The sequence below is a fragment of the Ambystoma mexicanum genome, chromosome 6q, assembly GCF_040938575.1.
Source record: "Ambystoma mexicanum isolate Mex_15411 chromosome 6q, UKY_AmexF1_1, whole genome shotgun sequence".
Taxonomy (NCBI): Eukaryota; Metazoa; Chordata; class Amphibia; order Caudata; family Ambystomatidae; genus Ambystoma; species Ambystoma mexicanum.
In genome coordinates, this window is record NC_090937.1 from 537,203,390 (window position 1) to 537,347,568 (window position 144,179).

A 144,179-nucleotide genomic window follows, 5' to 3' on the forward strand; every position below is an offset into this window, starting at 1 on the left:
ACATGGCCCACTTGGCCCACAGGATCTCTACCTTTACCTCTAACTTTCAGTCTTCTGCGGAAGACACACAGCTCTCTTTCAGGCTACCCTCAGCCTCCTCCTCCTCCTCATTCATCCCTGTCTATCTGTCTATCTATCAGTCTTGTGTGCTGCTAACAATCTCTGCCCGAATGTCAGTAAGACAGCGATTGCCCTCATTGGGATCCCTGCTACAGCTTTCCACTTTCATACTGGCCGGCATCATTTGGACCTGCGTCCTCACCTACCAATGAGGCATAGAATCTGAGGGTCATCTTCGACTCCACTATCTCCTTCTTTTCTTACTACTCAGACATCTCCAAAAAGTCCCACTACCAACTGCACTTGCTCAGAGGTATTCTACCTTTCCTCACTTCCCCTCAGAGGCTCACCACTTCTACTCTCTAGGCTGGACTATAACAACCGCCTCTTTCTCAATCTTCCTACTTCCACTCTCCGTCCTCTTCAACTCATCCAAAACAGAACCGCAAGATTTATCCTTGGCCTCAAACCCAGAGACTGCATATCTATGGCACTGAATTCCCTCCACTGGCCTCCCGTGGCTGCAAGGATCAAGTTCAAGACCATCTGCATAATCTACAAGGCTTTCTGGGGCAGGGGCCCGCAATATCGACAACGTGTTCTTCCTAAATACGATCCCTATAGAGCCCTCCGCTTGTCCTCCTCCAACTCTCTGCGGGTGAGCCCCATTCACAAACAGAGATTTTGGGGAGATCTTCATCCTCTGCAGGTGCCTCCCTCTGGAACAGCCTCCCTGTCTCTCTCTGTCTTGAGCCGGAGCACCTTAAGTTCTGGAAACTCCACAACCCCTTCTTCTTCTCTTCCTCCTTCTCTCTCCCTCTGCCCTGCTAACCTCTGTTATTTTTCCCTCCACCCTCCTTCTTCCTTCTCCTCCCCACATCTGTTTAGTTTTTGCTGACTGGCTGACTAGTTCACCACCAGAGCTTTACAGGTCCCAGGCTCCCCTGCCAGTCTTTTGCACTTGCCTCCGGGCTACTGCACTATGTTCAGCATTACTGAATGATTGATTGATAGATATTTTATTTATATCGAGCTCGTACACAAGTGTTTCAGAGCGCAACAAGGCAAGGAAGGGGAACATGGGAGAACAAAACATCGATCTTACTAGGCCCAGTGACATTGAGAACGCGCAAGTGCATTGGAGAGGGGGAGGGGAAAAGTGCATGGAAAGTGTGAAGCAGAGGAGAAACAGATAAATAATAATACATAAATACATATTAAAGGCAACAAACAGTGGTAGTGCAGCAAGCAATTTGCAAGTGCTAGGTTTAAGGCAGCAGACAGGGTAGGTCTGATAAGTGCAGGAAGAAATAGGAGGGGCTGTATGGGTACAGATACAGACCCCAGTGCAAGGAGTGGCCCGGAGGCAGTGCGGGAGGGTGGCAGGGTGAGCATGCACCTGGGCCCAGAGGACAGAGGGTGGCCAGGTGCACGGTGCTAAGAGAGCACAGATCCGCAGGGGAGAGGGGGAGCAAAGGCAGAAGAAAAGAGGAAGGTCTTGAGGTGCTTCCGCAACCAGAGATGGTTCTCCTCAAGTGCTCAAGTTTTAGAGAGGCAGGGAGGCTGTTCCAGAGGGAGGCCCCAGCTGAAGACAAAGAACAAGCCCCAGCTCGAGTCTTTGAAAAACAACTGACCAGAGGGAGTTAGAAGTAGAGGAGCGAAGAGCTTGAGAGGGGAGGTATTTGCGGAGGGATAGCTGAAGGTATTTTGGACCCAGGCCCCAGAAAGTCTTGTGGACAATGCAGAGGGTTTTGAATTTAATCCTTGCATCCACTCGGAGCCAATGAAGAGATTTCAGAGCTGGAGGGATACAATCCCAGGGCTTGAGGCAAATGACAAGTATCGCAGTCCTGTGCTGGATTAGTTGCAGAGGGCGGAGGGTATAGGCAGGTAGATTTATAAAGAGGCTGTTACAATAGTCCAACCTATATAGAACCAGAGCTTGGGATACCATGAGCTTCTGGGGGAAGGAGAGGAAGGGCAGAGTACCTCTGAGGAGGTGCAGTAGGAAGTTTGACTTTTTAGAGACCTCAGAGATGTGGGCGGAGAAGGAAAGGGTGGAGTCAAAGATGACCCCAAGGTTCTTAGCCTCGCAGGTGGGCGTAGGAGGAGGGCCAAGGGAAGCTGGCCAGAGAGTGAGGGGAAAGGATGGTGAAGGTGTGCCGATGAGGAGGATCTCCGTCTTGCTGGCATTCAGACAAAGATCATTGGTGGCACACCAATCTTGAATGGCAGTTATGCAATCAGAGATGAGAGAGGGAGAGGAGGTGCCGTGGGGCAGCCTGAAAATGAGTTGAGTGTCGTCAGCACAGCACTGGAAATTTGAGCAGAAAATGGCAATGCAGTGGGCGAGAGTTGCCAGGTATTGGTTGAACAGCCAGGACGACAGGTTAGACCCCTTGGCAACACCACAAGTAGAGAGGAAGACAGATGATAGGAAGGACCCAAGTTGGACCTGGGAGGGTCAATCAGAGAGGAAAGAGATCAGCCAGGCCAGAGTCTGATCAGTGATAACCAGGTTTTCATATAGACGGTTGAGCAGGATTGTACAGTTGACCGTGTCGAAGGCAGAAGAGAGATCGAGGAGGATGAGGACAGAGGGAATGTTAGAGTCAAGGTTGGGAGCAGATCTTTACGGATGTTCAGGAGAGCAGTTTGTTTGCTTCTGGCGGCTCTGAAGCCAGACTGATGGTAATGGAGGCAGCCAACAGAATTGGAATGAAGGTTAAGCTGAGAGATGGCCAACTTTTCCAGGAGTTTGCCAAGAAAGGGAGTAAAGCAAATTGGGCAATAGTTAGCTGGACAAGAAGGATCAGATGTGGGTTTCTTGAGAAGAGGATGCACAAGGGAGTGATTCAGAGCGGTGTGGAAGGATACTGAGAAAAAGGAGTGGTTGCAAAAATCAGCAAGGGCCGGAGTGAGGGTGTCAATGTGGTCCTTGATGGTTTTGGAGGAACAGGGATGAACCTGTTTTGATGAGGCTTTCATAGATCAAACTTGTCTAGCAACTTAGTCAAGGGACAAAAGAGGAAAGGATGAGAAGGATGGTGGGGGGTGCTAAAGGAGGGTCAGCAAGCACAGATGGAGAGGGGAGAGGAGGGGTCAGGGTGAAGAGGGTGTACAGGATGTCCTCGGTTTTTTTAATGAAGTGAGAGGCAAGGGCATTGCAAAGAGCCTGGGAGGCAAAAGGAGGGGTAGAGACTGCAGCAGGATTGGCCAGCTCCTTGCAGATTTTAAAGAGTTTGGCCGAGTTGTTAGATGCCACAGAAACACGAGCTGGAATGTGGACTCTCTTCCTGGTGAGGACAGAGAGTCGGTATTGCCTTTTTAGCAGGCCAGTTTGTCAGAGGATGACCAGAAAGCCCTACATTTCCTCTCAGCTGCCCTACACTTACATTTAAGTGTAGCTAGGTCAGAGTCATACCAGGAATTGCAATTGGCTTTGGACTTCAAACGGATCCTCATGACAGGGGCAAGAGCATCAAGAGTATCAAAAATTGAAGAGTAGATCAGAGACAGCGCTGTGTCAGGATGTGAGACAGCCAGAGGTGGAGGGGGGGAGAAAGTGGCAGCAAAAGCCTCAACTGACACACGCTTTATGGGCCGGATGTCCGAGAAGGTAGGTGGCAGTTTTGGGGTAGGCTTGGCTTGGGAGGAAGAGAGGGATAGATGAGAGGAGAGGAGGGAGTGATGGCTCCAGGAGAGAGGAGTGGTCAGAGGGATGGAGACAGAGGAGGTCAGAGGAGATCAAGGCATCAAGTGTGTGCCCTGCAGAGTGAGTCAGTCCAGAGGGGAGGATGGACAGGGAGAGGAAGTTGCAGAGGTCACGGAAAAGTACAGAGGAAGAACAAGGAGAGTCTAAATGTATATTTAGGTCACCGAGGAGGAGGAGTTAAGTGGTAGAGGCCAGCAGGGAGGAGGAGAGGTCCGTACGCTCAGAGAGAAATGAGGTGATTTGACCGGGAGGCCGGTAGATGGTAGCCACAGTAAGAGAATTGGTAGGCATGAGAGAAAGCCTACAGACAAGGCATTCAAAAGAGGAGTAGTTCTGAGTCGGAATGATAGAGGCAGGAATCCACTCAGGAAAGATCAGGGCCACCTCCCCACCGGACAGGGAGGATCTGGGGGCGGATAGGATCTTGTAGGAGGAGAGTGTCAAAGCTCGTGACAGAGCTGGCCGTGAACCATGTCTCAGTAGGACCAAGGACATCAAGGTCTAGTTCTTCAAGAACTTGGCAGATGTCAGAGGAGTGTTTGAAAGCAGAATAAGAGTTGAGAGTGGCAATATGAAGAAGGTTGCTAGCCTTAAAGACCTTCCGGGGAGGGGTACAGATCAGAGGTACGCCCTGCGGAGGAGAAAGAGCCTCTTGCACTTTCAGCTCACCGTTCCTTGAGCCGGGCAGCCTCTCTACACTTAACCGAGGGCCCTGCTGGACTGGACACATTTGTCCTCCCTATATCCCTCTTCCTCACACCTCTGTCTGTACGCATGCATGACCTAAATGCACCAGTACTAGTTAGCTTGTCTGTCCTATCCCCCCCTTTTTGTGTCCCCCCTCCCTAGCTTGGGCACAACTGTAACACTTCATGCACTTGCACTAGAAGAAATGCTGTCAGGCCTAGTGTGCTAGTTTTTCTGTTTAGTTAATTCGGAAACTTCAAGGTCTAAGAATGATTACTGTATTCCCTTGTTCCCTTCCCACTTTGAAGCACTCCACCTGTTAATAAGCGCTGTATAAATAAACAATTACAATTACTACATTTTGCTTTGCTGCCGACATTTCCATTAGACTGTAAACACCCATGCAAATGGTTATGTCAAAATGTCGGCTTCTTCTTGTTCCCAACAATGCTATTTTTCAGTAACAAATGCATGATACATTGGGCCTCCTTACAAGTCTGCCGGACTGGAAACAACGGTGGCGGTAAACCCTCTGACACTGTTGTTTCCGGACCAGCAGATTACGAGTTCTGCAGGCGGGTGGTGTCACTCCCCCAGGTCTGACCAGGCATGAGCAACGCCACCCGCCTGCAGACAGAAATGGAAACACTGGCTCTGTCATAGACAGAACCAGTGTTTCCATGGTCCCCATGGGAATTGGCATTAACGGAATTCCACCTCTGGAATTACCGGGTCACTGGGTTTGTAATGCCCCAGTGATTCCAGCAATCAACGGTAGACTGTCTTTTTTTCTGGCCCACACAACCCTTTGTTAACATAACTGCTGACAATGAAGCCCGGCAAGTTGTGAATCAAACAACACACCTTTCTACCTTCAAGAGCGAACCCATTTTACCATGAACCCAGTTTCATGAAAACTAAAGAAACCCTGGGAGAGATTGTGAAATTCAATTTATATTTGTTTATATAAGCTATGCTGGATATCCATGGATTTCTGAACTCTGCCTTTTCAAAATGAAAGTATTTTGTTAATCGTTATGGACCAGAAACAGGCACATTTGTCAATCCCTAAATTATGCATACACCTCACACTGTGGCGATGATTAACACTGTTTTACATGTTGTTGACAGGTCTGAAAAGTGGTTCTTATATTGACTGTCGTGATAAATAGAGCAAATGAAGCAAGAACAATGCATTTATTCAGACAACATAATAATTTCCCAAAATAAATCTCATGCTATTTACTGGAAAACAGCTTTGTTAGGTTTGTGACAGCCCTTTGTGAATATAAATTAAAATTTCAATCTGTGTAATTAAGAGAAAATAACACTATCGTGAAAAGGAAAATGGCAAATTGTTCTTGAATTCATGCTTAAAAATAATCCTGCTGTGTGTTCCTGTACAAGATGGACTTATTTGAATAGTTTAACTTTGCTTCCTTTTTATTAAATACACACTCACAAATAAATTGCGCGATAAATGAACAGAAAGGTTTGCTGGTACGGAGCAAAATGATGAAAGCAGTTCAATACATGGGAGATTACGCCTTATTTACTTACTACAATCAAGTTGTGATGTCACACTTCACTATGAATTATGTTGACAACAATTGCGTGCTACAGCAGATCAAGTACAACATGGACATTTCATGAAGGTAAATGCACATTTCTGAGCCAAAATAGCCTAAAAAATGCTTTCCATGATGACATTGACATTGGAACAAGTGTCATAAAGAAATGTTTCCTTCAACATAGGATAAAATAGGGACGGAAAAAGTGTTTGTTGAGCGTCAATTTATTTAGTTTTTATAAATATGTCATGCTAAAAAATTGCATCAAAGGTCTGAGCTGAAACGAGGAAGGGGGGGGGACGAGGAACCACAAGAGGCCCTGGTAATATTGTTCAGAGTGGCCCCATATTACACATTTTCAACAAGCCCAACCCTTTTCCTATGGGGACATTTGGGCATACCACACAAAAGAGGCCCATGGTGCAGAGGCCTACAGGGGAATCTCCAGAGTTCCCTATAGGCTAGTCCACCACTGGGAAGGAATAAGGTTTGATGGTAAGTTCGCAAAGCCAATCATCACTAGGGTGTGGCTGGAAATGTGTCTGGAGGTAGAAATTAGGAGGTATACACCTATCCAGGTTGAATTACTGAGAAAGTGAATAGGATTCCCCATTATACAACAGACTGTCATAACTTAATAGAGTTCAGGGATTGCTTAAATGACAAACATGCACTGCACACTATGGTTACAGTCCTGCTGACATTACACATATCATTATGCATTTAATTGCATTGTCAACAAGCAACCATGCATGCACACGGCCTCCCAAAATCTGTGTTAATAATTACATGGAAGAGAGACTATCTCTTTCAATGTTCATTTTCAATGTCTAAAGCTCAAGCCAACAATGCAGAAAAACTGCTGATATTGTGTGGCAGAGTTTGGCAGGATCATCTGGCAACACATAGAAACAGCTGCACTTCTCCAAGATAGGAACAAGTTAGGGTCACGTGAAAAGCGGGGACAGTGTACCCATCTACAATAGAGGAGAAAGCTATCAACTTCTTTGCAAACTATATTACCATGAGTCATTAGATCCGCTTGGGCGTGAGTTTTAAATGATGGCATCTGCCCACAACCCTTTACGAGCCCAAAGCAAGGACTAAGGTTAATGATGACAAGGTGTATTAACATATATTAACGTACCCTGCCTAGGTCAGAAATACCAGACTAAAATGGAAATACTGCAAAAGGTACCGTTCAAAATCAAAGGAAACAGGTGGATATTGCGATTGGAACCTTGGAGTGAACATTGTCAAGGTGGAAAGTTAGGGTGGCATTTAGGTCTAATGCTGATTGTTGGGAGTGAAACAGCATGACTTGTATCAGCTGTTAACACTCTCTCCTGACACAGTGCTTGTAATGACCAATTAACATTCCATCATTACATAGCCTGCATCTCGAAAGGTCTGCCTGAGTCAAGGTTCCATCCCAGGCACTAGTAAGTTATTTCAGACGACTACTCATGTCACTGTGCTTCTGGCATGGATCTGCCATCCTCGACCTGTCATAACTCATTCATTTATAGTGACACGCGTGTTCCACTTCAGTGCTGGTAGGCTATTGTTCTTCTTGATTATACCAGATGCCATGCTTGCGGCAGGGGCGTCATTTCACCAAAATGCCAGGGGTAGTATAAGTGACATCACACAAGCCCAGACTTCTATGACATCACAGGAAGTTATCTTGTTTGACCCCACCCCAAAGTGACGGGAAGTGATGTAACACATTCTTTCACCACTTGTCAAAACAGGAAGTGGCATCACATAGCATTGTTCCTAAGTACAGTACGAAAAATATGATTACAATATCACTGTAATGTGATATACAATTCATACAAGAATGGATCACCATATGTATCGTTAAAATCATTGTGTATAAGCCTATATTACCAAATGACTGTGAATGCAAGCAGATGTCCACAGCCAAATGATAATGATAGGTTATTATATAGCATTTACATCTTAGCGCTTCATATAAGAACAAATATACATACAATATGAACCAACCTGTGTTGGTACTCATTTATGAATCTCAGAAGGATGAACGGCTGAGTTGGCTTTGCCGTGCTTCAAACCTGAAACCTGCAGATCACACACACATCGCATCAGCAAGCACTCAACCCCCTGAGCTATCTTACCGCTATAGTAAAATTAGCATGTCTGAATGTTCTCAAAGTCAGAAAGCAAATTACACTCTGTAGTGGATAGCATTAAATTAGCAACTGAGATTTGCCAGCAGGCCAGTTCATCTGCAGGTCTGGTGCAAAGTTGGGCCAAATGCCAAGCCTCTGTGGATCTACTTTTCAGGTTTCAGACGTTGGAAAAATAAATAACAGTGGGAGGTTTCATAACTGTGTAATATTAAAGAATTTATAGTAGCACAGGGAAAGCAGCATGCTCAAATGGCATCCCATACTCTGGCCATAGTTACCTCCTACATGTAAACAAACATCCTGAACAAGCATGCCACGAAGATAGGAAAGATAGACACATTACAACAAAGCCTTAATTGTGGCACAATTAAATCACAGGGCACTTTATTTGTGCTATGGTCAAACATTTCTCCACTGTACACAAACTTGTAGGCACACAAATGTTGTCAAGTGACCAAGGACACCGAGATGGAATGTCTTGTGATGATCATGACAGAGACAAAGAAAAAACATGCTATAACAACTCAGCAAAAAGCAAAATACATAGTCCGAAATGGATGCTTATTCTACTCAAAATGCTTTTTTGGAGGTTTTTGTCTGCATTTTGAATTTGTGGAGTTTAAGAACAGATCAAATCAGTGACTCACCCCCTGAAGTGTGCCTGAAATAAACCTTGAATGAGTCTAGCAATCATTGTATAGAATTCCAGAAAGACAAGTTATTTGTTATTTCTATTCTTTCTTATTTAGGGTCACTGCTCAAAGTGTTACACTTGTGGAACCCCCTGTTTTTTAAAGAAACCTAAACAAGAAATCTAGCCACTCTAGAAACAAAGAGCCACATGGCACTGGCCACAGCCCAGGAGCTTCAATTTGTAAAAAGAAAATAAAAAATAAATAAAACAAACACTTTTTTTAAATGTATTTTTTAGGGATAGCAAGTGTGACCAGAGGGGTAGCAAGGGAGACCTCAGGGGTCACAGGCGCGACCCCCAGCAACCCCCAAATGACGTTCCTGGCTTGAGGGCAGATGTGTGTTAGGGAACCTGATTTAAAAAAAGGCAGAAAGGAAAGATAAGGTCGAAAGATGAAAACAATCGTGGCGATTTAGAACAAAATAAAAAATAGGGACTGAATAAGGAAGGAAAGAGCGGAAAAATAAATATAAACCAGAACAAAAAAAAGATTGTATATGAAGGGATACTAAGAAAGACAAAATGCAGATTAATTGCAGAGACTAATCTCAAAGATACTCAGGCCTTTTTACCTTTGGTTTCAGAAGAGTAAGAGTTTGGGTAGAGTCTCGAGATGCTGCAAATCAGTGAATTACGTTTTTGTAATTGAGGGCGTTGGTAACTATTTCCTGTGGTTTGATCACAAAATTCTAGCAAATGTTGACTCCTGTAGGATTGGGCAGACATGTTGGTCCTACAGTATAGCATGGCATTGAAAGACAATGCATGCTGATTTTTGTATTTAGGGTCACAGTTCACATCTATGTTATTTTGGCTGCTTTGAAAGAGAATGCATGCTGATTTTCGGATTTAGGGTCACAGTACACATATATGTTATCTTGGCTGCTTTGGAAGAGAACGCAAGCTGATTTTTGGGTTTAGAGTCACAGTACACATCTGTGCTATCTTGGCTGCTTTGAGAGAGCTTGTTCTGAAGGAGTTACCTACAGGGCATTATACAGGCGGAAATGCAGTGTGTGTGATTGTGCAATATGCTTTGTCTGCATTGCTATATAGACTCTACTGTTTGGTACAGTTGGTTTCTGGAAGCATGTTATTATTTATTTCAGGTCGTTGCAATCTTGCTTAAAGAAGTCACTTTTTGCAAGTGTGCCGTTCTCTGTTGTGGTACTGCTGTGTTTGTAATGGTTAGGTGTTTGTTTGTTTTTTTGTTTGTTTTCCAACACCATAAAGTAGAGGGAATAAGAGGCACAGTGACTCATGGCATATATAATATGCATATAAAGTGGTATTATTTGGTAGAGGAATCATTACTGTGGGCACATTCGTCATGTGGACATCAGCTTACAGGTCTTCATCACAGAGGATCGCAATCTCAATTCAGGAGTTGGGGAATACACTTATGTTGGCATTGTCAATTTAACATGATGTTACCGTTATTGGGAAAAGCATGCCAAGTGGATGGATGGGGACATTACAGGAGGGAAGCAGGTTTACTGGGATCATGAATACGGTTTCTGTTTTCACCCACGTTCTGGGTCCGGCTCATTTGTAGGGCACCTATTGCTTCTAACCAACAGAGCACAGACCATAGGGGTTGAGACTGGTGTACAGAAGTACTGCCCCACAGTAGACATTGAGACAAAGACCCTGAGAGTTCAAAACAATCTTAGTGGGTAAAAGACTTTAAGGATGGCTGCCATGGTAAATCCTAAAATGCAAGCAAAATGGGCTATTACACAAAACCAGACCCCCCCCTTTGGTGGCCAATCTTGAACAGTCCAACGGCGCAACTGTTCGGACAAACTCCCAGGTTATTAGGAGTTTGTGGAATCTCGGAAGGCCCAACACCTTCCACAGGATAAACAGAGGACTCAGTCAATGGCAAATTCAAACTGTGGTTTATAACAGACATAACCAACAGGGATCAGCACAGGGACAGAATAAATCTGTGGACGTCTCAACTTCTCCTGGCTAGCAGTCCAGTTTTGATGTAAAATTACATCACTGCTTCATCATTACTTGGGCCTCTCTCCATAAACCTATCGGCCCTACTAATTGGCTACTGAGACTCTTACCACCTATAGTGGACACTATACGTGTTATTCTACTGGCTCTCGCATGTCAGGTTGCTGGCCTGGTCCATCCCCAATTTATCATCAATAACAATGTTGCAGTGTGGTGGTCTTGCCATTGGCTCTGACATGTTGCTATCCACCCCAAGGATACTGAACTGTGGTTGGCTAGAGCTGACGTCCCCATGCCTAGGATCCGCAAAGGTTCTCAGCTCTCGGTGTACCTTTTCAAGGTAATAAGAAGGACTATGGTCCTCATTACAAGCATGCCGGTCCAGAAACAACAGTGCTGGTAACCTTACCAGCGATTCTGCGGTCGGGTGCCGTCCAAGCCGTAGAGTTTTCACGGAAGAACCAGCACCGTTTACAACAGAGCCGGTGCTTCGTTGGTCCCCATTCCCATAGAGTCCCTTAGGACTCTACGGAAATGGGGATATACAAACATACTGGCGTCTGACTTCCCGGGCGCTGGGGTTGTAATCCCCCGGTGTTACCGGGAAGTCTGGTGCCGGTAATTCATTGCGTGTCTGGTGGCTACCTGCCGATAGCACCGGCACGGTCAACACCAGACCCATAATGAGGTCCTATGTGTCTGATTTTTAACTTGTGTGTACCACTTTAGTCTATGAGAGTGCTCTTCTGCTCGATGCAACACTTGTCTCATTGTAGCATCTTCGTAGCAGTACTCTGTCTGGTAGCCTGAGATTGGTTCCCTTTCCCAGCACTGGTCACTGTCTATTGTCTGCGTTGGCCGGGTCACGTGTTCGGGGACATTGATTTTGAGCTGTGCAGCTCTACATTATGAGGAATTATTTGTATTTACTGCAGTTGGTGTCTTAGTCACCCAGGGAATATAATGTCATTTGTATCTTGTGGCCTTGGCAACAGGTCCTGTCTCACACGTTTTTCTCTTTGTCCAGCCTGAATTCAGCTCAGCTCAGCTCTTGCTGAGAGGCTTGCAGTCTGCTGTAATTGTCCTAAATCGTTCTAATGTGGTTTCTACAATGTTCCTGCTAAACTACATCCTCCATAGCTTAGTCAAACTTGGTTCTGTCAGGTCCCAAAGGTGCTCATGCAGTTCCATAGGGTTATTTGCACATAAGCATTTGCAAGCCTTGCTCAGGAACTCTTGCTTTTTGTGGTTTCTGCATTGCTGTGTTTAACTAATTGCAAAAATAATAAAGCAATAACAGTATGTGTATGTGTCTGTCCTCTAACTATAGAACTGTACACTTGTGTTCTTAGTGTAATCGAGTGTGGGTTTATGTCCAGGAGTGCAGATGACACGTGTGCTTCATGTCTAATGCTGCTAAGTCATGGTGTCTCTAACGACTTCAGCAACATGTCTTCTTGGCGCTTTAATCAAGACTGTCAATTGAGGTGTCTTTGGTCATAGTCTGGGGTTCCTCTTTCACTCTGAGGTAAATTTGTACAGCACCTGGTCTGTAGGGCTGGTTTTGGACGTATGGCTGGCGGAGGGGCATATTTGTCAACCATTGGTCCATTGGGAATTCATCCAAAATAGAATGGGTGATTGCAGTGTTTACTGGCCTTCTTCCGTGTCATGAATTTCGTAGGAGGCGGAGGGGGTGGTAGCATTCCCCATCCCTCTTCACAATGGCCATAGACATAATGACACTGAATGAAACCCTAATGGAGCTGAACGACAACACAGAAATGCTTAGCCAGAGAATTGACAGCCTGACCTACAAAGTTGACATATCTGCAGTGCAGATAGAAAATTAATGCGGAAGAATGTCTGAAGCAGGAAAGCGGATTGGTGAGGGGGAAGATAAGAACATGAAACTGCAGAGTGAGGTCCTGCAACTTCAACAAAACATGAAGAAGGTTGTAACAAACAGCAATGGCTTGGAAGGTAGATCCCAGTATAATAATCTGTACATTGTGTGGCTACCAGAACCTACTGCTATAGAAAAAATGGAAAACTTAATAGGACACCTACTAATGGAAGTGCTAGGCAACCCACTGGTCTTACCCTTCTACATTGTTCAGAAGGCACATCATTTTCTAGCCTCAAAAACACCAACAGGGGTCCTGAGGAGACCAGGTATAGCCCACATATTCAACTATCGGGATACAGATGCTCTGCCGAGAGTGCTAAAGAGAAGGGGGAAGATGACATACAGGTCTGCAATCAATCGGCTCTTGTCAGACTTCAGCCCACAACTGCAAGAACAATGGATAGCTTTCGAGGTGTGAAAACAAAATAAAAACTATCGAGGCTGAGTACCCCAAAAGGAAATACACCGAACACGGGTTACAAAGAAACATACAAAGTACTTTTTTTTATATGCGCTCTGAAACACTTGTGTGCGAGCGCGATAGAAATAAAATATCAATCAATCAATCAATATACTGAATCCAGTTACACAAACAGAGCAAAATCAGATAGCTATCGGCCCTCAGTACAACACAACGAACTCCAGCGTGGTTCAATGTGTTCAGTGAGAGACGCTGTACATTAGAATACATTGGCTTTTTATACCTTTTATGAGCACGATGTCCAGCCCCACTTCGGGTTAATATTCCACTAATACATCACTGATCTAGGGTTCATGCCAAATCTCACACATCCGCATATAACTGGTTTGCTTTTAATACATTTATCAACAAGCCCATACGGCAACTGTGTATTCTGGGATTTTCCATGTAAGTCTTCTTAAACATTAATACAATGTAGTTAAACACGAGTTCTACTTTCAGTATTTGAATTCATTGTCTTTATCGTATACTCGTGGATTAGTTTAATTGCACGAGTAATCCCTTACACACAGGTCAACGAAGGACAAGGTCTCAGTTCAAGACCTCAACAAGTGGCCTGCAGGCAAGTTACATATTAGCTACGTACAGAGGTCAAGACGGCCATGTTGTATTTTGGTATGACTTCGTCCACCATTTTAACTCACAGGGTGACTTTACAAAGCAAACCTAAAATGGCGGATCGACCTAAAAATGGCGGCTTACATTGATCTAGAGGTCAGGACCTTGCAACACGGATTCTTTCACAAGCGACTTTCGAGCAGCCTGGCATAGGCCAATATACATATATTTATTGCAATAGGAGGCACACTATAATTTCTCTTTTGACAAACCCTCCTTTTGGCCTATGCCAAGTGCTAAATCTACTTTGGATATCCTTGCAAATAACTCCATGCATCATCGTCCATGCACCCGGAATCACTGTCGGAAATATCTATTGCCATTAGGACATTTGCTAAAATTTCTTTCAACACATATTCTTTGGAAGTTTTATCTGGGGCATACACGTTATGTCCTATCGAACCTATTGCTTGTGCGCAACACCCACCTAGCTTCGAACACATACCAGGTAGACACTGAATACAGCAACAAAGAAACAACTGGATTCCCAAAATAATCAGCAAGACCGAAAATACCTTCCAACCCCAAGATCGCAAGAAGTCCCAGAACCAAGCGCTAAGATCCCAGTTTCCCTTGGGAACATGCACTTCTGAACTAAGGACATGCAGATTCTGTATTTCCTTGAAGATGGTTGAGGAGGAATATGGTACGAAAACACAGCAAGTGGACCCCACTAATTTACACACTCCACCACGTTCAGCCAGAATGACAGTTTTGAAGAGCTACTAGTCGTATCGCCTTCTGTTCTAGCATCATATTACAGAGTATGTCCGTGGTCCGGTTGATGATTCTCTCCAGTACTCTCGCTAGTGTTCTGATATCCTCTGAATTCGTTATCTGCCCCTAAAATGGCACAACTGATTTTGCTATTTCTCCCAAGATTTGTGCTGGGGTGTCACCATTCTCGTCCTGCCGTGAACGAGCCTTTGAAACTTCTTTCGTACTAGCTATAAACACCCCAGGTAACAGGATCCCTAAATAACAGGTTCCCTGCCAATCCCTGGGTGTCAGGAATATGGGATGGTGGAGGCGAAAGAGGTGTTTAAAGCTGAAAAGAGCTTAGTATTGCTACCGGGACTGGAAAAACTACATTTCCCAGCAGTCCTTTGTCATATCATAGTCCTTGCCATGTGCGTTGACCAGCTGTCTGTAATTAACAACAGCTTATCAAGGGCCAACGGCGCACGGCAGGTGTGGCTTATTGTTTCCACGAGGCGAAGCCATGCCGGAGGTTCGTGCAGTCCAGTGCACGCTTACAGCAGGATTCAGGAATCTTGGCAGCACATGGAGAACTATGCGGTCCTAAAAAGTACGCGCTGCTAAGCACATGAAGAAAGAAGACTAGCACTACTTCATTAAAGCTCCGCTCTTCTCCCGGCTGGGTCAGATAAGTGCTCAATGCTTTTGTTGCTTATCGTGAATTAATGTAGGGCAATGTTTGCAGGACTTCTTTGAGCATATCATATGGGTCGAGCTCTTGATTAGACCAGGTCTGGGAATTACTGTATGTTTGACACTAGGAGGCAATCAGTGGTCACGCTGTACAACATACAGTTAATCATTAGGGGCCTGCTACCTCAATATCTTCCTACTGAAGATACTAGACATGGGCAGTCATAGCCCCTGAGTTTGTTTCATTCATGCTTGCTTATATGTGTTCCATGCCCTAGTAATAACTACATGTGCCTGTATCAAGAGGCTATTAGAGAGAACAATTACACTATCTAAGCCTGTATTAAGGGGGCATATTGGTGATCTATGTGTGTGTTACGTTTCATGGTTTATCATATTAGACAGTGTAGGGTTTTTCCCTGTTACTTCCCCCATCCTATCCACTGTAGGTATTTTCCTAACCCGCTATCCGGTTTTCCTTAATCTCCCCATCCCCGTCCACAACCTCTCCCTAACCCTCTTCCCCCCATTGGTTGCCACGTGGTATCCTGTGTTTTGAATATCAGGTATCTGTGCCAACCACGGGTGGAGGATTGACTTCATTTGCCTTCTGGGGATCGGGGGAGAGTGTCGATACTTTCCTCCCCTATGGTGTTTTTGACACTGGGCAACCATGGGAATGCTACATTAGGCATTAGGCACGGTAGCCACATGCATTAGGCGCGGTAGCCACTTCTCGCTGAAAATCGTTTTAAATTATATTCAAAGAAACGCTCGCACAGTGCATATGCAGTAAAGCGGTGGCTTTCCCTCTGTCTTAGCCACAACCTTATGATCGCCATTGCAAGACACGAGACGGTAGACACTCCAAAATGGCCGCCCGTGCTTCCTGAAGCCTCCCCTCCTCTGTGATTCCCCTCCCGACCAGAGGCGCCGGATGATTGGTTGCTTCACTCTACTTCTCCACCGATCAGGCACCGGGAGGCGTAAGCCGGCCCCTCCTGGAAAGGCCCTGAAGGCAAGGCCAACAACTGTCCAGGGACTGTCCTGAGCTGGCCAGAGCCCAGGGTCATACCCCCTGCTCGTTTTGGGGCTGTAAGTAACTTATATTTGCCTTGAGCTATACTGCATGCTCCTTGAACCCTATCCCCTCAAACAGTTTTCCCCATTGCCTCTCTAACACCTGCCATGTGCTGTAGTCACTACAACGGACGTTAAGGTTGCTTAAACCTCCACAATAGTGCACCACCCTAGCCTGCCCCATGCTCACCACACCCTGAATAGAATCCCCAATATGTGTACTATGCCCTCTCATCCTCTGGCAATCTGCATCATTGTTTTTTATGCTCTTACACTTGATTTTGTGTCCCACTGCATTTTTAGTCAGTGCCTTTTGGCTCCTCCTGCTAAATTCGAATCTAGGTACCCCTGTTTCATGCATTTGATTTGTGTCCCATTACATTTTATGCACTGATTCTTACCACCTACCTCAAGATTGAACTAGACTCGCACCCTGATAAGTGCCATAGCTGTGTCCACGTACCCAGGCCCTAGTTTTCTTGGTGCTACCCTTACCCAGATGTTCATGGTTCCCCTTATTGTGCTGTGCCTTATGGTCAACAACGGATCACTCTGATTTATGTTGTGCCTTATGGTCACCAATAGACCTCATTTGACATGTGTTATACCTTATGGTCGCTAATAGACCACTTTGATTTGTGCTGTATCCTAGCCTCATACGCTATGTATTATAGTCACTGTCTGATTGCCTTATCTAGGTGCCCTCAATCTCTGCATCTTAGCCTCCCATGCTAGGTATTATAGCTAATGTTTGATTGCCATATCTAGGTGCCCTCAGTCTCCATATCTTAGCCCTGCTGGATGAGGCGCACTTAGGTGCCTCCCATGCTATGTACTCCAGACAATGCCCACTCGTGCCTCATATACTCGTGCCCTACTAGTGAATGGTGCCTACACCTCACAGATCCTGCCGCACAGCTTTAGATACAATTACTGACACCTAGTACATCGACCGCCAGTTATCCCAGTCCACACACACCAAGTGGCACTGCTAGCTAACAGAAATAGCTTCACACTATGTCTAGCCTACTCAATATCTACCTTCTAATGATCATGGTCACATTGCACGCCCCCCCTAGGAATAGCCACACTGAAGCTCCCCCTTGCAAGCAGCTCTCGCGCCTCCTCTCCTACTCACCACACCCAAGATACCTAACTACCCTGGCCACATCAGCCCTGAGCACCAGGCCATGCCAGGCCGACTAGTCTACACTGCCCAGCCTACTCCAACTCACGAGAGAAACCTTAAACTACGCGCCAGACTGAATAAACTCTATGAACCTCTTAGAAGATCCCTCCCTACTATAAAACGCAAAATGAAAGACAAACACACTAGAATAGGCACTGTACCTCAATCCTCCCCATCAGTGAATGCAAACATGCCTAAGACATATACCAATTCATCCAACTCGGCCATAACCAAAATGGACCCTAAAGGACACTCCCTCAAGGGAGCACTCCTTAATGTAAGATCCCTAGTGGCACACGCCACAGACCTAGCTGACTTAATCACAGGAGCTAATCTAGACTTTATTGCTATAACTGAGACCTGGCTACACAATGCGGCAGGCCCATCGCTCATGTTAGCCATTCCTGACGGTTATACCATTTCTAGGCAGGACCGGGAAGGCTCCTGCGGAGGTGGAATCGCCATCATATCCAAAATAAACTTATCACTACGCCTAGTCCCTACCACAACTTTACAATCCTGTAAAACTCTCACTGCCAAAATTCCCATAAACAATACCCAAACTCTTTCTATTCACCTAATTTACAGACCACGGGCCCACTTGGAACCTTCGAGGAGGACCTGCACAGTCTCCTATCCAACAATACTAAAACTACTTCCCAATTGCTGATATTAGGAGACTTTAACCTTGGCTTCAATGACCAAGCAGATGCCCATGCTGCCACCATTGCCAATACCCTTCACACCTTAGGATTTACCCAAAAAGTTAGTACCCCTACACATGCAAAAGCTAGAATACTGGACTGGGTCGCTGATTCCAACTGCTCAGCCATAGTATCCTCTATTATGCCCCTCTCCTGGACCGACCACTCCTTGGTGTCCTTTAATTTACTAACTACCAAACCTCCCAGCCTTGACCCACAGGCAGCTCCACCATGCCCCACAAGAAACAAAAAGAACATTACAGCAGATAATATTATTCCCCTGATCCTTCCTACCTAAAACGCATTGCCAGACAACCTCGACCCTAGTGCATTGGTTAACGAATTCAACAACATCATGCGTACCACTATGGATAAAGTCGCCCCTCTTAAAATGCGAACAAGCAAACCCAAGGCACACTTAAACAAGTGGTTCACGCCAGAAATTAAGGCTTTCCGCCTAAACAAAAGAAAATGCGAATCCGACTGGAAACTATGTCCAACCGAAGAGAACAAAGCTAACTTAACTAATATCTCTCTGCAGTATAAAAATGAAATCTGTCTAGCGAAACATAAATCCACGCCAACTCAAGTACGAAGGAACTCTTTTCCGTCTTGAAAGAACTCGAGTCCCCCATTGCCACACCAGATACCTGCATCAAAGACCAGACCTGGTGTACAGATATCCAAATAGCCCTAGCAAATACAATCACCACACTGCAAAATAAAATCCAACTAAAAAAAGACTCCCTAAACCTCACAAACAAGCCACCACTTAACAACACCACTAACAACCCAACCAACAAATTCTCCTTCACTAAAACTACCATCTTAGAGGTAGAGAAAATCATCCTTTCCCTCAAACCGTCGAACTGCAAAGGTGACATCTGCCCAGCACAATTAATAAAAGACGCTGCCAGAGACCTTTCACCATTCATTTCAAAATTGATCAACTCCTCCTTCGCCACAGGTAATATCCCGGCGAACCTAAAACAATCTTGGGTGCTCCCACTTCTCAAGAAGCAGACTCTCGACCCCCCCATCCCCACTAATTATCGGCCCATCACTACCGTACCCTTCCTACTGAAGATACTAGACAAGGTTGCCTACACACAAATTCAAAGACACCTTGAATCAAACAATCTACTGGGAGCCAGACAATCTGGCTTCTGCCCACTCCATGGTACTGAAACGGCACTCATTGATCTAAAGACCCAAATAGACGAACTGAGAGACCAAGGTAAAATGCCACTCCTCCTCTTACTAGATCTCTCAGCTGCTTTTGATCTGGTGGATCACAGGGTCCTCTGTAAACATCTGGACACTGCTGCACACTTCTCCACGCATGCCACCAAATGGATTGAATCCTTTCTGAGCGAGAGAACAATGAGAGTCTTCGCCCCCTCGGCAGCAGCGGACCCTCTTCCAATCACGTACGGCGTCCCTCAAGGCTCTTGTGTTTCACCAACCCTGTACAACATATTCACTAAACCCCTCTTTGATGATCTGGACCTTCTAGGTATCAACTACACTAACTATGCAGATGATACACAGATTCTCCTCCCGCTTTCTGGGGATCACAGCGAGGATGGGGAGTTGGTGAATAGGGTGTAACTCATTATTCAGGCATGGATGGCATCACATGGCCTCTGCCTGAATGATGATAAGACTGAGCTGATCATTCTAGGCACACAGGCCAATATCAACAAACTAGGCAAGGACTACTCCACGTTTAACATAGATGGTAATAGCATCAAGGTCTCGAGTGAAGTAAAAACTCTAGGCTTCTATCTCGATTCCACCATGTTTTGTGCCAAACAAGTTAATTCCCTAGCCTCCACGACAGCCTATACCTGCAAATTAATAAGAGCAGGTAAACCCTTCTTATCTAATGACAGTTGTATGATCCTAGTGAGAGCCTTAATAATCTCTCGACTCGATTACTGCAATGCCCTTTACAGTGGCGCTAACAAAACTATCACCAAAAGGCTACAAATCCTACAAAACAACGCCCTTAGCCTTAGGCATAAATAAAAGGGAACATATCTCCTCCACTAGACTACAATACAAATGGCTCTCCACCAACAATAAAATTCAATTAAAAATGCTTTCCCTGACACACAAAGCCCTCAATAACGCTGCCCCCATCTACCTGATGGACAAATAAAAAGAAAAATTTCTAGCAGACCTACAAGAACTCCCAACTCCAACTGTTTGGAAATTCCAAGATTTAAGCTTGCCAAAATAGGCGGCACAAGCTTCCCTGTACTAGCCGCTAAATGGTGGAATGCCCTGCCTCACAACCTTAGATCAGATCAACCTTTCCCTCACTTCAGAACAAATCTTATCAAACACCTCAATGACAACAACATGTAAGGACTGAAAGCCTTTAATTTGTGTTGTGTTTTTTTATCTGAATGCATATATGTATCATCAAAGTTTTACCACTACTGTAAATTTTAATATTGCAACATTGTAACTTGTTGTAACATTGTAATACGCAACTTTGTAAGCTTCGCATTTTCTGTTCACTGTGACCGGTTACCCTTGGGTCTGGCGCACAATACAAATAAATAAACAAACAAACAAACAAACAAACATTACCGCAGACAAAGTAGACAGGTTTGCCTACATACAAAGGTCTGTTTTCCCCAGTCAAATTTGCAACGTTGGCACAACCTAGAAAATCTCCCATTGACTGAGTTCCATTCCTCTGTATGCAAAAAGAAACTGAATCGGGGCTATGATTAACAGTGTAAGAAGGAGCCATGGCATCCTTATTGCCTATCTGAGCCATTTTAAAAGAAATCAACAATTGGAAAGGATAAGACAGTCTATCAGAAGGCCTAATAGAAGCAACGTTAGGTTTACTCCTGTCTGCAAAAAGCGAGCATCCCAGCGGAGTCCAAACACATTTCTCAAAACTATTCAAATTGGTGCCATCAAAGTTCCCTGAGAGGCTATCATTCCAACGGCCAAAGAACAGTGCTCTAAGAGAGGCATAACAAGCAGTTGTCAAAGGTAAAGGATGAATATACCAACCTAACCCCTTATCCCGGTGTTGCGGTAAATGTGAGCAGACCCAACAGTTAGACTTATTAAAAATGGCATGCGTAGCATTCATGATAAGTAGTAGAGTATTATTGTGGTACCTTTGTCTATGCTGAGAGTCCCTAGGGGACAGAGTACGCAAATGTACAAAGGGAGTAGGAACAATAGGTGTACTTTCAGTAGCTAACAAAAGTTCTAAAGAATGAATTTCCTCTAGGTACCACAACCCTAAGGCAGCGACAATTAAAAACCCAAATATCATTAGAAAAATACAGCAATACATTTTCGGGGGCCAGGCGTTTTGTCCATCGTCCCGGTTGGTCACCCCCTCATTTACAAGTCCCATACGAGCGGTAGTGGTAGCAGGCATTGTAGACTTCAGACGAATACCCCAATGTTTGTTGCTGGCGACCTCCTGGTCGATTGACTTCTTAGTCCTTCCACAACCCTAGCCAACAGAATCCCCTTTCTCAAATTTGGGCAAAAACAAGTCCTTGATGATCCTTTTCTTCTTCAAATGCACAGCCGAACCGTGCCGTAAGTCTATTTTCTTGGATGCAGATTGTACCTAACTTTTCCCGGTACTGATTGATCCGGAAACAATATGTCATCACTTCCTGTTGGAAGCAACGTGTCAGAGACAGGTGAAGATGCCGAATTTGAAATAGAAGTTTCCGGGTGCAAAACTTTTGGAGAGTGTGGAGACAAAATGGCAGCTTCCCCAAGCCTCTCAGGCTCAGAGAGATTCTCCGACACACTCTCAGTGCTACTTACTGCTTTGGGATCGTTGGTTGCAGTATTAGCGAGGGGTTCTGTTTCTTCTGTAACGTGTGGCACAGGGTGAGGAAGTTTCTTGACGTGGGACGCGTGGATCCAGTTCTTTCTCCCAGAGACCTGCACTGCTGTTTGGGTGACCAACAGGATTTGGAACGGCCCACGCCAGCGAGGCGCAAGGCAGGAAGAGCGCTCGAATGCTTTGACGAGCACCCAGCTTCCAGGCCGTATACTGTGGCCGGGGCCCTTGTATCACACAGGTAAAGCTTCTCGTACCTGGTGATAAATCAAATACAGGTTTTTAGTCAACTGGCTGCAATAATCTGAAAGTAATATATTTTCAACATTTCTCAATAAATTGCATTTAGGAAGGTTCCAAATATTGGCAGGTCTCCCCATTACCACCTCAAATGGAGAGAGACCAGTCTTAGTTTGAGGGGTTGTATGCATAGATAATAACACGATCAGTAAGGCATATACCATTTTAGTTTGGTGCCGGCACACGTCTTAGCAAGCTCTTAATGTTCTTAATGATACCGTTGTGTCTTTCTACTAGTCCGGCGCTCTGAGCATGTCTGGCCGAATGGAACCGTTTGTCAATTTGTAATGCCGTGCATATCTTCAGAATTACAACAGCTACAAAATGTGGACCAATGTCCGACTAGATAACTCTTGGTAGCCCGAACCGCGTGAAGTATTCCCTTAACATGGTTTTTGCAGTAGTCATAGCTGTAGCATCTTTAACAGGGAAAGCCTCAACCCATTTACTAAAAGCACAGATAACCACCAGAACATATTTTTTATTGTCACATCGTTCCATTTCAATAAAGTCAAAGTGGATAACTTCGAAGGGGACAGAGGGTGGCCCAAAACATCCCCTTGGAGTTACTGTCCCCTTTCCCACATTGTGTTGTAAGCAAATCATGAAATCCTGGACGTAGCGCTGGGCAATTTTCGAAATGTTGTCATTCACCCAAACTTTCTCTAACATTTTTGTCATCTTCTGGGCACATCCATGCGTAGGACCATGGGCCATGATGACCATCATCATTATATACGCATCAGGGAGTAGTCATTTCCCTTCCACTATATCCACCCAACACCCGTCATCATCAAGTTTCCCCAAGCCTTCAGCCCACCTTTTGGATTCTTCTAACGTGGCATCAGCTTGGATATCCCGTACAGAACCAACACCCTCATCCATTGCATAAGCATTTACAGTCTCCCTTGAAACATACATCTCCGTAAGGGGATTAGTAGCAGTTTGTCTAGCTATCTGATCAGCGAAAGCATTCCCTTTCCTTATGTCATCTGTAACCTTTCGATGTGCTGCACATTTCATAACTGCTAACTGAGTAGGGAGCGCAAGCACTGAGAGTAGTTGTACTATTAGGGAGCCGTGTTGGATTTTAGTGCCATGTGAAGTTAGGAACCCTCTCTCTGACCAAAGTCTCCCAAAGTTGTGAACCACCCCAAAGGCATACTGATTGTCAGTATATATATTTACTGCAAGCCCTTCGGAAAGTTCACAAGCTCGGGTCAATGCTATAATCTCTCGGCCTGCGCGGAATTATGCGTGATTCTCTTAGTTTCCACAACCGTGCTTAATGTGGTGATTGCATAAGCAGCTGTGGATGTACCATTCGGATGTTTGAAGCAAGAGACATCACAGAACAGCTCTCCTTGAGGATTATCCAAAGGAGTGTCTTCCAAATCAATTCTACCCTTTGTCTCTTGCTCGGTAGTATACAGACAATCATGTGACTCTTCATCACCGCAAGTAGTATCTTGCGGGAAAGGTAGGAGTTCAGCCGGATTAAGAACACAACACCTCCTAATTTGAATGTGAGGAGCAAACAAGATCAATTCATATCTTGTCAACCGTGCAGAAGTGAGGTGTTGCGTTTGGGTTCGGTTCAGTAGAACATCTACAAGGTGAGGCACCATCAGGGTTAGATCATGGCCTAGGACCATTCCCTCACTCTGTTTTACAGATGCAGCAGCAGCAGCGACAGCTCGCAAACATCTTGGCAAAGCGCATGCTACAGGATCAAGGGCGGAAGAAAAGTAACAGCACGGCCTATGATTCCCTCCATGTTCCTGTGTTAATACAGCCAAAGCACATCAATCAAATTCATGCACAAACAACAGAAAGGCCTTTTCATAGTTTGGTGTGCCCAAAACTGGTGCAGAGCATAATGCAGTCTTAAGCAAGTCAAACGATTGCTGGTGTTCTGCGTTCCATGGCAATGGTGAAGAAATGCCCTTCTTTGTCAAAGCCAACATCGGTTTGATCACTAGTGAAAAATGTGGGATCCACAACCTACAGTAAGAAGCCATACCTATCAAGGCTCTAACTTCCTTCTGTGTATTTGGGACAGACATGCCAGAAATGTGTTTTATTCTTGCAGGTGTCAATCTTTTTCCCTCCTTTGACAGGAGATAGCCTAAATAGGTGACCTCCTGACAACAATATTGACATTTTTTAAGCGAAGCTTTGTGACCATGCTTAGCTAGATGGATAAGCAATAACACAGTGCCCTCCTTACAGGCGGTCTCAGAGTCAGCAGCTAAGAGCAAGTCATCAACATACTGAAGCAATGTACAAGTAGAGGGCAATTCAAGGTTATCACTATAAATGCTAGGACTCTCTGTGTACCCTTGAGGTGCACGAGTAAATGTGAATGAGCGTCCCCCTAAAAAGAACACGAACAAGTATCTACTATCCTTGTGTATAGGAATACTAAAGAAATCATTCTTTAGATCCACCACACTGAAGTAAGTAGCTGTAGCTGGAATCATAGTTAGGATTGTCATTACATCAGGGACAATTGGACATTGTGGAGCCACGACTTTATTAATGGCACGTAAATCAATTATGAAACAGAATGGTATTGCATTGTCACCTTTCTTGTACACGGGTAAAATCAGACTATTACACAAACTTCCTGAAATTTCATCGATCATCCGCGATGCTCGCCCTCAACTGAAATCTTATACTGAGGAATGCGTGGCAGCTCAATTCCATGTTTCAAAACTATCTTAACAGGTTCAATCTGTAAAACACCTACATCATTGTAGTCAACAGCCCATAAACTCTCTGGTACCTTAATGAATTCTGGCGGCAAAGGTCTAGTCAAGAATTGCGAGACAGGAAATTGCTGTGGTGAAATCGTCAAGCGCACTGCATCAGAAGAACAATAAATCACTGCATTTAATTCTTTTAACAGATTCAACCCCAGCAAGTTCTCTCCACAATTCGAAGTAAACAGAAATGGACAGTGGTCTGTAAAGGGACCCAAAGAAATGGGTACCGGCGAAGAAACCGGACAAACAACTGGTGTGCCAGAAAACCCTACTGAAACAATGGTTTGCCCTGACAGTGGAATGTTTGGAACCCGTGAATGATCAATGGAACACTTCTGTGCTCCAGTGTCTATCAAAAACTGATGTTTCCTGTTTCCCACCATCATTTCAATGTAGGGACCTTTCTGATTGACGGGAATAGGTGTAGGTTCCAAACCCTGCTTCGGGAAATCCTAACGAAACAGAATGTCATCAAAAGGAAGCTCTTCAGATAAATATGCAGCTGAAGGATGATCAAATATGTTCCTAGTGTCCATACTCGGAATCTGATTGTCCTGTGAGAAAGGTTGCTAAGGATCCTGTGTCAACTGACCTCTACCCGGGCCCCCTACACCCGGGCGACCTCTGGATCGTCTATCCATATTCCTGAATGTGTTATTCGACCTTTGTCGAAGGACAGGGCATTGTGCATGCCAATGACCCTCTTGACGACAATAGGCACACTGGTTAATGTTCACAGAACCCAAGGGCACATTCCCTTGCGGGAAATACTGACCGCTAATCTGAGAACTACCCCCTCTGGGGCCTCTAACAATTTGCTGAAATAGCACTTTAGTTTTCAAATCACCTTTTCATTTTTAAACTCTATCTTTTTCATTATTGACACGGTTCTCATAGTACTGAGCCATGTGCAGTACTTCTGATTGCGATTTCGCCTGCCAAGCGCTCTCAGAAGACATCATTTGTGACTGGATGTCAGGCAGTAATCCACGCACAAATTTGTCCACAAATAACCTTTTCCCAGACTCTGTGCCGAGGTCTTGTCCACTGAAATCCGAGAATACCTGTTTGAACCGATTAAAGAACTCGGTAGCACCCTCAGACTTTCCTTGGACACAGGCCGTAAATTTGTCCCAAATAATTATTTTCTCTGGAATTATGGCTTTCAATTTAGCAATGATTCTGTCAGGTAAAGTTAATATCACCTGAGGCGGTCTTTCACCAGCTGGCCTTTCTCCATCGAGTCTAGATATATTCACCCATGTATCTCCCAACCCTGGGATGTCGTCTATAGTTCTAACTTGTTTCCACAAATCTACGGGCAGGAGTACAGGAAATAACAAATCAATATCACCTAAGGTGAACACTGAGGATTTCAAAACAGACTCTATTTCTTTATAGAATCCAGTCGGATGTTTCCTAATATCAGGAATAGATTGTCTAATAGTATTCACTTCCTGTCTTGAGAACGGGACGTGAACGAACTGCGATACATAATGTGCAGGAATGTTCACAGCAACTATATTCCGTGCAGCATCGGCCGCAATCTCAACCTTCGGGATAAATGTTGGAGGAACCTCTCTCATAGGCAACTGAGAAGTAGGTGACTCCGAATGCTTACTAAGCAACAGAGCTAAATCGAGCGCTAGAGCAGTCAAAGAAGTGTCAAGTGAAAAAGCTCTCTTGTAAATACTCAATAACTCTGTGGGACAACTAATCTTTCTTTTTACACAATCATCCTGTAGGTACTCTATCATTACCTGTATCACTTTCCTCTGCATTTCTGGCGTATACTGACTATATGTGTCATATACTTCAACTGGAGTTATCGGCATATCCAAAATCCATCTAAGTGCGTCCTTCGTACAAATTCGTGCTTCCTCAGATATCGATTTAAGACAAGGAAGGAACCGTTTCTGTACATACATACTTTCCTCCTCGTCTTCTTCATTCTGCAACTTTTCTAACTCCTTTCTATACCCAAATAACCTCTCGACATGCTCATTTACTTTCTCCACAGTGTCTCTAGGAAACGCTAAAGTATTTACATCCCTTAACCCTTGAGGGAGATCTGTGTTATTTAATTTTCCCCACATTACACATAAATGAATCCCTAAACCTTCAATAAAAACATTTTTCTCAGGAAAATTATCCATATTACAAAGTGTGGCAAAAACATTAGCTTGATCATCCTTCTTCATACAATGTTTAGCCCATGATCAATTCACGTTTCTTCTCTGGTGATACAGTATTGCGAGTGACAACCTTTGACCCTGCACCTCGATCGACTACAAGCGGCTCAGGAACACTTGGAAGAGAGGGAGCAGGAAAATTCAATGGAGGTACTGTAACTGGTGCGATAAAAAGAGGTGGAGGAGCTGGAGGAAGGGGAACATTAGGAGGAGCAGGAACAACGGGAACAACAGCAGGTAGAGTAGGAATAACAAGAGGAAGAGGCAAAGCAGCAGGAAGCGGAACATACGGAGGTGGTGCAGAGGCACCAGGCCTTCGTTCATTTAACAATTTATCTATAAATTCATCAGAAGCCTGGAGGTCTTTGGAAGGATATATTTTTTGAATTCCAAGTGAGAAAGCCCTATCCATATTCCTAGTCGATTCAGAATGTTTTAAATTGGTCATACAATAATGCTTTTTTGGCGTTCGTCTTATGACGGCGCGCATGTTTTTCTCTACTTTTAAGTTGTTGCAACGCTTCTTTTTTCCAATTCCGCAAAACATCAAATGCTGCAGGTCTAGCCTTTTTCTTTAATAGAATTGACTCTAAATACTCAATACAAGGGATTTCAAAACTACCATTGATTGGCCACTGAAGTTCGGAGGCATGTCTGGTTTGTCTGTGCCAAATGTCAGTAAATACTATACTTCCAATGTCATGCTTACAGTACATAGTACATTCTGGTGACCCCTCCTGTGGTTTGGGATGGCTAAATTCCAAAGATTGTCTATCGCTGCGGAACAACGCCCTGAAGCAGGTATACAATTTCCCAGGCTTGTCAAATTATTGGTGTTACCTGGTCAATAATTGTGTCTGCAGATACAATGTGCCAAATTCAAATTATCAGGGTTGAATTAAGAGTCGGGTCACGACTCACCTGAACAAACCTAAGGAGGTCCGATCGGATTTCAAAGAATGTTACCTAACTAATCTTACCTCGTGTATGGTGATTTCGTCAAATCTGCCCGCCTCGATAAGTGGACCCTCGTCAAGATGCCGTCTCGGACCACAAGCTAATCGTCCAGGGATCGGGTCGTGCAGCGCTGCTGAGGTGTCACGTCTCGTTCAGTGGGGCCCCTTTTTGTCACACCGTCCGATCCCGGTCCGATAGCCTGAGTCAACCTTCAACAATCCGGCATCAATCTTGAGGGTCCCTATTCGGGCACCAACTGCGAGAACAAAATCAAAAATATCGAGGCTGAGTACCCCAAAAGGAAATACACCGAACACGGGTTACAAAGAAACATACAGAGTACTTTATTTTATACTGAAGAATCCAGTTACAAAAACAGAGCAAAATCAGATAGCTGTCGGCCCTCAGTACAACACAACAAACTCCAGCGTGGTTCAATGTGTTCAGTGAGAGACGCTGTACATTATAATATATTGGCTTTTTATACCATTTGTGAGCACGATGTCCAGCCCCACTTCGGGTTAATATTCCACTAATACATCACCGATCTAGGGTTCATGCCAAGTCTCGCACATCCACATATAACTGGTTTGCTTTTAATACATATATCAACAAGCCTATACGGCAACTGTGTATTCTGGGATTTTCCATGCAAGTCTTCTTAAACATTAATACAATGTAGTTAAACAAGAGTTCTACGTTCAGTATTTGAATTCATTGTCTTTATCGTATACTCGTGGATTAGTTTCATTGCACGAGTAATCCCTTACACACAGGTCAACAAAGGACAAGGTCTCTGTTCACGACCTCAACAAGTGGCTTGCAGGCAACTTACATATTAGATACGTACAGAGGTCAAGATGGCCATGTTGTATTTTGGAATGACTTTGTCCACCATTTTAACTCACAGGGTGACTTTACAAAGTGAACCTAAAATGGCGGATCGACCTAAAAATGGCGGCTTACATTGATCTAGAGGTCAGGACCTTGCAACATGGATTCTTTCACAAGCGACTTTCGAGAAGCTTGGCATAGGCCAATATACATATATTTATTGCAATAGGAGGCACGATATAATTTGTCTTTTGACACAGGAAGCAACAAGTATGTTCAACAGGCTCAGATTGTGATATGCTATGTTATACCCAAAGAGAGTGAGAACCATATAGGATGGTACATCACTATTCTTTACAAAATCTGAGAGCATGAGAGAGATATGACAAAGAAATCAAAGTATCATCCCACAAAAACAATCTCTCCCATGCTCAGCATAATACAATGCAGGAGAAGGATGATGTAATCACAAAGTTAGCATTATCACATCCACTCAATGACCAACAGAGTGTTGGACAATACTCAGGTTTGTGGGAGGCATACACAACTGGGTTTGGCATCAATCAAGAGGAGTTGCCACGTTGGCACATGTTCACCCAGTGCAGTGGTTGCAGTTTAAGACAATTGATGGGTATAAGGGTCATAGCTGTAAGGCTGGGACAAAGCCAGTATGTCATTGTTTCTGGCATGGGTGGGGGTGGGTTTGGTTAATGGGTTATTTGTTCAGGCAGTGTGGATATTTCTATGGTTGCGTAGTGATGGTACCAATATAGATTTGAAAAACAATAAGACACACATCATGACTGCTAACTCACTAGAATTCAAGAGACGTGTGAACTGCCCTGGTGAATAACATAACTACCTGGGGTAATGCAATATAGCATTACAACAATGTCCTGGAATATAAGGGAATAACAATGGCAAGGTGTTTAGACAAATGATACGTGCACTGAGACACCAAGTAAGCATGTTGATGCTACAGGAGACACACTTGGGGCAGGAATATAGATTGCACGTGGCTCGGGAGTACACAGATATGGCCCATCTCACTCCACTAATTCAAGAGGGGTTGCCATACACATGCACTCATCCGTGGAATATAAATTGCATGATAAGATAAGTGATGGTGAAGGATGCTATCTCAAATTAGCAGGTGAAATGCTGGGGTTGAGTGTAGTACTGGTCAATATCTATACTCCAAATGCGGATACACCTGAATTATTTCAGAAATGTGCTAGCCACATCAATAGATATGAGAGATATGAAATAATATAGTTCAGATTTCAACATTGAACTTACACCTGACCTGAATAGGACATACTCCATGCAGAGACAGGATCCAAAGTCAGTAGTGAAATTAAGGGAGATAGCACATTATCATGGATTAGTTGACACAGGAACCCCTCAAAGAAAGAATACACCTATGATTCAAGTGTGCATGACTCAGCATCCTGTATAGGTTACATCAGGGTCACCCTGGAAACATTGAGGAATATAAGGGAATGTGAGATTCTAACTAGGACGCTGTCTGATGACTCCTTGGTCCTACTCACATTCAGCAGCCCAAGCTGAGGTCTCCCAGGTGGAGGTTCAAAAATCGAGTGCTGGCTGGCCCAGTGCTCAGAGAGGATATTGCTCAGGATATAGAACAATACCTCCATCACAATACTGACTCGATTGATAGCTTCAATGTAACATAGGAAGCATTTAAGGTACGCATTAGAGGTAGATGTATGTCCAAGGAGCGAGGGATACTGAAAACTCTCAGGGAACATTTGGGGAGCGTCGAGGCAGAAATACAATTATTGGAAACAAAGCAGGCTGTACCAGATGGAGCCTCATTTTCACAATGATTTCTAGAGGTTATGGAAGAATTTGGGGATTGCCTGAGCAGAAAACTACCGCTATTCCGAAGGAAAGGGAAACCACAGACATCACAGGGATTGAAACGCAGACAGGAGAGAGGGAGAGATATAATGATAGAATCAATGTGGCCTTTGAAGAATGCTATGGCACCCTCTACATTGCACAATTATATGCTGACATCCCCAAGATACACCCCTTCCTAGATCAGGTAGCACTGGGACAGTTAGATGCTGACCAGGCATTGCTCATGGATTGCCCCCTGACAGTAGAAGAAATCAAAACAGTTGATAAACTCCCTACCCAACAATAAGGCTCCAGTTATAGATAGGTTGAATGCAGAGTTCTACAAGGAATATGTGGAGGAACTCGCCCCACACCTCTTACGATTGTATGAATATGCATATACCACAGGCACTCTCCATGAGTCAACATGATCAGCCCTAATTACAGTGCTACTAAAATCATACAATAAAGAGCCAGAGAGTTGTGTGTCACACAGACCACTCATCCTAATGACACTGACATTAGAATACTAGAAAGGATGTTAGCAAATCGCCTACTACCGCACATGTCCTCTTTGATATTACTGGATCAAGCAGGCTTCATACTGGGGAGATCGACACACTGAGGAAGATATTTACTCTCATACACAAAATGAACCCTGTAATCCATGTGATGGTTGCATCACTCAATGTAGAGAATGCATGTGTTTCTGTTTCTGTCGAATTGCTGTTCCTCTTTGAGGTACTGTGCAGGACAGGATTTGGTAACCATTTTCTACAATGGATACAACTATTATATACCTCCCCAAAGGCAATGGTACTGTCAAAATCCAATCAGAAGTCATATACACTGCTATATTAGGGAATTTCTTAGCCACAGCGGGATTCAAATCTATTTCAACATTAGCATTATTTCACTGTACACACATGAGATGCTCCTCAATGCCAATGAGCCTAAGCAGCAATACTGTCAGATGTACAGCAATACGGCGACTTGACTGGATTGAAAATGAATTGGGAGACATGTGAGATCCTGCCACAGACCCCTAGTACCGCACGAGAGGACACTCTGGTCAGCTTCAAATGGTCCCCTGCAGGTATTATGTACCTGGGCATAGTGATATCTGCAGACATAGCCACCCGCAGAGAACTACATACAGATATTAGAGTTATTGTATTCCAAGGTGATGGCTTGGATTCATCTACCAATATCACATGTGCTGAGAATCTCATTGACAAAAATGGTAGTGGTATCAAAACTGCTGTATATTTTCAAGAATGTCCCAATCATCCCACCCGTTATTTTCTGGTAGCAGATCAAAAGCCTGATAATTATATTAAATTAGCAGCATACGCACAATATGCAACATGGTGGTGGACCGCGATGACAGAGTATCCCCACATTGTGATTGAGAGGGCAAAAACATACTCAGACAATCAGAAGTCCATTCTCTGGGGCAAACATCAGCAATGTAGGAAGGAAGTGCAACCAGTAGACAAAACATTGTTGGGTAGGGCCAAAACCTGAACGAGCAAAGACAATACAAGCAGCAATCTCCTGTGAGAGGTGTAGACAGTGTGACAACAGAAACAGATACCTCATCTCATTCCCATGCGACTCGAAAGTTTGATACACTGTGATGTCTCTCATGGTATACAGTCTTTATAACGAAAATTGTATGTAGAATGTACATATAAAAAAATATTATAACGAGAAACATATCGAAAATGTATGTGGGGTGGAGTAAAGGGTTAAATCTTGTGGGGAAACGGTTGGGGTGGGATTTTAGAGGTGGGAAATAGAGGCTTTGGGGGCTGCCCCTAAAAACAAAAACAAAAAAAACAATAGTTATGTTTTTGTTGTTGACAAATGTTCGTTATATGTCCATTTGCCATATAATTTGTCGTTATAAAGACATGTAACCGCCTCTCACACTTGTGACTGACCAATGGGCATCTCCTAATGTGATTCTTGTTTGAAAACATGTTGCATTTTTGTGACACATCTTTCCCTTCTTCCAATGAGAAAATGTGGCCTTAAAAAAATGCCTCTAGAACACCACTCTTTGGAAATGAATTTTTCACTGGGGGCAGTACAATCACAACCTGATCAAGTCCATCTGGCTATAGCACAACACTACCATGTTCCCACCAAGACATGCCATTTGCCACTAAAGTGCTAAGCCAATGTCTGGAACAAAAAATGTTATTATGTCCTTTGTTCGAAACCTGGGATAATACTAGGTTATACAACATTAAACAATATCTGTGTGTCATTTCACACCACCTCTACGGACATTGGCTACATCTGTGCACTGAATGGGGGGTGCAGAGGCAGAAAAGAAGTCTAACTCACTAAAGAAAACCAAAGCTAAAAATCTATGGCCATCTAGGGCAACACAAGCTATAACTTCTAATATGACCTAACTCAAAAAATCACAGAACTCTCGCTAATATAGCCTGCCTGCACTAACTGGCCCTTAGAAGCTAATGAAGGTTTCTCCAATATAAAATGGTCACTGCCACAACCTCTGTCTAACTTCACTTGTCTCCCTATGGGAATCACCTAATGTATAACACAAGGGCCTACATCCTAAATTATGTTCATTAATGTATCTGGAGTAAATACAGTTTACATGTGGCACACATGCAGGACAATCTCAGATGATCAGTGGAAGATAGCATGTTGGCAAACCAGGAAAATATCCCTGAATAATAAACATTGGCTCACTCACTATAAGTACTTGCACCAGATGTACTAAACTCCCTTTCAGCTCCATTCCTATTATCAGGAGAAGCCAGCTGAATGTGCTTAATGCCACAGACAGGCAGCAGGCTAGATGCATCCTGCATAACAATGTATGGGGGTACAAAGCTTTTGGCAGCAGATCGTAGGGGCCATGAGGAAAATGGTGGGAAATCTGGTCCAAGAAGACCACCTCAATTGGTTATTGCAGGATTTCGAAGGAGAAAAGAGAACCACAAGCAGACGTTTAGGCATAACATCAGTGGTTGAGCGATCACTAAATGCCAGGTCCTCGTTTAAAGGTCCACCCCCCACACTTAATTGCTGGCTCAGCATCATGACCAATTGTGAAATGAATGAGACCCAATATGTAGCGATGCTGCCAACCAGGAGTAGGCCAAATACATCTGAACCCCACTGAGAAGTTATTTAGACAGGTGATCAGCCATAGACATAGCAAGGAATGCCAAACCAGGGACGCTTGAGGATCATGGAAGGGACGAAGCCCGACAAATACGTGACAAAACAGTACCAATTGGGATGAGGAACACTATGAGCAATTACTAGGTCTAGGAACAGTTTACACTGAGATGAGAATGTTTTCAGCAGTATGGTGGGCTTCAGGGAGACGAGTATGTGTGACGCTAAATGTTAAGCAGTAATACTGCCTGATGAAATGTTACACTGTGCAGTTTCTTGTTTTGAGGCTTTGTATACAAACAATAAAAACAAGTTGTTTTCTTCGGCAAAATAAATTGAATCTTAAACTTGTGACAATATGTACTCTGATAATACATTGTCTAATACCGAGCAAAGGCTTTACAGATGTATATGAAAACTTCTATGCATAAATGTACACTGCCAAATGAGAAAACGTATGTTCCTAAACACAGCCATTGTGCCTGAACAGGTAAGCTTTGAAGACTTAACTCTGGACATCCAGCTTGCATTTTAAAAGTCTATGGGCCTCATTACGAGTCCGGTGGTAAACGTGCCGGAAATTCCGGCAGGTTACCGCCAGACTCGTATTACCATTCCGCCTCTGTGATTGCCGGAATCACCGGGGCATTACAACTCGGGTGACCCGGTAATTCCGGATGCGGAATTCTGTTAATCCCCATTCTCATGGAGTCCCATAGGACTGTGGACTGTGGCTGTAATGGTGCCGGTGTTTCAGTGTCCGCCTGGTAGGAGTGACACCTCCCGCCTGCAGGACTGTTAATCAACCGGTCCATAAAAAGAACGGTGGTGGTGGATTTACCACAACCGTTCTTTCCGGACCGGCAGGGTTGTAATGAGGCCCAAAATTATTGTTAGGGAGAATTCTCACATCTGTGCTAATTCCCTTCAACCTTAGAGACCCCCAGCTGTTTTGCTCAACCATAGGACTTCTGAATTTTAACTCTGGGGTGAGTTAGTCCTTTTTCTTACCCTCACATGTGTTTTGACTTGATTTGGATTATGTGTTTCCTTTGTTTTTGGAGTCTGACAAACTCCATATGCATCTACTTTATTGTATGGTGATACACAGCACCTTCAGTGAAGTGTCACAGAGAAATCCTTTAGATTTCTCATAAGGTTTAAATAGCTTTTCTTGTGTGAACTACTGTTCCCAAAAAAATAAAGTGAAATTGACTTTACTTACCTTTTCTCTTTGTTGGTCCAGTAGACTGCTTTAAATGGATGACGTCAGTGGTTTAGTTTTCCTATCATTGTCCTTTTCTACCACAAGCTGACTCCTCAGCTGCATCATAGCATCCATGGGTGACCATTTTGTCAAAATGGCCCTGGTCTTCTTTTTTTTTACCATGTTCTGTTTGTGAAATCCTTCTTGGGTTTTACTCTGCACAAAATGCCAGGTTTGAGCCCCTTGTTTATTTTGCCTTTGGCAGACTTCAGTACTGAAACCCGCTTCTGGCTCCAGAGTGTCTGGGATGGCAGGAAGTGAGTGAGGTTCCCAAAACTCCCCTATCCTTTGTCTTTAGGAATGCCTGAATGCACCCAGTCCCGACAGCCACCCAGCTGTTTGAGTGACAGCCTAGGCTGTGCATGAATGGGAGAAACCTGCTTAAAAGGGAAGGGTTTTGAGAATAGAGGCAGAGTCGACCACTGGGAAGAACACCAAGCAAAGGAAACATGAATGAAGCTTGCTACATCCTCCTGGGCCTTTGAATTGCCCAGTAAAGCCCTGCTGCTGTGCTGAAACCATTATTTCTCATCAACAAGAGAAGCTCCCGAAGGGATGACTTCTTCCCTTGGGTTAGTGGGACCAACTAACCCCGAGACAAACTCCACTGGACCATCCTCCGTGACTGGCTGTACTTCTTTTGCTGCTGCAGGAGGGATCGAGAAATCCATAGCCCAGTGCAATGTCTGCAAACCGGCCAGAAGCTTCAGGAGTCTCCTAAGGACCCCCCAGAAGCAGGAAGACCAGAGGTTGAGTCCCCTCACCAGAGTACAGGACTCAAGGTGTGAAGGAAGCCCAACCAGTGTCCAAGATCTCCAAACATCCTCCCTCTTGTCCCGATAACTGGGGCCCAAAAACCCATGATCTGCATCACTGCAACAAGACAGAAGCCAGATGGACCACTCTTCTTTTAGCCAAAGGTAGTGTTCCGACTTGGGGTACTTACCTCAGTGTTTTTTGCTTCGTTCTTCTTGAGACCTGCAGGAGCTACTTTGCTAGAGTTGATTTCAGGTCTACCCTTCACAAGTCTAACAGCTTGTGACCCTACAGTGATTTTTCTTCAACAAACTCTCTAACTTTGTGCAAGACTTTGGTGCCTCAGCTCCATAGACCGTGCTCCAATTGAATTTGGCTATCCTGACTCCCTGAAGACTCTTCTAGTCCACTTGACTTTGACATTCAATGTCCCTCAGAGATGATAACTTGGTTTTAAACAATTATTGCTAGGAAATTATTTTGTCTAGACTTCATTGGAAGATTTAAGTGCTCACATGCACTGAGAAACTGTTTAACATGTTCCTTCCCTTAACCTTTTCTTTCTACAAGCCTTAGAATAGTGATATATACATGTCATTACTGTCCTCGTTAGTGAAGTCATCTCAGGGTGTAGAAAGAGTGTAAAAAGCATCTCTAAGGATTATCTACTAGCTTTGTGTTGATTCTGGAAAAGTATTAAAAGTATATTTGATTGTTACCTATATTCCCCTTTTTAAAAATGGCTTATTTAAAATTGCTGTTAAATAAATAAATATGTATAACTAAAACCTTGAGTGTAAGTGTTATTTGGTTACTTGTGCTTGTGAATTTCATTGCTGCAGCTCTACCGTTCACATTTACCCCTCTTGAGATAATCCTGGCTGCTCAGTCACACTACCAACTTGTGAAGTAAAGGCCTATGCCAAAAGGTGGGTTACCTAACACCAAGACAGCAAGTGTTGTGTAGTCTCCCACAGGGTTACTTCATCAATTATTGCCTAACAATCATAAATGGGTCACTTGTTGAGATTAACTTGCAAAGTATTGCATGAGATGCAGTTCATTGTGTTGCTCTTTGTAGTGTGCTACCAGCCACACCTCTCTCACACAAGGACTTTAAGGTTTCTGTGGTAGTGGCCGTCCATTAATGTGGTTGTTAAATCTTCCCTGTCTCCCCCTCCCCCAGCTCTGATTTGCTTATCTTGCAGCCAGTCATTTTTAATGGCAGTAGTTAAGATGGTAGGTGCTATATAATCTGTGTCTGGATTTGATCTATTTGCAAATAAATTAATTCCCTTTTAACTATACTATTTAGATTGATCGCAAACTTCCCCACATTTTTCTGCAATAAATAATTATGGTTTGCAATAGCCTCGCAGCACGCATATCTTTTTTCATAGCCGATTCATCCATTAATAGTACATTGTCTAAAGTAGAAAAAAACACACCACAAAGCTGATTGTAAACGTGAACACATAAAAGCACTCTGTCTCACAAAACATGGTAGTTCCCTAAACATAGGCAACTGGTCATGCACTTTCACTTTGTGAGGCTACCCAATCTTGTGGAACTGTATATTTATAGTTTTGAAGCGTGTATGTTGTAATTCTAGTTGGCATTTTAATACCCTTTATCCAGAACTGAACCTTTTTTGGAGATGTATCCTCCAGAGTGTTACATGAAGCACCGATTGTGAGAATGTGGTGGTCCTCATGCTGTGCAACAACCCACCAGATTAGACACCAAGGCTCCTTGGAAGTTTGGGAGTTTAATACTTCCTGTCCTCCCTAAACCAAACCATTTTTTTTCCCTTCAAAACTACATTCGTTATTTTTTTTTTGGAATGTACAGCTAATGTTATCTCAAATCGCCCCATATTTTTTCCGCAATAACATGTGAAGTCTTGCCCATGGTGTTGCAATACACAGATCTGAAATCCATGGCAAGTTAACTGTTACAAACATTTACCAGACTACTCATAAATATGTTTCATTTAACTTTCTGACACAGCTTAAAGGCCAAATATACCGGTGTTACCCTAAAGTGTGTTATCAAAGCGATGGGTCTGCAAGCCTCTAGAGTGAACCTTGACTGCTGCCAAGTTTTCTTAATTTTTTTTCTGGGAACATCAACAGTTCCACTCTTATATTGGACACACTTTCTCAAAACAACAACGTTTTTACACCATTAAATGATGTTTTTTAGGTCCATAAACACAATTTAAACAGGAACATTATTTAGGTGGATACAATTAAGATATGGACAACATAAATTCAAGCACTGATGAATGGTATTGAGCTGTGTTTGAAACCCTATTGCAAATGAAAGGGAAGACCATAATCACCAGATCATTTCTGGAACCAAGTAAACATGATTTTTGTTTACAAGATTGGCAATGGAACCCAATAGAAAAAACTGAGCGGTTAAAAGCAAAACCTCCCTCGCCCCCCTTCAGAAAAATGGGTATGATGAGTGTTTTGTCCAGGTGCCTGGGAAAAGGCCTTAATTCAAAATGACATTAAACATCCTGGTGAGTATCAGAACCAACTTATGTGCCACTGTAAAACAATGTCTGTCCAAATTATTGTTAACATGAAGCAATCCATTGCCACAATATACAAGTACATTTTGTATTTGTATTTATATCTATTTGTATGGTATGGTATTGTTTATTTATATAGCGCCTATACAAAAGCAAGTGTTTCAAAGCGCTCAAGGAGGGTGGGGACAAGGGGAAAAAACTGTCACTCAGAGCCTTTGAAATTCGGAGGCGATAATAGTCTGCACAAGCAGAGTAAGTGAGTACAAAAAACATTTAACAGTTTGTGTGATACCAAATAGGTCGGTCAGTGATTCTGCCATTTTAACAGTGCAATTAAGGGGTGAAGACAAGGGAGAACATACATACCATCTCCAGGCGTGGTGCATACAGATCAAGCAAGTGCACAGATGGCACCGGGGGGGTGAGTGGGATCAAGTACCCCCGGTCAGTTGAGACTGGGGCAAGGGCAGAGAGAGCCACTCTCTAGGGTACATTTCTCAAGTGCATTGAGTGTGGGTGAGGTGTAGGGCCCTGAGGCAAGTGCTAAAGAGGACGGGCGGGGGTGCCCAGGACTAGTGGGACTCTGACGTACACCTGACAGCCAGGCAGCATGCTGTAAGGAAGAGGAGGGAGAGAGGGAAAACAGAGAACTGGGTTAGCAGGGTAGAGGGAGAGAGAAGGACGAGGAGAAGAGGATAGTCTTGAGGAGTTTCCGGATATTTTAAGAAGATCCGGCTCGAGACGGAGGACGGCATGGAGGCTATTCGAGAAGGAGGATAAGGATCTCCCTCCAAATCTCTGCTTGGAGAACTGTCTCACTCGTAGAAGTTCAGAGGTAGATGAGCGGAGGGCTCGTGAGGGACAGTATTTAGGTAGGCAGTGTTGCAGGTAGCTAGCTCCCAGGCTCCAAAAAGCCTTGTCAACAATGCAAAGGGTGGACAATGCAGCATTGAAGAATAATGTTGTCAAGTTCACTCAGAAATGACTCACAGTAGAACATTTACAGATGGCAGAAGCATTCCCAAGAAGGGTGCCTGTAAAATCGCATAAAGAGGAGAACAAGTCGTGAGCCAGTTTATGATGGTGTAAAATATTAGGGCATACCTAGGGACAAAACAAAACAAACAGCAACAAAATATACATTTGCAAGAAAACGGGTGACTTACAAAGGTAACATTTACCTATTGGTCAAATGCTTCAAAAAGAGGAGAATGAATTAAACATTTTCACATTTTACATTATTAAGCATCTCTGGAGGCTGCTAAGCAGTCAGGCAGAGAGGATGGGAGATAGAGCAGGGCGAGTGCCCTGTTTAGCAAGAAATTGGGAATTAAGTGGAGCTTTGAAGAGATCCACAGTTGGGCTGGCTTTGATTGTTATGGGAAGTGGGCTCCAGCTGAGCAGGGCAAGTAGGGAGAAGGAGTGGAAGCGAGAGAAGGTACAGGGAGGGTATGGGATGGTGAGGTTGAGTGCAGGAGATAATCGGAGGGAGCAATATGGTGAGTAAACCAAGTTACAATCAGATTGAGGAGCAAGACCATTGACAGGAACTGAGGAGAAAGACCATTGATAGCTTTGTGGACTAGAAGAAGGACCCTGAAAAGAGAGTGGTTGTGCATGGAGAGCCAACCAGCATGCAGGCAGTAGGTAGAGGTGGGAGAGGAGTTGGTTAGGTTGTAGAAAATGTAGGTAGCAATGCTGAGGACTTTATCAACAGGGAGGTAGGGCAGAGGCTGAGGAGTCAGCTTGATTTGTAGTCCAATTTGCTGAGCACAAGAATGGACATTAGAGTTTTTGTAGGGTGGAATCTTCCAAATGTTGAACAGGTTAATACAAGCAGCGGGGGTAGTGGAAGTGATGAATTGGTGCAGTCGTAGGTTGCCATTAAAGAGGACCCCAAGTTTGCTAGCCTTGGGTGAGCGATCATGAAAGTCAGGCAGCAAGGAGTTAAGAGAGGGGACGATAGCGATGGCATTAGAAGTCGGGAGAAAGATAATTTCCATTGTTGAATAGTGCAGCATGATGCAGCAGAGAGTTATCCAGTGACAAATGTCAGTGGAACAGTTTGTACTCTGTTCCAAGATGTCTCGGGTGAAGGAGGGAAAATCAAAGCATATTTGAAAATCTTCCACAAAAAGCTGATAGTGAAAGTCAAATGATGAGTGGAGTCTTCCTAGGGCAGAGGTACAGAGGGTGAAGAGCAGAGGTCAAGGACTGAGCCTTGGGGAATGGGCACAGAGACAAGAGATTTTAAAGGTTCTAGCTTCCAGGTAGGAGGCGATCCAGGCAAGAGCATATTTGCTAAATTAAAGGTTCTGAAAAGAGCAGACAAGAGAGTAGTGATGAACAGTGTCAAAACTGTGAGAGAAGTCCAAAAGGATAGGTATAGAAGAGAGTAGAACATTGCATATAATTAACTGCTGAAGGATTCCAACATATTATAACCCCCTTTAATATTATGATTTGAATATCAGTTAAAAAGATCTGTCCCCAATGTTAAAGATATATTTGATATTTTCTTTGCCTGTGTAAAATACCAAATCACTACATACACACAGTATAATACTTCCAGGACCAGTATGCCCTTTCGTCTGAAAACACAGATGGTCCAACTGCACAGCACATGTAGGAATGTGTACTTTCCACCTTTACAACAAATAAGCACAAGGAACTTTTCAGATCTCAATGTTTTTACAATGGATCAGCTATGTCAAGTAATTTTAAACATGCTTCTTTTTTTTTAGAGATCCATTTGCTCTGAGGAGTTTAACTAACTTGCATTCAGGTGTATACATTCTTTTTATACCTTCACATATAATCACGAATATTAACACTTCTTTTATGTCCTACATTTTATTATTATTATTATTATTATTATTATTATTATTATTATTATTATTATTATTATTATTATTATTGTATTTATTGAGACCTCACCAAGTCTCAGGTAGGGTGGGGAGTGCTGGATTTGTGGGCCTAAGTGTTAAGGAGAAACCATTCTTTGAAGAGTAAGGTTTTGAGCTCTTTTCTGAACTGTAGAAGTGATGGGGCAAGTCTGATGTTGACGGGGAGAAGGTTGCAGAGTCTTGGAGCATAGACAAGGAAGGCCTGTCTTTGGTTCTTTCCTTCCTGCACTATCGCAATTCAAGTCTGCACATTTCTTACTTCTGGTGGATTGCAGGCCTCCAGAGATGCAAGGTTTCTCAGTTAGGTAGCTTGGGGAATCGGATGAAAGCCTTGATGATGATGCAACTCGATTTTAAGATGATACAGGCTTGCACTGGGAGCCAGTGCAGTTCAATATGGGGCAGCTGCTTCCTACTGTACTCATGTGGTAGATTGATTCATGTGATGGGTCCTTCATATTCTGGATTTTTCTTTTCAGAAAATCTCTTACTTCTGCAAATGGTTTTCCACTATCGTAAGTTATGCAAAGCAATTCAGTTCAAAGTGTATCCATCCTCCTGTAAGTAAAACTAATGCACTTTCCAAAACCATCTAACATGACTTTACAAAGAGCCTGTACAATCATCTACTCATAACAAAAGGCTGTGCCTGACGTATTGTCTTTCTCCTGATTCTCACTACAATCATGTTGGAATGTCTAAACTACAACATACATGGTATCTCTCTCTGGAATTTCTCGTTGTGAGGTCGATTCCACACTTCTGCCATTCAGCAGAGACGTGGTGTGTAGTGTTTTATAAAAACAAAAGTAAGGGAAAACTACCTGTGGATTGTGATCTAAATCTGTAATTCAAATCCCCATTTCACTGAAAAATAAGAAACATTAACTATATTAATCTACCAACTCTACCTCAACAGCAGGGGGCAGACGGTGAGGTGCTTGTCTGCATTGCAAGCAGTCTACTAAGGCACATGGATCGAAGGATTTATTATTATTAGGCTATTTATTGAACATGGACCTAGCTTCTGGAAGCTGATGAGCGCTTAAGATGAGGAACGCCATTCTCATTTTTGTCCAGTGGATAAAGGTAGTTTCAGACCAACTGAATGACTGGATGCATAACCTATTGGTGACATTTCAATCTGGATTACAAACAGGTTGCAGTACTGAAATGACCATGTTACATATTTTAGATGACATGCTTAGGATTCTGGGTGATGGCAGCTCTTGTCTGCTAGGGCTTCTTGTTTTATCCAGGTCATTTGACATGATTGACTATAATATACTTATTGAGATGTTTTCACAACATTTGGGGATCAGAGGATATATAGTTACTATGGGTCAGGCACACTCAGATCCTTTTCCTGTACTGATTGTAGTACGTCAGAGATTAATCCTGTCACCCCTTGTGTTTAAGCTTTACATGGAACCAATAGGGGGCCTTGATGAGAAATATGATGTTTACCTGCACGAACATGCTGATGATACTTAGCTTTATATTAAAATGCAATCCAAAGGTTACAGGAGACATCTTTACGACTGTTTACAGTCTATTGAAATTTCCATAGCTCCTCCTTTTATGAAAGGAATTCTTCCAATACTGATTTCTTGTTATTCTCTTACTCTTCCTCTAGGACTTCATTTGGGTAGTGGTTTGTTGAAGCAAATATACCAGGGTTCTGTTGGAATGTGCCTGTTCTCTGAAAATCTCTGAGTTTTACTTTAGCTTTTGCACTATAGCACAGTGAGCTGAGCGCTCGTTTATCACATCTGTGCATAGCCTGCTGACAAAGGTTTGAATCCCCGTGGGGCCAACTCAGCCTTTAATCCTTCCAAGGTTGATAAATTGAGTATGACGCAGTGGGTATTGATATATTTTTCTGTGGCAGTCATTAACTGATAATGAACTCTCCATTATGCTATGTTTATTTTGTGCAATTTCTGCAGTTTAACACATGAGTGTGACAAAATGGCTTCTGGCTCCCAGGGATACAAATATGAGTAGTGCATAAACAGCCTACTCAGCCCTTGCATTGTTACAAAACAACAGTGATCCCAATTGTAAAGGTGAAACGAGCACAGATAAGAGGCATCCCCCCATTGCCTTGTATGGTAACATGGGAAGTGGGGTGGTTATACTTTTAAGAGGTGTGTGAATGTGAGACAGGAACCCAAACAGCAATAGTACAATTGTCCAAAAGAAAGGAATGTCCGATCAAGTTTCTATTAAAATATACTGTAGTAAACACACCAATGTGCTATGGAAACTGCACTAGAAAACACGAACAAAAGCCACAACTGTAAAGAAAGACAAGGAAATGCAGAATGTGGAGATGTAAGCACAATGAGTAAAAGTGAAAAAGGGGGCTTTACCAGTCCCAAATACTGGTCCTTGGAGCATGGACTTTCCAACTGTTCCTTTCCTAGTTCTTGGTCATTTGTCAGAGTCGAAGTAGGCTTCCTATCATGGTGTGTGTTTGTTGAACTAGGTTCAGATGGAGTGAGTCAAGGTGGTCCAGACAGGCTAAAGGTGTTGACTTGGGTTCAAATTGTAGCATGTCGAGGTTTGATGCAGTGTTGAAGGGTGCAGGTTGAGGAGGACACCAGGGTTGTTTCAACTTTCATGCTCGGTTCAGGGATTCATTTGCTTACGGTTCAATGGTGCTGGTCAAACATGTGGTCAAGAAAAATTCCACACCAGATAGCTACCTGTTTGAGACACCTCTATCAACATGGTCAGCTGGTTTAAGGAACAACCTTTCATAAAGGCAGAACCGCATGTCCTTTTGTTTCAAATGTGTTCTAATGTGGTTGATGATGGTTTGAGGTGAGTCGACAAATTTGAAATGCAGGAGACCAGCTGTTTGGCCAATCCAGTGGCTCTAAACAAGATGATCCCTTGTTCTTGTTCTCCCAACCCGGGGGAGATGCTACCTAACATCTGCAGGGGTCTGTCGCCTTCAGTGAGGTCTTGGTTACCAGTATGGCTCAAATAAAGGTCGTGCTCCAGCAGCAATTCACCCTCAAAGTGCTCTTGGCAAGGGTCAGGAGCAGAACGTGCCTATGCCTTGTAGAAATCTGTCTCTTGCTCAATGGCTAAGGACATTTCAAAATGAATTCTTATTGCGTCCAGGAATGAATCAAACAAATAGAGGGAGATCCTTCCCTTATAAATGCTAAAGTTTGCATGGGATTGGGCCAAGGAAATCCTGCTTTAAGCAGCACAATTCTTGGAAAAGCAAAAAGTGGACTATGCCTTAGTACATCATACATAAATTAAATTGCACTGTACAAACTGGAGGAGGCAGGAAGGAAAGAGAAGTATAGAAAAAAGAACAATGGTGGAATCCTTCATCAACTATGCTGAATTCCCTCTGGCTACACTAACTGCCCCTTTCCCAAGCACACAGCTTCAAAGGCCCTTTTCTATGTAACACCCTGGTGTGAGGCTACTCCTTTTGTTTAGGGTGTTAACCACAAGCCTTCTTCTCATGCGACTACTGCCAATGTCTTCATGGACTTGAGAGAGATGTTACCTGCCCTCACAAAGGATTAAAGAGAGGCACCTCCCACTGGCTCTAGTCATGGTTGTTCAAACAGAGACAGCCATTTTAAGGCGAATACACACAGCATGTCCAAAACTGGACTGGGCTCACAGTGCTGACATGTGTATGAAACAGATCAGATGCCTGCTCAGGGACATCATTTAGGGATCACCAGGGGTCACAACTGCCACCCCTGAAGTCTCCCTTGCTACCTCTGTGGTCTTCCTTGCTACCCTTCAAAAACTATGTTAAAAAAAAAACTTTTTTATTTTTATTGAGCCTCCTGGGCTGTGGCCGGCAGCATGCGGCTCTTTGTTCCTGGAGTGGCTGGTGTACTGGTAGCTATAGCTGGTACGATAGCTCAGTGGGTAGAGTGCTTACTCCTGCAATATGTGTGTGATCTGCAGGTGCAGGTTCGACTCCCAGCAAGGTCAACTCAGCCTTTCTTCCTGCTGTGGCTGATAGTGTATGTAAATTTGTTCTATATGAAGCAAGCGCTTAAGCGTAATTGCTATATAATAACAAATCATTATCATTTGGCCTTGGATGTCTGCTTGAATTCACAGTAATTTGATAATATGGGGGTATACGCACTGATATTAACGGTGCATATGGTGATCCATTCTTGTACTTTACACTGATACTGTAACCATATTATTCATAGTGTATTTAGAAACAATGCTATGTGATGCCACTTCCTGTTTTGTCAAGGGTTTAAAGGTTGTGTGCCATTGCTTCCTGTGATGTCACTTTTGGGTGGGGTCAGATGACATCACTTCCTGTGATACCATCAGAGGTCAACAGTTGTGTGATGTCGCTTACGCTACCCCTGGCATTTTGGTGAAATTATGTCCCTGTGCATCTTTAATAATTATATGTACTACCAGCCACCCCACCCCAAACAGAGGTATGGCTTATGTTTAAAGAATAAACTGCCTCCAGGATGATAGTTAATAACAAGTATGTGGTTTAGGATTTAAATGCAACCTCTGTGCTGCAGTTCCTTTGGCTGTCACAAACAGGTGTCAAAAGGGTACCTGTGACTTTTGAACCTGATCCGTGTCCCTAGAGAGCAGGGACACCTTATCAGGAGACTGATGCTGCTGGGTACTTGTGTTCATATGCTTTTGGCACGGAGCTTAATGTAGTGTGATCGGGTTAGTAGGACACTATTTCTTAGATGAAAATGCCTGCATAATTATATTAATTAATAATAATAAAAATAGGACTTATAAACCCTTGCCAGCTGGCAATTCCTATTTTAACTTATTTTAAAGTACACAACAAAAAGTAGTAGGCACATTTGTATTAAACGTCTTAACTAGTTTTCCGCAACACATTGGAAGCTGCATATTGTGTTTTTTGTACTTCAAATAGATTCTGAAGATTATACTTTGTGTATATGCATCAACAGCTTGAAGATATTGCATTAATCTAGAGGCCAGGTATTAAAGAGGATGACAGTAAGTGGCCATGCATTAAAAGGAATGAAATATCCCCCACTGTACGTAAAAATGATATCGCAAGTCACCTCAGATTTCCGTGACCTTATAAAGGAACTCAGGCTTCCCCCTCGTTGATCAATTTGGGACAGAACTCCTTGGTGACTCGCAATGTCCTCATAGCCAAGGAAGGAGGGGAGGTTATCCCATATAATTAAATAACCTTTATAATCATTCTTCTCTTTTCTTTTGTTTGAATTCTTTAATACCCCTTTATATGTCACACAGTTTATATTTGAAATATGAGAGCATGATGGGATATATAAAAAAGAAAACGTACAAAAGTAAATCTCTTGTCAATTGATCCTTCTTTGATCTCTGTCACCACACATGGGGATTGGACTGTGGCTCAGAACACTTCCTCTGCATGAACTCGACTAGTGGTGGACCGTTTTCAGCAATGGATGGCTACTCACAACCACTGTCAAAGTATGTTGCATTGGTGCAAGCGGAATTATCACTAGGGCAAAATGGTGCTAGTGCAAAACAAATTATCTTTCAGTGCATTTTTGTACCAGTGCAAGGGAATTCTAGGAGTAGGATAAATATTGGCCATGTGCAAAAATTAATTACAATGATATATTGTTGCAGTAGAGACATGTGTGTTCTGCTGCTTCTTGCTTCTGTGTTGTTAGAATGTGTCTGTAATAGCGGCACAGTGGTAGAAGTGGTGTTTGAAAAATACGTCAGCAGAAGAAAACAAAAAATCATATAAATGTATACAATGTGTTATGTAATGAGAAAAAAGTTAAGATCGGCATATGGAGAAACAAAGCATACATTCTCTTATGCATTTTATCTATTTAATTTTATGTTGATTCGTAATGTGGGATACGCACTATACGCAATCCAGTATGTAATGTTCTATATGCACATAGGGCCTCATTAGGACCCTGGCGCTCCCGTAATTAAGGGTGCCGGTACAAGACCGGCACCGTTCATTACGGGATGCCTTATTACGAGGTCCCCTAGCGGGACCCGCACAGAACGTCTGGTCAGACCAGACGTCCTTAGCGGGTCCCGCAAGTGGACCAAGGAGCTAAAGACGGGTCCGTTATTAACAGGTCCGTTATTAGCTCCATCCCCATTCCCATTGAGCCCTATGGGGGCTCAAATGGGAATGGGGATTGGTTTTGTGAATGAGGAATTACCGGGTCCTCCAAAGTTGGAATGACCCGGTAATTCCTCATTCACAAAACCCAGAGCTGGAACCCGGTATGGAGGCAGCCATGCCCTTATTAAGGCCCATAGTTTGATTTAAGGCACAGGGGACCAGAAACATGGGGCCTCATTACGAGTTTGGAGGTAGACATGGTGCTATTAGCGCCATGGCTGCCTCCAAGATCGTGTCCGGGTCCCGGTTCCCTGAATGGGGACTTACCGGGTCATTCCAACCTTGGAGGACCCGGTAAATCCCCATTCAAAAAGCCATTCCCCATTCCCATGGGAGCTAACAACGGGCCCATTATTAGCTCCTCGGTCCCCTCGCGGGACCGGCAAAGGGTGTCGGGTCTGCCTAGACGTTCTGTGCGGGTCCCGCAAGGGAACCTCGTAATAGGGCGGAATGGGTTTACCGGCACCATTATTGGTGCCGGTAAACCCATTCCGCCAACCTCTTAATGAGGCCCATGGACTTTGGAACCTAGGGAGGACACAGGGGGCCGAACTGAATGGACACCCGTATCAGTAGTGCCACAGGACCACATTCCTGGGATGTTTCACATGAGAGGACGTCTTTTATAAGTAGCACCACTGCAAGACTGTAGCATACTTACAGGGTAATTCATGGAAATTCGCACAAAAGTGTTGCACGCGGCTGGCGCACAGCGTGCCCGTGCGAATGTCTGCACAGCCGCGTGCGATAAAATCAATTTCCGCGCACAGCGTATTCGTGGATTCTCGCCTCCAAAAGCAGACGTGGCGCAGAGTGGCGCAGCGACCCTGCAGCAGCGCCAGTTACGCCCCCAAGAACGCCCTCGCGCAAGGAAAAGCCATCAAGATCGCAAAACCATCGCAAAGGGCTGCGCCAACCCTGTACCAGTTTACCGGACTGGCAAACAGCAAACGCAAAGTGGGGAACATGTATTACGGGTTTCGGGAACACACGTGCGCGAGAAGTTTCACACACGATCTGGCCTGGGGGAGCGTGTGCATGTATTTCCGAGGTGCGCGAGAAGTTTCACACGTGAACGGGCTGGGTGCGTGTATTTCAGGGGTGCGCGAGAAGTACCACACGAGATTGGCCTGGGCACGTGTATTTCAGAGGTGCACGAGAAGTTCCACATGCGATCGGGCCTGGGGGAGTGTGTGCGTGTATTTCAGGGGTGCGCGAGAAGTTTTACACATCAATGGCCTGGGTGTGTGTATTTCAGGGGTGCGCAAGAAGTTCCACACGCGATTGGCCTGGGTGCGTGTATTCCAGAGGTGCGCGAGAAGTTCCATAAGCGATTGGCCTGGGCACGTGTATTTCAGAGGTGCGTGAGAAGTTTCACACACGATCGGGCCTGTGGGAGCATGTGCGTGTATTTCAGGGGTGCGCGAGAAGTTTCACACGCGATTGGCCTGTGCGCGTGTATTTCAGAGGTGCGCGAGAAGTTTCACATGCGATCGGGCCTGGGGGAGCGTGTGTGTGTATTTCAGGGGTGCGCGAGAAGTTCCACACGCGATCGGGCCTGGGGGAGCGTGTGCATGTATTTCAGAGGTGCCCGAGAAGTTCCACACGCGATTGGCCTGGGCGCGTGTATTCCAGAGGTGCGCGAGAAGTTTCACACGCGATTGGCCTGTGCGCGTGTTTTTCAGGGGTGCGCAAGAAGTTCCACACGCGATTGGCCTGGGCGCGTGTATTCCAGAGGTGCGCGAGAAGTTCCACACGCGATTGGCCTGGGCGCGTGAATTTCATAGGTGCGCGAGAAGTTTAACATGCGATCGGGCCTGGGGGAGCGTGTGCGTGTATTTCAGGGGTGCGCGAGAAGTTTCACACGCGATTGGCCTGGGCGCGTGTATTTCAGAGGTGCGCGAGAAGTTTCACACGTGATCGGGCCTGGGGGAGCGTGTGCGTGTATTTCAGAGGTGCACGAGAAGTTTCACACGTGATTGGCCTGGGCGCGTGTATTCCAGAGGTGCGCGAGAAGTTTCACACGCTATTGGCCTGGCCGCGTGTATTCCAGAGGTGCGCGAGAAGTTCCACACGCGATTGGCCTGGGCGCGTGTATTTCAGAGGTGCACGAGAAGTTCCACACGCGATCGGGCCTGGGGGAGTGTGTGTGTGTATTTCAGGGGTGCGCAAGAAGTTTCACACGCGATTGGCCTGGCGCGTGTATTTCAGAGGTGCGCAAGAAGTTCCACACGCGATGGGGCCTGGGGGAGCGTGTGCGTGTATTTCAGGGGTGCGCGAGAAGTTTGACACGCAATTTCAGCAGGGTACGTGTATTTCAGGGGTGCGCGAGAATTTTCACACGCGATTTCAGCAGGGTGCGTGTATTTCAGGGGTGCCGGGGAGTCCTACATGTGATTTGGCAGTGTGGGTCCTCCCAGGTGTTCCCTGTACACCCTCCACGGCCCCTGCAGGCAGCCCACACCAGAGGGGACTACCCTGCATCCCTGGTCATGTCCCGCACGCAGCCCACCCAACACGGGCATGCCCCCCAGCAAAGGCACATGTCTCCTTGCACTACTGATCACCAACTCCTGTCCCCTTTCACCCCCACCCCCAGCATTGCGGGGCACCTGCCAGCAGGACCCCACTCATGTCCCACTCATGTCCCCCTGCGCCCCCACCCCCCAGCACTGTGGGGCACCCTCCACCAGGCCCCACCTCATGTTCCCCTGCACCCCCACCCCCCAACACTGTGGTGCACCCTCCACCAGGCCCCAACTCATGTTCCCCTGCACCCCCACCCCCCAGCACTGTGGGGCACCTGCCAGCAGGCCCCCACTCATGTCCAACTCATGTCTCCCATAACCCCCACCCCCCAGCACTGTGGTGCACCCTCCACCAGGCCCCAACTCATGTTTCCCTGCACCCCCACCCCCCAGCACTGTGGGGCACCCTCCACCAGGCCCCATCTCCTGTTCCCCTGCACCCCCAACCCCCAGCATTGCGGGGCACCTGCCAGCAGGCCCCCACACATGTCCCCCAGCCAACATGTCATCACAATCTAGATCCCTGGCCCTTATGGTCAGCCTCCAAATGCCGACCCGAGTATTGCATCCACCCACTTAGAAATGGCAATGACATGATAGAACCCCAATTGCAAGTTTGGAAATGAACACATGGCCCTCACATACACCCAATGGGTGTCAGTGAATCTCAAAACCCATATCATGATATGCATGATACCAATGAGATGGTACTACACATTGAAGTTTGATGAAAAAAATGTATTAAAAACAGCATAAATGGAATTAAGAATAAACAAACGACAATGGGAATCAAAAACCAAAAGCAGCATGTCCATAAAATAATGAAAAACGACAAATCATAATCCAAAGGAAAGGTGTCCGAAGTCACAGTTCAAGAAAGTTAATCCAAGGTAAAAACAAAACCGAAAACCATTGCTCCATGGGTAAATCCAAAAAAAAAAAAAAAGTCAACTACATACAGATAAACAAACCAGGGTCCATGATCCCAGCTGAAGAAATGAAACCTACATAAAAATACTACCTAATGAAATAAAACTATATACAAAAGAGTGGCCCATTGTCCAAAAGGTTCAAAATAAATTAAAAAGCAAAGGAAACCTAACACTAACTACATAACTATTTACAAGGGCAGCGGGCTAGTCCGACGGCTCACTGGTTGTTGTCATGGGCCAGGGCATCATCGAACTCCTGTTCAACGGCTTGGAGGCGGGCATGTTCCCTGGCCCCGAGGTCCCGCAGGGATAATGCAGTGTCCAGCTCCAACTCCCTGTGAAGACCCTGGAGGCACTCAGCCTGCCTCAGCGCCCTCCGCATGGAGTTCTCCGCCCTGACCATCGTGAGCCGTTCCTCCTCTGCCCGCTGCCGCTCCGCACCTATCTGCTGGCCCAACAACTCCCACACGGAAGCCACTCCCATTTCAGGGTTCTCCTGCCCTCCGGCCGATGCCTGCACCCCTGATGTTGATGGCCCCGAGCCATGATGCCTCCCACGTTGAGCCTGCCGCTGCCTCTGACGCAACCGCAACTGCCTGTGCCAGCACGACGGCATCCAGGCTGATGGAATCCACCGACGCCGTCGTGCCCGTGCCCTGCCCGATGATGCCGTCACATCCTCCATCTGCTGGGGTCCAGTTGCTGGAGTGTCCACCCCTGCTGGACCTCCGACTCCCGACTTTGGCAGGGATGGGATCCCCACCGAGGTGGCTGCATTGGTCAGGGCAGGTCCACAGGGGGCCCTAGTGCCATCTGGGCCGGAAGACGGCATCGAGTACGACTGGCGCATAGCCTCCACATAGGAGGAGAGGGTCGCCAGAGTGCCCGACACATGTACGAGACCCCCCACCATGACCGATCCCAATTGGGCCACGTTGCCACGGTGCTCTTTGTGATGACGTGCGTGCTCCCCCCGGGAAGCACGCACCTCATCACGAATGACAGCCGTGCGCAACGCGACACCAATCAGGACCTTCTCCATACGGCCAGGGGTCCCCTCGTCCGCAGGTGGAGGGGAGTCAGATGACATGGACATCCCCCCTACCTGCGGACGGGCCTGTGATGGGGCATCTCTGCTGGTGCATGGTGGTGCAGTCACAGTGTCAGGGACAGTGACATGCACAGGCACCTCCACGGCGACCTGTGCTGCCTCCTGCCCCTGCCCCTGGACTGCACCACTTGCACCAGCAGGGATGCCCCCACCAGGCCCCATGTGCGGCTCAGTAGCGGCCTCCTCCTCCTCCTCTGTGGAAACCTCCAACCTGGATGGCTCCACACCGTCTTCCGCCGTTGCAAGCCCCTGTGGGGGCTCACCCACCCCTTCCGCTGCAGCCGTGGGGACATCCCCGCCGCTTAGCTCCACAGCGCCGTCTCCGCCCTCTTCTTCACTTTGCGCTGTGTAGAGGGAGACATAGAACACAAGCATCAGGGTACTGTACAATGGTCCCCTAGACAGGAAGCAACAGCAGATTAGTGCCACTGTCAAAGATCACTTCCATCATGTCCCTCCACAACACATGGGTCAGTGCAGGCAAAACACATGCAGTAACAGGCATGGCGCATGCTATGGACATAAGCAAACATGTCCAAGGGAGTCTTGAAGCATACAATGTTGATTTTGGACTCACATGCATCATGGGTCATGCCTATCACATGCACACACTTCAACGTACTTTCATCCATCTGGACTCGTACACCCCAGACACAGTGGATGCAAGGATAACTAGGCTGCATCAGTGATTCTGAACATTGTCACAGACATGTGTCATGCATCCATGGCATTCACAAGTCACAGACACGCAGGCCAGAAACACAGACATGGACACCATACATGTACATGGCATCAGCACACATCCCTCACCCCCACCCATGTCCAGTAACAGAGACTGGCATGCTCTCATGTGTCCATTCCGCATAGGGCTCCCCATGTTGCATTTAAACACATACACCAACCGTGTGCTTCACACATTACTGGTCTCACATGCATGACCATGATGTCCCTGCACACACAGACGTGTACATGGCCTATGTCAGACATACAGGCAAGTATCAGACAACCAGCACACTGCAACATGCCCTGTCTCACACAGCAATGCTTGGCCACTTACCGCTCGACTCCAGACGGGTCTGCCTCTCAAGGATCTGGGCATGGAGCGCTGGGCGTACGCGTTCCAGGACCCTCAGCTGGATGGTACTCATGCAGGTTGCCACCCCCTCCACGTTGATGGCAACCACAAAGTCGTCCCAGATCCTGTCCCGTCCTTCCTTGTCGGCGCGTGGTGATCCGAAGAGGGCATCATAATGCCCCAAGACAAGCTCCACCAGGCGACCAACTTCCTTCTGACTGAAGCTGGTGGCCCTCTGCCCCTCTGGCTGGGGGTCGCCAGTGGTCTTGGATGGTGTTTGCCCCGACATGGCGACCCCGAGGCAGGCGTGGGTGGGCAACTCGGTCCTGGGGCTGGGCTGTGGAACAATGGTATCCCAGTCGGGAGTGTTCTGTTCCAGCAGGGGTGGACACAGCAACTGGACCCCTGCAGATGGCTGATGTGCAGGCACCAAATGGCAGGGCACGGTGGCAGCAGGCAGGCAGGCAGCAGCAGATGGCTCGTGGGAGGCTGCTCAGGGTTCTGGGGGGCAGTAATTCGGCCTTTTGGGCAGGAGCGTGGTCTTCCGTGTGCTTACGCGTGGCCAGATTGATGCGGAGTGATTTGGCACGTGAAAATTCTGCACGTCAGCGTGTAAATCGAGGAAAGGCCCTTAGCGCGTAAGCGCGTCAGCACACATACGCGATTCCATTGGACCAAAGGCCCTTAGCGCGTATGCATGTCTGTGACGTATCGCGCACGGGCGTTGCTTTTTGTGGGGCGCGGTGCGTGTGTTTTTCAGGTGTTGGGGTTCACACGCTATTACTTCACAGCGCGTGGGTGTTGGCTACGCGTTCTTCTACACGCAAGGCACACGGTGAGTGGTACCCTGCTCCCCCAGGCCCAATCGCGTGTAAAACCACCTGCGAGCCCCTGAAATACACGTACTCCGCTCCCCCAGCCCCGATCGCGTGTAAAAACACCCGCGAGCCCCTGAAATACACGCGCCCAGGCCAATCGCGTGTGAAACTTCTCGCGCACCTCTGAAATACACGTGCCCAGGCCAATCGCGTGTGAAACTTCTCGCGCACCCCTGAAATACACGCACACGCTCCCCCAGGCCCGATCGCGTGTGGAACTTCTCGCGCACCTCTGAAATACACGTACCCCGCTACCCCAGGCCCGATCGCGTGTAAAAACATCCGCGAGCCCCTGAAATACACGCGCCCAGGCCAATCGCGTGTGAAACTTCTCGCGCAACTCTGAAATACACGCGCCCAGGCCAATCGCGAGTGAAACTTCTCGCGCACCCCTGAAATACACGCACACGCTCCCCCAGGCCCGATCGCGTGTGGAACTTCTCGCGCACCTCTGAAATACACGCACAACCTCCCCCAGGCCCGATCGCATGTGGAACTTCTCGCGCACCCCTGAAATACACGCACATGCTCCCCCAGGCCCGATCGCGTGTAGAAACACCCGTGAGCCCCTGTAATACACGCGCCCAGGCCAATCGCGTGTGAAACTTCTCGCGCACCTCTGTAATACACGCGCCCAGGCCAATCGCGTGTGAAACTTCTCGCGCAGCCTTGAAATACACGCACACGCTCCCCCAGGCCTGTTTGCGTGTGGAACTTCTTGCGCACCTCTGAAATACACGCACACGCTCCCCCAGGCCCGATCGCATGTGGAACTTCTCGCGCACCCCTGAAATACACGCACATGCTCCCCCAGGCCCGATATCGTGTAAAAACACCCGCGAGCCCCTGTAATACACGCGCCCAGGCCAATCGCGTGTGAAACTTCTCACGCACCTCTGAAATACACACGTCCAGGCCAATCGCGTGTGAAACTTCTCGCGCACCCCTGAAATACACGCACACGCTCCCCCAGGCCCGATCGCGTGTGGAAATTCTCGCGCACCTCTGAAATACACGCACACGCTCCCCCAGGCCCGATCGCATGTGGAACTTCTTGCGCACCCCTGAAATACACGCACACGCTCCCCCAGGCCCATCGTGTGTGGAACTTCTCGCGCGTGTAGAACTTTGGCACACATTTTTTGCCTGCGCAGGGACGCTACCGCCTGCTTTCGTGTGGCAGACATGTATGGGCCTGTGCGCCTCTTTGGCCGTGCGCTGTTTTTCCCTATTCCATTCCATGAATATGTGTTGTAGGCGAGCGTGTGGGCGTTCCGCGCACTTGCCTCCTGTACTTCCCCCGTGATGCCCACATTTTCACGAGTTGTTCCCCATTCTGCGTGTAACGCCCCGTGTTACGCCTACTTTTGTTATGTGCACCGCGCTATGTGCGAATTCACTGTGGCCTTATCGCACAGCGTTCGATGACCTGTGCGCCAGCGTGCGCCGCGCACTTTTTCAGCGGACATCCCACATTTTGCGCGTGCACGGACTTCCATGAATAGATGTGCGCTGTTTTCTGTGCGATAATCGCACTTGCACTGCGATTTTCGCTCTTTCACTGCGAATCGCACGTTTTCGCACGCTTGTGCCGAAACTTTCGGCGCATATTAATTCCATGAATCGGCCTGTTAATGTTGACGTCTTACCTTTAATTGAAGCGTGAATAAGGGAACATGCTAAATTGATTACAAAGATTCCAAATGCTAATAATGTGTTTGAAAAGGGTAGGGCAGGGGATTTTTTGTGTATAACCTTTAAGATGCCCACGGGCGTCCGCACTGATGTTTTCAGAACAAGCCGAAGCAATGCATATTCCAGAGTATATGTTGTTTTATTTTATCATTGAAAGCCTCATAATGTATTCCAATGTGCGCCACCTGATGGTACTGGTCGTGTCACAGGCTACCTCTTATGAGCGAATTAGCAATGCTGATTTATACAGCAATGTAATTTCAAGAAATACCGTGTTGCATACTTTGTTGAGTTCAAACACCCAAGAGAGCTTAAATCGTGTGGCCACGGGTCTGTGAGTCCCTGCCTCTAATGAGAATGGAAGGAAACCTCAGCGTAAGATTGTCACCTATTGACACCGGGAGGTCTGTCATGATAAACACAACGGCGGCAGATGCACCCGCGGCCGGCGAGAGGAAGGACTAATCAGATATTAAGGAGGGAAGATGGCAGCCGCCGCCATCCGAATGCAGAAGAAAGAGCCACGTTATGTTTATGATTTCATCCATGAAAGTAAATTGCATAGGGCAGCGCACAGCAATTTATCCATCGCACATCCAAGTAATGTAAATACGGCTACAGTTAAGCTACATACAATTTTGCAAAACTCAAAGACAGAAATTCAGTGCATACTTTTGTGGACAGATTTTCAACTCGTCGAATACTTGTGAGCATGTACTCAAGGCTTGAATCCAGTATTTCTAGAATATTCCTCATTTCAAAGATACCTTTATGTACGTGTGGCAATTGGGTTGCATGCAGTTCACATTAAAGGGCCTATCTCACCCCATTTTCAAAATGACAATAATATGCGTGTGTTACACAATTGTCTTTTGCGCTTCTACAATATAAATTAACGAAAAGGCAATAGGCCTGATTTGCAAAAGCGATTTGCAATGGCTCGATCACATTGGGAAACACGTTGGGGCTCATGTTGCCCAAAACGGCAGTTGTAACGCAAGCGGCCACATGTTGGTCATTTGCACAGCAGGGTGCAAATGTAAAGGCCAAAAGACGGCAGACATGCATATATGCCACTTTGTGCCCTTTGCATTTGCACTTGGTCGTGCAAAGTAAGTAAACGATGCCTGCCATCTGCCATGCTGGCAAGCAGTGCTCACATATAAAATGAATCCCTTCTCGACATGCTTGCACGTCAGGGAGGTTTTAATTTCAATTGAGAACGCTGCTCACCATGCGGATGTCGGGTAGGGTTGAATTGTCATTGTACACATTGCCTGCCATGCACACATGGCAGAGAACGTGTACAATAGATCCCTATGGGGTCTGCAGACCCCGAGGGAACTCCAGTATTTGCATGAGCATGAAAATGCATGCTGGTACAGATGCTGGAGCATTTGTATGGTGGAGAGGAAAGATGAGGTGGAAACACAAGTTGTGTCCCCCCTCCTTGCCATGCAAAGAATTGAAAAGGAGCTGTGTGCTAGATTGCACCCGATTAAAGGCTTACTCGAGGCTTTTACGTCTTGCAATGTTACGGCTGAATGGAAAATGAGCACCTTTGTAAATCAGGCCTAATAGTGCCTTTGGAAACTAGTGGTATTCAAAATTGTCTATGCTGAGCCCCCGTCAGTACAAATATTGTTGCCACCACCCAGAAGCAATGACTGGTTATTTTTTATGTTAAAATAAGTCATCATAGTCCCTTTTTGAAGAGCCTTGTGCCCCCTCTTGGTATCTTTCGGGTCCCCCAAGGAGTGTCAGATTTCAAATTATCAAGGTATATTTGTACAACACACACCATCTGAATGAACATTATTTTGTGCATTGAAAATGTTTGGGTTTATTTCCAATATGTATTCCTGCCTTGACAAAGCCCTTATTTATTTCTTCATTTCTTTATTTGGTTAAAACCAGCGATCTGCCCATTGATGCAGGACACATAATTTTTTGCACACTGGCTTGCTACATTGGTGAAAGCCAATAGAGCTATATTATCCAAATGCATGTATACGTACAGTGCAGGTTTTGAAAAGTGCACCAAAAGCAGACCAGCTTTTACAACAAGTCCCGTAAGTGTTGAAGGGGCAGCCCAGAACAAGAAACCGAAAGCCTATCGGGATGCTTTGAATCATGAGAGTTCTACATCCAACAGAAACTCCTGGGTCTGGGTCCCAATGAAGGATGTTTCAGCAGAGCTCCCAACCACAGAGAGTCAGTGCCAGTGCATCATGTACCGGGCTCTCTATTGGTGACAGCTATTTTCCCATGTGATGACTTTTGAAGAACAACATTTCTTTGTTGTTTTTGTTTACAGGCGTTGGATTCTCTTTCATGTGACCACGTACTTAGGTTTTAATAAAGACATCATTGGGGAGATGGACCACTTAGTTCAGGGCTCTGCAACTCTCAGCTCTTCACATGTTTTGGACTGCAACTCACATGATTCCTCACCATTAACTATGCTGGGGAAAATTCATGGCAGATGTAATGCAAAACATCTTGAGAGCCAAAGGTTGCAGACCACTGACTTAGTGAATCACATGGTCCCTCTGGGTTAATCCATTGATGGACAACTCCATTTAAAGAAAATCTTCAGGCCAAGTTTCTTCATAAGCAGCTCACTACTCAACATCCCTTTCATTTCATCACTTACTTTCTTAATTTCTTCAAACTAGTTATACGCTAATGGAAGTATTATATTTTTACTTTTACGGTACTTAAGATGTCCAGAGGAATTTGTTCTTTACAAGTACATTAGGTCTGGTGATATGTACTTTAATTTTCACAATGTATTAGTTTGGATCAGTTTTGTTATAACGACCTTTCATATGCAAAGCATTAAACTATTGCTTGCACAGAGACCATAATCTCGGGATCTTACTTTAACAGACACGATTCAAGATTCAACCGTTGTCTCAACAATCAGACGCATGCCTCAGGGTCACGTTCTGGTCTGAGAAGACATGAATCTCACCCAGTCCTCATGCTGAACATCAGGCTTGCATTTGCAAATCAGCGACTCGCATATTAAGGGATCAGTGACCCTCAAAATATGAAGGTTGGGAGGATGAACCTTCTTGAGCACTGAAAAGCCACAGGAAACCCTCTGGATTAAAGTGGAAAGTGGTGAAAGAAATAACTTTTCAGAAATCCTCTTACATATGATCATTGACTTAAGGGACCAGAGAGGATGGTATTGTTTTTCTTCAGTATGGACAGCTCCTACTTTGTCCTGTAGATTACAGAAGGCTATCAGAAATGGGCTAATGGGTAATGAATGGACATTTCAGTATTATCTGACAACAGCATATTGTGATGGAAACCAATTCAGGACAAATGAAATACAGGGGAAATCAATGGATACCATGCACTATGCCCAAACTTGAACCGCATCTTGGAGCATTGTAGTTTCAATTAAGGGGGTAAACTATCCTGGGCTGGGGTAGGCTATTCAGAGAGGTTTATGATAAGTGGAATTGATCAACAGCAACAATGCATTGACAATAAAAATAAAAGTGAATTCCGAGCAAGTCTCTACAAAAACAGCAGTCATTATTGAAAACACAAAGATTTTTTTTTTCTTTAAATGGTCAGCCCCTGCAAGCTAAGACACCATGGGGCCGATTCATGGAACAAATGTGTGCTGAAAATCTTGGCGCAAGCATGAAAAAGCAAGCGCACATGCACGCGTGTGATTCTTGGAACTGCCTGCGCGTGTTTACTGTGGGATGTGCGCCAAATCCTTGCGTGGCGCACATGAGCGCACACGTCATTCCAACATCCCGAATGCTGTGCGTGCACACACCAAAAAGGTGGGTGGGACACAGGGCGTAACATGCGGAATGGGGAACAACGCGTGAAAAAGAAGGCGTAACTGGGGAAGTACTGCAGGGAAATACACGGAATGCCCACACGCATGCGAATAACAAGTATTCATGGAATCGAATACGGGAAACCCGCGCACCCTAAAAGACGCGCACAGGCGTCAACACGTCCGCCACACGAAGGCAGGTGGAAGCGTCCCCGCGCACAGTATAAAAGTGCGCGCAACAACAAACACGTATATACAGCTACAATGAATTCCCCATTTGTCGCAGCACTGATCGCGGAACACTGCAGGAGGAGGAGAAATAGCCAGGCCCCGCATTTTCTTGCCCCCAACCAGCTTTTTTGGGATGCCTGATGACCAGGTTTATGGCAGGTATAGATAGGTTGCCACCTCATATCATCTTAGACCTGGTCAGGGAGTGGGAAGATGACCTTACACCCCCCACCCTGTGCTCCCAAGCATTGAGCCCCTTGGAGAAGGTGCTCAATGTCCTGCATTTTTTGGCCACTGGGTCATTTCAGCGGACAACTGCCATAGTGGTGGGGGTCTCACAGGCCACGCAGTCATGCTGCCTACACCAGGTGTTGGCAATCATGATTGTGCACCCCTCAGTCCGCAGGCACATATACATGCCCAGAACACCCGCAGAAAGGCAGGCCGTGTTCCAGGACTTCTACAGGGTGGCACACTGCCCCAAAGTGCTTGGTGCCATAGATTGCACCCATGTGGCCCTACGTCCACCTAGGGCCACTGAGCACATCTTTCGAAACCGCAAGCACTGGCATTGCATCAACATGCAGGTTGTATGAGATGCAAAGGGAATCATCACCTCTGTCTATGCAAACTACCCTGGATCAACCCATGACAGTTTCATATAAAGAATGTCCATCCTGAGCCGGGCCCTGGAAGCTGGGAAGAATGGCGACACATGGCTCTTAGGTGAGTACACATGCCTGTGCACATGCATGCATGTTACACACAGACAAATACACAAACCCAACTAATCATAACCATTACGACCTCCCCAGGGGACAGCACCTACCCTCTGAGCTTCCACATGATGACGACAATCCGGAAACCCACCACACCATCCCAGGTAAGATACAACGCTGCCCATATTGCCACCAGGGCAATAGTGGAGCGCACATTCGGAGTGCTCAAGTCACGCTTCTGCTCCCTTGACCGCTCTGGCGGCCAGCTACTATATGCACCCCCAGTAGTGTGCAGGATCATTGTGGTAGCATGTGTCCTTCACAATGTTGCAACATGGCAGGGCGTACCCGTGGACATGGTGGTGCCCCCACATCCCCAACCACAGGCACAGGCGCTGCCCATGGGAGGGGAAAGGACAAGTGGCGAGGCAGCCCGGACCCTGCTTGTGGCCACATTTTTCACCTAAACTCCCACCCCTGCGGAGTGCACACAGGCCTGGCACATACCATGTGACAATTGATGATGACAAAGAGACAGTCAACTGTCACAACCTTACCACCCTGACGATGTTGCCATGGGAGTACTAAATTGTGTGCATTCCTAGCTACTTAAACATAACCAATCCTGTGTGACGAAAAGGAACACATGCAAGGTGTGTATCACACCCCCCTGCAAAACAGGCCATGACAATCCCTGGTATGTCACCCAAACCCTCCCAAACCACATCACCCTTGTCTGCCACACCATGACATGGCCATGACTAATAATATACAAAGTGACATGTGAGGAATGGAAAGTGGCCTGAGACAATGATGCCTGGCATGGAATCAGATGAAATGACTGACAACAACGTCCCACACATACCAAGTCATACACAAATGCTGTACACCAGTGGTAGCTTCAACACAGCACTGAATTCCTGTTCACATGCACATTGGGCAAGGCACAATCACCACTCCCAAACCTGTGTGCTCAGCTCAGCGCACAGAGCACAGTGAGCAGCCATTGTGTTGGGAATACACCTTGAGCATCACATCAAAAGGACAAATTAACACATTTTCCCATTGATGCATGTCCAGGATCATCAAATGGTAATTGATCATGCGCTGCAGGGACACATCGTGCCCGAGAAGGCAATATGTGTGCACCTGTCGGCATGTACGTGTGGTGGAGCATTGTGGAACTGTGTGTGTCACTAGGGACATGCACTCAATATATTTATGTAAAATCAAGTGACCCTCAGTGTCCTATACACATCACATGTGAACATTGCCAATGTGTACACCCCAGCATGTCAAACCACAAAAATCCCCTGACACCTGAAAAGTAAATACAACACAGGAACAGCCATTGACCAGCAGAACACATCATGCAAATAGTACCCCACAATGACATTGTCAGAGAGTGCCCAAACACTGTAGCCCAGGCTTACTGTCCAACAACAAAAGGCCCTCCCTCATTTAGACATCACCATGACCTTCTGAACAACTGTCAGGGGTAAGTAGCTTTCTCCCTTTTAGCCTACCTGGCTCCAGGATCCCCCTACCCCTTGCACTTCATGTTCCATCTTGCATGTAAATAAGGTCCAGCCCCCTCTGAGGACTCCTTGACTGGTAAAAATACCAAATTGCATAGAACTCCAAGGAGCCAAACCACCAAACCAAGTAAAAAGCCTCTCGGGACAAAAAAAAAACCCTGGAAGAGTCTCCAGAAGATTACTCGAAGTGGAAAAAAAGTCCTGGCACATGTACAAGCAGAATGATCGAACTACCAAGGTAGCATAGTTCAACAATGGTTCAACAGGAAGGGTACCTTTTTCCGGAAAAAACTTACAATGAGGATGCAACAACTAATGGGTAGTGTCACAACTCTGGTCTCCAGGCGCAGGATTGGCACGAACCAACCATCCCCTCCACGGTCTGGGCGCCTGCAAGGTAAAACTTACACAGGCCTCCGAGACCGTGGCGGGGAAAGAGGGTCATGGATCCGTTGGTTGGACAGGCATTGGTATTCTAGATAACCGGAAAGAGGAGCATGAGAGTGTGATGCTGGAAATGCATTGGAGGGACAGGGCCTCGCTGTCCTTGTCCGGTAGTCCTTTTTCATTTGTGTTCTGTATTGTTTTCTGCCCAGGAGTGCATGTGGGACTCCTGGTAGTGCAGCTCTTCTTGTTTTTTGGTTTGGTGTACAGACCCATGGGATACCCTTATGGCACCTGTGGGTGGGGGTAAAACCCTGTGCCCCTAGTGTATGTTTTTGGGCACCTGTGGGTGGCCCGCAGAGCAGGGTATGGGCTGGTGGCAGCTCCATGCTGAATTTGACAAGTGCTCTGAGTATCCTCCATTTTAGGATACCCAGGCCCTGCCATTGGAATCAGTTGATTCCTGATGGAAAACAAGATGGCCCCTGTGGCCTCTTGCTTTCTATTGCCTGTTACCTTGTTTTCCCGAAGTCCTGGGAAGCCCTGACTCTGTCCCTTCCCCCTGACTGGCTGTTGGGTGGAAGTTCGATATATGGTGTTGTTGTGAAGTCCAGACCAGACTGGCTGGAGCCTTCCCAGTGACTGTATGTTGTGGGTACACCCTGTGGGTGGGACCTGGGTGAATGGAATGTGTGACCAATATGCAATTCTTGTTGTGGCTGTCTGGTTTCTGGTATGAGAGACAAAGAATGAGACAGCCCTGCCCGAAACTGGCCTGAATGCATTGTGTAGTGTTGAATGGCTGGGTACTTGTCCCAATCCACATTCTTTGTTGTGAGTGTCTGAGAGGGAGGAGGATGGCCTGAATGCACTGTGTGCCTGATTGGCTGACTGACTGCATGAAAGCCCTTCTGTATGATTTGCTGCTGAGTATGACCCAGCAGTGTGGATGAGAGACAGGATAGTATATCTGGGGACCTCTTACCACTGGAAATTGTTCAGAAGCTGTGTCTACACTTGAAGAATAACTGGAACCGCTGATCCTCAACGCCCAGCTGGAAGAAAAAGACTTGCTGTTGCATTTGCTTCGAGCTGATCTGAAAGCTGCTGAATTCGTCGAAGACTGATCTGAGAGAGGACCTAGTAAGGCACCCTCTTCCCGTGCTCCGAGGGACCATCGAGCACCGCTAACCTTCGCTGAAGCTCCCTGGAAGTCAGACCCTGGAAAGGCTGCCAACCCGAGATGGGATCGCTGAGGAGAACGAAGGGAAGAACCAGGACTTTGCCGCTGTTGAAGTAAATTGCCGTCGACCAGGGTTCGCAGGTTTGTGTAACCGCTGGAGGCCCGTCGAAGTTTTGTTGCCCAGACGCTGGGACCGCTTGACGCTGTGCTGCCGATGAACGGAGCCGCCCACTCCTTTGCCTCAGAACATTTGAATTGAAGGACTCCCGCTTTGTCCTGCTGGGGAAAGTCAAGGCCGCCGACCTGCCGAGGAGAATCCGCTGGTGGGTTTCCCACCACCTGAAGGACACAAAGACTTTGAGGACTCAACGCCATTGCTGGGCCACAGTTCTTCAGAAACTCTTTGCGGTCCTGAACAATCAATCGCCCAGGTGCCCCGCACACCTCATCCTCGCAGGACGTCACCGACGAGCACCGCCTGCATCGACGTCGTGGTCTCAGCACCCTCGAACTTCTCATTGACGTCCTCGATGCCAACTTCACCTTCTTCGACGCCTCTCGACGATCCGTGGCTCCTGCTTTAAAGGGAGTCATTCAAGAAGGATCCGTTGACGCTTCTTCGAAGAACTCTACTCCACCAGGTACATTGGGGGGGTAAACACATTATGGGAGAGAACAAGACTATTGAGCAATATATAGACTGGGCTTGTGCTATATATCTTTATTTTACAGGTTGCCCAGGTGGGGGGATCTCCACACAGAACTGTGTCTAGATAGCTGGGCCAGTATTGTGCCAATTGTGTCAACCATCTTTCTTTCCTTCCTATCTCTATTGCTGGTTTCCTTGTTATTGATCTGTGTGACATTCTAACAGTATAGTTGATGCACTTTAATGAGATCTGATAATATTGGTGGTACCACTTTAGAATTGTATATATTTACCATTGTTGATTTCTGAGTACAAAGTGCGTTATTGTGATAGTGTACATGTCTTTGAATATTAATTATATAAAGACTGTGTTTTCAGGTATACAGTGTGTGAACATTACTTTGTGGGGGTTCGGGGACTACACTGTACTTAAGAACCAGCCTGCATCACCTCCTGAGAAGCACAGACATCCTCCTCCAGTCTTTACAGAGAGGGGAGTTTGATTTGCAAGGGAAAGTAGGCAAAATACAAAATACAACTATTGACAATAACTCATACTCAATCAGAGAAACCATGTTCTACATGCACATAGTACGAAATGAGTGAAATGCAAGACAAAGAGAGACTCATCTCTGGGGTGAGTGCTGGCCTCCTGCCACGCACTCTCAGGTCCGGTAACAGGATCAGTTCAATGCTGCAAAGAGAGCATGAGTTACTAATCTGTGTGTGTTTACAACACAAACACAGCATTCCTGCCCCAAAGTAAGTGACTTCTCCACAAACAAACACCCTTGTCTGCTGTTATGTACGTATACGTTAGCTTGCCCCTGTGATGGTTCCTACACTGTCAATGCAGTAAGGCAGGCACACGTGGGCGTACGGTAAATGGAAGACCAATGCGTCAAGAATCACACATGATAGAATGGTCCCTGGGTGACCTGCTAGACGCATATAGCGAGGTGCAACTTCAGTACAAGTCGTGTTCTGGCAGCCGTGGATTACAATAGGTAGTGTAAGTGGCAAATGATATGCACTGCACACGAGTCTGTGCCTCGCTGGGTGTCCCTGTGTGCTGTATAAGTTTCTGGCTTGGAACACTACTGCGCTAATATCTTCTATGGAGCAGGGGGGACTGGAGAATATGTGCAACGGCCCCTGCATGTGCCCCTGACAACTTGTAAAGCTACTTAGCATTTGTCCCTCAACGCATCTTAGCTGTACTGTGTGCTTCTACAACATAATCTGGCCAAGCTCTCCATCAGTGGCGCTACTTAGCATGCATGTGCAAGTGGCCTGGTGGAAGGTTGGCTGAGGTGTGGCCCCCTTGCGCTGCTCACCTTGCTTGGAGCTCTTGGAAACACGCCTGCTTCTGTTGGATGTCTGAACACATGCCCTGTGCTACTGCTTGCGCACACATGCACATGTCTGCACCACCAAACATAGCCATATTTCTGTAGTACTTCACCCTGTGTCTGCTGGAAAAGGTGGTCTGGAGGCTCATTGTCCTGCAGAAAGGGCATAAAACATAAATAACACGTGAAAGTTCCCTGTGTGTGTGTCTTCATGCTGGTTGTCACTGGGCCATGTTAGAGACCTAGATCAGAACTCCTCCCACCATCAGTGTGACTTTGACAGGCAAAGGGTGCAGGCTACTCTCTACAGCATGAAGTGCATCAAGCACATATACAGGAAAGAAAATAACATACATCACAATCCAGATCAATTAATGGACACATTAATCATGAACCCACCCAAATTGATCACAGACATGGCGTGGATAAAACCCCCACAATCCCCACTAGGGGTGTTAACACAAGTAGTACAGCAGCAGACAAGCCACAGATATGACAGTCCAAAGCCCTTGTGTAAATGTTTGTTACACCGAACCATCCTTGCGAGCCCATGGATAATGGAAGTAGGAGTGGCCTATGTGAGTCAGGACCCCAAGCTGCAAACACTTACACGAGACAAGCTTGAAGGGCCCAGCTGGAACAGACAGTGGATGCTTTCAAAAGCCACAAAGCAGTACACTGTCACATGAATGCACAATAGACAAGCAATTTTAAACTTTTAACTAATTAAACTAACTATAAAAAACCTACATTACCTAATTAAACTAACCATCAAAAACCATACCAACTAAATAAACTAAGAAGAAAAATCAAAAATGGCCACATACGACCCGATGGGGGGGAAGGCACCCAGGAGGGGGGAGGTACAGGGTGCACCTCAACACCCACATGCAATGATGTTGACACAAAAAACAAAAAAAAATCCTCCATGTGCTCAACGCCTGCACAGCTCGACCTGTGTGGGAGATATCTCGTCGTCCAAATCATCCTCTGGCTGAAAAGGTTGATGTGGCACAGTACCCTGACCACTCCTAGGTGCAGCTTGCCCCTCGTTGGCAGCAAGTCTGCGGGACGGTTGAGCCTGGTTCTGTGCGGCGATGACACGTAGGTCAACATGTAGAACCTTGCGTGATATGCGTGCTTCTTCTTGCAAGGTAGCACGTATAACACAGAGTTCTTCCTGCATGGCCTGGCTGGACAACTGGTATACCTCCCGGCAAGCACGTTGCTCAGCCGAGATGGTACTCTCTAGCTGCTCCAACCTCTCCTCTGACCGCTTCCTCTGGGACATCAAGAGCACACCCAGAGTAGATCTGAGGGAATCATACTCAACCCTCATGGCATCCATGTGTGCCTGTGCGTGAGCAGCGATTGCTTGATACAAAGACACAATTTCAGCCTGGCATGCCCTGTCTGAGACCGCCATGCCCAGCCTGAGCCAGCGGGCCGTGGACTGTGCCGCCCGCTGCTGAAGTTCCACCTGCCTAGCATGGTGTAGCACGGATTGGGCCACACGCTCCATGCTCTCAGCGATGTTATCAATTGAGGCCCGCTGGTGTTCTGAATTGGCAACCATGGCTTGCTCCCACTCAGTATACCCCAGTGGCGCATGGCCACCGCGTTGCTGGGCTTGACACCTGCGGGGCCCAAGGAGCCGAAGTCCTTGTTGGGTTGGCACCACCCGCTGCTGCAGGACTACATTCCTCCGTCGACCTGATGCTCCAGGCACATCAGCAACTTGAGTGGAGGGTGACCCTGCGTCCCGATCCACCACAGGCAGAGGTCAGAGCACCGTCTGGCCCCTCAGTGCAAGTGTCGCAGACAGAGGAGCGCCCACATCAGAATCACTCACCCCTTGCGAATGGACCCGATGCACATCCAACTCAACATTGTCGTCAAAGTGATCATCCGAGCTAGACTCATTGCCAGCCCTAGACAAGATGGTCTGGAACACAAGTGGATTCTCATGGCCTACCACCCCACGACCCCCACTTTTGCTAGACTGATGGTGTGATAGCAACACTGTGCATGGCATGACAACACCATCCTCTGGCTCCATTGCGTCATCATCTGGAAAGGGGAGAAAAGATGAACATTAGTACACATGTCAGAAGCACATGAAACACACACACACACACACACACAGACATCACATACACAGCCAACACATGAAGCAGACATATCACACACAAATGAGAACCTTGCATGCATCCAGTGACCTTGATATGCAAACACATCCCAAAAGCAGAAATGGATGTGTGTAAATAGCAAAGCCTACACTATTACAAAATGTAGTATATGAACTGCATCAGACACCACCTCTGTCCGGCACATGTCACAAGCAGAAAAGACAGATGGCAACTAAGAGATGCAACACACCATAAGCATGCCTGAACTGCAAATTGACCACTGCTGCAAGTGAATCCAAACACACAATGACACAGGTAACATGCATGTAGCCATGCATCACTGAAGCATCATCATCAAAATAGTTACATCCATCTGCAGCTCGCCCCGTACCGGGTGGCATGGGCCATGTAGAAATAGTGAATGTCACAAGCAAAGCAAGTGCCTGCAACCAGGCATCTGCCCTGTTCCCCCCACCCCTGCTCATGCCCCGTGTCTCCCTTGTGTTACCCCCCACCCCCCGCTCATGCCCTGTGTTTCCTCTGTCCCCCCACCCCCACTCATGCCCCGTGTCTCCCCTGTTCCACCCCACCCCCTGCTCATTCCCCGTGTCTCCCTCGTGTTTCCCCCCAAACCCCCTGCTCATGCCCCATGTCTCCCTCGTGTTCCCCCCACCCTACGCTCCTGCCCCGTGTCTCCCTCCTGTACCACCCAACCCCCTGCTCATACCCCGTGTCTCCCTCCTGTACCCCCCACCCCCGCTCATGCCCAGTATCTGCCCTGTTGCACCCACCCCCCAACCCCCTGCTCATGCCCCGTGTGTCTCCTGTTGCCCCCCACCCCCCGCTCATGCCCCGTGTCTCCCTCATGTTTCCCTCCACCCCCTGCTCATGCCCCGTGTTTCACTTGTATTACCCCCCACTCCCCGCTCATACCCCGTGTCTCCCTCCTGTTCTCCCCACCCGCGGCTCATTCCCCGTGTCTCTCTCTTGTTCCCCCACCCTCCGCTCATGCCTCGTGTCTCCCTCCTATACCCCAAACCCCCGCTCATGCCCAGTATCTGCCCTGTTCCCCCACCTCCCCACCCCCGCACATGCCCCGTGTGTCTCCTGTTGCCCCCCACCCCCCGCTCATGCCCCGTGTTTCCCTCGTGTTACCCCCCCACACCCCTGCTCATGCCCCGTGTCTCCCTCCTGTTCCCCCCACCCCCCGCTCATGCCCCGTGTCTCTCTTGTTCCCCCCACCCCCTGCTCATGCCCCTTGTCCCCTCCTGTACCCCCCACCCCCTGCTCATGCCCCGTGTCTCCCTCCTGTACCCCCACCCCCGCTCATGCCCCATGTCTGCCCTGTACCCCCCACCCCCGCTCATGCCCTGTTCCCTCCACCCCCGCTCATGCCCCGTCTCTTCCTCGTGTGACTTTGATTCACCTCAAATTACAAGAAGTACTCAAAACAAACTATGTAGAGCTCTTTGCAGGAAAACACATTATTGTTTTCGGAGATCTTCAATTGACACCAGTAAAAGGTGAGCCTATTTTTAAAACATTAGGACACAAACTCTGCCGTAAAACTGTTGGCAGCATTGGTAATGTCAACCTTTGGCAACATTCCATTACAAAGAATTAACAGGAAACATGCAGCAATCTACAGATCTCACTTATGCCAACATCTTAAAAAGTATCAGAGTTGGTATATTTTCTAAAGAAGCAGAAGCAATATTGAAACCCCAACACATTCATGCACTTTATGGTGATAATGCATGTGCTACAGATGTTATGGAACAATTAATTAATGCCAACTCTGGCAAGCTGTTTAAAATTCAATGAAATAATGTTAAGTAAAGAAATGCAACCAATAATGGAAATTAGCGTCACAGACAAGCTAGATGTACATGGTATGACACTACCTACGTGTGAGCAAGCCACAACAAGACTAAATAGTTTAGAAAAATCAATCTCAAACACAGCAGGCTTGGAAAAGATATTAAAATTATCCTTAAATTGCAGAGTAATGCTTAAACGTAACCTTGCTGTGGACCAAGGACTAGTTAATGGAGCACTGGGTACAGTTGTTGGCTTTCAAACATACCCACGTGACAACAAAATTCAGTTTGTCAATATTCTCTTTGACAAACTTTCAGAAGTAAAAAGGATAGGACGCTCAACAGCTCGATTCCTTCTCTTCAAAGACATGTATGTACGCAGAGAACAATTTTCTCTAACTCTTGCATACGCAGTCATCATTCATAAATCACAAGGTCTTACCCTAGACAAAGCAATGATAGACATTGGTAACACAGTCTTTAAAGAAGGCATGAGCTACGTAGCACTATCACGCTTACGTACACTTGACGGTCTATTTCTAATCATCTTTGATGCAAGTAAAGTAAACGCTGATATTCCTTGCATTTTAGAATACAATAGACTTCGCTCACTTTACAACCCCCATCTAAACACATATTCTTTACCACAAAAAGTAAAACGTTCTAAAAGAAAACTAAATCAAATAGAAATGCAACAGGATGTCACTGCAAATCCTCCAAAGAGAGTAAAAGAAACTAAAACTTCATCAAGTAATACAAACATAAAAGAACCCATTAGGGAAAGTAAACCAGGTACTTCATCAAAGAAGGAAGGCAAACTAAAAAAATATCATTCAGATACAGAACTACCTGGTTCATTTAAATTCTCAAATATAGTTGGAGTAAGTTGCTACGCAAACGTAGCAATGAATATTCTATTTCAATTGCCACCAATTGTTGACAACATTTACTTACACAGTACAGACCAATTGTGTTTGCAAATGTTAGTACTTCACAGAAATGCAACAAACAATCCTGATAACACGTATAGTGTTTATGGAATAAGACAACAATTGGACTACTGTGCTGGAATGGTTAAATTGAATATAAACTCACAGGAAGATCCACAAGAATTTCTAATGTACTTACTACAAATACTGGAAAATAAAAACATACCTATAAATGAAATCTTCCAGATTTCACACATGTGGAAACATACATGCACTCTCTGCAACAATGTGACACAAGAAGAAATCCCCAATGAACGCTTCATATATATATATGTATATATATATATATATATCAATACCTAATTGTGAATCCATTCCATTTCAGCAACTTGTACAAAATGCAAACCATGGTAGATTATGTACTACCTGCAATTCGGATACTCGCTCCACGTTAGTAATACAAACACATAGTAAATACGTAATACTAATGCTTCTACTTTACAATGCAGATGGTACCAAAAACAACTGCAAGCTGACTGGATTCACACATGGTCAAATATCACTTGGTAAGAAAACCTTCACAACAATAGGTATAATCTACCACGCAGGAGCCACAACCAATTCAGGGCACTACACGGCATATATAAAAAAGAAATGTGGATGGTTTGAATGTAATGATAGTACCATTACTCTAAAGCAGAGATTACCAGCAAATCTTACAAACACTTATTTAATGTTCTTAAAACCAAAATTTGATAACTAAACTGTACTTAAACCTTAAATAAACTTGTAGTAAAAAATATAAACTGTTAACATATTCCAAAAGCTATCTAACTGCCCAAAGATTCCACAACAACTAATCAGATAAACGAATACCACTAAATTAGAGCAAAAAAATAGACAGATAGAAGTGCTCAATTGGTATCTAACTGTTCCAAAATTTAACAATATCCTAACATATAAATCAATACCACTAAAATATATATAAAAAATAAACAGTTAGAATACGCCTACTGGTATCTAACTGCTCCAAAATTTTACAATATCCAAACAAATAAATAATATGTTACTGCTCCAAAAAACTGCAACAAGCCAACGTATAAAGCATTAGCCAGAAACAACAAGTGAACACTGAAAACAAACAGACAAATAAACTGTAGTATAACAGAAAAAAGTTTTTTCTTTAATCCAACATGGATATTTTTTTCTCCCACAGACCCAATGATTTTATCAACAAACACAGAAACTGAGCAAATTGCAAAGTACTCTGGGTTGCAATCTACTAAATATGAGGGTCCATTAAATAAAAATAATGTTGATTATACAATGTAATAAGTCATTACAAAATACTAATACTAACATACTATTTTGTTTTATCACAGAAATGAACAGAAAATACATGTACTCCAGTTACTAAACCAAACAGTAAGTATATAAAGTACAGCCATCGCAGCATATCACACCCATTATGGCTTATAACTTTGTTCCTTATAAATTTCTTTTTGACTCAAAGTTATAAGCAACTATGTGTGTGATATGCTGTGGTGGTTGTGGCCAGGGCATAGAGTCTTGGGTGCATGCCAAATGGCCATGCACCCAAGACTCTATGCCCTGGCCACAACCACCGCAGCATATCACACCCATAGAGTCAAACATTTCAACTATGGAGTATGGAAACTTTTAATGTCCGCGGACATTATGAGTGTTCTTAGAACACTTTCAACTTGCCAGCGATCAATACGTACAATGTCCTCAGAGCACCCCCAGTTTTTTATTTGCGAACATTTCAGGACACCGTGAGTGTTTTTAGAACACATTCAACTTGCCAGCGAACAATACGGAAAGCGTCTTCAGGACACCCCCTACGAACATTTCAGGACACCGCAACAGTTCTTAGAACACTTTCAACTTGCCATCGAACAATACGGACAGCGTCCTCAGGACACCCCCATTTGGTTTATTTACGAACATTTCAGGACACCGCAAGTGTTCTTAGAACACATTCAACTTGTGAGAGAACAATATGGACAGCCTCTTCAGGACACCCCCTACGAACATTTCAGGACACCGCAAGTGTTCTTAGAACACATTCAACTTGCCAGAAAACAATACGGACAGTGTCTTCAGGACACCCCCTATGAACATTTCAGGACACCGTGAGTTTTCCTAGAACACTTTAAACTTGACAATGAACAATACTGACAGCGTCTTCAGGACACCCCCATTTTGTTTATCTTCGAACATTTCAGGACACCGCCAGTGTTCTTAGAACACATTCAACTTGCCAGAAAACAATACGGACAGTGTCTTCAGGACACCCCCTATGAACATTTCAGGACACCGTGAGTTTTCCTAGAACACTTTAAACTTGACAACGAACAATACGGACAGCGTCCTCAGGACACCCCCATTTTGTTTATTTACAAACATTTCAGGACACCACGAGTGGTCTTAGAACACATTGAACTTCCCATCGAACAATACGGACAGCATCCTCAGGACATCCCCATTTTGTTTATTTACGAACATTTCAGGACACCGCAAGTGTTCTTCAAACACATTCAACTTGCCAGAGAATAATACAGACAGCATCTTCAGGACACCCGCTACGAACATTTCAGGACACCGGGAGTGTTCTTCGAACACATTCAACTTCCCATCGAACAATACGGACAGCGTCCTCAGGACACACCCAGTTTGTTTATTTACGAACATTTCAGGAAACCACAAGTGTTCTTAGAACACATTCAATTTCCCATCGAACAATACGGACAGCATCCTCAGGGCACCCCCATTTTGTTTATTTACGTACATTTCAGAACACCACCAGTGTTCTTAGAACACATTCAACTTGCCAGAGAACAATATGGACAGCGTCTTCAGGACACCGCCTACAAACATTTCAGGACACTGCGAGTGTTCTTAGAACACTTTAAACTTGACAACGAACAATACGGACAGCGTCCTCAGGACAATTTTCAAACATTTCAGGACACCGCCAGTGTTCTTAGAACACTTTAAACTTGACAACGAACAATACGGACAGCGTCCTTAGGACACCCCCATTTTGTGTATTTACAAAGATTTCAGGACACCACAAGTGGTCTTAGAACACATTGAACTTCCCATCGAACAATACGGACAGCGTCCTTAGGACATCCCCATTTTGTTTATTTACGAACATTTCAGAACACCACCAGTGTTTTTAGAACACATTCAACTTGCCAGAGAATAATACGGATAGCGTCTTCAGGACACCCCCTACGAACATTTCAGAACACCATGAGTGTTCTTAGAACACATTCAACTTGGCAGTGAACAGTACGGACAGCGTCCTAAGGACACCCCCATTTTGTTTATTTACAAACATTTCAGGACACCGCCAGTGTTCTTAGAACACATTCAACTTGCCAGAGAACAATATGGACAGCGTCTTCAGGACACCCCTACGAACATTTCAGGACATCGCGAGTGTTCTTAGAACACTTTAGACTTGACAATGAACAATACGGACAGCGTCCTCAGGACACGCCCATTTTGTTTATTTACGAACATTACAGGACACCACGAGTGTTCTTAGATCACATTCAACTTGCCAGAGAACAATACGGACAGCGTTCTCAGGACACGCCCAGTTTGTTTATTTACAAACATTTCAGGACACCACGAGTGTTCTTAGAACACATTCAACTTCCCATCGTACAATACGGACAGCGTCCTCAGGACACCCCCATTTTGTTTATTTACAAACATTTCAGAACACCACCAGTGTTCTTAGAACACATTCAACTTGCCAGAGAACAGTACGAACAGCGTCTTCAGGACACCGCCTACGAACATTTCAGGACACTGTGAGTGTTCTTAGAACACTTTAAACTTGACAATGAACAATACGGACAGCGTCCTCAGGACACCCCCATTTTGTTTATTTTCGAACATTTCAGGACACCGCCAGTGTTCTTAGAACACATTCAACTTGCCAGAGAACAATACGGACAGCGTCTTCAGGACACCCCCTACGAACATTTCAGGACACCGTGAGTTTTTCTAGAACACTTTAAACTTGACAACGAACAATACGGACAGCCTCCTCAGGACACCCCCATTTTGTTTATTTACAAACATTTCAGGACACCACGAGTGGTCTTAGAACACATTGAACTTCCCATCGAACAATACGGACAGCGTCCTCAGGACATCCCCATTTTGTTTATTTACGAACATTTCAGGACACCGCGAGTGTTCTTAGAACACATTCAACTTGCCAGAGAACAATACAGACAGCGTCTTCAGGACACCCCCTACGAACATTTCAGGACACTGCAAGTGTTCTTAGAACAGTTTCAGCTTGCTTGCGAACAAAACGGACACATATTGCGTCCTCAGAACACCCCCCCATTTAGTTTATTTAGAACATTTCAGAACAGCCGTTTTGTCCGCGGACAAATCGAACACAACAAAAGTATCTACCACATAAAAAAACACAACATTTAACCTATCTCATACTCTCCCACCCTCCCCAAACACTCTTACACACAAACACACTCTACTAAATACACATTTTAAACCAGGTTTCACTGCACTGTCCGCGGACGTCCGCGAATCCAAGATGGCGGGTGCTACCGAAAATCTGACGCCATCCACGCTCTGCGCCGTCCAATCAGCGAACACGTCGCATGTCCGCGGACATCACGCAAGCCGATTTGCCACAAAAAATTTGTGATATCTATGTTCGGTCCGCGGACCGATTTCCCTGTTCACTCCGTGGACAGTGTCCTGATTGGCCAATCGGCTTGCGTCATGTCCGTGGACATGCAACGTGTTCGCTGATTGAATGGTGAAGAGCGTGAAGTGCGTCAGATTTTTGGAAACGCCCGTCATCTTGGATTCGCGGACAGCGTGGTGAAACCTGGTGTTTTGGTGTGTAAACTGTTTGGGGAGGGTGGGGAGTAAGAGATGGGTTAAATGTTGTATTTATTTAGGTGGCCGGCACCCCTGTTTTGTTTGTTCTGACCGCGGACAATACGGGTGTCCTGAAATGTTCGTTAATAAACAAAATGGGGGTGTCCTGAGGACACTACACCTATCTGTATGGTTCGTAGGCAAGTTGAAACTGTTCTAAGAACACATCAAGTGTCCTGGGATGTTCTAAATAAATGAAATGGGGGTGTCCTGAGGACGCTATACATGTCCGTACTGTTCGTAGGCAAGTTGAAACTGTTCTAAGAACACATCAAGTGTTCTGGGATGTTCGTCAATAAACAAAATGGGGGTGTTCTGAGGACGCTAGACCTGTCCGAATTGTTCACAAACAAGCTGGAACTGTCCTAAGAACACACGCGGTGTCCCGAAATGTTCATAAATAAACGGAATGGGTGTGTCCTGGGGATGGTATGCCTGTCGGTTTTGTTCTTAGGCAAGTTGAAACTGTTCTAAGAACACACGCGGTGCCCTGAAATGTTCGTAAATAAACAAAAAGGGTTGGCCTGAGGACGCTGTCCGTATTGTCCATAGGCAAGTTGAAATTGTTCTAAGAACACATTATGTGTACTGGGTTGTTCATAAATAAACAAAATGGGGGAGTCCTGAGGACGCTATACCTGTCCGTACTGTTCGTAGGCAAGTTGAAACTGTTCTAAGAACACATCAAGTGCCCTGGGATGTTCATGAATAAACGAAATAGGTGTGTCCTGAGGACGCTATGCCTGTCCTTACTGTTCGCAGGCAAGTTGAAACTGTTCTAAGAACATGTGCGGTGTTCTGATATGTTCGTAAGTAAATGAAATGGGGGTGTCCTGAGGGCGCTATGCCTGTCCGTACTGTTTGTGGGCAAGTTGAAACTGTTCTAAGAACACTTGTCATGTTCGCGGACATTAAAAGTGCCTATATGGCATAGTTAAAATGTTTGACTCCATGGGTGTGATATGCTGTGGTGGTTGTGGCCAGGGCATAGAGTCTTAAGGCATGGCCGTATGTATGGCCATGCACCCAAGACTCTATGCCCTGGCCACAACCACCGCAGCATATCACACCCATAGTGGCTTATCCAGTCTTGGGTGCATGGACAAGACCAAATTTATAAGCACCAAAGTTATAAGCTATTATGGGTGTGGTATGCTGCTGTGGTTTTGGCCATGGCCTAGAGTCTTGGGTGCATGGTCAAGACCAAATTTATAAACACTGAAGTTATAAATCACTATGGGTGTGATTTGCTGCGATGGTTATACTTATTATAATATACTTACTGTTTGGTTTAGTAACTGGAGTACATGTATTCCTTGTTAATTTCTGTGATAGAAGAAAAGATCATGTTAGTGTTGGTATTTTGTAATGACTTATAATATTGAATAATAAACATTTTTTTTTTTACCCTCATATTTAGTAGATTACAAACCAGTGTACTGTGCCATTTGCTCAGTTTCTGTGTTTGTTGCTAAAATCATTAGGTCTGTGGGAAAAAAAATCCATGTTGGATTAAAAAAAAAACTTTTTTTGTTATGCTACAGTCTATTTGTTTGTTTGTTTGCAGTGTTCATTTGTTGTTTCTGGCTAATGTTCTATATGTTGGCTTGTTGCAGATTTTTGGAGCAGTTAGATACCTGTTGACATATTGTAACTGTTTATATTTTTATATAATTTAGTGGTATTCAGTTATCTGTTTAGTTGTTGTTGAATATTGGGACAGTTAGATACCTGTTGGCATATTCTAACTGTCTATTTTTTGTTATAAGGAAGTGGTATTGATTTATCTGTTTGATTATTGTAAAATCTTGGGGCAGTTAGATAACAGTTGGCGCATTGTAACTGTCTATTTTTTGATATAATTTAGTGGTATTCATGTATCTGTTTAGTTGTTGTAGAATCTTGGGGTAGTTAGATAGCTGTTGGCATATTCTAACAGTTTATAGTTTTTAATAGAAGTTTTGTTAATGTTTAAGTACAGTTTAGTTAATACATTTTGGTTTTAAGAAGATTAGTAAGATTTGCTGGTAATCTCTGCTTTAGAGTAATGGTACTATCATTACATTCGAACCATCCACATTTTTTTTTATATATACAGTATAGTGACCTGCATTGGTTGTGGTTCCTGTGTGGTAGATTATACCTATTGTTGTGAAGGTTTTCTTACCAAGTGATACTTGACCATGTGTGAATCCAGTCAGCTTGCAGTTGTTTTTGGTACCATCTGCATTGTAACATAGAAGCATTAGTATTACGTATTTACTATGTGTTTGTATTAGTAAGGTGGAGCGATTATCCGAATTGCAGGTAGTACATAATCTACCATGGTTTGCATTTTGTACAAGTTGCTGAAATGAAACGGATTCACATTTAGGTATTGATACATACATGAAGCGCACATTGGGGATTTGTTCTTGTGTCACATTGTTGCAGAGAGTGCATGTATGTTTCCACATGTATGAAATCTGGAAGATTTCATTTATAGGTATGTTTTTGTTTTCCAGTACTTGTAGTAAGTACATTAGAAATTTGTGTGGATCTTCCTGTGAGGTTATAGTGAATTTCACCATTCCAGCACAGTAGTCCAATTCTTGTCTTATTCCATAAACACTATACGTGTTGTCAGGATTATTTGTTGCGTTTCTATGAAGTACTAACATTTGCAATTTTGAGAAAAGGGACTGAGGCTACCCCACCTTGTGGACACTGGCCTTGAAAGGATCCAGCACACTAATGACAGATTATTCCTATTGATCTGCGTTCTAGAGAACACCCAGGCTACATGTAGCACATCTACACATTTTATTCATATCTTGTAAAAAAATAATTGGTTTAACAAAACATAGCTAACATTCACATAAACATTTGCTTGTCCTTTGAGTCTTTTGAATAGATTTCATTCTGACATTTTGTACATTCAATTGATTTGTAATGTGGGTTAGTACATATCGGTGACTGAGAATGGGGTCAGAGTGACCTAACATCTATCTCGTCGACACTTATTAGTGTTTCTGGCACTGAAAGGGTTGCTGGTGATGTGGTGCCGTCTTCAGGACAGTTCTAGTGGACTTGATCGTGTCGCCGGTAATTCAATGTAGCGGGACATCTAAAGACAAAGTACGGGTGATTAAAAACATGGGGTGTCTCTACAGGGACTTGTGGTGCCTGATAAGGAGCTGGGTAATATCCTACCTGAGACATTGATTAGCAGTGTCCCAGGTCTGGCGAGACGGCAGTGAGCTTCTCGCTGTATGTGCCTTCTGTGCACTTGGTATGATTTAGTCTGGACTTGGTTAGATCTGGAATCCAGATGATTGACTGCGAAACAGATTGTAAATATCTGATTAGGTCCCCAGTTACTTAACTGTGGGGAAAGATCAGAGTTATCTAATTGGTGAGGGGCAGGTACATTGGCTGTCGTGCCTCTACCTCCCTCTCTGATTGTAGTATTCCTCTAACTTCCCAAGGATGCTTTTGGGTAGGTGAACATTATCTATACTGAGTTAGAGAGTCCACTCGGTGCTGATCGAGTGAAAAAACCACTTGTTTCGCCCTGTGATGCGTGACTGAATCGTGACTCCCGTGGGATGCTTGATCAAAGCTGCCGTGCTCTCTATTATTGACGGAGCGCAATGTGCTGTCCAGGGGGAGGGCGTCGGGGATATTGGTCAGAACTGCTGTGCTCTCTATTAATGAAGAAGAGCGACGTACTGTGCAGGGGGACCACATAGGGTCAGCGTACTGCTTACCTGTTAATGCGCGTAGCTGCAGAGCGCCGTCGGAATGGTGGTGTCTGTGGCTCCGCACGTGCGTACTAGTATATTACTGCTCGTCGGACACGTGAATGCGCGCCCTGACTACAGGGCCGCATGCACATGAGATCAGTGTCTCATTGCTGTGTCTACAAGAGAGTGTCTTGGTCGGGAGCGTGTGCATTCTAGGGACACTGTGTATCTCCTGTCTCTGGCCCGTAACGAGAGTATGATTGGACCTCTTCCCTATTTGTTAATGTTCTCCTATGAGGCTTGCAGTGTCAGCGTTCCATTGTGTATACGGTCGCTTCTGTAATGTATGAATGGTGCCTCCTTTATTTTGGTGCCAGGGATACAACCATGCTGAGGGCATGGCATTGATATTGTAAGTGTCTAACTAGTATGGATGAAATAATCCATGTTTTTCTTACATGGTAGCATACTCGTAGTCTACTGTGGGTACGTTATTATACAGGTTGCTGACCATGGGGGTTAGCACAAGGTATAATTACCACAGTTAACAAGGCCTCCTTATACTATAGCGAACATTGCTGTTATGGCTAGGGCTACGATGGCACATGGGTGTGTATCTGGGTGGAGAAACATCCATCACAGAATTAGGCATGTGGGTTGAATGCATTTACCAACATTTTTCAACATTTTATATCCGTGGTGTCTTTTGATTAAAGAGTCTTATATTCATAGATAGTCATTGACACATATGGAATAATTCACACGGAGAATTAGAAAAATTGGGAAACTAGAAAAACAGATTCCACTCTATGACCACGTTTAACCCGTTTTTTACAGTGTCTAAACGGTGTATCCATTTTTGCTCTAATTTTCTTAGTGCTAGATCTCTGTCTCCCCCTCTCCCTTTGGCTTCTATGGTTTGGATCACGCACCATCTTAGTTCAGTGTGTTTTTGTTGTTTCTTCTCAAAATGGGCCACCATTGGTTTATCCTCTACTTTGTTTTTTAGGCAGGACCTATGTTCACATATCCTTTGCCTCACTTCGCGTTTGCTCTTTCCTATGTACAACAAATCGCATGGGCATCGGATCATCTATATGCTCCATTTGGTCAAACAGTTTGAAAAAGTCTTGTATTTCCATATAGAGCCGTTTAGGGATACCTCTTTTTGATCTTGTGTAAGGTGGCAGACCGAGCACATGCCACAGCGGAAGTGGCCTACCACAGGTGGAAGATGCCACAGTGTGGTTTGAGCAGGTATTTGTGGTTTTTCTGTGGGGTACGTGTGTACCAGATGGTCCTTGATATTTTTGCTCCTTTTGAAAGCAAATCTCGGTGTTGTTGGTGTAAATGTCTCTGTTTGCAGTAAGTGCCAGTTTGACAGGATTGTCTTTCGTAGTGCATTGCTCACTGGTGAAAAGGTTGTGACACATGTCATCTTGTCCTGCTGCTCTGTTTGCTTTCGTTTTGTCAAACAATCTATTCTACTGCGATTTTGTGCCATTTTCCGTGCTTTCCTGATGATTGCCCCTGGATACCCTCTGTTTCTTGGACGGTCATCCAGGTCTTTGCCAAGGGAGTCAAATTCGGGCATAGAGGAACAATTCCTTCTTATTCTTAAAAACTGTTGGAATGGTACATTTTCTTTGAGGGCTTGCGGGTGGAAACTCAAGAATTGTAGAAGTGTGTTCTTATCTGTTGGTTTACGATATAGAGTTGTCGTTATTGTTCCATCTGGTGCTCTGAGGATGTTGAGGTCAAGGAAGGCCAAGTTGTTGTTGTCATGGTGCATTGTAAATTTGATGCACAGGTCCACAGTATTGAGCCATGTGTGAAATTGTTGTAGTTCGACCAAGTTGCCTTTCAACAGAGTGAAAATATCATCTATGTACCTCACCCATCCGACTAATTTGTTCTTGTACTGGTTTGCATCGTTATAAATGAATGAATTTTCTGGGTTGTCCATATATAAATTTGTGATTTCCGGTGCAAAGGTTGAGCCCATGCTCGTGCCTCTTATCTGCTGAAAAATTGTCCTTTATATAGAAAGTAGTTTTCCGGCAGGGCCAGGCGAATGCACTCTTGAATGAATGAGGTAGGTGTAGAGAGGTCTGTATGTTTGTCTAGGTATTCTTTTAGGATGTCGATGCATTCCCTTTGTGGTATGCTGGTGTATAAAGCTTCGACGTCAAAAGTGACCAGTATATCTTGTTGCGAAGTAGGTATGTTACTGAGATGAAGAATCATGGCTGTAGTATCTTGGATGAAAGATTTCATTTCTCTTACACATGGTCACAGAAAAACATCCATGTATATGGACAGGGGTTCTAGAATGGACCCTATGGCAGAGACAATGGGTCTCCCTGGTGGTGTTTTTGTGGATCTTTGGAATACAGTAGAAGGCCGGTATTACTGGGTGTTCTTTAGTGAGGAAAGCCTTCTCATTCTCATCGATCCATCCTTGCGTTGTGGCATACATCATAAGGCTCTTGATTTCTTCTGCTAAACGGGATGTGGGTTATTGTCTAGTTTCTTATAAAAACGGATATCACTGAGTTGTTTTTGGATTTCTTCCACATAAATTTGTTTGCCCCAGAGGACTATACTGCCTCCCTTGTCTGCCGGTTTCACCAAAAATAGGTAGTTCATTTCCAGGTTCTTTAAGGCTTTTCTTTCTGTGCTTGTGAGATTGTCGCTATAGTGTTTTTTTGTTTTGAAAATGTTGTCAACTTCTCTTAAGATTCTGTTTCAAAAGCCTTGGATTTCTGGACATATCATTGATGTCAGAGGTGTGAATGTAGATTTTGTTTTAGGCCTGTCGTGGTCGAGTCTATCTCTTCATCTTTTGTTGAGTCTCGGAAGAAATACCGTTATCAGATGATGCAGAAAAATTTCCTGATTTATACTTCAGTGGTGAAGCGGTCCGCTTTGCTTTTTGGAACAAAACTTAGTCCTTTGCTGAAGACTTTGGTGTCTTCTGGTGTCAAGGAGTACTCGCTTAAATTGAAAATGGGAATCACCAGGTCTGTTGGGGTGGGGGAGCCCACTGTCGTGTGCGCATCCCGTGGTAGCCTTGTTGTCTCGGTCTGCCCTGTTTGCCTCGTACTTGAAAGAATTGCTGTTGTCCTCGTGGTTTTGATGTAGTTGCGCCTCTAGTGGTGATCCTGACCCACTGCTGTTTGACGAATTTGAGAAGGATACACATTTTCTCGGCTGTCTTCCACCTGATCGGTTGTTGTTACCACTATTTTGTTGTTGGTAAAAACCTGGGACTAAATAAGGGTATGTGCTTTCCTCTCTGTAGTTTTGTATATCTTTCTTGAGTTTCCAAATTTTTTTGTCCAGTGTGAACTCTTTGAATTTTTTAATTTCTTCCTCTATTTGTTCCAGCTGTTTTTTAATGTCCGGAATCACTGAATCTGTTTTGATCTTGTCTTCAAGTCTCTTGAGGTCCTCCGTTTGTTGCTTGCTTTCTTCCTCCGCTGTTTCTATTATTAAGAGGACCCAATCTCTTGAGCATTTATTGCCGACTCTGCTAAATTTTGCATGGAATCTGGGGTTGTCGATAAATACCCTTGGTATGTTTTTTACCTGTAGGGGTTCTGGGATGACCCCTGTCTTCAGGTACTCAGGAGCCCATGTGACTCCGTACGAACCAATTTCTTTCTCTTTTGCAATAATGTATCTAAATCTGATGAGGAGGTGTTAGTTACTTCGGCTGCCGTGGGCAGTGTTTGTCCCAGCAAACACAAATGGTTTGTACTGTGTAAGTAAATGTTGTCAGCAATTGGTGGTAATTGAAATGGAATATTCATTGCTACATTTGCGTAGCAACTTACACCAATTATATTTGAATGTTTAAATGGACCAGGTAGTTCTGCATCTGAGTGCTTCTTTTTTAGTTTGTCTTCCTTCTTTGAAGAAGTACCTGGTTTACTTTCCCTAATAGTTTCTTTCTTGTTTGTTCTACTTGATAAAGTATTTGTTTGTTTTTACTCTCTTTGGAGGATTTGCAGTGACATCCTGTTGCATTTCTGTTTGATTTAGTTTTCTTTTACAACAATTTACTTTTTGTGGAACAGGATATGTTTTTAGATTATTTGTTTTAATACTCTGCGTAGTTCCATTGCAGCTTCTGTGGAAAGTTTGTAATAGTCTAATTTGTTTTGGTGTTCTACTGGCAGGAGTAGTAATCGGTGCAAAGTGACACTGCCTTATGTTTCAGGCAGCTAAACCTGTGGGGGCAGTGACAACAGCTGACAGTTTGTTGTTTGTCAATTGTTGAAGGAATTTGATGATGATTTTGATTAAGAATGTTTTACCAGAACCAGTTTCACCACTGACGTACAGTAGTATAGGTTTGTAATTTTGGCAGGTACATTCTTTGTTTTCATGTTGTACACCATGTGCAATTTCTTTTGTTACTTCTTGAAAAATGCTACGCTGCTCATTGTTTAGTTTTGATTGTAGTATAGTTAAGTCTTCTTTATCTGCATACTGACAAATGGTGTTTTCTACTTCCGTCATAGCTAATTCTGCCTCATTTGTTATTAGTGGATATCCTAATCATTCTTGGCTTCCTGTTACAGAAGATTGACTACTGTCAGGAGTGTCCTTATCTAGTTGGGCCTGGAGTTCTTCTTTGTGTTGCTGTTCATTGTGCAACATTGTTTTGTAGTGTGTAAAGTTTACATCGGTTATAGTGCTATCATTTGCTTTGAAAGCGTCTTCGTAGGAGTCATAGTTATCTAGTATTTCTTCTTCTTTTCTCCATGGTTTAAAGGGTTGTAGCAGGGACATGTAATATAGTTCTTTATCGTGAGGAGTCTTTAATGACAATTTGATATGATTAATTAAATTTGGTTTGGTGAGTTTTACTAAGCTGCCTTCACAATTTGACACTCTGTATCTACCTTTTTTTTCATTAGGTTTTATATTATTTTTGTATGTGAAGTTTTGGGCTATTTGGTATAGACACATGGTTTCCAAAGTGGTACTTCTGTTTGGGTAGTATGTGCCCAGAACATTGTTTTTTAAAATGTCTTGGCTGTTGGGATCATGTTTGGCTATTGTTTCTATGTCGTCGTATGATTTCAGAACTCTTTTTCTAGATTTAGCAGGACGAAGACTTAGCCATACTATAGTTTCAGATTTTCCATACAAGCAGTACCGGTTAAAGGATCTGCTGCTTCATAGGAGCCACATTCTCTATGGGACAGCATTTTTATGTGCAAGCTGTATAATTTCTGAGACAGTGTTTTGTCTGATGACAGTTCATTCCAGAGGTCTTGGAGCTCTGTTTTTTCTGCTTTGGATAAGTATGCTGTAACATCTCGTGCAACTGCAGTGGAATTGTCTGTAATGTCCTGCACATCCATGTTTGCATTCCATAAGTGGGCAATGATTGTATTGTAATCATTGATATATTTTTCTTCTTCTGTTCTTTTTATGTAATATGTATTTTTAGGTTATTTACCTTTAACACTATGTCTAACTGAAGACATGAAGTTGTTTACTTGACCTGTTTTTGTAACTGGTCTAGGGAAACCAAAGCGGCATTTGGTGTAGTATTTCCCTTTGTTTTTGTATTTGCGACGACAATATTTGCCACATTTGTGTCTTTGAAATTGTAAAATCTGTGCATGAAGATCACTATTTGTTGCTTCCGATGGAATTTACAAGTGACATATTTTTCGATAAACTGTAACACAGTGACATCATTGTCTAGACCAAATTTAGGAGCATCTTTAATCCATAAAAGCATGTGGATATGTGGTGCTCCTCTGGCTTGGTATTCTTTTCTCCAAAAGAAGTATTGCACTTCTCCGAGGGGAGGAACAGTTTTATTACAAATAAAGTGTAGCATAGCAATGAAGCGATGGTGAACATATCTTGAAACATTAACAGGATCTAGAGAAAAAAGTTCTCCAGCTGTTAGTATATCTATGTTTGTTTTGTTTTTGTTTGATATGCATAAGAAATCATGTAAATCTTCCCATGCATATTCTGCACAACTTAATGTAACAAACCAAGTTGGTGGGCCAATGTTTCTTATCATACAACGTACATCTCCATGACGTCGGAACCAATACTCTTTAGTACCACGCATGTTTGTTAATAGATTTGTAATTGTAATACTTGATTGTAAAACCTCATATTTTTGTAATAATTGTGTAGCTGACATATTTTGAAAGTGGGTTCCTAATTTTAATGTGTGTGCAACTCCGTAACATAGAGTTGCTAGTTCACTTTCAAAGAGAAGGTGGAATATGTATTCCACATTTTGTCTAAATCTGGGATCTTCAGAATACATCCGTAACAAGCGGTAGTCTGATGCTGTTATTTGAATAGGTCTATCATCACACCTTCCTCCTTTGCCAGTAGGAAAGAGTAGAGGAAAAGCACGTGCTTCTATACTTTTTTCCCATATGCTGATTGGTGATCCTTTTGTTTGTCACATTTGGTACATTTCTAGTGCATCTTCTACGGTGTCATTAGAGTGCAATGGATGAATTGTATAATGGTCTAAAGTATTGGATACTGTAGCAGGATCTAGAAGCTCAAATTGACCAGCTTGTGGTGACTCTTGAATTATGTCAGTGGTTTCCTTCAGGTTTTCTTCAATATTAATTTATTTGTAGTATTCATTATTGTATTTTAGATATTGCAAGGCTTGTCTAATTTTATGTAAATCTACCAGTTGTTGCCAAAATGTTTTGTCTTTTGTAGGTACACCATTTACTAAAATAATTAAAGATTGCTCCATTGGACGTTACACTCCCAGAGTGTGCACATTTTGTTTTAGATCTAATGGTAAACACACTACTTTTCCACAAATGCCTTTCACCAATTCCGAGGGAGGTAATTTTGCTGTTTTTGGTTGAAGGCGTATTATTGCTTGAAAGGGGTGCCCTGTTTGATTTATGATGCTCTCATATAAATTGAGTTGTTGTAGGGCTTTTGGTAGTGAAAATAATTCCAAATTATGTGTGATAGCACGTGAAGGAGTTTGGTTGTTGTCAAGTTTTGTAGTGCAGTAGTCATTGTCTTCTATTTTGTATGTTAGGTCTAGTTTTTGTGTTACTTTTATTAGAATTTCTGCGGCAACATGCACACACATGGTTTGGTACTTCAGCAGATGTACTTCTAAATTTCAGTATTTCTTTTTTGTATGTGTGTAGTAGAAGGTTGCCATGCAGAGAATTGTTGCTAATTTGTTTTGAAGCTATTTCATTCTATAAGTGGCTTTCACTTCAAAAATATTTTTTCTGGATATAGTCAATTTCTTCAAGTAGGTCTTTTGCTGTACCAGGTAGAAGAATGTTATTTAAATTGGCTAGTGCTAAAGCAGGAATTTTAGCATAGTACAGTTTATAGACTAGATGTCTTATAGTTGAATGATGTGTTGATATCATTTTGATATGATGGAAGGTGGTTTTGCAAGTAGGTCCTGAAATGCAGGCCAATGAATGTCCTTGTAGTCCTGTGTACTTGCGCACTGGACAGGTATCCATATTTTGCAGTAGTTTAATTTTGATTTTGTCTTTGCCTTTCACATACTGATTGAGAAATTGGCGTAATGACTTGAAAGATTTTTTGGGAATGTTACACATTGACGTGCATGGCCATTTGTATACTAGACGTTCTGATTCAGTTGAATGGAGAGGTAATTCTAAGTTGCCTGGGGATATTTTTGTAAGCAGTATTTCTTGTTCCATTATGGTATTACTAACTTTTTCATAACCCTGTCCACTGCTATGTATGGCAAATGTAATTGTTTGCTTTTGTTTGTATGCTTCTTCATTAAACTATGGTTCTGTGCTTGTAGTGTGACTCTACTCACCTCCACAGATATTTAAGAAGTTATTTTTGTTGACATTCTGTTTATTGAGAAGTCTTTTTTGTAATTTAGTCATTCGTTTTGTTAGTGGTATCATTTTGCTTAACACTAAAATAAATAACTTTCTTTTGAGAAGGATTGCACTGTCTATCAAAGCTTCTAAGTTTAATTTCCTATGGTAGGTTTTAAGGATTGTGCATGATTTCTCTCGTGTTTTTATAAGATTTTGAAGGACTCTGTGGTGGAACATTTTTGCTAAAATACTTTTTTTTGTATGCTTACTTGGCACTATATCAAGATTTATAGGAGCAGTTTTATCAGTAGTGGTTACTGAATTCTTGTTAATTGTTTTCTGTTTTGTTTTACATTTTGTTAGAGGAGGCAAAGTTTCTGTAATTGAAGCTTGTTTTATTTTTCTAAATGACTGTATTAGCAGTTTTGTTTGAACTTTTTTTTACAAATTCTGCTAGAGATGGATGCTTATTTTGGACACTTCTATTTTCATTTGCTCTACTTCTGCGTTGCTTTCTACGGAATTGATTTTTGGTAGGCATTCTTTAGGGTCTGTTAAAAAAAAAGCCAGAAGGTATGGGTTGGGGTGTTCTGCAATGTATGTGTGCTGTGTGCATGAGTGTTTGAGTATGATGATAAAGATGTATGTGATGATGTGTGATTGTGCATTGGGCAACTACAACTAGTTGGGATGGGTATTCTTGAATTTATGTGCTACTAAACTGGGGTTCAGATGACAGTAGAAAGTAAGCTAGTGGTGAGGAGAAGCACAAATAATAAATCTAATGGTATACAATTAAAACAGTTGTTTGTTCTATAATATTAAAATTCTAGGGGCTGAGTTATGTCATTTGTGCGCCGAAAAATTAAAATTTTTACGCCATTCTGCCTGTAAATATCTGTTTAACAAATGGGGATTTGTGGACAGAATGGTGCACAATCTCTGTTTTTAGGCGCAGAAATAGCATGAATTAACCCTACAGTGTGTTTGAGTAATAGTACAAATATTATGGTGGCATTTAACTTACTTTTTTGTGGAATAAGCAGGTTTCTTCTTAGTTGTTGTTTGTACTTCAAATGCTGCTGCTGCTTTTCAGGAGAGTGGTCTTCACTGCAATTGTAAAGGAAACAAATTAGTAATGTTGTTTGTATATAGCACTGATGTTAATTTAGACATTGAATTTTATGTTTTTGTACAAGTATTGTTGTTTGATATTTGAACATAGTGTGTGCATGCAATTTTTTTTGACTATGTGCACTCTTTATATTTTATTTTAAATATGTTAGTTCAACATGCTTTGCAAATGTGTGTGTAAAAAGAAATTAAGGATAGGTTTGGAAGTGACAGTTGATTATAGCAGATGGGAAAAATGACAGTAAGTTCATTTTATAGGTTATACAAGCTAAAAGTCAGTTAATCTGTTTATATGAATGTATAAGAATTGTACATATACTATACAGAAAATATGCATACCTGTAGTTTGTGTTCATGCATATGGATATGCATGCAGCTGTAAGTAGAAATCTTGTAGACTTGTACAGTATTTCTTGTAGAAGGTGTTTTCCAATGATATGACACTTGTACTCAGAGTGATTAACAGTACATTTGAAGTGCTGATCTATGATGATGGAGTTAGATGTAGAGGTCTTGGATGTGATTGGTGGATGGCCGTGTGACTGCTTAGCTATATCCAATGAGGAAATGGCACAAAGAGTGAAATGGAAATGGTAGAAGCACTGTCCATGTTACGATATGTCCGCGGACATGGCGGTAGTCCGCGGACATCGCATGTTACATACAGGGATTTTGGGGTGGGGAGGCATGCAAATGAGAATGATCAGAGCAAGGGATTGGTCAGTAAAGTTTAGTGGGTGTGTTCTGCCAGGAGAGAGTTTGTCAGATACTCTTTTTCCTGAGAATAGAACAGATAGCTATGGCTGTGTGTTTCAAAAAACAGATTGTTTGGATTTTGGGAGACTCGTGGATATATTGGTTGAAGGTGCATGCAGAAAGCTGTGGAGTAGCTGTAGATCTTGGATTCCCACATGTGGAAGTGCACTGGCATGGAGTACGTGGAATGAAGTGGTTGGACGTGCTACCTCTCTGTGCTACTTTGGAGACAGAGCATCATCCAGACATAATTGTAATTCATTGTGGAGGGAACAGTTTAGGACATTTGTCTGGAATTTCTTTGCAATTGGCAATGAAAGAAGGACTTGGGAAGGTCATGACATGTTTCCAAATTCTCAAGTTATTTTTTCTCGGTTTGCGCAGAGACAAATGTGGCTGCGTTCTTCTTCATTTGGTCCACAAATGGAGAAAGCAATGCGCAATGTCAATAAGGCTGTTTGTGCCTTTCTAAGAGATGTTGGCATGTCCTCTTTTCACAATTAAAATATTATTTTTCGTAGCACATACATTTTTCGCAGAGATGGAGTCCATCTTACTTATTCTGGCAATCAGATTTTTCTGAGAAATATACAAAATGCATTGCAACCTTTTTTGGAATTACAACATCCATTTTGTAGTAGGTGTTGAGCATTTCAAGCTTTTCAAACACAAACAAACACCACCAAAAGGCTCTTTTCAGAGCCACCACTTCCTCCCAGACAAAACTGCAATGGTTATGATAGGGCAGCACCCCAAAATTTTAGATGTTCGCGGACTGTCCACAGACTTCTAAAAAATACTCAAGGCCCTGCTCCATTTATTTTCCACTTCTATTTTTAAACTGTGAAAGGTGCCTCTGAAAAGAGCCTTTTTTTATTTTTGTTTTTTTATATTTTTTGTTTTTTTTTTTACACACGACACACTAGGAAAGGAGGGAAAAGGAGGGTAAGGGGGGACACCAACCACGGGGATAAGAAAGGGCGGGTGGAGAGAGGAAGATGTAGGGTGGGCCTTACTTAGGTAGTGAGCAGTTCTTCTCGTGCTCTGAGACCAGAGTCTCAAAAGCACTTCAAAGTCTCTCCCCCCAGCAGAGTACTGCGTCACAGAACATACACACAACTGTGACCCTCGAAAGGTAAGAGTCATCAGCATTGGAACAGCTGGAGGAATACGCTGTGCCACAGGAGTGTTCCTTGTGGTGACAGGATCAGAAACAGAGGATGTAGTAGAGGAAGTCAACCTACTACGCTCTTCGCAAGGTACAACCTTGCGAATGGCCCCAGCGTGGAACGACCTTAGGTGTCGCTTCATAGTAGTCGTACCAAAGCTGTATGAACCAAGCATCCCGCGAATGAGCACCATTTTGCACTTTTTGCAGGTGACTTGGTTCGCATTCACCTTAGGTCCGTTACCATGAATGGTAAAAAACCGCTACACCCACGACTAATGGCGAATGCTGGTAGTAGGGACTTCCACTACTTCATTCTCATCATCCTCTTCATCCTTGGTGAGGTGGTGGTGGTGGAGGGGGTGGGGGTGGTGCTGAGGCAGATGTAGCACCAGGGGGCAGTAGTGCAGCCATCGATGCCATCAGGTTTCAGAAATAAATCTGGAAAATTGGCAGCAGAAATGCACTGTGTTCTGAAAGATAGCCATAAACACAGTGAGGATGAGCTCTGGGGTGTGGCCTTTTATAGGGGTGCTTGTGCGCGGTTCGCGGACACCCGCGCTGTCCGCGGACAGATCAAACACCAAAAAAAGGTTCAAAAAGTCCCAAAAAGTATGTAGAATGTCAGGATTACTGTCTGGGACTTGTGCTATGGTGATTTATTATTGAAAAATATTGTGGATTGCCTGAAAAGGTAGTTTTAATTTGTTCGGGACACAAACAGTGTCCGCAGTCAGAACACACGCTCAGCGTGGGCACGGTCACATGATAGCTTTGCGAACATGTCCGCGAAGGGAACCGGTGTCCGCAGGATACCAAATGCACGGGAACTGTTTTGCGCATGCGCGTTTGTGTTCTACGGACACTGTTCGGGTCCTGAAACTAATTAAAAGTGCGACACAAGTGAAACGAACATTTAAGAACAGGCGTTTGTTCTTTGAACAGTTTCAATCCGCTTGCGAACAATACGGACAGGCATAGCATCCTCAGGACACCCCATTTTGATTATTTACCGACATTTCAGGATATTGCCTGTGTTCTTAGAACAGTTTCAACTTGCCTGCGAACAATACGGACAGACATAGTGTCCTCAGGACACCCCCATTTTGTTTATTTAGGAACATTCCGGAACACTTGATGTGTTCTTAGAACAGATTCAACCTGCCTACGAACAGCACGGACAGGTCTAGCGTCCTCAGGACACCCCCATTTTGTTTATTAACAAACTTTTCAAGACACTGCGTGTTAGTTTGATTACAGACATCCCGGACACCGAACGTGTTCTTAGAACAGTTTGGACTTGTTTATGAACATTACAGACAGGCATAATGTTCTTAGAACATCTCCATTTTGGTTAATTGCAGATATCCCGGACGGTGTGCAGTCAAAAAGTCGAAACAATAAAGTCGAATGTCAAAAATGTCGAAAAGAAAATGTCAAAAAAAAAACTTGAATGTTTTATTTTTTTACTTATATGTATTTTTTGGGTTTAGTAAGTAAGAAAAAGGGGAAAATAAAAATAAATACAAAAAAGGAGGGTTGGGGAGGTACCCCCCCATTTCGAAAAAAAAAACGTAATAAAAAAGAATTCGACTTTTTTTTCGACATTATTTTTTCTATATTTTGACTTTCGACATTATTGCTTTCGATTTAATGACTTTAAACCATCCCGGACATCTTGTGTGTTCTTAGAACAGTTTCAACTTGCTAGCGAACAGTACGGACAGGTGTTCTTAGGACACCTCCATTTTCGTTTCTTCACGGACATTCTGGACACCCGTGCTGTCCACGGACACCTTAACTGCTTTGTTAAAAAAAAAACAAGAAATGAATTAGGACACAATATAATAATTTTACTTTATTATATATGGATGTTAGATTTATGACAGAGAAGGTGAAGCAGAAACTGAGACAAACACAGGCGAATTGGGTGTTTCAAGAGGATTCATATGAGGTGAAGAAGGGATGGAAGTCTCATCAAAACGTTTTTGTTCATGGAGAGGGTTTGGGGATAATTGACTGGGATATGGTGAGGAGGGACAGGTACATGTGGGACAATGGTGTCTAGTTTTTGTTTCAAGTGATCCTCCTTTTTAAATTGTTGAAATTTTCCATGAGTAGGTCCATTTTTTCTTCCATGTGCTGGAGAGTCTTATCCAATATTGCTTTTTGTTTACTATTTTCAACGTTTGTATAGTCTGTACAAAAAAAATATATATGTTAAATGTATCTAAAATAATATTTATTAATTGGTTTATATAGAAACGTGTCTACCTTTAGGTTCACTATCTTCAGACATTTCCTCACGTGGGAAATGCTCCTCTAGCCACTCCAGAGTACTAGACATTTCTGCGAGAAAAAAAAAATATATCACTTTTTTGTATCTACTACAGACATTTTAGAAAAATATGACTAAAATGAAGTACACTTACTAGCTTCTGGTAAGGTGTGTTATTACTGGTGTGTAGATCAGCTGTTGCTCTTAGTTGTGGAGTTTCTGTGAGGTAATCATGCTGGAAGCCTATCTTTCTTCTTTTGGTATATTCCATTTTAGAACATATTGTATTTAAATGAATGGTTGATGTGTTATATATATGAGCTACACTTCTTATTTATTACTACATGTGTACGTGTGCTGGTTTGTGAATGTGTGTAGTGTTCATATGTTATGATATAACAATTAAAGATACCCCCCAGACTTTTTGGGTAGTCCTGCTGTTGTCAGCACATGTCAGCGGACATTAGAAGAGTTCGCGGACATCAAATTCAGTAGAGTGGGTTCAGTATGTTCCGTGTTACATGTACATAAAGTCAGAGATATTATTGTTAAGCTGTGCTACTAAAAACCTATGAAATTCAGTAAAAAAACTTTGTTAAAGGGACATTATGGTTAAGTTGTGCTACTGAAAACCTATGAAATTCAGTAAAAAAAAGTTTGTTAAAGGGACGTTATGGTTAAGTTGCACTAGTAAAAACCTATGAAATTCAGTAAAAAAACTTTGTTAAAGGGACGTTATGGTTAAGTTGCGCTACTAAAAACCTATGAAATTCAGTAAAAAAAACTTTGTTAAAGGGACATTATGGTTAAGTTGTGCTACTGAAAACCTATGAAATTCAGTAAAAAAAAGTTTGTTAAAGGGACATTATGGTTAAGTTGCGCTAGTAAAAACCTATGAAATTCAGTAAAAAAACTTTGTTAAAGGGACGTTATGGTTAAGTTGTGCTACTAAAAACCTATGAAATTCAGTAAAAAAACTTTGTTAAAGGGACGTTATGGTTAAGTTGCGCTACTAAAAACCTATGATATTCAGTAAAAAAACTTTTTAAAGGGACGTTATGGTTCCAAGTAAAACCGAAAAACCCCTGAAATTCGCCAGTTATGGTAAGTTAAACAACCCTAACTAGCGCCACCACTGTGCACTGCTAAGACTAACACCCAGGACATCAAAGATGACATCACAAATGTCATTGATGACATCACTGATGACATCACATGTCTGCCCCCCCCTTTATTCCTTTACTGACATATCTAGGGCACATGGTTTTCTTCAGTAGGAGGCAGGAAATAACAATTGAAAAGGTACTATATTAGAGGAGTAATCCCTCAAGTTTATTTTTACAGTAATTCTCTTAGGGTCCAGTCATAGCATATGAAAAATATACATAATGGAAGACATAGGCTTGAAAGTTAGTACTTTATGTGTACGTAACATATATATTTATTTTTCACAGACCATGCAAAGATTGAAGAAATTCCACTAAAGGAGACAATGCAAGACACCTTGCAACGCATAGAACAGAAAGTGGACATGCTGAAAGACAATTGTAATGGTTTAAGGCAATTTTTGGAGGAGTATGTCAAAGGGAAAATTAGATACCACTGTCCTACCTATACCTGTCCCGCCTCTCCATGTCCCAGTGAAGTATCCCCAAACCCTCACAAAGAACATAAACGTTTCAATGAAACTTCCATCCCTTTATCCCCTCAAAGACACTATAGCTATCCGTATCATTTGCAACCAAGATGACACTGTTCTTACAACACACCAGCTGTCCGGGATGTCCGTAAATCAACAAAATGGGGGTGTCCTAAGGACATTATACCTCCCTGTAGCGTTCGCAACCAAGATGAAACTGTTCTTAGAACAGACCAGGTGTCCGGGATGTCCGTAAAATAACAAAATGGGGGTGTCCTAAGGACACTATACCTGTCCGTACCGTTCGCAACCATGATGGAACTGTCCGCAGAACAGGCACGGTGGCCGCGATGTTTGTAATGAAACAAAATAAATGTGTCCTAAGGACACTATACATGGCCGTTCAGTCCACAGAACAGCTAGGCACATGCGCACCATACCCGTAAATCCTGCGAACCTGTCCGTAAATGTCCGTCTCACTTGTGTTGAACTTTTAATTAGTTTCAGGACCCGAACACTGTCCGTAGAACATCCATGCGCATGCGCATGACCATTCCTGTGGATTTGGTGTCCTGCGGACACCCATTCCCTTCACGGGCGTGTTCACAACATCATCATGTGACCACACCCACGCTGAGCATGTGTCCTAAATTCCGCTTCCCCAACATTTTAAAAGAATTTATGCAGACAATCCAAATTATTGTACAGTAAAAAATAACCATTTCACATGTCTCAGACAATGGCCCTAGTTTTCCACATGTTTTTTGGAACTTTTTCATCACTTTTGAGTAATCGATATGGTCACGAGGTGCACCCCTCTACCTCTATAAAAGGGCACACATCTTCATTGTACTTCTGGCTATTGGAGATTGATTTTTGATGCCTTTAGTGCTCTAGCGGAGATTACCTCACCAACCCTAATGGCATGCATAGCTGCTGTTGCTACATCAGCCTCAGCACCACCCCCAAACCCTCAACCACCACCACCGCCCCAAGGGCCTGCAGAGAGGAATACGCGTGAGGATGTAGAGAATGAGGATGAAGAGGATGAAGATAATGAGGTCGAGGAACACCCTACTACCAACACTTGCCGGGAGTCGTGGTTATGGCGGTTGTTGAAAGCACATGGGAACAAGGTCACCTGTAACCAGTGCAATTTGGTGCTGAGTCGTGGGAGACGTGGTTCATACAGCTTTGGTACGACATCCATGAAGCGACACCTAACTTCGTTCCACGGTGCGGACATTCGAAAGGCTATACCATATAAAGAACGTACTAGGTTGAGTTCCTCCACAACATCCTCTGTTTCCAATCCTCTCAGCACAAGAGACACAGTACTCTGCAGGAGGGAGAGTCTTCGAAGTGCTTTCAAGAGTACAGTCAAGGAGCACCAGAAGAGCTGCTACCTACCTAAATAAGGCCCACCCTACAACTTCCTCTCTCCACCTGCCCTTTCTTATCCCCGTGGTTGGTGTCCCTTCCTTACCCTCTTTTCCCCTCCTCTCCTAGTATGTCAGGTGTAGAAAAAGCCACAAAAAATATGTAAAACAACAAAACATTAAAAAAGGCTCTTTTCAGAGCCACCTTTCTCAGTTTAAAAATAGAACTAACAAGTAAACGGTGCAGGCCCCCACACATTTTTTAAAAGTCTGCGGACAGTCCTAGGACAGATACAATTTTGGGGGGCAAAATCAATGCACTTTATTCTGGGAGTAAGTGGTAGCTCTGAAAAGAGCCTTTTGGTGGTGTTTTGTGTGTGTCAAAAAACTTGGATTCATCAACAAATAATGCAAAATAGATGACTTTACTTCCAAAAAAGGTTGTAATGCATTTTGGACATTTCAAATAAAAATCTGATTGCCAGCATATGTAACATGGAGTCTGCAAAAAATGGTTGTACTGCGAAACATAATATTTTCATTGTGGAAAGACGACATGCCTACATCTCTTAGAAAGGCACAAACAGCCTTATTGACATTGCACCTCACTTTCTCTATTTGTGGACCAAATGAAGAAGAACGCAGCTACATTTGTCTTCGCGCAATACGTGAAAAAAATACTTGGCAATTTGGAAACATGTACATGACCTTCTAAAGTCTATCCTTCATTGCAAATTGCAAAGAAATTCTAGACACATTGTTACTTACCGCTCTGTATGCTGATTGGAGCCTAGGTAAGACGACCTCGCGTAGGGAGGTAGGTTTTAACAGGTTCGGGTTCAGCCTCTAGGATTCCAGCTCCCCTGAATTCTGTGATTCAGGCTTCCTCTAAGAGGGGCTCTTTTCTACGATGTACCTCTCTGCCGTTTGAGTAAAAACCAGCAGAGATGTCTATCGCCTAAAAGAGTGGGGAGAACACACACCGCCAATAATCAATATTATAAAGAAAACACAGTATGATTAGAAGCAATCAGGCAATATGGAATAAACCAGACGATCAGGTGTTTCTCTAAGTACCTAGACAATAGTTGAGGTGGTGTTGGACCTTAAATGATGAACCTACGACTATGAGTATGCACAAGTGATAACCACAACCTCACTATGACTGATACAACACCCAGCAAACCTGATAAGTAGGATTTCTAAGGAAAAATGGGTACCAGTTGAAAGGAAATACAACAGCAGGTACAAAATAACAAATGGGAAGGTTAGTAAGGAAAAGTATACCCGGCCGGCACGAGGGTCGCACTAGTGACGGGTGGTTGTAGGTCAAAGTATCAAAAAAAAAAGGATCAAATGGTAAAAGGATTGATTCAAAAGGATCGAAAACAAAAGGATTTTAAATTTTTTTTTGTTGGGGAGCCCCCCCTCAACACCCATTTTTGTGGTAAAAAACATTTTTTTTTACTATACGAAAACCAAAAAAAAAAGATATCATTAAAAAAAAATGTGATCCTTTTGTTTTCGGCCCTATTGCGTCTATCCTTTTACATTCAATCCTTTTACATTCGATCCTTTAACTGGACACCGTGACGGGTTGGTGCATACACTGGAAAGCGTCACTTCTATGCACTTGGTTAAGGTAGAAAAGGCAGAAAATTAATGATATTGTTCCAGGAATCTGCACGTATGAGAAGGACTGATGATTTTCAGGTAATGAACAATACAGGAGAATTGGATGAGCTTTACCTTAATTGCACAAGCACAAGCCAAGTTGGCGGGGCACTCTTGTGATGTGCAGCGTAGTAATCCGCGTAGGAAGGTCGCTCAAAATAGCATCAAGAAGGAGTAATCTCGCCAGACAGGGCGAAGGCACAGTGGAAATGCAGGGACAGTCCGAGGTCGGCAGCAGGATTCACGGACCAGGCTGGAGGAGAAAGCAAATGCAATCCAGGGACAGTCCGAAGTCGGCAACAGAGTTCAAATTCAGGCTGGAGGAAAAGGCAATGACAATCCAAGTAGACAAAGGTGGGTCGAAGATCCAGGAAGCCATGTAATCAAGAGGAAAAAGGGAATAAGCACCGGAGCGGGATGGAACCGTTCTCTGCACACGGGACGTCTCAGCTGATGCGATCTTCTGTGCTGCATGGCCAGGCGCCATGGCAACCGATACCGAAGCCATGACAAAGTTCTGGAACGCGCTTGCCCCCGTATGTAGCCACCAGAAATGGGAGGTACTGCAGGACTGGGCCGATATGTAACACAAATGTCCTAAACTGTCCTAAACTGTTCCCTCTACAATGAATTATTATTATGTCAGGATGACGTACCAAGTCCAGCCACTTCATTCCACGCACTCCATGCCAGTGCACTTCCACATTAGGGAATCCAAGATCTGCAGATATACCGCAACGTTCTGCATGCACATTCAAGCAATGTATCCATGAGTCTCCCAAAATCCAGATAATCTGTTTTCAAGCACTCACAGCCATAGCTGTCTGTTCTCTTCTCAGGAAAAAGACGTCCTCACTAAATCTCTGTGTACAAAAACACACTCATAGAACTTTACTGACCAATCCCTAGCTCCGCTTATTCTCATTTGCATGCCACTCCCCCCGAGAATCCCCGTATGTAATACGTGCTGTCCGCAGACTACCGCCTTGTCCGTGGACATGTAGAAGATCTGAGCGTGGCAAATGTACATTTAAATAGTGTTCCCCATTTCCCCTTTAAGAGGGACTCTGAAAAGAGCAATTATTTTTTTTCAGATGCCTGACAGACACCTGTTATTTTGTATTTTTGGGGGGGGTTTCTTCTTAGTTTACTCCTAAAATCTTCACAAAACCTGTTCCAAAGCACCCCTTATTGCAAAAAAAACATGGCACTTCCCAAAAAAGATAAAGAAACACCAGCTTCTTCAAAATAAGCCGCATTACTCGAAACAATGTGCTTGTGGCTACAGAAAAACATACCAGCTCTTAGCATGAAAGCATGCATGCCGCGATTGATTGCACACCTAGCAATGCTTTGATCAGGACAAAAAACAGAACTGTTGTCACATTTTGCTCTAGGTAATAATGCAGAAAAAATTACTTTTGCAGTTGGAAAGATGTAGGGGAACTCACATAGCCCAAATGGAAAGCACCATAGTGCAAAACAACCACATGGGGACTGTTCATCCTACGCATATCTCTGCAAACTTGCAAAATTGCCTCTACATTGCAGTCAGTCGCAGCACTCCACACCATTTCCACTCCTCTAACATCGAAATGGTTTGCCACATGCCTGCATTCAGAATAGTGCTGTAAACCATGGACAAACATATTTCCGAGCACCAACACCCTGACTGTCTCCACCTCTGCCATCTTCACTACACACACTATTTCCACACAAATCAACAACATCAACATCTGATTTGCTGATCCCTACAGTCCCCTTACCATGCTGGATTTGCTGTAAAACCCTGTATGTGGCTAGCCGTACCCGTGGACAGGCGCGGTGTCCGCGCGGCACGTAACTCTTAGCCAGCCCTTATACCCTTTCCACATCACTCGTGAATCCATTCCCTCATTGGACATAGTTAAGCAGTCACACAACCATCCACCAAGCACAGCCAAGACCTCTATATCTAACTCCATCATCAGAGTTCCGCACTTCAAAAGTACTGTTGATCACTCTGAATACAAGTGTCATATCATTGGAAAGCACCTACTACAAAAACTACTGTGCAAGTCTCCAAGATTCTAATTACAGCTCCATGCATATCCACATGCATGATTACAAAGTACAGGTATGCATATTTTATTCAGAGTACATGTACAACTCGTATGATTCCATATAAACAAAGTAATGCCACTAAATCTGCATAGGCAATACATACATGCCAACGCTGCAGCTTTAAGCGCGAGACTCCCGATTTTTCTGTGAAAAATCACACTATTTTTTACTATCTCCCCCATAACCTATACATACATGCCAACCCTCCCGATTTACGTGCGAAACTCGATTTTTCATTAAAAAATGTCACAATTTTTTACTGTCTCCCTCCTAAAGTAATGCTAATCCCAATGCGAGCGTATAAGAAAAATAAACGTTCCCAATTGCTGTGGTGAAATCTCCCTCTCAGGTGCTCCGGAATGTTTGCATGTCTAGTTATATTATGAAATTATTCAAATTTTTCCCATCTACTATAATGAACTATCACTTCCAAAGCTATCTGCTATCTAAAACAGAGCTGCAAAACAACAAGTGAAGGGAAGGGAAGGCTGCACATAGTCAAATGAAATGCCTGCATACACTATGTTCAGATATGAAATGAGAATACTACCACGAACGCATAAAAATCATTGTGTACATTAACATCAGTGCTATAAACAAACAAAATTACTAACTTCTTCCTTTTGCAATTGCAGTGAAGACAACTCTCCTGAAAATCAACAGCATCTAAACTGCAAACAACATATCCGAAGAAACCTGCTCATTCCACGAAAAAAAGTAAGTACATTACTACTTTTATATTCTTACTGTTCCTCAAAGAGACTATGTGGTTCATTCATGTAATTTGCGCACCAAAAAAAACATTGATTTCTGAATCATTCTGCCCACAAATCCCCATTTATTAAACAAAGATTAACAGGCAGAATGGCACACAAATCCCCGTTTTTTTGGAACACAAATAACATATTCAAGCCATAGAATGTTAGTATTAAAAAACAAATAACTGTTTTAATTTTATACCATTAGGTTTACTATTAAAGCTTCTCCTCACCACTAGCTCACTTTCAACTCTCATCTGAAGCACAGTGTAGTAACATACAAACAGGAAAATAGCCTTCCCAACTCATTCTAACTGCCCAATGCACATTCACACACCACCACAAACATGTTCCCCATCAAACTCATACACGCATGCACACATCACACATACATTGTAAAACAGACCAACCCATACCTTCTTTTTTTTTCAACAGACCCCAAAGAATGCCTACCAAAAAGCAAGTCCGTAGGAAGCAATGCAGAAATAGAGCAAATGAAAATAAAAGTGTCCAAAGTAAGCATCCATCTCTACCAGAGTTCGTACAAAACGTTCAAACAAAACAAGTAATGCTGTCATTTAGCAAAACAAAAGAAGCTTCAACTACAGAAACTTTGCCTCCTCTATCAAAATGTGGCACGAAACAGAAAATGCTTAACAAGAATTTGGCTACCATTACTGGTAACATGCTCCTATAAATCCTCATATACTAGCAAGAAACAATAGTAAAAAAACTATTTTAGCGAAAATGTTCCGCCACAGAGCCCTTCAGAATCTAATAAGAGGAGCAAAATCATCCACAACCCTTAAAACCTACCGTAGAAAAGTAATCCTAGAAGCTCCCGTAGACAATGTGCAATCCTTCTCAAAAGGAAGATATTTATTTTAGTTTTAAACAGAATGAAACCACTAACAAAACTAAGAACTAAACTACAAAAGAAACTTCTCAATAAACGGAATGTTAACAAAAATAACTTATTAAATATCTGTGGAGGTGAATGGAGTCACACGACGACCACAGAACCATATTTTAATGAAGAAGCATACAAACAAAACCAAACAAACACAATTGCCATCCATAGCAGTGGACGAGGATATGAAAAAATCAATAATACCATCATGAAACAAGAAACACTGCTTACAAAAGTGTCCTCAGAAAACTCAGAATTACCTCTCCATTCGACTGAACCAGAATGCCCAGTATACAAATGGCCGTGCACTTCAATGTATAACATTCCCAACAAATCTTTCAAATCTTTACGCCAGTTCCTCAATCAGTATGTGTAAGATAAAGACAAAATCAAAATGAAATGGTGCACAATATGGATACCTGTCCAGTGCGCAAATACACAGGACTACAAGGACATTCATTAGCCTGCATTTCTGGACCTATTTGCAAAAGTACCTTCCATAATATCAAAATGATATCAACACATCATTCAAATGTAAGAAATCTAGTGTATAAACTGTACTATGCTAAAGGTCCAGCTTTAGAACTAGCCAATTTAAATAAAACTCTTCTGCATGGTACACCCAAATACCTACAAGAAGAAATCTACCGTATCCAGAGAAAATATTTTGGAAGTGAAAACCACTTACAAAATGCAATAGCTTTAGAACAGACTAGCAACAATTCTGCACATGGCAAACTTCTATTACACACATACAAACAAGAAATACTAAAATTTAAAAGTACATACTATGATGTACCAAACCATGTGTGTGTCTGTTGCCGCAGAACTTTTTACAAAAGTAACACAAAAACTATAGACGTAACATACAAAATAGAAGACAATGAAAAATCCAAATCTTTTGAACTAGCTCTCTACCTTTTAGCAGAAAACAAATACGAAATAAGTGAACCCTTAATATGTTGCAGTTACTGCAGTACAAAACTTGACAACAACCACACTCTTTCACGTACTATCACAAATAACTTGGAATTATTCTCACTACCAAAACCCCTGCAACAGCTCAATTTGTATGAGAGCATCATAATTCAAGCAGTACACCCATTTCAAGCAATAATACGCCTTCAACCAAAAACAGCAACATTACCTACCCTGAATTGGTGAAAGGCATGTGTGGCAAAGTAGTTTATTTACCATTAGATCTGGCATAAAATGTGCACACACTAGGAGTGCAATGTCCAATAGAGCAATCTTTAATTGTCTTAGTAAATGGTGTACCAACAAAACACAAAAGAATTTGGCAACAACTTGTGGACTTACATATAGTTAGAGAAGGCTTGCAATATCTGAACGACAATAATGAATACTATAAAGACATACATATTGAAGAAAGCTTTAGGGAAACAACTGATATTATTCAAGAGTTATCAGAAACTGGTCAATTTAAACTTCTGCATCCTGCTGCAGTATTCACTATTTTGGACCATTATACAATTCATCCATTGCACTCTAATGACAGCATAGATGATGCACTAGAAATTTACCAAATGCGACAAACCAAAGGTTCACCAATGGCATATGGGAAAAAAGTATAGACCCACTGAGATAACAGCATCAGAATACTGCTTATTATGATTGTTTTTATGAAGATCCCAGATTGACAAAAAGTGGAATACATATTCCACCTACTCTTTGAAAGTGAACTAGCAACCCTATGTAATGGAGTTGCACACATATTGAAATTGGGAACCCACTTTCAAAATATGTCAGCTATGCAATTAATACAAAACATGCAAGAAATAGATGATGTTTTACAATCAAGCATAACAAATCTGTTTGAAAACATGCTTGGTACGAAAGAGTACTGATTCTGACGTCACAGAGATGTACGTTGTATGATAAGAAACCTTGGACCACCCACTTGGTTTGTTACATTAATTTGAAAAGAATATGGATGGGAAGATTTACATAATTTCCTACGCATATCAAACAAAAACAAAACCAATGTAGATATACTAACACCTGGAGAACTTTGCTCTCTAGATCCTGTTAATGTTTTAATATATTTCCACCATCGTTTCATTGCTATGCTTCACTTTATTTGTAATAAAACTGTTCCTCCCCTCCTAGAAGTGCAACACTTCTTTTGGAGAAAAGAATACCAAGCCAGAGGAGCACCACATATCCACATGCTTTTATGGATTAAAGATGCTCCTAAATTTGGTCAGGACAGTGATACCACTGTTTTGCAGTTCATCCAAAAATATGTCACTTGTGAAATCCCTTCACAAATGACACATAGTGCCTTCATGGACAAATTGTACAATTTCAAAAACACAAATGTGGCAAATATTGTTGTCGCAAATACAAAACAAAGGGAAATACTACACCAAGTGCCGCTTTGGTTTACTAGACCAGTTACAGGTAAATTACCTAAGAACATGTATTACATAAAAAGAACACACAAATCAAAATATATCAATGATTACAATACAATCATTGCCCTCTTATGGAATGCAAACATAGATGTTCAGTACATTGCAGACAATTCCACTGCAGTTGCATGATATGTTACAGCCTACTTAACAAAAGCCGAAAAAACAGAGCTTCAAGACCTCTGGAATGACCTATCATCAGACAAAACTCTATCTCAGGAATGGTACAGCCTAGGCATAAAAATGCTCTCTCATAGAGAATGTGGCGCCTATGAAGCTGCAGATTCTTTAACCGGTACTGCTTTGTATGGACAATCTAAAAATATAATATGGCTAAGTCTTGGTCCTTCTAAATCTAGAAAAATAGTTTTAAATCATATGAGGACATAGAACCAATAGCAAGAAATGATCCCAACAGCCAAGACATTTTGAAAAACAATTTACTAGACACATACTACCCGAAAAGGAGTACCGCTTTGGAAACCATGTGGCTATACCACATAGCCCAAAACTTTGCATACAAAATAATATAAAACCCAATGAAAACAAAGGTAGATATAGAGTGACAGATTGTGAAGGCAGCTTAGTGAAACTTACCAAACGAAGCTTAATTAATCATGTCAAATTGTCATTAAAAACTCCTCAACAGAAAGAACTATATTACATGTCCCTGCTACAACTTTTTAAACCATGGAGAAAACAAGAAGAGATACTAGATAACTATGACTGCCATGAAGACGCTTGCAAAGCAAATTAAAGCACTATCACTGATGTGAACTTTACGTAGTACAAAACAATGTTGCACAATGAACAGCAACATGAAGAAGAACTCCAGGCACAACTAGATAAGGACACTTCTGACAGTAGTTAACCTTCTGTAACAGGAAGCCAAGAACCACCAGGACAGCCACTAATAGCAAATGAGGCAGAATTAGCTATGACAGAAGTAGAAAACACCACATGTCACTATGAAGAAGATACAGAAGACTTAACTGTACTACAATCAAAACTTAACAAAGACCAGCGCAACATTTTTGAAGAAGTAACAAGAGAAATTGCACATGGTGTACAACACAAAAATAAAGAATGTACCTGCCAAAATTACAAACCTATACTTCACCGATCTCTTACTCTCGGCAGACCTCACTTACTCCAACATTTTAAAAAGTATTAGAGTTGGTTTACTATCACAAGAAGCACAAGCAGTATTGAAAACACGGCATATCCATTCTCTTTATGGCGATAATGCATGTGCTACTGATGTTATGGAACAATTAGCACACAAAAATGTCAATTGTATGGCCTTAATGGCAACTCTTGCAAGCTGTTCCAAATTCAATTAAACAATGTTAAAAAAAGAAATGCAACCAATAATTCAAATTTGCTCCACAGACAAACTGGACGTACACTGGTATGACACTACCCATGTGTCAACAAGCCACAACAAGACTAAATGCCTTAGAAAATTCAATCTCCAACACAGCTGGGTTGGAAAAAATATTAAATGATCCTTAAATTGCAGAGTAATGCTTAAACGTAACATTGACGTGGACCAAGGACTAGTTAATGGAGCACTGGGTACAGTTGTTGGCTTTCAAACATACCCATGTGACAACAACATTCAATATTCTCTTTGACAAACTTTCACAAGTAAAAAGGATAGGGCGCTCAACAGCTCGATTCCTTCTCTTCAAAGACATGTATGTACCTAGAGAACAATTTTCTATAACTCTTGCATATGCAGTCACCATTCATAAATCCCAAGGTCTTACCTTAGACAAAGCATTGATAGATATTGGGAACACTGTCTTTAGAGAAGGCATGAGCTTCGTACCACTATCACGCTTACGTACACTTGACGGTCTATTTCTAATCAAATTTGATGCAAGTAAAGTAAACGCTGATATTCCTTGCATTTTAGAATACAATAGACTACGTTCACTGTACACCCCACATCTCAAATCATATCCTGTTCCACAAAAGGGAAAACGTTGTAAAAGAAAACTAATTCAAACAGAAATGCAACAGGATCTGACTGCAAATCCTTCAAAGAGAGTAAAAGAAGCTAATACATCATCTATTACCCAAGACTCTAGGTCCTGGCCACAACCACCGCAGCATAGCACACCCATAGTGGCTTATAACTTCAGTGCTTATAAATTTGGTCTTGGGTGCATAGCCTTATGCCATGCACCCAAGACTCTAGGCCCTCCCTACAACCACCTAATAAATATTCAATACAACGGGTGTATCTATTGCTGTGATATGCTACGGTGGTTGTGGCCATCGCCAAGGGTCTTGGCCCTGGCCACAAACACTGCAGCATATCACACCCATCGCGGATTATAAGTCAGTACCACACCCATAGAATCAAAAAGTTTAACTGTGGAATGTACTCAATTTTAATGTTCGCTGACACATTGCGTGTCCTTGGAACAGTTTCAACTTGCCTGCGCACAGCACGGACGATAATGATATGATATGATATGATATGGTATTTGTAACGCGCCTATACACAAGTGTATCATTATGAGACCCCTCATTTTCAGTAATTAGAAACATCCCAGATAGCGCTGGCATGGCGAATACATCATTAGCACCTGCCGCCTAAACACAGTATTTCACCGATCTCTTACTCTCTAAACCTCCCCATGCACTCTGACACACCCACACACTCCCCAAAACTGCATTTTCGCCTCTGTTCGTTGCCGCGCTGTTGGCGGATCCAAGATGTCGGGCGCATCCAAACAATCTGACGCACATCACGCCTCAATCCAAACAATCAGCGGACACGTCGCATGTCCGCAGTCATGACGCAAGCCCATTAGCCAATCGTTATCTTGTCCGCGGAGCGAACAGGGAAGTGTGACCGCGGAGCGGACATAGATATCAAATTTACAAAATCACGCTTTCGGGACCAACCTCCTCCTCTTGCCGCACATTTTTTGAAAATCCGTCCAGCGGTTTGGTCTGTGGGCGTGCGCAAAGTTTTTCCCCCATTCAGTCTATGGGAAAAAAAGACGTTTTGAGACCCTCCTATAACTTTTCCCCCCCTGGACCAATCATCACCAAACTTTGCAGACAAATTCAGAGTGACCCATATACTTTTGCAAAGTTTGGTCAGGATTCGTCCAGGGGGAGCGGAGTTATAAGCCGCCCAAAAAGTGCTCTTCCTATGGAAACAGAAACTTAACCATAACTACACAGCCACTACCGTGGCTGTGTAATATATATATATATGTATATATATATATATATATATATATAATCCAATTGTAGCCAAAATCGCTGCGCTCAACCTCTCTCCAATAGCTGGTGCTTTGGGGCTAAAGCTTGGCTAAGCTTTCAACATATCAAAAATATATTGTACTATCCACTCCGGCCAAACAATCCTAGTGACTGGTAAGTATGATAGTAAAAAGTTGCCCAAGCACACTAGACCAAACTTGGTGAAAACACGTGTTTTTATTTAATCTGTAATAACGCAAGCATCAAAACATAGTACAAATTCTTACTTCAATCTTCATGCAGACCAGGTCAAAAAACATGAAACTCACCCCACCGAGTGGAGGTTGCCATGCGTTCCCCTCTATTGGAAGAGCTTTGTCAAGCTAGTTATTATCCGTGTTGCCACTATCTCGCATTCATTTTTAAACAAAGTATGTGTTGATTTGTGTCTGTTTCTGCCCATTCGTGTCAATCGGTCATTTGAACCGCTTTGAGCCACTCTTTCCCTGCTTCTCAGGCTCTATGATCTTGTGGACTCAAAATTGGTGCCATCTTGGTAGAGTATATTCTGGCAATATGCATATTTAGACCATGAGTCCATATACCAAAGTTAAAGATAAAAGTTAGTATTTTTAGATCGCAAATTGGGCCCGTTGCAATCTCTTCATTAACACATACTTCTAGATATCAATTTACATTATTTGCGAGAATATTGCACAAGTGTGCTAAAACTCAATCGTGCTAGGCTACTCGGAATCGAATTAGAATTTTGATCCTAGTGCCTCTATGCTCCCAGGTGGGGCGGGTTTCATACAAAGTCAGAGAGAAGCAGCTGTTTTTTGTCACAGAACATTTTTTACAAAGAACATCAAAACTGTAGATAAAACATACAAAATAGAAGACAATGAGGAATCCTAATCATTCCAATTAGCTCTCTATCTTATAGCAGAAAACAAATACGAAATTACTAACCCCTCAATACTTTCCACATACTGCATTGGAAAACTTGATAATAACCAAATGCCTTCACAGGTTATCACTAATAACTTGGAAATAGTCCGTCTGCCAAAACCACTCAAACAGCTTAATGTGTATGAGAGCATTATAATCCAAACAGTACACCCATTTCAAGCGTTAATATGCCTTCAACCAAAAAAAGCCAAGTTGCCTCCTTCTGAATTACTGAAAGGCATACATGCCAAAGTTGTTCATTTGACATTAGATGTTAAAGAAAATGTAGACACTCTGGGAGTGTAATGGCCAATAGATAAATCTTTGATTATTCTAGTGAATGGTGTACCTACAGAAGACAGCACAAATTTGGCAGCAACCAGTAAACATAAACACAGTCAGAGAAGGACAAAATATCTTAAAGAGACCAATGAATACTACAAAGAAATAAACATTGAAGAAAACCTGAGAGAACCCACCAAAATAATTCAGGATTCCTCATCAACTGCCAATGTGAACTTCTAGATCCTGCTTGAGCCTCCAATATGTTAGACCAGTATACAATTCATCCACTGCACTTTGAAGACAGCATAGACAATGTAATAGAAACATATCAAATGAGGCAAACCAAAGGATCTCCTATCAGCATATTGAAAAAAAGTGTAGAAGCACAAGCCTTTCCTATACTCTTTCCTACTGGAAAAGGTGGAAGGTATGATGAAAGATGCACACAAATAACAGCAAAATAATACTGCTCTTTATGAATGTATTCTGTAGACCCCAGATTAAGACAAAATGTCAAATACATATTCCACATCCTGTTTGAAAGTGAACTAGCAACTCTATGTTACGGAATTACACACACATTGAAAACAGGTTCCGATGTTTTAAACATAACTGCTACACAGCTACTTCAAAAGGTGCAAATTAAAGATGAGGTTTTACAGTCAAGTATTACAAATCTCTTGGCAAACATGCATGGTGCAGAAGAATACTGGTTCTGATATCACGCAGATGTTTGGTGTATGCTACATGGCTATGTATGGCCCACCTACATGGTTTGTCACTTTAAGTTGTGCAGAGTATTCATGGGTAGACTTGCACAATTTCCTACACATAGCAAATGAAAACAAAGCAGCGATGGACATGAAAACACCAGGAGTACCCTGCTCTCTCGACCCTGTAAATGTGTCAAGGTACTTTCATCACCGCTTTATTGCCATGCTGCACTTCATCTGTGATAAAACAATTACTCTCCTCAGAGAAGTGCAGCACGTCTTTTGGAGAAAAGAATATCAATCCAGAGAAGCACCACAAACCCATATGCTTTTGTGGATTAATGATGCTCCTTAATTTGGTCAGGACAGTGTTGCAGTTCATTCACAACTATGTCACTTGAGAAATCGTTTCAGAAAGCGCACAAAGTGAGCTACATGCACACATTTTGTGGTTTCAAAGACATAAATGTGGCAATTATTGTTGACACATATATAAAAACAAAGGCAAATACCACACCAAATGCCACTTTGGTTTCCCTAGACCAGTTTCACCAAAAGGACAAGTAAAAAGCTTTATGTATCCTGTTAGACACATTGTGAAAGGCAAATCGCCTAGGAAGACATACTGCAGTAAAAGCAGCGAAGCATCAAGGTAAATCAATGATTCCAATGCATTCATTGCCCTCCTGTGGAATGCAAACATAGATGTGCATTACATTGCAGAAAATTCCACTGTTGTTGCATGATATGTTACAGCCTACTTAACTAAAGCTGAGAAAACAGAGCTGAAAGACCTCTGGGATGATATATCATCTGACAAAACACTGTCACAAAAATTATACAGCTTTGGCATAAAAATTCTCTCCTATAGAGAATGTGGTTGTTACAAAGCCGCACATCCTTTAAACAGCACTGCCTTGTATGGAAAATCTGAAAAAAATTGTCTGGCTAAGCCTTGGGCCTGCTGCATCCAGAAAAAAGAGTTCTCAAATCTTACCAATATTTAAAAACAATAGCCAAACATGATCCCAACAGCCAGGACACTTTGAAAAACAATTTATTGAACACATACTACTCAAAAGGGGTACTGCTTTGGAAACAATGTGTCTATACCACATAACCCAAAACTTCTCATACAAAAATAATATTAAACCAGATGAGAAAAAAAAAGGGTAAATACATAGTCAAAAGTTGTGAGGTTAGTCTGGTTAAACTTACCAAACACAGCCTGATTTATCATATGAAGCTATCATTTAAAACTCATTAACATAGAGAACATTACTACATGCACCTACTGAAATGTTTTAAACCATGGAGAAAAGAAGAAGATGCCTTCTAAGAAGATGCTTTCAATGCGAGTGAAAGCACTGTAACAGATATAAACTTCAAACAGTACAAAAGCATGTTGGACAATGAACGCCAACAAGAGGAAGAACTTCAAGCACAACTAAATGTAGACACGCCTGAGAGCAGTCAACCTTCTCTTACAGGAAGCCAAGAACTACTTGGAAAGCCACTTTTCATAAATGAGGCAGAATTAGCCACGACTGTAGAAAACACCATGTGTCAGTATGAGGAATCTGAAGAAAACTTTGCTCTATTAAAATCACAATTGAATGATGAACAGCGTAGCATTTTCCTTGAAGAAACTAAAGAAATTGAACATGGTGTGAAGCACGAAACTAAAACTTGTACCTTTCAAAACTATAAACCTGTACTCCGGTATGTAAGTGCTGAAGCTGGGTCAGGCAAAACATTCTTAATAAAAATCATTAGCAAGTTCCTCCAACAATTGACAAGCAACAAGCTTACAGCTGTTGTAACTTCCTACCCAGATTTAGCTGCCTACAACATAGGTGGTGTTACTTTACACTGATTGCTACTCCTTCTAGTAGAACCCCAAAACAATTTAGACTACTACAACTTTCAGCAGAAGTTTCTATGGAGCTATGCAGAATTTTGAAACAAATGAAAATGCTCCTAATAGATGAGGTGAGTATGGTCTCCAAACTAATGTTGGCTTTGATTCACCACAGATTGCAAGAGGTCCTTAAAATGGACTACGAAGAACTCTTTGGAGGAAAACACATTATTGTTTTCAGAGATCTTCAATTAACACCAGTGAAAGGTCAACACATTTTTAAAACCTAAGGACACAAACTGTGCCGTACCATTTGGCAGCATAGGAAATGTAAATCTCTGGCAATATTTCCAATTCAGAGAATTAACTGAAAACATGAGTGAGTATATAGCAGACTCATCCATGAGCTATATGGGCATAACACATCTCTACTGATGTCATGGAACAATTAACACACAAAAATGTAAAATGTATGTCCTTGATGCCAACCCTAGCAAGCTGTTTACAATTCAATTAAACAATTTTGAAAAAAAGAAATGCAACCAATAGTGCAAATATACTCCATAGACAAACTGGACGTGCACAGTATGACAGTTCCTATATGTCAGCAAGCCACAGCACGACTGTCAATCTCCAACACAGCTGGTTTGGAGAAAATGCTATCATTGTATTTAAACTGTAATGTTAAAGCGTAACCTTGACGTGGAGTAAGGTTTAGTTAATGGAGCACTTGGTACACTTGCTGGCTTCCAGACATACCCACTTGACAACAGCATTCAGTTTGTCAACATCCAATTTGAGAAACTTTCAGAAGTTAAAAGGATAGGACGCTCAGCAGCCCAATTCTTTCTTTTCAAAGACATCTATGTACACAGAGAACAGTTTTCTCTGTCTCTTCCATATGCAGTGACTATTCATAAATTGTAAGGTCTAACCAAACATCAAGCATTGATTAACATTGGCAGTACAGTCTTTAAAGAAGGCATGAGTTAGGTAGCACTGTTGCGCCTATGCAAACTTGAAGGACTATTTCTATTCAATTGTGATGCAACCAAAGTCAAGGCTGACATTCCTTACACCGAACAGTACAACAGACTATGTGCACTATACACACCCCATCTCAAAATGTACCCTGTTCCTCAAAAAGGGAAACTTGGTCAAAGAAAACTAGTACCAACACAATTTATAGGTGATCTCCCAGCATTACCACCAAGGAAATTGAAAGCAGCTTCTACTCCATCAATTACCACATCCACAGAAGAAGGTACTGAAAAGGCAAATGCATACCCAATTGCAAAAATGAAGAGAAAAACCTCTTCAAATAAAGCAATTGTACTTGCAACAAAAGATTCAGACACAGAACTGTCTGATCCATTCAAATTTCCCAACACAACTGGTGTACATTGCTATGCAAATGTAGCAATCATTGTTCTATTCCAATTGCCACCAATTGCTGAAGACTTTTACTCAAAAGGCGCAGTCCAGTTGTGTTTGCAAATAGTACTCCTTTATAGAAATGCCACAAACAATCCAGACAACACTTACAGTGTCTCATGAATACGGCAGAAATTGAAGTACTGTGCAAGAATGGTGAAATTCATTATAAAAACACAAGAAGATCCCCTAGAATGTTTTGCACTGACTGCAAGTACTGGAAATCAAAAACATACCTATAAATGAAATCTTGCAGATTTCATACATGTGTAAACATACATGCACTCTCTGCAGCCATGTGGTGAAGGAAAACGTCCCTAATGAGCGCATTTTGTATGTATCTATACCTAACTGTCAATCCATTCCATTTCAGCAGCTTGTAAAAAATGCAAATCATGGCATATTATGTACTACTTGCAATTCAGACAAACGTTCCACCTTACAGATACAGTCACATAGCCAATACGTAATACTAATGCTTTTACCATACAATGCAGATAGAACCAAAAACAACTGCAAGCTTACTAGCTTAATACACATGCAAGTATCACTTGGCAAAAACCCTTCACAACGGTAGGCATAATCTACCACATGGGTGTCACAACCACTGCAGGTGTCTATATTGCATACATTAAAAAGACATGTGGGTGGTTTGAATGCAATAATACTTCCGTTACTCTGAAGCAGAGATTACCAGCAAAACTTGCAAATGCCTACTTAATATTCTTGAAACCAAATGTACTCACTGATCTACATAAGTAGCATAGCCTACTGCTCAATACCCACCAACAGATATGTAACTGCAAATAGCTCTTAAAAAAAAAAAAAGTACTGAGTGTGAGGGTCTATAAACTGTCCTCAATGACCTGTAAAATGACCAACTGTTAGAATAAGGCAACAGCTGCCTAACTATGCCCATAACACTGCAATAAATACGCAACTGAATGTAACTATACACATAATACTGCAATGGCACTTGGCAATAGTGGAAAGTGGAAATCCGCCAACAAGAATGAAGGTGCTTGAAAACATACCTGCAAAACTGTGAAACTGTAAACAGTTAGAATATTCCAGCTGGTTCTAACTGCAACCATAATACAGCAATATTAGTTCCCATTACTACACAATTTTAAATCCACCAGCAAAAATGATAGTTCTTCTGAGGAAACTCTTCAACACTTTATTAACTATCAACAACCAGAATACACCAACTGGTACCTTACTACACCCACAGTACTTCCAGCAGTCAAACTGCGAAAATCGACCTTAAGCAATCAAAGTGCTACAAAACATACACTCAGCAATTTTCAAACTACCAACAGTTATAATACGCCAACTGGCATTTAACAGCCCCCACAATACTGCAATATTAGTTTGCAATAGTACAGTACTTAGAAAACACCAACAGCAATCAAACAGCATACATAGATACTGTTAACAAGAGGAAAGAGATAAACAGTTAGAATATGCCAACTGGAATCTAACTGCAACAATAGCACCACCACTTCCAAAAAGCAAAACACATACTCCATTTCAATTCCTCCTACTGCAACAGTGCTTATAACAGCAAGACCGCATAGATGTGCACATTAAACATTCCTCTAAGTACTGAAAACGTTAATGAAACAGAGTGTGCCACATAACATCAAATGAATGTAGAAGTTTTTTTTCATCCTGCATGTTTTCTTTTCTCCACAGACCCAATGATTATGTCTAAACAAACACAGGAACTGAGCACATTGCACAGTATACTTGTTTGAAGCATAGCACTTGTAACTTACTAATTATGAGGGTCCACAAAGTACATACATGTCTGAAATTGTGTTTAATATGACATTATGAAGTACATTCCCTAACATGTTAGTTAGTTTTTTTTATCACAGACAATGAAACAAAAAATGTTCCTGCATTTCCACATGCAGCAAAGGAAATATGTGTCCACGGTACCACAATATTCAAATCTACTATTGCCACTTCAATGGGATATTCTATCACTGAGTTCCAAAAAGGTGTACACTGCCTCAACAATATATACAGTGAGTATATGCTTATTGGTGTCATTCTTCTTTGTAATCAGCAAATTGCATTTCCATAAACATGTTTGTGCAATCCATATGCATATGGCCAGTGTCAAGAACGGCCATGCACCCAAGAGTCTAGGGCCTGCCACAACCACTGCAGCATAATACGGCCATGCACCCAAAAAACTGCCGAATGACCACAACCCGCACATATAAGGCAGCTGCCTGAGGCCCTGTCCACTTCAGTTCACATACTATTACACTACTTGCACCCACTGAACAGACTCTCATACACCCAATAATCTCGGGGAAGTAGAATAAGCCAGATGCCACATTCCCTGTCCATCTCTGAACACAACACAGACCCAAGAGTCTGCCAGTGGGCAGACTCTTGGGTGCATGGCCTCTGGCCATGCACCCACGACTATAGTGACTGCCCACAACCAATACAGCATAATACAGCCAAGAACCCAAGAATCTACCCAGTGGCCAGAAGCCACACACATAAGGCAGCCACCTGAGGCCCTGTCTACTTCAGTTCACATACCATTATATTACTCGCACCCACTGCACAGACTATCATACACCTAAGAATCTTAGGGCAGTCCAATAATCTACCCGCCACACACCATGTCCACCCCTGTACACACACTATTATACGACTTGCAGCAGTGGGCAGACTCTCCGGCTATGTACCCAAGACTTTAGTAGGTGGCCAAAATCGCCACAGCTTAATACAGACGTGCACCCAACAATCTGCCCATAGGCCACAACCCACACACATAAGCCAGCCACCTGAGGCCCTGTCCCATCTGTACACATACTATTGCGGTACTTACAACCAGTGGGCAGACTATTGTTTGCAATAAGCCAACCGCCTGAGGCCCTGTGCACTTCTTTACACATACTATTACAGTACTTGCAACCAGTGGAGAGACTCTTGAGTGCATGGCCAGAGAGTCTAGGAGCTTGCCACAACCACCACAGCCTATTAAAGCTTATACAAACACCCTCATATCATCCACATTCCACTCCCCTACCCTAATGAAGCCTGCCTTCAGTCACCAGATAAGCTCTTTGCCAGAGGACCTACCCACAAACTGCTGTGATGTCTGCGGACTGTCGCAAACACAACACAGTCTTCTTCCACCTAAACAAATTAATCATTTGAACCATCTTTCACTCCCCCCCTTTCCAGCCCCTCATCCCAACACCAGATTGCCCAAAACATGTTTTCCAGCCCTGTTCGCCGCGGCGCTATATTCGGATATACGCGGATACAACATGGCAGGCATTTCGGGAAAATATTACGCACATCACGCTTCGGTCCAGCAAATCAGCGAGCACGACGTATGTCCATGGACAACAGGCGGTCTTCCACAGAGCGAACAGGGAAATGAGTCCGTGGAGTGGAGCCAGATATCACACATTTTTTGGCAGCTACATTTTGCTTGTTTTAAAAAAAAAAAAACTACTCGACGGATTTTCACCAAATTTACAAAAGCACACTTTTGGGAAACAAATCGCTGCTCCTGGCACTAATTTTGTGAAAATCCATCTGGCTGTTTGGGCTGTAGGCGTGAGCAACATTTTTTTTCATTCATCTATGGAAAAAAAAATTGGAACACCACCTTTAGCTTTGCACCCGCCCTTGACGAAAGCTCACCAACCTTGTCAAAAAAAATTCAGAGCGGCCCATATACTTTATTTGCAAAGTTTGGTGACTATATATATATATATATATATTACACTGCCTGCGGTAGTTATGTAATATATGCATACCTGTAGTTTATGTTGATGGATGCAGATGTGGATAAATCTGGAAACAAATATGTTGGGGAGTTGGACAGTACTTTGTTCTGGAGGTGCTTTGCAATCACAGGAGACTTGTAGGCAGAGTGTTCAGAAGTAGAACTAAAGTGGTGAAGTGTGATCATAGAGGTAGATGTAGAGGTCTTGGATGTGATTGGTGGATGGTTGTGTGACTGTTTATGTGTAGCCAATGAGGGAGTGGTGCAAAGAGTGATGTGGAAAGGGAAGAAGTGCTGCCCCTGTGTTACAGCATCCACGGACACCACGGTAGTCCGCGGACAGGTCATGCCAAATCTGGGGCTTCTCAGCATGCCTGGCATGGACATGGGACAAGGGGGATTAGTCAATCAGGAGTTGAGGGTGTGATTTATAGGGAGAGAGGGTAAACCTTTTTTTATTGCTGTGTGTAGTGAAGATGGCTGTGGTTGGAAAGATGAAGAGACTGAGGGGTCGATTCATGGAATTAATGTGCGCCGAAAAATCACGCGCAGAGGTGCCAAAACGTGCGAATCGCAGGAAAAGTGCGAAAATCACAGTGCAAGTGCGAAAATCGCAGGAAAACCAGAGCACAGCGATTCATGGAAGTCTGTGTGCGAGAAAAACATTGGATGTGCGCTAAAAATGTGCCCGCACACGCCGGCGCACAGGTCATCCAACAGCATGCGCCACGGCCACTCCGAAATCGCACATAGAGCGGCGCACATCACAAAAGTAGGTGGAACATGGGGCATAACACTCAGAATGGGGAACAACGCGTGAAAATGTGGGCGTCATGGGGGAAGTACAGGAGGCAAGTGTGCGGAACACCCACACGCTCGCCTACAACCCGTATTCATGGAATCGAATTGGGCAAACCAGCGCACGGTCAAAGACGCGCACAGGGCCAAACAAGTATGCCAGAAGAAAGCAGGCGGTAGCGCCCCTGCGACTGAAAAAAATGTGCACCAAAATGTGCGCTAACAAAAAGCACCCATATACAGCCATGATGAATGGCCCATACAGTGGCCCTCTAGGACAAATGAGGTGCAAAGGGGCCCCGACAAACAAGGACACCCGCTGTGTGAAAAATAGCGTGTGCGCGTGTTTCTGGGTGCGCGGGAAGTTTCACACGCGATTAGCCTGGGTACATGTACTTCGGGGTGCGCGGGAAGTTCCACACGCGATTGGCCTGGCTAGGTGGGGGTGCGCGGGAAGTTCCACACGCGATTGGCCTGGCTAGGTGGGGGTGCGCGGGAAGTTCCACACGCGATTGGCATGGGTACGTGTATTCCGATGTGCGCGGAAGATTCACACGCGATTCCTGCAGGGTACGTGTATTTCGGTGGTGCCGGGGAATGCTACACGTGATTTTGCCATGTGGGTCCCCCCAGGTGTTCCCTCTACACCCTCCACGGCCCTTGCAGGCAGCCCACACCACAGGGTACTACCCTGCACACCTGCTCATGTCCCACAGGCAACCCATCCACCATGGCCATGCCCACCAGCCAACCCACATGTCACCTTGCACTAGTGATCACCAACACATGTCTCCCACCACCCCCACCCCCCAGCCACCAGGGGCAGCCTCCACCAGTCCCCACTCATGTCCCCTATTACCCCCACCCCCAAGCAGTGCAGGGGCAGCCTCCACCAGGCCCCCACTCATGTCTCCCACCACCCCCACCCCCCAGCAGTGCAGGGGCAGCCTCCACCAGGCCCCCACTCATGTCTCCCACTAACCCCACTCCCCAGCCACCAGGGGCAGCCTCCACCAGGCCCCCACTCATGTCTCCCACCACCCCCACCCCCCAGCAGTGCAGGGGCAGCCTCCACCAGGCCCCCACTCATGTCCCCTATTACCCCCCCCCCGCAGTGCAGGGGCAGCCTCCACCAGGCCCCCACTCATGTCTCCCACCATCCCCATCCCACAGCCACCAGGGGCAGCCTCCACCAGGCCCCCACTCATGTCTCCCACCACCCCCACCCCCCAGCCACCAGGGGCAGCCTCCACCAGGCCCCCACTAATGTCTCCCACCACCCCCACCCCCCAGCAGTGCAGGGGCAGCCTCCACCAGGCCCCCACTCATGTCTCCCACCACCCCCACCCCCAAGCCACCAGGGGCAGCCTCCACCAGGCCCCCACTCATGTCTCCCACCACCCCCACCCCCCAGCAGTGCAGGGGCAGCCTCCACCAGGCCCCCACTCATGTCCCCTATTACCCCCACCCCTCCGCAGTGCAGGGGCAGCCTCCACCAGGCCCCCACTCATGTCTCCCACCACCCCCATCCCACAGCCACCAGGGGCAGCCTCCACCAGGCCTCCACTCATGTCTCCCACCACCCCCACCACCCAGCAGTGCAGGGGAAGCCTCCACCAGGGCCCACTTATGTCTCCCACCACCCCCACCTCCAGCCACCAGGGGCAGCCTCCACCAGGCCCCCACTCATGTCTCCCACCACCCCCACCCCCCAGCAGTGCAGGGGCAGCCTCCACCAGGTCCCCACTCATGTCTCCCACCACCCCCACCTCCAGCCACCAGGGGCAGCCTTCACCAGGCCCCCACTCATGTCTCCCACCACCCCCACCCCCCAGCAGTGCAGGGGCAGCCTCCACCAGGCACCCACTCATGTCTCCCACCACCCCCACCCCCCCGCAGTGCAGGGGCAGCCTCCACCAGGCCCCCACTCATGTCTCCCACCACCCCCATCCCACAGCCACCGGGGGCAGCCTCCACCAGGCCCCCACTCTTGTCTCCCACCACCCCCACCCCCCAGCAGTGCAGGGGAAGCCTCCACCAGGCCCCCACTTATGTCTCCCATCACCCCATCCCACAGCCACCAGGGGCAGCCTCCACCAGGCCCCCACTCATGTCCCCTATTACCCCCACCCCCAAGCAGTGCAGGGGCAGCCTCCACCAGGCCCCCACTCATGTCTCCCACCACCCCCACCTCCAGCAATGCAGGGGCAGCCTCCACCAGGCCCCCACTCATGTCTCCCACTAACCCCACTCCCCAGCCACCAGGGGCAGCCTCCACCAGGCCCCCACTCATGTCTCCCACCACCCCCAGCCCCCAGCAGTGCAGGGGCAGCCTCCACCAGGCCCCCACTCATGTCCCCTATTACCCCCCCCCCCCACAGTGCAGGGGCAGCCTCCACCAGGCCCCCACTCATGTCTGCCACCATCCCCATCCCACAGCCACCAGGGGCAGCCTCCACCTGCCCCTGGTGGGTGGGTGTTGGGGGTGGTGGTAGACATGGGTGGGGGCCTGGTGGAGGCTGCCCCTGCACTGCTGGGGCTGGGGGTGGTGGGAGACAGGCATTGTTGATCAGTAGTGCAAGGTGACATGTGGGTTGGCTGGGGGGCATGCCCATGGTGGATGGGCTGCCTGCGGGACATGAGCAGGGGTGCAGGGTAGTCCCCCGTGGTGTGGGCTGCCTGCAGGGGCCGTGGAGGTTGTAGAGCGAACACCTGGGAGGACCCACATGGCCAATTCACGTGTAGTACTCCCCAGAACCCCTGGAATACACGTACCCTGCTGAAATCGCGTGTGGAACTTCCCATGCACCCCTGAATTACACGTACCCTGCTCGCACGGGGCCAATCGCGTGTGGAACTTCCCGCGCACCCCTGAAATACACGTACCCTGCTGAAATCGCGTGTGGAACTTCCCGCGATATGTGTCATTTTTGTCAACCTTAGATTGGAGGGAGTGGAGGCTTTGTGGTGTGGTGTGCCAGGGAGAAATGTGCATGGTGTACTCACACTTTGTAAAAATATGGCTGTTTTCAACAGTCCAGATGTCCTGGTGATTAATTGAGGAGGAATGTATTTGGTGTATGTGATTGCAATAACTTTATAGGGTGAAGGCATTAATGCACCTCTTTCTATGTGCAAAAGACATATTTTCCCAAATCCCACCTATGGTTGCATGGATGTGTCTTAGTGTCTTTAATCCTCAACAAGACATAGGAAGGCATCTTATTAACCAAGGGATATCTTGTTTTATGTGTGCTATTGGGATGTCATCTTTCCCAAATGAGAACATTTTGGAGCATGGTACACGTTATTTTTTTGTGATGCCATTACTTTGACGGATTGTAGGAAATAAATCTTTCTTAGTAATAGTCAAAATGCAATCAGAAGGTTGTTGTAAAGTCATGTCGATTGCATTTAGTAGGTGTAGCAGAAAAAATCTGAAAAACACCCCACCCAAAAAAGCCCACCTATCAAAGGAGCTCTAATAAATTCTAGATCCCTAGTAGCTCATGCCACAGAGATTGCCGAGCAGATTCTGAGGGATAACCTAGACTTCCTCACCATCACCGAGACATGGCTACATGCCACAGCAGGCCCTATGCTTATGCTAGCAGTCCCCAATGACTATACTATCTTGAGACAAAACAGACAAGGGACTAGAGGAGGAGGCATTGCCATTATCTGTAAATACAGCCTCTCTATGAGATTAGCCCCCTTACGATATTCAATCATGGGAAGCATTGTCAGTCAAAATACCTTTGATTAAGTCTCAAACCCTTAATATACACATGATATATCGCCCCCCGGGCCCAATTCAGACATTTGAGGAAGACATTAACACAATCCTAGCTAATAACCTCAAAAGCTCAACACAAGCATTACTATTAGGTGACCTTAATCTGGGTTTCAATGAACCCTCAGATCATCCTGCCCTGGCAACAACAAATACTCTAGTAGAATTAGGCTTCACCCCAAAAAAGCACAACCCCCAACCACAACAAAGGTAGAATGCTAGATTGGGTGGCAGACCACAACTGCCATGCCAACATCCTTTCCATCTCACCGCTAGCCTGGACCGACGACTACCTACTCTCATTTACACCCTCCACCAATAGACCCTGCCCACTCTTGCCCCCATGGTTCCACCCACACTAACCAGAAATAAAAAGAGTATCACAGCGGCTAGGCTTATCCCTGCCTTACTCCCTACCCTTAATACACTTCCTAACAGCGCTGACCCAGAAAGTCTGGTTGACGAGTTTAACAAAATGATGGCCTCCTCCTTGGACCAGATCTCCCCCCTTAAACTCAGACCAAGTAAGCCAAAAAACCATCTGAACAAATGGTTTACACCTTTCCTAAAAAACCTAAGGCAACAAAAAAGAAATTGCGAGGCTGCCTTGAAACTACTACCCTCGGAAGCCAACAAATTAAAGTTCACCAAACTCTCATCCCTCTACAAAAAAGAAATCTGGCTAGCTAAGCTGGCATCGTAGGGCACTCGTATCTCCCAAACTAACTCCAATATGAAAGATTTATTTACTATTCTCAAATAATTAGAGACCCCCATCGCTGTACCAGACACTTATAACAAAGATAAAAAATGGTGCTCAGACATCCAATATGCATCTGCTAATAAAGTATCTACCTTACAAAATAAAATATCCCAAAAAAAAGATTCTTTAAAGAACACACCATCACCCAAAATAACTGGGAACACAGTCGAAGCCCAACCTACCTAATTCAACTTCTCCAAAGTATCTATCCTTGAGGTGGAAAGAATTATCCTGTCCCTCAAAATATCCCACTGTCAAGGCGATCTCTGCCCCGCGCAGCTCATTAAGGATGCGGCTCAGCCTTGCTTCTCCTCCTGGACCTCTCAGCTGTGTTTGATCATATAATATTATGTAACCATCTCGATACAGCAGCACACTTCTCTAAGGATGCCATAACTTGGATTAGATCTTTCTTAAGTGGCAGAACTATGAGGGTTTTCTCGCCCTCTGCAGCTGCAGACCCCATACCCATCACGTGCGGCATTCCACAGGGGTCCTGCGTCTCGCCCACACGGTACAATATCTTCACCAAGCCCCTTTTCGATGATCTGCACCATCTTGGTATCACCTACACTTACTATGCAGATGATAACCAGATCCTCCTCCCACTTTCGGGGGATTATGACAAGGATTTGGTCTTGGTGAAAAGAGTGTACATCGTCATCCAGGCATTGGTCTATGCCTGAATGATGATAAAACAGAACTCATCATCCTGGGTATTCTTACTAACTTAAAAAACTGGGACCTGACTACTCTTCATTTATAATCGAAGGCAACTGCATTAAGGTAGCTCAGGAGGTAAAAACATTAGTTTTTTATCTCAACTCTACGCTCTCATTCTCCAAACAGTTCAACACACTAGCGTCCTCTACGGCCTATATGTGCAAACTTATAAGAACAAGTAAGCCATTTCTCTCTAATAACAGCTGCACCATCCTGGCCAGAGCCCTCTTCCTATCCCGCTTGGATTATTGCAACGCCCTGTACATAGGTTCCAACAAATCCATTATTAGAAGAATCCAAACCTTACAAAACAATGCCCTTAGAGGGGCGCTAGGTATTTCCAAAAGAAACCACATCTCTGAGAGTAGACGACAGAATAACTGGCTCCGAACTAATGACAAAATCCTCCTAAAAACTCTGTCGCTTACCCATAAATCTCTTAATAACGCCACCCCTATCTACTTCTCTGAGAGATTCCACAAACAGACATCCATAAGACCCAAAAGATCATCAAACAGAGACTTCTTGTCCATCCATAAATTTAAACTATCCACGATTGGAGGTAACAGTTTCCCCATTAAAGCAGCTAAACTATGGAATTCCCAGCCTCCCACACTGAGAATAGACCAGTCCTATCTTAACTTTAGAACCAGAACCATCCTGTGGCTGAAATCCAATGACCATTAATTCACATGATGTATAACCATCTGCCTGCGCAACTGAATTGTAACTAACAACGCCCATCCCAAGTTTGCAACCCCTACTTGGTGTACCTTGTCTATAACACTTGTAAATATTTGTATATTCTGCCATTGTAAGAAATATATTTCACTTCATGACTATGTTACCCCGTCGAGATAACTATAACTTTGTACATAATTCCTGTAACATCTGTAAATAGCAGTATACCCTGCTTTATAAATAATGCCTCATACTTTTGAATCCCTGTAACTAAGCTTCGCATTGTAACTGTTGCACCCTGATACCCTTGGGTCTGGCACGCATTATAAATAATAAACAAACAAACAAAAATGCACTGTTTGCAGGCATATGGTACAAGAACAAGTTCCTAATGAACACTTTGTGTATATATCCATACCTAACTGGGAATCCATTCCATTTCAGCAACTTGTACAAAATGCAAACCATGGCAGATTATGTACTACCTGCAATTCTGATAATCGTTCCACCTTACAAATACAGACACATACAGGCCAATTCATGGAATTAATGTGCCCTGGATGTGTGCTAAAATTCTGCGTGGCGCATACTGGCGCACACGTCTCCACTCAACGTGCGCTAAGCGCACAGCGAAAGCGCACATAGCGCAGCGCACACAACAAAAGTAGGCGGAACAGGGGGCGTAACACACAGAATGGGGAACAACGCGTGAAAATGTGGGCATCACGGGGGAAGTACAGGAGGCAAATGCGTGGAACGCCCACACGTGCGTCTACAACATGTATTCATGGAATTGAATGGGGCTAATGCGTGTGCCAAAAAAGACGCGCTAATCCGGAAACACGTACACCAGCAGGAAGCAGGCGTACGTGGACCCGCGCAGCATAAAAGTGCATGCAATCAACAAACAAGCTCAGACGCCAAGATGAATATACCATCCCTAGCAGCAGTGGTCGTGGGATACCGCAGGAGGAGGAGGAGCATAGTCAGGCCCAGAGGTTTTACACCCAGAACCAGCCTTTTTGGGATACCTGATGACCAGGTGTATGGGAGGTACAGGTTTCCACCTCACATAATACTCGACCTGGTGAGTGAGTGGGAGGATGACCTCACATCACCCACCCTCTGCTCCCAAGCACTCAGCCCCCTGGAGAAGTTCCTCAATGTACTGCACTTCTTGGCCACTGGATAATTTCAGCGGACAAGTGCTAAGGTGGGGGGGTTGTCACAGGCCACGCAGTCACGCTGACTACACCAGGTGTTGGCCATCATGACTGCATGCCCATCAGTCCGCAGGCACATATACCTGCGCAGGACACCGGCAGAAAGGCAGGCTGCCGTCCAGGATTTCTACAGGGTGGCACAATTCCCGAAAGTGCTAGGTGCAATTGAATGCACGCATGTGGCTCTAATCCCCCCAGGGCATCTGAGCACATCTATAGAAACCGCAAGCACTGGCATTCCATCAACGTGCAGGTAGTATGTGATGCCAAGGGAATCATCACCTCAGTATATGCCAACTATCCAGGGTCCACCCACGACAATTTCATTTACAGAATGTCAACCCTAAACCGGGACCTAGCAGCTGGGCGGCATTGCAATACATGGCTGCTTGGTGAGTATAAATGCCACTGCACATGCATGCATGTCATATACTGAGTAATGTCACAACCCCACTAATGATACCCATCACCACCTCCCCAGGGGACAGTGCCTACCCTCTGAGCACCCACATGATGACGCCAATTCGGAACCCCACCACACCATCCGAGGTAAGATACAACAGAGCCCATATTGCAACCCGGGGCATCGTGGAGCACACATTCGGAGTGCTAAAGTCACGCTTTCGCTCTCTTGACCGTTCTGGTGGGCAGCTGTTATATGTTCCCCCCTAGTGTGCAGGATCATAGTGGCAGCATGTGTCCTGCACAATGTTGCAACATGCAGGGGCCTGCAGGTGGACAGGGTGGTGCCCCCACATCCCCAACCACATGCACGCCCACTGCGCATGGGAGGGGAAAGGGCACGTGGTGAGGCAGCCCGTACGCAGCTGGTTGCTAATTACTTCACATAAAATCACACCCCTGTGGAGTGCACACAGCCCTGGCACATACCAGCTGACAATCAATGATGATGACATAAGGGACAGTTAACTGTCACAACCATACCAGCCTGAGATTGGTCACATGGAAGTGTTACATTGTGTGCATCCCTACCTACCCAAACACCACCAATGCTGTGTCATCAAAAGACATACATCTATGCTGCTAAATTCATTACCCCCGTGCTAAATACAACATGAGAACAGTGCCATGTCACCCAACCCCTCCCCAGCTCCACCACCAAACACACCATGGCATGTCATGCAATGTGAAAGCAAACAAGGCAATGCACAAGACCTGACACAAGTGTCCCTAATGGAAACTGCCCACACACAATATGCTCCCAGTAATGTATAACTAACAGTACACATTACCAAATACTTACCACCAACACAATGATGCAACACACCATGGAAAAATGCAAAAACATGACAGTACTAAGTTCAAGTAGTGGTAGTCTTACAACCTGAATACGCCAGCACATCGACCCCTTCCAACTGTAGAGTGTTGCTGCCATGCAAATGTCTCAGTGTACTGCATACAACATGAACTGCATCTGCAAAGTAGACAGCATTGTGAAGACATGAGGAAGGAACCTGCAAATTAGGAGGAAGACATGGATGCACAGGCACATATCAATACACCATGCAGTGTACAATACAACAACAATATCCACTAGGGATGTCTACACAGTATTGACTACAGACTGCCCACACAGCTCATGGGAGCCCAACGTCACTGTGTAATTCACTGTCACTTGGTCCCACCCTTTGCAAGCCCATGGAAACGGGAAGCAGGAGGGGTGTGTGTCTCATGAACCCAAGCATCTAACCAAACTCAGGACAAGCCTGCATGTGCCCAGCCGGAATACAGTGGATGCCCATGGGAGCCACACAAGGCAACACACTGTAAAAAAAAAAATCAAAAATCAAAAATGGCCATGTGTGGGCCAGGGGGAGTGGGAGAGGCCACCCAGGAGGTTCGAGGACAGGGTGCACACCAACACCCACCTGCGTGGATGTTGCGAAAAAATAAATACCTCCATGGGCTCATGGCCTGCACGGCTATGCCATTGTGGGAGAACTGCTGTCGCTCTGCTCATCCTCTGCTGCTGCATCAGGAGGTGGTGGGACTATGCGAGGCAGCCCATGCAAAGCCCTGGTATGGTCCTCCATGGCAGCAAGCATGCGGGTCTGGAACGACTGATTCTGGAGGATTACAGTGCGGAGATCCCCATGCAGCACATTACGGGTTGCCTGCATTTCTGCACGCATGGCCTTGCGTGATGCCCGGATCTCCTCACGTGTTGCATGCAGCTCAGCTGAGAGCGAATGTGTGAGCTGCTCCAGCTGCTGTTCTGCCCTTAAATTACTGGAAGCCTCCAGTTCAACCAGAGTCTGCCTGAGGTTATGTAGTTCTACCCTCAGGGCTTCCCTGTGGCCCTGGGACTCTATTGATATGGATTCGCGCAGAGTCTTCAGTGCCGCCCGTCGGTCCCTGTTGGACGCCAACATGTCTTCCCTGTGTGATTGGCAAATGGAGTCTGTTGCCTGCTGTTGTTGCTCCATCTGCCTTTCAGGGGGATAATGGAAGTGGCCACCCTCTCCATTGCCTGAGCCATCATTTCTACTGATGCTGCCTGTTGGGTTGCCATACCGTACATGGAGTTTTCACATACAGTATTGCCTGGTGGCGCACGGCCACCATGTCGACAGGCAAAACACCTGTTTCGGGCAAGGCGATCTGCACCTTGCTGTGCTGGCACTGCCTGAGGCTGCAGGACTGCATTCCCTCTCTGATCTGCTGGCCCAGGTACAGGATCAGATGCTGTGGAGTGTGACCCTGCATCCGTAACCGCCAAAGGCGGACCTACCAACACTGATATCCCCATAGAGGGTTCTAACCCTGGTGCAGGTGGGTTGGACAGAACAGAATCCCTGCCAGAAACACTTACCTGCAACGGCACATACGTCTCATCATCCGATTCAGCACCTGAATAGAGGTCTGGGGAGGTGCACCCAGAGACAACCCTGGACAGTATGGTCTGCAGTAACATTGGGTTTTCACCCACCACCACATCACGTCCCCCACTGGTGCCCGGTCGTGCCTGAGATTCCTCCTGGGTCTGCAGCATCTCCTCAACCTCAACAGCATCAAGTGCGTCATTACCTGCAAAAACATGAAAGACAACAAATGGAAACAGGCATGAGCACCATAGCACACACATAGGCCGTGACAAGCCAGAGATCCAGTACATGATTTACACATGTCCCACATGACTATAACCCTGCCATGCATGCACAGTCAAAGAGTTGGAAGTGGAGTCAACAAGGCAGACACTGGGGAGAGCAAGATGGAAAAGCAACACATTTTCAGCATGTTGGATAGCACTGGCATCACACATCAGGCTGTGAGTGGCATGTCGACAGTTGGAGGAGATGTAGGCATGCATGTTCATGCTGTTGTATGCTGTTGTATGTGTATGGATGTTGCCGCCTGGTGCAAAATTGCTGTGGAAATGCTCATGTGTGTGAGTTGAAATGACATGTGTGTCGTGGAGTGTGATGCCATGTCTGAAGTTTGACACTGCCACTCATGTGCCACTGTCATGTGTGTATCAGTCCATTGTACAGTGCCCTGATGTCTGTGTTTTATCTCTCCCTGTCTGCAGCGTCAACTGATGAAGAGGGTGGAGAGGGTGCTGTGGAGCACAGGGGCAGGGATCGCACCACCAGCCGTCGGGGAGAGAGGAGTCTGGTGCCGCGTCCCAGGCTGCAGCTGCTGAGGGTAGGTCGAAGAGGCAGGGGTCGGAGGTGGACTCCTCGGCAGCAGAAGGGGCAGCTGAGACCCCACAGGTTCCAATGGAGGAAGATGGCACAGAGTCATCCAGGTTGGTGGGGGGTTTGGTGGAGGAGGAGGCCACGGAAGGGACACACACGGGGTCTGGAGGTGGGGATTCCACTGGTGCTAGTGATGCAGTGCAGGGGCAGGGACAGGATGCAGCACAGGCCGGCATGGAGGTGCCTTTGTGCAATCCTGTCCCTGATCCTGTCACTGCATCATCTGGCACCAGCAGGGATGCCTACGTACAGACCCGTTTTCAGGGAGGGGATGAGCACACAACAACTGGCCTTCCTCTCCCTGCGGACGTGGCTATCCAGGACCATGTTGAGTCTGTCCTGGCCGGGATAGCGTTGCATCAACGGGGCATGCGAGGTGACCTGCGGTCTTTTCGTGAAGAGACTGCACGTCATCTCGGATGCCTCTTTGACCACGTTGATCTGCTGGGACGGGTCACCGGTGCTGGATTCCTCCATGTGCTGGATCTTCTTGTGACCCCCTCCTCACCTGAACCCCCTACACGCCAGTCGTCCTCCATGCCATCTTCCCACCCATGTATCACCTGGGTACCCTGTGGAGCTGCCTCTGACCCAGCGGCCAGGCTGGTGGAGGACACATCCGTGCCACAGTCGGGAGTCGGACGTCCAGCAGGGGTGGCCACCACGACAACTGCACCCCAGCTGGAGGAGGAAGTTCAGGCAGCAAGAGCCAGGGCGCAGGCACATGAATAGCAGCAGCAGCAACATGGTGGGAGCAATGATGGCTCTGGGCCTTCAACATCGGAGGGGCAGGCATCGTCCAGAGGGCAGGAGGACCCAGGATTCCAAGTTTATTCCGTGTGGCAGCGGTTGGGCCACGCCATAGATGCAGAGCGGTAGCGGGCGGAAGAGGCACGGCTCACAATGGTCAGGGTGGAGAACTCCATGCGGAGGGCACTGAGGCGGGCCAAGTGCCTCGAGGTAATTTGCAGGGAGTTGGAGGTGAACATGTCGTCGTTCCTGCGAACCCTCGGGGTCATTAAAGAGGACCGCCTCCAGGACATTGAGCGGGAGTTCAATGATGCCCTGGCCCAGGACATCAAAAAGTGAGCCGTCGGACTAGCCCGCTGCCATTTTAAATAGTTAGATAGTGTTAGGTTTCCTTTCTGTTTTTGTTTATTTTGGGCCGCTTGGACAAAGCACCAATTTTTGTATATAGTTCTTTATTAGGTAGTGTTTTTTGTAGGTTTCATTTCATTTGTTGGGGTCATGGACCCTGGATTGGTGATTTGTATATAGTTGAACAGTGGATGTTTCTCTTTTTTATTTTAATTTCACCATGGCGCAATGGATTTCAGATATTTTTTTTCCCTTTTTGCTTTGTTGGACTGAGACTTTGGACACATTTTCATTTGGATTTCTTTGGATTCTGATTTCATATTTTTTATTCTTTTGCGGACCTGCTGCATTTTATTTCTTATTCCCATTATTGAGTGTTTTTTTTTTCATTAGATTCATGTTGTGTTCAATACATTTTTGTTTCATACTTCGATGTGTGGTATTCTCTCATTGGTTTCATGCATGTCATGATATGGGTATTCACATTCACTTGCACCCATTGTGTGTGTGTGACGGACATGTGTTCATGTACATAGTTGCAATTCGGGTTGTATCATGTAATGGCCATTTCTCTGTGGGTGGATGCAATACTTGGTTGGGTCTTTGGGCTGGGGTGTCGTGGGGTGTGATGTGGGTGGCCATGAGGCCCATGATTGAGGATCGTCATGATGTGAGTGCTGGGGGACATGAGTGGGACATGAGTGGAGGCCTGCTGGCAGGTGCCCCTGACTGCTGGGGGTGGGGGTGCTGGTGGACATGTGTGGGACATGAGTGGAGGCCTGCTGGCAGGTGCCCCTGACTGCTGAGGGGTGAGGGTGCTGGGGGACATGAGTGGGTGCCTGCTGGCAGGTGCCCCTCATTGCTGGGGGCTGGGGGTGCTGGGGGACATGAGTGGGGGCCTGCTGGCAGGTGCCCCTCACTGCTGGGGGGTGGGGGTGCTGGGGGACATGTGTGGGACATGAGTGGGGGCCTGCTGGCAGGTGCCTCTGACTGCTGGGGGGTGGGGTTGCTGGGGGACATGTGTGGGACATGAGTGGGGGCCTGCTGGCAGGTGCCTCTGACTGCTGGGGCGTGGGGGTGCTGGGGGACATGTGTGGGACATGAGTGGAGGCCTGCTGGCAGGTGCCCCTCACTGCTGGGTGGTGGGGGTGCTGGGGGACATGAGTTGGTGATCACTGATGCAAGGTGACATGTGGCTTGGCTGGGGGGCATGCCCATGGTGGATGGGCTGCCTGCGGGACATGACCAGGGGAGCAGGGTAGTCCCCTGTGTTGTGGGCTGCCTGCAGGGGCCGTGGAGGGTGTAGAGGGAACACCTGGGAGGACCCACACTGCCAATTCACGTGTAGGACTCCCCGCGCACCCCCGAAATTCACGTACCTCGCTCTGACAGCAAAATCACGTGTGAAATTTCCCGCAAAGCCCAGTTTTTCACGTACCCCACTCGCACAGGGCCAATCACGTGTCAAACTTCCCGCGAACCCTAGTTATACACGTACCCCACTCGCACAGGGCCAATCGCATGTGAAACTTCCCGCAAAGCCCAGTTATTCACATACCCCACTTGCACAGGGCCTATCGCGTGTGAAACTTCCCGCGCACTCCAGGAATACACGTACCCCACTCGCACAGGGCATTTCACGTGTGAAACTTCCTGTGCACCCCAGGAATACACGTACCCCACTCGCACAGGGCCTATCGCATGTGAAACTTCCTGCGCACCCCAGGAATACACGTTCCCTGCTCCAATCACGTGTGAAACTTCCTGCGCACCCCAGGAATACACGTACCCCACTCGCACAGGGCCTATCGCATGTGAAACTTCCTGCGCACCCCAGGAATACACGTTCCCTGCTCCAATCACGTGTGAAACTTCCTGTGCACCCCAGGAATACACGTACCCCACTCGCACAGGGCATTTTGCATGTGAAACTTCCCGCTCACCCCCGAAATACACGTTCCCTGCTCCAATCACGTGTGAAACTTCCTGCGCACCCCAGGAATACACGTACCCCACTCGCACAGGGCCATTCGCGTGTGAAACTTCCCCCGCACCCCAGGAATACACTTACCCTACTCGCACAGGGTATTTTGTGTGTGAAACTTCCCGCGCACCCCCGAAATACACGTTCCCCTCTCGCACAGGGCCAATCGCATGTGAAACGTCCCGTGCACCCCAGGAATACACGTACCGCACTCGCACAGGGCATTTTGCGTGTGAAACTTCCGAGCACCCCCGAAATACACCTTCCCCTCTCCAATTGCATTTGAAACTTCCCGCGCACCCCAGGAATACACGTACCCCACTCGCACAGGGTCTATCAAGTGTGAAAATTCCCACGCACCTCAGGAATACACGTACCCACTCGCACAGGGCATTTTGCATATGAAACTTCCCGCACACCCCGAAATACACGTTCCCCGCTCCAATAGTATGTGAATCTTCCCACGCACCCCAGGAATACACTTACCCCACTCGCACAGGGCCTATCACGTGTGAAACTTCCTGCGCACCCCAGGAATACACGTACCCCACTCGCACAGGGCATTTTGCGTGTGAAACTTCCTGCGAACCCCTGTTATACATGTACCCCGCTCCAATCACGTGTGACACTCCCCGTGCAGCGGGGTATGTGTATTGGGAGGGGTGCGCTGGGAGTTTTACAGGTGTTTTTGTGGTTGGGGACTGTGCGCCATGTACAGGATTTGTGCGCAGTGCATGGCGCACGGGGAGGGGTTGGGGCCTAACTGGCGCTGCTGCAGGGTCGCTGCGCCACTCTGCATCACGGCTGGTTTTAGCACACGTGGCTGATGCAGAAATTTGCACGTGCACACTGTGCGCCAGCCGTGTCCGCCACGTGTGCGCGGAATTCTATGAATTACCCCCTTAGTAAATACGCAATACTATGCTTTTACGTTATAATGCAGATGGCACCAAAAACAACTGCAAGCTGACTGGATTCACATATGGTCAAGTATCACTTGGTAAGAAAACCTTCACAGCAATAGCTATAATCTACTCCACATGAGCCACAACCAATGCAGGTCACAACACTACATATATAGAAAAGAATTGTGTATGGTTCGAATGTAATGATAGTACCATTACTCTAAAGCAGTGATTACCAGCAAATCTTGTAAACGCGTACTTAATATTCTTAAAACAAATGTAATAACTAATCTGTGTATGAACATAAACAAAACTTGAACTTCAAAGCTATGACCAGTTAGAATATGCCAACAGGTATCTAACTGCTCCAAGAATCTGCAGCAAAGAAACACATAAATGAATACCACTAAAATTAAACAAGAAATAAACAATTATAATACGCCAACAAGTATCTAACTGACCCAAAAATATGCAACAAGCCAACAGATAGATGAATACCACTAACATGGAAAAATAAATAATCAAATCGAATACACCAACTGTTATCTAATTGCAACAATACTACCACCACTTACAAAGGAAAAACCATACACCTATTCAATTCATCCTATTGAAATCAATGAAAGAAATATATTGTACCACAACGTAGATAGGTTTTTTTAATCCAACAAGGATTTTTTTTCCCACAGACCAAATGATTTAATCAACAAACACAGGAACTGAGCAAATGGCACAGTACACTGGTTTGAACTATAGTACTTCGAAAGTACTAACCATGATGGTCGACAAAATACAGAAATGTCTAATATGCAATGCAATACTCATTATAAACTACCTGCACTTACATGTGATTTTTTCTTTTATCACAGGAATTGAAAAAGAATAAAAGAATGTGTACCTCAACTACCCATGTCATGAAAATACTGCATACAGCCACAAAAAGTCAAACAGTAAGCATATAATAATTGGACTCACAAACACCACAGCATAACACACCCATTGAAGCAAACATCTGACTATAAACCACAATCCAAAATGTTTGCTTCCATGGGTATCTTATGCTGCAGCGCTTGTTGCCAAACACTACAATCTTGACTGCATGGCCTGGCCAAAACTGCAACATAACACAGCCATACAAACAAAGACCTCACCAACAAAATATAACCCAAAATGCCTAGAGTCTTCAATAGCAACAATCTGAACACAATCCAACAAACAAACAAACACACAGCATCTCACTATCCTAAAACACTATTACACTACTCCAAATCAGTACTCACATTTTTGAAAACATATCCCCTAAGCAACCACATACCACAATCAAAATGTTTGGTAGCATTGTAGAGTTATGCTGCAGTGGTTGTGGCCAGGGTCTAGAGTCTTGGGTGCATGGCTTATGGCTTACGGCCTTCAGCCATGCACCCAAGACTCTAGGCCCTGGCCAAAACCACCGCAGCATAACACACCCATAGAAACAAACACCTACCAAATGATCCCAACCCAAAAACATAATACATCCACCTCAAAACTATCCACTTCAATTAACATTCTAAAAAATTATTACAACCAACGTACAAACTCTTCAGTACATACCCTCTTCACCCAATGCTCTTCTAATGACCCAAAACCAACATCATACTTAAGTAAAATAGCCAGTAGTGCGCCCAGTGTTAGTTTGGCCGCGGACAACCGCGGTGACCGCGGACATCTCAAACCATCAGAGCCTTCTCCCACCTAAATAAATACAGCATTTGACCCATCTCTTACTCCCCCACCCTCTCCAAGCACTCATAAACACCAACACACTCCCCAACATTGGATTTATGCTCATCTCCAGCTCATGTCCGTGCATCCAATATGGCGGGCGCATCGAAACAATTTGACGCACATCACGTCTCATCCCAGCCAATCAGACAACACGTTGCGTGTCCGCGGACATGATGCAAGCTGATTATGCCTTACATTTTAAAAAACAACTACGGGACGGATTTACTCCAAATTAACAAAAGTATGCTTTCGGGACCAAGCCGCCACTCCAAAGTATGGTGTGGATTCGTCCAACGAGAGCAAAGTTATAACACACCCAAAAAGTGCTCTTCCTATGGGTTTAGAAACTTAACCATAACTACATGGCCGCTACCGCAGCCATGTAGTTTTGATGCTCCCGCCATTTTAGATCCGCCGACAGCGCGTCGGCGAACAGAGGCAAAATGCAATTTTGGGGAGTGTATTGGTGTGCAGAAGTGTTTTGGGAGGGTTGGGGAGTAAGAGATGGGTCAAATATAGTATTTATATAGGTGGCAGGTGCCCCTGTTGTGTTCGCCATGTCCACAATCTTTGTGGCTGTCTGTGGACATAATAAATGCACTACTAGCTATTTTACTTTAGTATGATGTTGGTTTTGGGTTGTTAGTAGAGGATTGATTGTAATTAATATGGCCATAGGCCATGCACCCAAGACTCTAGGCGCTGGCCACAACCACCGCAGCATAACACACCCATAGAATCAAAAACCCATCAAATATCCACAACACAATAGTTTGTGTACTGTTTCATTTGTAGAGTTTGTATTTGATGTTTTGGCTAGGCTATGAAGTTAAGATTGTAGAGTTTGTAACAAGGACTGCAGTGTTTGTGAGTCTATTTATTTTATACTTACTGGTTGATTTTTTGGTGGTTGTATGCAGTTTTTTCATGACATGGGTAACTGGAACAGACATACTTTTTCGATCTCTGTGATAAAAGAAAAGATCATATGTTAGAGTAGGTAGTTCATAATGTGTTATTGCATTGCATAACAGACATTTCTGTATTTTTTTGATCCTCATATTTAGGACTTTACAAGTACTATGGTTCAAAACAGTGTACTGCACTATTTGCTCAGTTTCTGTGTTTGTTTTCTAAATCATTGGGTCTCTGGGAAAAAAACATCCATGCTGGATTAAAAGAAAAATGACTATGTTGTGGTACAATATATTTCTTTCATTGTATTACTGTTTATTTCTTGTTTCTTGCTAATTATCTATCTGTTGGCTTGTTGCAGATTTTTGGGGCAACTAGATACCTGTTGGAATATTCTAATTGTTTATTTCTACTTGTATGCTATTCATCTATCTGTTGGGTTGTTACAGATTTTTTGGGGCAGTGAGATACTTGTTGGCATATTCTAACCGTATATTTCTTGTTTGATTTTAGTGGTATTTATTTATCTGTTTGCTTGTTGCAGATTTTTTGGGGCAGTGAGATACTTGTTGGCGTATTCTAACTGTATATATCTTGTTACATTTTAGTGGTATTTATTTATCTGTTTGCTTGTTGCAGAATCTTGGGGCAGTTAGATACACGTTGGCACAGTTTTGAAGTTGAAGTTTTGCTTATGTTCATACACAGATTACGTATTACATTTTGATTTTAAGAATATTAAGTAACGGTTTACAAGATTTGCTGGGAATCTCTGCTTTAGAGTAATGGTACTACCCTTACATTCGAACCATCCACAATTCTTATTTATATATGCAGTGTAGTGACCTGCATTGGTTGTGGCTCCTGCGTGGTAGATTATAGCTATTGTTGTGAAGGTTTTCTTACCAAGTGATACTTGACCATGTGTGAATCCAGTCAGCTTACAGTTGTTTTTGGTACCATCTGCATTGTAACGTAAAAGCATTACTATTACGTATTTACTATATGTCTGTATTTGTAAGGTGTAGTGATTTTCTGAATTGCAGGTAGTACATAATCTGCCATGGTTTGAATTTTTCTACAAGTTGCTGAAATGGAATGGATTCACAGTTAGGTATGGATACATACACAAAGTGTTCATTAGGGACTTGTTCCTGTGCCACGTGGTTGCACAGAGTGCATGTATGTTTCCACATGTATGACATCTGGAAGATTTAATTTATATGTATGTTTTTTGTTTTCCAGTACTTGTAGTAAGTACATTAGAAATTATTGTGGATTTTCTTGTGAGTTTATAGTGAATTTGACAATTCCAGCACAGTAGTCCAATTCTTGTCTTATTCCATGAACACTGTATGTGTTGTCAGGATTGTTGGTTGCATTTCTATGAAGGACTAACATTTGCAAACACAACTGGTCTGTACTGTGTAAGTAAATGTTCTCAATAATTGGTGGCAATTGGAATAGAATATTTATTGCTACATTTGCATAGCAATTTACAGCAGTTATATTTGAAAATTTGAATGGACCTGACAGTTCTGTGTCGAAGTCATTTGTTCGGAGTGTGTGTGTTTGCCTCTTTGAAGAAGTAGGTGAGTTACTTTGACCAGTAGATTCGTCTTTGGTTGTGGTACTTGATGAAGTATTAGTTTCTTTTTTTTTTCTTTGGAGGAATTGCAGTGATATCCTGTATCCTTTCAGTTTGAAGTAGTTTTAATTTGCAACATTTTGCTTTTTGTGGAACAGGATAGGTATTTTGATGGGGTGTGGAGTGAACGCAGCCGATTGTATTATAGAATGCAAGGAATATCTGCATTTACGTTACTTGCATCAAAGTTTATTAGAAATAGCCTGTCAAGTGTACGTAAGCATGATAGCGCTATATAGCTCATGCCTTCTTTAAAGACTCTGCTACCAATATCTATTCATGCTTTATCTAGGGTAAGTCCTTGTGATTTGTGACTGGTAACTGTGCATGCTAGAGGTAATGAAAATTGTTCTCTGCGTACATACATGTTTTTGAAAAGAAGGAAGTGGGCTGTTGAGCCTCCTATCCTTTTAACTTCTGATAGTTTGTCAAAGAGAATATTGACAAATTGAATGTTGTTGTCACGTGGGTATATTTGAAAGCCATCAACTGTACCAAGTGCTCCATTAACTAGTCCTTGATCCATGTCAAGGTTACTTTTAAGCATTACTCTACAGTTTAAAGATAATTTTAATATTTTATCCAAACCAGCTGTGATGGAGATAGAGTTTTCTAGGGTATGTAGTCTTGTTGTGTTGTGTTGTAGTTCCATGTACGTCCAGTTTATCTGTGGAGCAAATTTCAATTATCGGTTGCATTTCTTTTTTCAACATTGTTTATTTGAATTTTGAACAGCTTGCAAGAGTTAGCATCAAGGACATACAATTGACATGTGTGTGTGCTAATTGTTCCATGACATCGGTAGCACATGTGTTATGGCAATAGAGTGCATGGATGTGCTTGGTTTTTAATATTGATTTTGCTTCTTGAGAGTACACCAACTCTAATACTTTTTAAAATGTTGGCGTAAGAAAGGTCAGCAGACTGGCGCATCTTGCCTGTTAATTCTCTGTATTGGAAATGTTCCCAAAGGTTGACATTTCCTATGCTGCCAAGAGATTTACGGCACAGTTTGGGCCTTAAGGTTTTAAAAATAGGTTCAGCTTTCACTGATGTCAATTAAAGAAGATCTCTGAAAATAATAATGTGTTTTCCTTCAAAGAGCTCTTCGTAGTCTGTTTTGAGGACCTCTTGTAATCTGAGGTGAATCAAAGCCAACATTAGGATGGAGACCATGCTCACTTCATCTATTAACAACATTTTCATTTGTTTGAAAACTCAGCATAGTTCCATTGCAGCTTCTGTGGAAAGTTTGTAATAGTCTAATTAGTTTTGGTGTTCTACTGGAAGGAGTAGTAATCAGTGTAAAGTGACACCTCCTATGCTGTAGGCAGCTAAACCTATGGGGGCAGTTACAAAGAGCTGACAGTTTGTTGTTTGTCAATTGTTGAAGGAACCTGCTGATGATTTTGATTAAGAATGTTTTGCCTGAACCAGCTTCACCACACACATATAGCAGTTTAGGTTTGTAGTCTTGGCAGGTACAGTTTTTATTTTCATGCTGTACACCATGTTCAATTTGTTTTGTTACTTGTTGGAAAATGCTACGCTGCTCATTGTTCATTTGTGATTTCAGTACAGAATTGTCTTCTGTAGCTTGTTCATACTTATACATGGTATCTTCTACTTCTATCATGGTTAATTCTGCCTCCTTTCCTATTCGTGGCTGTCATAGTGGTTCTTGGCTTCCTGTTACAGAAGGTTGACTACTATTGGGAGTGTCCACTTCTAGTTGGGCCTGGAGTTCTTCTTTGTGTTGCTCTTCGTTGTGCAACATTGTGTGGAACTATGTAAAGTTTACGTCTGTTATGGTGCTTTCATTTGCTTTGAAAGCATCGACATAGGAATCATATGTATTCAGTAACTCTTCTTCTTTTGGTTAAAAAAGTTGTAGCAGGGACATGTAATTATTTTTGTATGTGAAGTTTTGGCCTACGTGTTAGAGACACATGGTTTCCAAAGTGGTACTCCTGTTTGGGTAGTATGTGTCTAATAAATTGTTTTTCAAAATATCTCGGCTGTTGGGATAATTGTTGGCTATTGTTTCTATGTCCTCATATGATTTGAGAACTCTTTTTCTAGATTTAGCAGGACCAAGACTTAGCCTTATTATATTGTCATATTTTCTATACAAGGCAGTACCAGTTAAACAGCATTCAGCTTCATAGCAGCCACATTCTCTATTAGAGAGCATCGTTATGCCTAAACTGTACAATTTCTGTGATAGTGTTTTGTCAGATGATCTGTCATCCCAGATGTCCTGAAGCTCTGTTTTCTCTGCTTTGGTTAAGTAGGCTGTGACATATTGTGCAACTGCAGTGGAATTGTCTGCATTGTACTGCATATCTATATTTGCATTTCATAGGAGGGCAATGATTGCATTGTGATCATTCATGTATTTTGATATTTCTGTTCTTTTTATGTAATATGTTTTCTTAGGTATTTATCTTTGACACTATGTCTGGCTGAAGACATGAAGTTGTTTACTTGCCCTGTTGCTGAAACTGGTCTAGGGAAACCAAAGCGGCATTTGGTGTAGTATTTCCCTTTTTTATATTTGTGACAACAATATTTCCCACATTTGTGTCTTTGAAATTGTAAAATGTATGCATGAAGATCACTATCTGTTGTTTGTGAAGGGATTTCACAAGTGACATATTTTTGGATGAACTGCAAAACAGTGGCATCACTGTCCTCACCAAATTTAGGAGCATCTTTAATCTATAATAGCATGTGGATGTGCGGTGCTCCTCTGGCTTGGCATTCTTTTCTCCAAAAGAAGTGTTGAAATTCTCCGAGGGAAGGAACAGTTTTATTACAAATAAAGTGTAGCATAGCAATGAAGCGATGATGGAAATATCTTGAAACATTTAGAGGGTCTCGAGAACAGTTTTCTCCTGGTGTTTTTATATCTATATTTGTTTTATTTTTGTTTGCTATGCATAGGAAATCGTGTGAATCGTCCCATGCATAATCTGCACAACTTAATGTAACAAACCAAGTGGGTGGGCCAAGGTTTCTTATCATACAGCATGCATCGCTGTGACCTCAGAACCAGTATTCCTTTGTACCATGCATGTTTGCTAAAAGATTTTTAATACTTGACTGTAAAACATCATCTTTTTTTTGCACTTTTTGCAACTCCGTAGCATAGAGTTGCTTGTTCACTTTCAAAGAGAAGGTGGAATATGTGTTCCCCATTTTGTCAGAATCTGGGGTCGTCAGAATACATTCGTAAAAAGCGATATTCTAATGTTGTTATTTGTGTGAGTCTAACATCGTACCTTCCTTCTTTTTCCAGTAGGAATAGTAGAGGAAAGGCCTGTGCCTCTATACTTTTTTCCCATATGATGATTGGAGATCCTTTGGCTTGTCACATTTGGTACGTTTCCAGTGCATCATCTATTTTGTCTTTAGGGTGTAAAGGATGAATTGTATAATGGTCTAAAATATTGGATTCTGTAGCAGGATTTAGAAGTTCAAATTGACCAGTTTCTGGTGACTCTTGAATTAGTTCAATGGTTTCTCTCAGGTTTTATTCACTATTAATGTCTTCGTAGTATTCATTGTTGTTTTTTAGATATTGCAGGGCTTATCTAACTTTAGGTAAGTCCACAAGTTGTTGCAAAATTTGTTTGTCTTTTGTAGGTATGCCATTTACTAAGAACATTAGAGATTCATCTATTGGCCGTTGCACTCCTAGAGTGTGTACATTTACTTTGAGATCTAATGGTAAATAAACTACTTTGCCACAAATGTCTTTCACTAATTCAGAGGGAGGTAATTTTGCTGTTTTTGGTTGGAGGCGTATTATTGCTTGAAATGGCTGCACTGTTTGAATTATGATGCTCTCATGTAAATTTAGTTGATGCAGGGGATTTGGTATTTATGATAGCACGTGGAGGTGTTTGGTTGTTGTCAAGTTTTGCAGTGCAGTAATTGCAAAGTATTAAGGGGTCAGTAATGTTGTATTTGTTTTCTGCTGTAAGGTAGAGAGCTAATTGAAACCATTTGGAATCTTCATTGTCTTTTATTTTGTATGTTATGTCTACAGTTTTTGTGGTACTTTTATAAGAAGTCCTGCGGCAACACACACACACATGGTTTGGTACTTTAGCGGAGGTACTTTTGAACGTTAGTATTTCTTTTAGTATTTCTTTTTTGTATGTGTTTAAGGTTGCTATTTGTAGAGTAGTTGCTAGTTTGTTGTACATCTTTTGCATTTTGTAAGTGGCTTTCAATTACAAAATGTTTTCTCTGGATATGCTCTATTTCTTTGAGTAGTTGTTTGGCTGTACAATGTAGAAGATTGTTATTTAAATTGGCTAGTGCTAAAGCAGGACTTTTAGCATAGTCGAGTTTTTGGACCAGATTTCTTATAGTTGAATGATGTATTGATATCATTTTGATATGATGGAAGGTGCTTTTGCAAATAGGTCCTGAAATGTTGGCTAATAAATGTCCATGTAGTCCTTTGTATTTGCGCACTGGACAGGCATCCCTATTTTGTAGTAGTTTCATTTTTAATTTGTCTTTGCTTTTTACATACTGATTGAGGAACTGGCGTAAAGATTTGAAAGTTTTTTGGCAATGTTACACATTGATGTGCACAGGCATTTGTAGACTGGATGTTTTGGTTCAGTAAAATGGGGAGGTGATAGTGAGTTTTCTGGGGATATTTTTGTGAGCAGAAGTTCTTGTTCCATAATGATGTTATTAAGTTTTTCATACCCTCCTCCCCTGCTATGTATGGCAATTGGGTTTGTTTAATTTTGTTTATATGCTTCTTCATTAACATATGGTTCTGTGGTCGTGGTGTGACTCCATTCACCTCCACAGATGTTTAAGAAGCTATTTTTTTGATATTCCATTTATTGAGTAGTGTTTTTTGTACTTTACTAGGTAGTTTTGTTAGTGTTTTCATTCTGTTTAAAACTAAAATAAATAACTTCCTTTTGAGAAGGATTGAACTGTCTATGAGAGCTTCTAGGATTAATTTTCTACGGTAGGTTTTAAGTGTTATGCATGATTTCTGTCCTGTTTTGATAAGGTTCTGAAGGACTCTATGGTGGAACATTTTTTGTAAAATATATTTTTTGGTATGCTTACTTGCCACTACATCAAGATTTATAGGTGCAACATTAGCACTACTGGTAGCTGAAGTCTTGTTAATTACTCTCTGTTTCATTTTACATTTTGATAGAGGAGGGACAGTTTTTGTACTGTAAACTTGTTTTGTTTCGCTTAATGACTGTATTAGCTGTTTTGTTTTAACTTTTTGTACAAAATCTGCTAGAGATAGATGCTTATTTTGGACGCTTTTATTTTGATTTGCTCTACTTCTGTGTTCTTTTCTACAGAGTTTCTTTTTGGTAGGCTTTCTTTGAGGTATGTTGGAGAAAAAAAAGAAAGTGTGGGTTATTGTGCAGTGTATGCGTGTTTTGTGCATGAGTGTCTGAGTATGATGGTAAGGATGAGTGTGGAGGTGTGTGATTGTGCAATGGGCAGCAACATCAAGTTGGGAAGGCTATTCTTGTATTTGTGTCTTACTATACTGGGTTCAGATGACAATATAAAGTATGGAACTGGTAAGGGGAAGCACTAATACTACACCTAATGGTAACGGGTTAATACAAGTGTTTGTTCTACAACACTAAAATGCTAGTGTGTTTGAGTAACAGAACATTATGTTAGTATTTTACTTACTTTTTTGTATGGAAATAGTAGGTTTCTTGTAAGTCCTTGTCCGTACTTCAGATGCTGCTGCTTTTGAGGAGAGTGGTCTTCACTGCAATTGTACAAGAAAGAAGTTAGTGAATATGTTTGTTTTTTTAGCACTTTTGTTAACATTGACATTGTTATTTTTTGTTTTCATAATTATAGTGTTATTTCTCCCATCCCATATGAAATAATATTTTTTTAGACAGGTGTTTGTGTAAACACAAATTTGGAGAATTTGGAGAGCAGAAAGGTATGCAATTCACACTTCATCATAGCAGATGGGAGAAATTACAGTAAGTTCATTTTATAGTTTTCTACAGGGTAAGTGGCAGTTACTCTGTTTTATTTATTTTATTTTACATTTTTAAAGCACTCACACAGCCCGCGGGCATCGAGGCGCTGTTGCAGGAATTGTCTGTTTTTTAGTTGCATAATTATTTTATCTTAGTTGTGTATTTATAACGCACTTAAACACCCAGAGGTTTCTATGCAAGGACCCGGGCATTGAACCTGTGTTGCTTCGTGTCGTCTTGCTTCCATGGCGCGCACGTTGCCGCTGAGTTAGGCTCCCAGGATGTATTGTATTCCTAGAAGAGCTGTACATGTACTGAATATTCATACCTGTAGTATGTGTTCATGCATGTGGAAGTGCTTGAATCTGCAAGTAGAAGTTTTGGGGAGTTTTAAAGTAGTTGTTGCTGTAGGTCCTTTGCAGTCACAGCTGAATTGTACGGAGAGTGATCAATCGTATATCTAATGTGCTGTTCTGTGATGATAGAGTTAGCTGTAGAGTTCTTGGATGTGATTGGTGGATGATTGTGTGCCTGCTTAACAGTAGCCAATGAGGGAATGGTGCAGAGAGAGAAGTGGAAAGGGTAGAAGGGCTGCCCCAGTGTTATCAGCTCCGTGGTCACCCCGGTTGTCTGCGGACCGGGCGTACCACATCCAGGGTTTCTCAGAAAATCCAGCATGGACAAGGTACTGTAGGGTTCAGCCAATCAGATGTTGAGGTTGTGGTTTGTGTTGAATGAGGCTGTGTGTAGTGAAGATGGAACAGGTGGAGAAAGTCAGGGTATTGGTGCTTGGAGATATGTTTGTTGATAGTTTGGAACAGTATGCTAAATGTAGGAATGTGGCAAAGAATTTTGATGAAAAAGGAGTGGAGGTGGTGTGGAGTACTGTCCCTGGTTTTCATTTGCAGGCAATTTTGGATGTTTGTCAGGATATGGTTAGGTTCAATAGCCCAGATGTAGTTGTCTTGCACTGTGGTGCTGTGCATTTGGGCTATGTCAGTGCCCCTACTTTGTTGCAAGATCTGCAAAACTTGGTTCAGACAATCATGAAAGTCCTTCCAAATGCCAAGGTTATTTTTTCTGCCTTGTTACCTCAGGCAGTATGGGACAATAGTTTGGTATGGGACAATAGACCTGGTATGTTCTATTGTAATAATGAGAACAATGATTCTGATAATGCTGTTTATTTTAAAGACAATGGCATTTCTTTATCTTTTATGGGAAATGCCAGGCTGTTTTGGAACGTAAGGGTTGCTTTGGAGAAGCTAATGTGAACATTTTTGGAGGAAAATAAGAAAAAAAAATACTGAATGAAATGTGTTTTTGAAGCATCTGCAAAAAAAACAAAAACAAAAAGGTTATTTTCAGAGCCAACCTCAAAGGGGAAATGGGGCACACTCTTTACATTTTCATTATGAATGCGGACAGCGCGTATTACATACAGGGATTTTGGGGTTGAGAGGCATGCAAATGAGAATGAGCAGAGCAAGGGATTGGTTAAGAAGGTTTACTGGGTGTGTTCTGTAAGGAGAGAGTTTGTCAGTGGGTCTTTTTCCTGAGAGAAGAGCAGATAGCTATGGCTGTGTGTTTCAGAAATCAGATTGTCTGGATTTTGGGAGATTCTTGGATAAATTGGTTGGAGGTGCATGTATATCGCTGTGGAGTGGCTGCACATCTTGGATTCTCTCATTTGGAAGTGCGCTAGCATAGAGTGCGTGGAATGAAGTGGGTGGATTTGGTACCTCTCTGTGCTTCTTTGGTGACACAGCGTCATCCAGACATTTTTATTATTCATTGTGGAGGGAACAGTTTAGGACATGTCTCTGGAATCTCTTTGCAATTTGCAATGAAAGATGGATTTAGGAAAGTTATGGACATGCATCCAAACTCCAGAGTAATTTTTTCCAGTATTGCGCAGAGACAAATGTGGTTGCGTTTTTTTTTTTTATTTAGTCCACAAATAGAGAAAGCAAGGTGCAATGTTAACAAGGCTGTTTGTGCCTTTTTGAGAGATGTTAGTATGTCATCTTTTCAGAATGAAAACATTATGTTTTGTAGCAGACACATTTTTGCAGAGATGGAGTAAATCTTACTTATGCCGGCAATCAGATTTTTCTGCCAAATATACAAAATGCATTGCAATCTTTTTTGGAATTACAGCAATCCATTTTGCAGTAGGTGTTGACCATTTGAAGTTTTTGAAACACAAGAAAACACCATAAAAAGGGCTTTTTTTAGAGCCACCACTTCCCCCTATTGAAAAGTGCAATGGTTCTGATAGGGCGGTACTCCCAAAAAATACATGTTCACGGACTGTCCGCGGACTTCTAAAAAATGCACAGGGACGTGCAGTATTTATTTGTCACTTCTATTTTTAAA